Source organism: Carya illinoinensis, chromosome 3 (assembly GCF_018687715.1).
Source record: "Carya illinoinensis cultivar Pawnee chromosome 3, C.illinoinensisPawnee_v1, whole genome shotgun sequence".
In the NCBI taxonomy this organism is placed as follows: domain Eukaryota; kingdom Viridiplantae; phylum Streptophyta; class Magnoliopsida; order Fagales; family Juglandaceae; genus Carya; species Carya illinoinensis.
Window position 1 is genome coordinate 2718666 of NC_056754.1, and position 110733 is coordinate 2829398.

At 36.5% G+C, this 110733-nt stretch overlaps 13 protein-coding genes and 1 non-coding gene across 17 annotated transcripts; 9 read left to right on the top strand and 5 right to left on the bottom strand.

Moving 5' to 3' along the window:
- Nucleotides 1-2414: 2414 nt before the first annotated feature.
- LOC122302465 (60S ribosomal protein L34-like) lies at nucleotides 2415-4956 on the top strand. Its single transcript, XM_043113748.1, has 4 exons — nucleotides 2415-2577; nucleotides 2674-2753; nucleotides 4414-4523; nucleotides 4612-4956. The coding sequence occupies exons 1-4, from the start codon at nucleotides 2499-2501 to the stop codon at nucleotides 4703-4705; spliced, it is 363 nt and encodes a 120-aa protein (XP_042969682.1). The 5' UTR covers nucleotides 2415-2498; the 3' UTR covers nucleotides 4706-4956.
- Nucleotides 4957-6866: 1910 nt separating this feature from the next.
- Nucleotides 6867-9468, bottom strand: LOC122302464 (protein FEZ-like). Its single transcript, XM_043113747.1, has 3 exons — nucleotides 8806-9468; nucleotides 8033-8334; nucleotides 6867-7677 (listed from the first exon to the last, which is right to left on the bottom strand). The coding sequence occupies exons 1-3, from the start codon at nucleotides 8984-8986 to the stop codon at nucleotides 6964-6966; spliced, it is 1197 nt and encodes a 398-aa protein (XP_042969681.1). The 5' UTR covers nucleotides 8987-9468; the 3' UTR covers nucleotides 6867-6963.
- A 4708-nt stretch (nucleotides 9469-14176) lies between these two features.
- Nucleotides 14177-20670, bottom strand: LOC122302466 (protease Do-like 8, chloroplastic). Its single transcript, XM_043113749.1, has 13 exons — nucleotides 20306-20670; nucleotides 19822-19940; nucleotides 18726-18808; nucleotides 18484-18582; nucleotides 18176-18242; nucleotides 17771-17846; nucleotides 17611-17677; nucleotides 16274-16491; nucleotides 15971-16038; nucleotides 15547-15626; nucleotides 15139-15225; nucleotides 14929-15036; nucleotides 14177-14479 (listed from the first exon to the last, which is right to left on the bottom strand). Exons 1-13 carry the CDS (start codon nucleotides 20473-20475, stop codon nucleotides 14351-14353), a joined length of 1371 nt encoding a protein of 456 aa, XP_042969683.1. The 5' UTR covers nucleotides 20476-20670; the 3' UTR covers nucleotides 14177-14350.
- Nucleotides 20671-21372: 702 nt separating this feature from the next.
- LOC122302469 lies at nucleotides 21373-27820 on the bottom strand. 2 transcript variants are annotated; one of them, XM_043113751.1, is made up of 12 exons: nucleotides 27155-27820; nucleotides 26896-26962; nucleotides 26146-26544; nucleotides 24676-24794; nucleotides 24457-24565; nucleotides 24193-24338; nucleotides 23975-24048; nucleotides 23761-23857; nucleotides 23444-23652; nucleotides 22214-23346; nucleotides 21840-22114; nucleotides 21373-21700 (listed from the first exon to the last, which is right to left on the bottom strand). In XM_043113751.1, the coding sequence occupies exons 1-12, from the start codon at nucleotides 27523-27525 to the stop codon at nucleotides 21664-21666; spliced, it is 3036 nt and encodes a 1011-aa protein (XP_042969685.1). In that variant the 5' UTR covers nucleotides 27526-27820; the 3' UTR covers nucleotides 21373-21663. The 2 variants fall into 2 exon arrangements, with proteins under 2 accessions (XP_042969685.1, XP_042969684.1); XM_043113750.1 differs by lacking the exon at nucleotides 21373-21700 and having other exon boundaries at nucleotides 21710-22114.
- A 2863-nt stretch (nucleotides 27821-30683) lies between these two features.
- On the top strand, nucleotides 30684-36936 carry LOC122302470 (NAP1-related protein 2-like). Its single transcript, XM_043113752.1, has 10 exons — nucleotides 30684-31193; nucleotides 32147-32269; nucleotides 32613-32663; nucleotides 32882-32953; nucleotides 33171-33284; nucleotides 33550-33611; nucleotides 34977-35034; nucleotides 35307-35363; nucleotides 35526-35570; nucleotides 36694-36936. The coding sequence occupies exons 1-10, from the start codon at nucleotides 31065-31067 to the stop codon at nucleotides 36739-36741; spliced, it is 759 nt and encodes a 252-aa protein (XP_042969686.1). The 5' UTR covers nucleotides 30684-31064; the 3' UTR covers nucleotides 36742-36936.
- A 1022-nt stretch (nucleotides 36937-37958) lies between these two features.
- Nucleotides 37959-47403, bottom strand: LOC122302471 (thyroid adenoma-associated protein homolog). Its single transcript, XM_043113754.1, has 4 exons — nucleotides 43739-47403; nucleotides 43236-43507; nucleotides 41211-41804; nucleotides 37959-40614 (listed from the first exon to the last, which is right to left on the bottom strand). Exons 1-4 carry the CDS (start codon nucleotides 47072-47074, stop codon nucleotides 38178-38180), a joined length of 6639 nt encoding a protein of 2212 aa, XP_042969688.1. The 5' UTR covers nucleotides 47075-47403; the 3' UTR covers nucleotides 37959-38177.
- An 837-nt stretch (nucleotides 47404-48240) lies between these two features.
- LOC122302472 (cullin-3A-like) lies at nucleotides 48241-53528 on the top strand. 2 transcript variants are annotated; one of them, XM_043113756.1, is made up of 3 exons: nucleotides 48643-48763; nucleotides 49620-50014; nucleotides 51351-53528. In XM_043113756.1, the coding sequence occupies exon 3, from the start codon at nucleotides 51364-51366 to the stop codon at nucleotides 53389-53391; it is 2028 nt and encodes a 675-aa protein (XP_042969690.1). In that variant the 5' UTR covers nucleotides 48643-48763; nucleotides 49620-50014; nucleotides 51351-51363; the 3' UTR covers nucleotides 53392-53528. The 2 variants fall into 2 exon arrangements, with proteins under 2 accessions (XP_042969689.1, XP_042969690.1); XM_043113755.1 differs by lacking the exon at nucleotides 49620-50014 and having other exon boundaries at nucleotides 48241-48763.
- On the top strand, nucleotides 49684-49786 carry LOC122305951. The gene has a single exon (XR_006241378.1). It is a non-coding gene; the product is annotated as a small nucleolar RNA snoR109 (small nucleolar RNA).
- Nucleotides 53529-56514: 2986 nt separating the features above from the next.
- Nucleotides 56515-58933, top strand: LOC122302473 (40S ribosomal protein S9-2-like). The gene is made up of 3 exons (XM_043113757.1): nucleotides 56515-56725; nucleotides 57466-57847; nucleotides 58469-58933. Exons 1-3 carry the CDS (start codon nucleotides 56698-56700, stop codon nucleotides 58650-58652), a joined length of 594 nt encoding a protein of 197 aa, XP_042969691.1. The 5' UTR covers nucleotides 56515-56697; the 3' UTR covers nucleotides 58653-58933.
- Nucleotides 58934-60612: 1679 nt separating this feature from the next.
- LOC122302475 lies at nucleotides 60613-61988 on the top strand. The gene is made up of 2 exons (XM_043113759.1): nucleotides 60613-61182; nucleotides 61806-61988. Exon 1 carries the CDS (start codon nucleotides 60761-60763, stop codon nucleotides 61154-61156), a length of 396 nt encoding a protein of 131 aa, XP_042969693.1. The 5' UTR covers nucleotides 60613-60760; the 3' UTR covers nucleotides 61157-61182; nucleotides 61806-61988.
- A 449-nt stretch (nucleotides 61989-62437) lies between these two features.
- LOC122302474 (tubulin alpha chain-like) lies at nucleotides 62438-64402 on the bottom strand. The gene is made up of 4 exons (XM_043113758.1): nucleotides 64179-64402; nucleotides 63802-64036; nucleotides 63334-63704; nucleotides 62438-63221 (listed from the first exon to the last, which is right to left on the bottom strand). The coding sequence occupies exons 1-4, from the start codon at nucleotides 64269-64271 to the stop codon at nucleotides 62568-62570; spliced, it is 1353 nt and encodes a 450-aa protein (XP_042969692.1). The 5' UTR covers nucleotides 64272-64402; the 3' UTR covers nucleotides 62438-62567.
- Nucleotides 64403-77344: 12942 nt separating this feature from the next.
- On the top strand, nucleotides 77345-84855 carry LOC122302476 (ABC transporter B family member 19). Its single transcript, XM_043113760.1, has 10 exons — nucleotides 77345-77890; nucleotides 77995-78049; nucleotides 78388-78563; nucleotides 79000-79200; nucleotides 79403-79662; nucleotides 79751-80067; nucleotides 80160-80383; nucleotides 80502-81321; nucleotides 81482-81723; nucleotides 83443-84855. Exons 1-10 carry the CDS (start codon nucleotides 77645-77647, stop codon nucleotides 84649-84651), a joined length of 3750 nt encoding a protein of 1249 aa, XP_042969694.1. The 5' UTR covers nucleotides 77345-77644; the 3' UTR covers nucleotides 84652-84855.
- Nucleotides 84856-93119: 8264 nt separating this feature from the next.
- Nucleotides 93120-94501, top strand: LOC122305555 (transcription factor PRE6-like). Its single transcript, XM_043118149.1, has 2 exons — nucleotides 93120-93609; nucleotides 94072-94501. Exons 1-2 carry the CDS (start codon nucleotides 93490-93492, stop codon nucleotides 94225-94227), a joined length of 276 nt encoding a protein of 91 aa, XP_042974083.1. The 5' UTR covers nucleotides 93120-93489; the 3' UTR covers nucleotides 94228-94501.
- Nucleotides 94502-97552: 3051 nt separating this feature from the next.
- Nucleotides 97553-106779, top strand: LOC122302478 (binding partner of ACD11 1-like). 2 transcript variants are annotated; one of them, XM_043113761.1, is made up of 5 exons: nucleotides 97553-97710; nucleotides 99312-99471; nucleotides 104658-104733; nucleotides 105486-105599; nucleotides 105987-106779. In XM_043113761.1, the coding sequence occupies exons 2-5, from the start codon at nucleotides 99356-99358 to the stop codon at nucleotides 106452-106454; spliced, it is 774 nt and encodes a 257-aa protein (XP_042969695.1). In that variant the 5' UTR covers nucleotides 97553-97710; nucleotides 99312-99355; the 3' UTR covers nucleotides 106455-106779. The 2 variants fall into 2 exon arrangements, with proteins under 2 accessions (XP_042969695.1, XP_042969696.1); XM_043113762.1 differs by lacking the exon at nucleotides 97553-97710 and adding an exon at nucleotides 97876-97900.
- The last annotated feature ends 3954 nt before the right edge of the window (nucleotides 106780-110733 follow it).

The following is a 110733-nucleotide window of genomic DNA, read 5'->3' on the forward strand; positions in this document are numbered from 1 at the left end:
GGCGAGATATTGGGCCAAATGGACTTTTGGCGGCCAAATGTGACTTTTGGCGTGTTTTTCGGAAAGGATGTGTTTTTGGGCCAAAAGGGTTTTTGGCGTGTGTGGAAAACTGGTGTTTTTGGGCTTTGTGCAGTGGGCATGGTTCATGCATATTGTTTGAGTTTTATGTGTTTTTATCTGGTAGTGTTTGGGTTTTACTTACCTGCGGTACCATTCGTGGTTCCGTAGCTTTTGGTGCAGAGTTAGAGGACGAAGAGGAGGAGGCTGAGCCCGAGGATGCGGCTCCGCCGGGTTGCTGATGCTATCTTTATATTTGTTTAAAACTGTATTCGTGTTTTGTAATATTTATCTATGTACATTTTAAACAGCTTGTATTACGTTAAGAAAAATTCTGGTACTTAGTTATGACTTTCTTTATCCACTGCGTGTTTCTCTGTACACATCTGTTGCCTTGCACACACTCGGCACCCGTCGATGGGATGGTGACTCGGGTTGTCACCATCCGGACGTCTCAATTTCCCCGTGTTCGGGCGTGGGGATTTGGGGGCGTCACAAATATTCTCATTCTAACTTTCCAGAATGAGTAATTATCTCCACAAAAGAGTGGAGGCCGACTGCTAGATTGACCTTCACCAAACGAAGCTGAAATGTTAGCCATAAGATCTTAATTCAAAAGATAGTTAGTCTTATAATAGAGCTTTTAGCTCTGATACCAATTGTTGCCTAGATGACTAACATAAGAGGGGGAGTGAATTGAGTTGTATTAAAAAAATAACAATTATAAATTAAATATATAATATAAAATATAAACAAAATATGAAATAACAATAAATATAAAGAGTAAGGGTAAGAGAGAAGCAAACTCAGTATGTTAACGAGGTTCGACCCCACTGCCTATGTCCTCGCCTCAAGCTACCCCTTGAGGATTCCCAAATTCACTATTCAACCTCTTTCAGGTGGAGATAGAAACCTATTACACTTTTGAACAACACCGCTACAAAGGATCCGTATAGAACACCCTCTACACTTGCAATCACCTTACACGTGGTGATTCAACTATTCCCCGTCTAGAATACTTTCTACACACACAAGGGTTATACACACCATTTTTCTGATACAAGAGCTGATAGTGGGTAGGTTATCAGAAAACACTCCTCAATGAGTGAAATAAGAACAATACAGCGCAAACTATATCTCTCAAAATGAACAAGGATTAAGGCTCAATACTTAGAGAAGAGAGAATGAAAGCTTTGAATGAATGTTGTATGCTCTTGGTGTTGTAAATGTGAAGCTCTCAAATGATCTATTTATAGGCATATGAGACTTCATATTCGAATTTAAAAAGATTCACATGTCAAAGACAACATCATTCACTTTTTCAAAAAATTCAAATAAAATCTTTTACTTTTGGCATATGACAAAATGAGCACACTTTCCTTTTCAAAAAATTCAAATCTAATTTTTTACTTTTTGTATATGACAAAATGAGCACACTTTACTTTTCAAATTTTTCAAACAAAATCATCTACTTTTTGTATAAGTCTAAAAAAAATCAATCACTTTTGAAAATATTCAAATAAAACATACACATGTGAAAGATGACAATCAATCATCTTTAATATTTTCAAAGTTTAACCCTTTAATCAAGGCATGCACATGCAAAAGATGACAATCAATCATCTTTCAAAATTTTCAAATTTAATTTTCAAAAATATTCATGCACATGTGGAAAATGTATTTTAATGTTTTATGATAAAATATTAATTTTGAGCATTAATCCTAATTTCGAATTTTGAAGAGATTTACAACATTACTCTATAATTTTAATGTGAACTTGTTCCCTTCTTGCTCATGCTTGTTTCCTTGATGTGCTTGACTCCATTGTGTAGACAACTTGAACTTGAGACTTCTTTATTCTTTGAATTCATTTGTTATCATCAAAATCTATGTGTAAATATATAATTACACAAAACTTGAAATCTTGGGTTCAACAAAAACCACATCTCAAAACCAACCAATAAGACTATTGGTTTGGTTTGGTTCTTTTTTGGGTCCAGATGGATAGTCTTGTCAGTTTTCATAAAGAGATGAAATAAAATAAAATAAATTGAGATGATAGTTAATAATTGAATAAAATATTATTAAAATATATTTTTTAATATTATATTTATTTAGGAATTTGAAAATTTTGAATTTTTTATTTTATTTTTTATAAAAATTTAAAAAATTATAGTAATTAGATGAAATGAGTTGAGAAATGATGTTAAAAAAAAAAAAAAAAAAAAAAAAAAAAAAACTTTTGCCCGGCCCAAAATCATCTTAAATCCCAACCGTCAGCAATTTAAACTTAATAGGACCGTCGGATCTAGGGCTTCATAGGCCCAAACCCTATTTATATACTTAAGAATGCCACGACAATTCTTTCGGCCTTTCGTTGCACTGAGTGCCACTGACAAAGAACACATACCGGGAACGACTCACGCAAAGAGTGCCTGAAAATGGTGCAGCGGCTTACATATCGCACGCGCCACAGCTATGCCACCAAGTCCAACCAGCACCGGGTCGTCAAGACCCCTGGTAAAACCATTTCACTTTGCTATAATTGCTTTTCTTAAAATGGATTTCTGTTTTGAAAATGTTGTTTTCTAATATGGGTTTGTTCGTGGATTTGAGGTGGGAAGTTGGTGTATCAGAGCACCAAGAAGAGGGCAAGTGGGCCCAAGTGCCCAGTCACTGGAAAGAGAATCCAAGGGGTATGTAATGCTTGTGTTTGATCTTGCTTTTATGTATCTGATTGAGCTTGCTGATCTTCATTTGGAGTCTTCCGTTTATGCTGAATGTGGCAATTTGTGAAGTAAAGTTGGCTGAAGTTGTCGCATTTCGATGAATTAGATATCATACATATGCATGTCTTGCTGTTTGTGAATTATCAGTATGACCATAAGTGCAGGCTTAGGGTTTTTGCTGGGTAGGGAGTGGCCGGTGGGTATTGATTTAGATACGTGGCTGGGTGTCCTGAAGGTGTAGTTACTGCTATATAGAAATTGATTTGGCTTGGATATATGTTAATGCCCAAATTGATTTGATAATCAGTGAATGAATTATTATGAGCATGCCCATCATTCCCTTTTTTTTATCTTTCTAATTATCAAAAACTAATGGGTGGTAGCATGTTGGTGAGGGATTATAACATTAAGATTCAAGTTTTACCTCTGCTTAGCCTTGTAACGGAGATTTTGGGAGTTGCATATACCATAGAGTTGATACTCACTGTTCATCATAAATGGATAATGTTGTTTCCTGACATTCTTTACAAACCTCCGGAAAGTCCTTGGTAATTGACACACTTCTCGGAAGCAAACATGTCTGGATCAATGGTTGCATGGACAACGTTGAAACTAATTTGGCATTGGAATGTTTAATTATTTATGCACGGAATTTCTTTCCCCCAAAAAAGTTGAATCCTGGTGCTGGGAATTAATGTTGAAATTAGATATTAGAAGAATTAATTAAATTATCATGTAAGTTGAGGGTGTATTCAACTAATGAATTGCCTAAATATGTGGTTGTGTTAGGCAGCTGGGGTTAGATTTTTGTTCTTATTTCATTTCCTTTTCCTCCTGAGATCCAGGGAGTCTCAAGTTACTACTTAAGGTTTCAACAATGTCGAGACTATATGATGAAGAATACTTTTTATATCTAGGTTAATTTTTAAGTTGAGGGTGCATTCAACTGATGAATTGCCTAAATATGTGGTTGTGTTGGGCAGCTGGGGTTAAATTTTTGTTCTTATTTCCTTTCCTTTTCCTCCTGAGATCCAGGGATTGTCTCAAGTTACTACTTAAGGTTTCAACAATGTTGAGACTATATGATGAAGAATACTTTTTATATATTGTCTAGGTTAATTCAAGAATTTAGATTTAGAGTGGACTGAATAGTTTGTGAAGTGGAATGCGGGTAGAATGCTTGTAAAGGTTCAGCTCAGAAAGTATTTTAATTGTGCTCTTGAGAAATGTTTGCCTGCTTGTTTGTGAGAGAGAGAAAATACAGTTTTATTAGTTCTTGTGGGATCTTGATGGCCATAGTGGCATGCAAAATTTATATTTACTTAGTTAATCAGGAAGTAAAATACTTAGTTTTAGTGCTTTATTTATCAAATATAAAATTCTGTTTTAGTGCTGTACTTAAATTGTGGCACACTCCCCCCCTCCCCCCCAACCCCCGGGGTCCCCCGGTGGTGTTGATTGTATCTTTGAGTAAGTGAACTTTATTTCTCTTTAATCTTCAGGTAATTCTTTCAATTTTATGTTTCTCTCTGTCTTTCGTTTTATGATCTTATTCTTGATAAAGATAGTGCTGATTGCAAAAATAATAATAATAATAATAATTCTCCTACAATTTTTTCTCTTTCAGATTCCCCATTTGAGACCTGCTGAATACAAGAGATCTCGATTGTCAAGGAACCGAAGGACTGTGAATCGGGCTTATGGTGGTGTCCTTTCTGGAGCTGCTGTTAGGGAGAGGTATTTTATCAAAAACTAGCACTTAAAGGTTTTGCCATTTTTTTAAGTGATTAGAGCATGTTCCTAGTTAAATTATATGTTTTTGTAGGATAATTCGAGCATTCTTGGTTGAAGAGCAGAAGATTGTGAAAAAGGTGTTGAAGATCCAGAAGACAAAGGAAAAGCAAGCCTCAAAAAGCTGAAATGAGTGGAGGATTAAGGGAAAGTAATTCAAGTTATGAAATATGGTTTAGAGTTGAGAGAAATTTTGAATTAGATCGGTGTTGATGAGTTGAATGGTATTGAAATGCTTTTACTCTTTTGATCGATTCTTGATTACGTTGATACTTAATGTTTTTATTTTCACTCTGAAGACAAGTCATTTACGTGGTTTTGTTTTAATGATAATTAGTTCTTTAATGAATTCCCTTATGATCATGTTTATCTACTCTAATTTCTGTATCTGAGATGGATGTCTATTTGTTTATGTATCTTTTGTTCATTTTTTAAACATATTTTAGTCGTAATTAAAACTGGACGTTGTCACACCATATGTGGTGGTGGTGGTGGTTGGGGAAGGTCTATGGGGGAGGACTTCATAAGGTCTATTGCTTATAATACGGGTTGGCACCTTGGCGAATGGCGGTCGATTTGCTCGGGACATGGATTGGAAGGGCCTTTTGCTCTTGCAGTTTAAACGGCTTCAGCCTCTTATTACCTTCGAGACTCTTTATCTGTAAAGTTGTTCTATAAGCGTGATGATATTTTCAATCTCCTTGAGGAAAACCCATTTTCGATGATGAGGTGTAAGCGACTCCTCAAGATTTGGATGATGACGAAGAAGGCTTGCTACTTAAGCGCTTCTTAGCTCCAAAAAGAACTGGCTCTGAATCTGAATCTGAAAAGCCGCTGAAATTCCTAAAGCAGAAGCTGACAAGGACAAAATACAGCAGTCTGCTGCCAACACAGATTGTGGGGGTATCATCTGGGTTGATAAAGGAGACCTGATTGTGGCTTTATTGCCCTATACTATGGATCATTTGGCACCAACACCATGGCTGAGCTTTGCTTGTGGGGCTCAAAAGATGCCACCAACTACAATATTAAGGTGGGGGAAGTGGAAACAGATTCTCAGCTACTGCTTACTTGGTGGCAGGGGAAGGATTCGACACACTGGACGGTAAAAGAGACCTAACAGATTGTGGCATGCATTTGTCAACACAGATTTCTGTTTCACTCACACATGTATAGAGAGAGAACTCAACCGGGTGGCGAACTGGCTTGCAAAAAATGGGGCAACAGAGCGCAACTTCGAGCCCTCGGGTGCCAAGGAAATTAGGGGCTTGCTAAGACTTGATAAAAGTGGCCTTCATGTCCTGCATTGTTTCCATATCCGCGTCAAAATACAGTACAATCGAAGCAACAGAGTCATTGATACCTGCAATATCCTCAAAACCAGATCTTTTAATCGCGGGAGGCACCAATATCTCTAGGAACACTTCATCGCTCATATCGAAAGTAAGCAACAACCGGTGCTCATATCGAAAGTAAGCAACAACCGGTGCTCGATATTATCAGGGGCACGAGACAGCCAATAATGCAAGCCATTCAAGTGTGAAGGGAAATGAGAATCAACATAGGCTGGATTAGGGGATGTATTTATCACTCTCCAAGAATCAGTACTAAAGGTTGTTTACCTCAACTTTGCAACGCCGAATATCAAATTTGCTAGCTATATTCTTAGGATCCATACCGAAGTCAAAGACAGAACGAGGGATCCGGCTAGCGGTGGGTCAAGGGGAGTATATTTGATTCTCTTGTTGCCGGATTCCGTAATACCATCTCCCAAAAACGTTCTAGATCAATACCGAAATATCTCAGCAACTTGGAAGAAACACGCCTTCCATATACACAGGTTTCTCCCGTCTCCGGGACTGCTTTACCGCATGGCTCAACCAGGTTTTGCAAACATCATCGCAACTCAACCATCATATCAACAACACGCATAAAGTTCACCGGGAAACAGGGCTAGAGAAAGGGTGTGAATATTCACCCTTTCTCATGCCCTCTCAACCCTTCATATCAGCTTCTGTTCATTGTAGAAGGTCACTCACACGTCTGGCCAACTGTGTTCCCAATTTTTATTCAGATAGATCAATGTGGAAGGAATTGTTTTTAGAATTGCAGTACCGAAGAATTGGTCTAACCCAAAAGCAAAACCACGGGTTTCAATGGGAATCAAGAATAAATATCAGCTGATGTGTCGAGAGATGATCAAAAGAATTCGTATTTGCAAATGCGTCAGAACCTCGCAAACGATAGCCAACAAAATAATAAAGAAGGCAAAAGAGAAGAAAAACAATATATAACTTAACAAGTATAAGTCGAATAGAGTCCCACTTTACAGTGACATAGCAAACAGTATAATCTATTTTTTTTGTTGCAAAGTTTCATTTTTGTTTCAAGTATAGCATTTATTTGCAGAGTAGCTGGTGGACATCTCACTAGGACAAGGAGGTGAATCCCATGACAGATTGGGCTTCCAAGCATCATTTGAAGGCAAACTGAAGGGAAATCCGATTGATCGAATGGTTCCCCACTGGTTATTTAGGAGGGTTGCATCTAGGTTCCTGCTGAAGCCTGCCTCATCTTCTCCTGTGCCCAAGTTTTCTTGCACATCCTGTGGCAAACTGACTGAGAAGCCACTTAACTGCTGTTGGGACGCTTCAAAGTCTATGCTCTCAGAGGCACTGGTCAATTCGCCTAAAGCAGAGTTCAAAAGGATGGAAGGAGTATCGACGGTACACTTGGTGGGTCCTGACACATCGAGTGAGGAGATCAACGTGAAGCCATCGGGAAGTTCTCCGTTAGAAAGAGGGAAAGGCAAAGGCTTGGAGACTATATTAGTAATGGGTTTATAAGAAGGAATGTCAAAAGCAGAGAAACAGGCAGAAGAGGATTGTTGCAGTTCATGATTGTTATGGCAAAACTGCATGGCTGACCCAATTTCAGTCGTGCAAGAGATGTTCTCTGGACTGAACAGACTGCAGTGTGTGCCCTCTGTGAGCTTCTCAGTTGCCAAAGTTTCTGGCAGTGAAGAGACCCAAGAGTGGGAAAGAGCTCTTTGAGCCATGGAGTTTTTTTTCTTGAATATCCTGCAAATTGCCCATGAATCCTGTCATCCAATGAGAAAACAATGATTCAGAATACATGGTCTAGGGCATTAGAGACAAAACTTCAGTAAAGAAACGGTAGGAAATGGAGAAGGAAAATGACATTCTTACTATTCCACTATCACTCATTTACTACTCTTTTTATATTTAATTTTTATTTTATTTTTTATTTTACTTAATAATTAAGAAAGTGAATATTAGTAAAATTATATTTTTTTTAATTTTTTCTTAGTGATTAAGAATGTTAAAAAATATCTAAAAGAAAATGAAAAAAAAAAACTTATAATACTTGAGTAGTAGATGATTAGTAATAGGATAATAAGCCTATCACTAGCAGGAGAATTATATTTCACTTACATTTGGAGGGATGTTTTTATCTAGGAACTTCTTCGGGGGCGCCAAATCCGAGAGAGAATGTAACCGAAATTCATGCATCATCCAATCAGTTTTGATTCCTTTGGCAGCTCTGCCCCTGTAGAAGACAAGTGACTTCTTCAAACCGATGCATTTGCTGCCATCAGAGGAGTAAATAGGCCGGTCAGTTCCAGTTGCCTTCCAGAACCCAGCTCCAGTAACTCGGTTTGGCCGTGCACTGTTCCTGTATTTACGGTCCCTTGGACAGTAGAAATACCACTCTTTCTCCCCGGTAGCAGCCACCTCTTTTAAAAAAAAAAAAAAATTATATGATAAGTTACTAAGTTCACTAATAATTAGAAGTAGCAAAAGTTAAACCAAGAAATTAAGAATCGAGCTTCTGAAAGTTCATCCTCCAAGGTTTCAGGAAGAAGGATATAATCACAGAACTCTAATAACACCCAGAAAATATAACGGTAGACAAAGATATGCAAAGTACAGTAACAATTTTGATCTTTTCAGGATATGACATGAGGCTAATCTACACGAAACTAGAGGAACTTCCTAGCTACAGAAACAGCCTAACTGTGCTCACGATATAAAAGTCTACAGAGAGTAAAATGAAAAAGGAAGCTTTTCATTGAGAAATGAAACCAATGAACAGAGGAAAGCTTCCTCCTTGCTTGCAGCCTATCCCAATCTACAAAAACAAGTCAGACAAAAACAAAAGAGTAGTTCGAGTTCTGAAAAGAACATCAAGGGATGGACCATCTTACTTGGTAGATCCCACGGATCGTATTTGTAAATATCCACTGGCTTAATTAGCTCAATAGGAAGAGTTCGCTGCTGAATCTTTCTCTTGAGGTAGAACCCAACAAGCTCCTCGTCTGTGGGATGAAAACGAAAACCTGGCAATATAACATCATCAACCTTCTCGACATCGTTCTTCTCATCCATTTCCTCTCCTTAAATATTCAATCTTGATGGGGTTCAGTGAACAGGACTCTGATCGAACCCAACTTTCAACTTTGTAAATTGGTCTTTTTGGGGTATTAACGCAACGGCGTAACAGCTCAAACTTTTGAGGCAGTACTAAATTATGAGCTCAAAGGAGAACTGGTTCCCTGTAAAGTTCACTTAATTCAAAGACGTTGATGTTTCCTGAGAAGGGGTCTTCTTCCCAAGCTTTAGCCGCCCTTTTCAGGGCGAGTAATGGAAAGTGTTATTTTCCACGAAAGGCACGAAGATTGATAGAGAAGAAAGCTAAGCTAAGCTCCGTTAATGGAACAGCTAGCAGGGAACCAAATTCAAGGAAATTAACTTCTTAATGGAAGTTCTCACGTGACCTTCTTGAACCTCTCCCCCATATATGAGGGTGGGGTGGTTTTAAATCCAAATTAAGGATCTCAAGGACTATTAAATCAGCAGCTTTCATGGATTTTAACAACCAAATTGTTTTCAAACTATTGTCTCATCTTCAATTGCCATGGAAACGTCTCCATTTATCTCCAACAAATCGACCACAACATGACAAGGCAGGTTTCCTATTCATATACTAATATTTTTTTTTTCGTTTAAAATATTATTTGCTTGAAGTTTTTTCTAGACAATAGGATGGACTAAGTTCCAATATTTAAAAAATAATAATAAAATAAAATTTATATTCACTCTTTTAGAGATTCTCCTTTAAATCCATTGAGGAAATTCTAAAATCTGATATGTGTAGGACCCAAAAATGCCATTTTTATTCCATTCTCCTCTGACCTTTCTAGTCCCTTAATTTCCTCTGCCACATATGAACACGTGACATGTCAGATTGGATATTTTGGATTATTGAAGATTCCTCAATAATAATTAGGGAAAGTGGGGCTCTTAATTAAGACATTTGGAATACAGTACTGAATAACCATTTGACCCTTGGAAAGGGCATCCCTTGGGGCTGCTTAAGCAGAGTACTCAACATGGTGAATAACAGAAGTTATTGTTTTTATAAAAATGCATCTTAAGACGGAACGACTGCCTCATGTAGGAGATTCTTAAGGGAACAAATCTGCCCTATTACTAAAGCAATATGACTGAATACCTGCCCCCATACCATACCATAATTCATTTTCTTTTCCTGACCCCAAAAACTTTTGCCAATACATCCAGAATTTTCCCGGTTTTACAGATGTTGATGCCTTAATGATAAGGTTAGGCAAACAGTAGTACCGCTCAAGGCTTGATGTTTTTAAAATGTTGCCTTGTTTAGGGTAAAATTTGACAGATAACCAAACAGTGAGAAAACGGCAGTTCATTGATCAGCTACTCACGTTTCTGGTTTTGACTAATGATGCCATCTGATATCATAATTTTGTATATCTTTTGATAAACTTATGATCTAGACATATTAATATAAATATATATAATATGAAACGAATAAATTTTTTCTATTCTATATCGAACAGTTTATTCTAGTAGTAGCTAGCTAGCTATTCTTCAAATCCATTAATTCCTGATAAAAAGGAAACTGCATTAGCCAAGCAAAGCATAAGGTCAAGAATGGGAACATATAGACGAAGTTTCCACATCCTGTTTTTCTTTTCCTCCCCGTACGAAGGAAGAAATCAACATTATAATAATTAAAATTTACCATTTTAATTGAAATCTAGTCAAGATTGATCTAGAGTTTTGAATTGTCTTAGAATTCTCACATGAATAATACAGTAATTGACAAAATAATCTGGAAATGTAGATCGAATTATGGTTGAACTAAAGATCTGCATAAGCCACCTTTTAAATTTTCTAAAGCTAGCTAGCCTGATGGAAAGAGATCATGGCACAAGTCAATCACCTTGATTTCCATGAACATATACAGGAAAATATTTAAATTTCTCGATTTCAAATGTACGTTTTCAGTGATGCCAAACAGTACGTACCATGGTTTTCGTTGGTAGGTACTCGGGCTCTCATAATTTCTTAATATTGGAACAAAGACGAATGCATGTGCACATGTCAAACTACTGTTTTCCAATAATTAATAGTCATGGGCAGGCATTTATAATTTTTCTAATTTGCACCACCAACCTAAATATTGGTGCGTACGTATTAGGAAATAGGTCATGAAGATCTTTGAGTCAATTAATAGTGCCAGCGCGCCCCACTGGGGATCGGAGCTCCCAATATATTCAAATTAACTCCCAATATGTAGCCCTCGTTTGAAGGCTTTCTTGTCTGTTCCTTAACCTAGCTAGCTAGGGTTTGGCACTTATGCATGTAGCATGCATGCACACAAGTTGAACAAATGGGTCAAACTTTTCTAGCCACCAACTTGCTTACGAACCTCTTTATTTGTGAACATTAATGTCCTAACCTATAACCATGCGCGCATGATGTTCTCATGAATGAGGCAAATCCTCGTTCAAGTTCATATTTATATATATACACACACACTAATCGTATATATGCATGGTTTCTTTCTATAATTCAGCAGTACCACAAATTAATTAGCAAGGTAGGTGGTATAACTCTAAAATAGTTTCATAAATTTATATAACTAGGCTGGTCATCATGATGAATTCCATTGCCACTAACTTAAATTAATATATATGTCTGAAATTCTGCCGTCGTAGTCTCGTTAGCTCCTTGTCCTCATCATGACCTGTACGTTAATATTCCTGCAGGCCATCTTTGATTGACTCTAACCGCAGTGAAGTAATTGGTAATTGTCGCGAGACTATTGGTGTCGTTAATATAAGACATTGGGTAGTGTTTTATGCCAATCGGCAGCTGCATGTAAAAATGGCCGGATTCTAAATTAATACGTTTAATCAGGATGCATGGAGCCAACGGTCATGATGATGATGATATTGGGTAAGTTAATTGATTGGAGTGGTGGTCGTTCTTTGTGATTTGGAGGGGTTGGAGTAGTACTGGGATAATCTGGAGTGCTAAACTATATATAATTCTTGGGAAAAACAAAAAAAAAAAACAAGTTTTCTTGACCACTATGTTATATATATATATACATATAGTAGCCCCATCATGAACTTGCATTAATTATAATTTAATTGTTACAATAAAGTGAAGGGAATTATCTGGTACCTAATTAATTGTATATAATTTGAGTCATGGTTTTGAGTGTATTTAATTGTATATATATTCCGGTGATCTCTTTGAAAGCAACATCCTTCAAATATCTCACATATATGCCACTTGTAATCCAAGGAAACCTAATTACTTAAATGATAAGCTACTGTTTGAACCTTATCTGAGCAAATAAATACCATATATTCAGCTTCAATCATGGTAGGCCATTAATTTCATTTTCATGTCATGATCCTATATATATATATTCCATTTTTTTTTTTTTTTTTGGTTTCAATCGGGAGTGGGGTCCAATCCAAATGGAAAGAAAATGAAAGGGGATTTGTATTATATATAGTGCTAGATTATTAGGGAAGTATATTATAATTAGTTTGATTGTGAAGTTTTTAATATTATAACATGGTGTCTGCGATTTGGAAGCAAATTGATCAATAATTAAAAGTAGACAGCACGGAAACAGAATTTTAATGGATAAGTAGTACTATATAAAATATAAATTGTAATACACAAGTATTATATATATATATAATATGAGACATGAAATATTGAAATAATAAATCAAACTTCTTTTTTAAATTAGGTTTTGTTCATCCAAAACAAAACAATCTTTTTGGTACTAATTTACTTGAGAGCCGGTTAAGAATAATAAACAAGATAGTGACCCGTCGATTAAAAAAAAAAAAAACATGTTATTTATAGTCTTTTTTAATTATTTTTCTTTGGCCTTTTTTTTTTTAAGATGCAATATTAAATTAATTATTAATAAATATTTAAGAAATAATAAATAACTCTTAATAATTTAATATCATGTCGAGAAATAAAGAAATGATGATGACTAAAAAAATTTGAAGAGGCAGGAAATGATCAGTTAATTGGCCACCACCGGCAAATTAAATAGCAATTGATTGGTGCTGGAATTAAGCAATCTCGTAGGCAAATGATTTCAATAAATTATTATTAATATCACTATTAATCACGATGATGATTACAGTGCAATTGAAAAGAAAAAAGACGTATTTCTCGCAGAAATTTCGCTATAATCAATTTCTTCTGCATGCAATTAAAAGGATCCTCATGATGGTTAGAGGCATGCTTGTCTTGTGGATGATACAGTTCAATGGTGGCCTCAATGCCCAGATTTTATTCAATCTAGAATCTTGCTAGATGCTAATTTGTAATTCCATGATTTTGTCATTGTAGCTGATTCTGTCATTATTACGAATGAAATTGTTTTTTTCTTTTATTTTTAATCATGATTGAGATCTGATGCTTTAAAGTCAGGATCAAGTAAATGCAAGTTCAACTTGTTTATGAAATGTGGCATTTACTTGAGTTTTTCATTAGGTTTTTTCGTTTCATCTTCTTTTCTTTCTTGGAAATTTCTGTCGTTTAACCACGTCTTAGATAAATAAATATATGGATAATCAGCATAGCACATCACATAGATAAATAAATATATGGATAATCAGCATAGCACATATATAATCTCAATGCAAGAACAATACAAAAGACATAACAGATGTAGAGGAACCGCACCAAGACAAGAACATAAAACATCATCGCCGCCATCGACCAAACTCCATGTTTACACTTCTATTCATAACTCCAAGTCGGATTGTTCAATGACATCAGATGGTTTCAAGCATTGATAGTAAGTCGAGAAAAATCCTACATATATATATATATATATTTTTTTTTCTTTTTTTATGGCCTACAGTTGAGTAATAAACTTAGCAGGCTGAGTTATAATAAGAAAAAATATAGTTGCAAGCACAATTATACATTAATCTGTGCACTAATGTGATGTGATTGGTCAAAAAGTAAATTTTATTGAAAACAGTGTTAATTTAAATTTTAAGTATGAATAAATCAGTATTGGTACACAGATTAGTGCGCGACTGTGCTTGTATCTAGCAAAACTCTTATAATAAACCTTGTGCAACATTAGATTCAGCATAAACAGATGTGGGTATTCAAATCATGTAAAGATCCTAATATCGTTGATTCTATTGGGTGCCTAAAAGAGAAATTCATGACAAGTTAAAAACAAAAAAAGAGAGAGAACCATAAAATGCTTAGGTCTTAGTTATTGAAATGTTTTCACAAGTAGAATAATGATGTGTACAACACTTCCTCATCTGACATTAAAATTACAGCATGATTCTTTTTCTTTATACAGAACAAGTTGAAAAAATAGTATCTTGTAAGAATCAATATGATTATCGACTTACCCTGTCACGAATTCTTTTCCTCTAATACAATAGGTATCTCCACATTTTCATTGCCCCTCAGAATCTTCAAGACTACTTTATCACCCACATTATAGTCATCCCATATTTTGTACAGCTCTGCTTTGCTTTTAACCTGGTTATAGGATTATATGATAATGAAAAAAAAATATGTTACAATAATTTTCATATCTCGCACGAGTATTGATTGCACATTAACAGTATGCAGTTATACTTGTAGTCCTCATGAGTTCTCCTATCCAAGATGGAAAACCCACAGTATGTGAAACTAGATTTGATTAAAGTTCAGGGTCTTAAATTCCATCTATCACCCAAGAAAAATGAAGAAGAAAAAAATCAGAAAGCAGAGAATAAAGAAAACATTAAAAAAAGAATAAGTGTACTTTACAATGGCTACGAATTGACTTCTGGTAGATTTTCCCAGGTAACACACACCACGTGTAAAACATTTTCGAAGGATATCTTTTCTTTATTAGTATACAAAAGTTTCATCATCAATGACGAAAAGCAGCATATTAGAATGGAAAATAGAAAAGGAAACAGTTTTAGCAAGAAAGCGCTCACAGATTTGTTGTCAACTGCAACAATGATATCCCCGAGTACTATGTTACCAGCAAAACCCCTTGTGGTTGGTAGTAGCCCAGCCTTTGCTGCAAGACTATTTCCAGGAACCTAAAACACCATATGATTAACTTGAGATGTTGATAATGGAATAAGAGAATAGCACAAAGGGAAATTCTAACAATATGCAAATTTAAATCTCTAAAGGGATACCAGTAAGACAAGTGCTCCATTCCGAACATTAAGTTGATTGGCAACCAGGTCTGGAGCAATATCCACATTTAAACCAGCTCGAACAACCTAAGATGGAGAAATAAGGAGATAGGAGTTATGCGAAGGTATGTAGCTTCTAGAGCATTTCTGGTGAAACAAAATCCAAAAGCTTTACTATTTGCCATGTTAGTTGTGATCATTTCTTCAGGCATGCTTAACAAATAAAACTAATTTGTTGAATGTACAGAACACCAATAAAATAAGATAAAACTAATGAGAAGTATGATACTTTAATCAAGTTCACACAGGTAGAGGTTGGCTTAGGTCCTGGGTTTCAGATATTTTCTAGCAAAATATAAAATTCAATGAGAATTTGAAATGAAAAATTAATTCGCAAAAAGCACTCACTTTTCCAAACTGGATTAACTGAGGTACAATCTTGCTTACAGTTGAGGAAGGGATGGCAAAACCAACACCTGCCGATGTACCTGCCATATCAAAATTCTTATGATCATAAATATTTAAGATAGCCAAAAGTGAAAAACTCGGTAATACAGAAAGCAGTTCCCCAGAGATATATGTGGCGTATAGATGGAGTTCATTGCCACCAAATAGAGGAAACAGTCACTCCCTTCAAAATAACTTGCATATTCCTAGAATTTAAGAAAGCCTAATGCATCATTCAAATATTGGGGAAATGAACGCAGAGTTTCAAAAGATTATCAAATCTCAAAACATCTCAGGATCTGTGTAAGAAAATTTTGCATATATAAGGAAATTTACCCATCCTAGTATCATCAAAAGAACAGAAAAAAAGAAAAAAAAAAGTTACCTGTCTGAGTAAATATTGCAGTATTAACACCAATCAAATTTCCTTTGGAATCTAGAAGAGGACCACCACTGCCATAGTCACCAAAAAAAAAAAAAAAGAAAGAAAAAAAAAATTCAAGCATTAGGCAATGCACAAACTACTATAAACACGAATATCTTGCTGATGCAAAGGAAGTATTTTCTTCACTAGTTCTATCACCTCTGGCATCCCAGTGAGGGGTGAAATTCATCCAATAAGACATACCACCAGAGGAATGGGCGAAGTCTTAATGAAAATATTTAGATAAGAATGGTCCCGACTGACCTGTTCCCAGGATTAATGGCAGCATCGGTTTGAACTCCTCCACCAATTGTGACTCCAACTTGACTGAAAATGTCTCGATTCAGTCCACTTATAACTCCAACAGTAAGGGTATGATCGAAACCAAATGGATTCCCAATTGCTAAACACTGCTGCCCAACTTTTAGAGAAGATGACTGCCCCACCTTAATTGGCCTCAACAGATCTTCAGTGGCTTCTACCTAGCATTTTAAAGATATCAGTATGCCACTACTTGTATCTTGTACAGTATAAGTGAAATGCTGAGAATCCATAGTAACAGCTCATTAATTTCACAACTCACTTTTGTGGTGCTTACATATTTCATCATACGTATCGCACTTTATGACTTAATATTTAACATTTACCCCAATACACCATTTCATACTTAGCCAGGGCCAACCAAACTAAGTCATTTTTGAATGAAACCAACTCTATTAATCTTGGTGTACCAAGTGTGCACTTGGAAAGGGACTCCAAAACTTTACACGGACCACACTTTTGTGTTGCACTCTCCTCTCTCTCCTTAAGTAGCGGTACCATACTCCTTTGTTACTTTGCCTCTTTGTGACTTTAACTTTGGGCCAAGGAACATACTTTCATGTTTAGACGTGCAACTGTGTTTATATATATAGACACAACATTTCCTCAATCACATCATAGTAACATTTTGCTTGGAACTTTGAACGTATAAGCATGTAAAATCCTTTCATTGGCAAACAAACATATGAACAATGTAACTACAGAAGGAACCATTACCTTGAGAGCTGGCATCTATCTGTACAGGTTTATATTTGGTGTTAATACTTATCAGATTGGATGTTCTTATTTAGAGTGATGAAACCAAATAGCACATAAACTATTATGACAAACATCATCCAGTAAACCAGCATACCTACATGGCTTACTGAACAGACTATGAAACCTAGAAGTTTAAAAGAGCAATCTCACTGATAATACTATACTCAACTAAACCTCATCCCCACCAATTGGAGTCCACCACATTACTCTTTTTATGCTACTAAGCCCTAGCTGTCATCATGTATCCATGTTCCTCTCTAATAACCATCTTCACCTACAACACCTACCCACGTCATTTTTGGCCTCCCTTTTATTCTTTTTGCTCCTTCCACATTAACAAGATCATTCTTTTGCACCGGTACACTTGCAGATTCAAAAGACCTTAAGTATTGAAAAAAAATTTATACTCACAGTTAACCCATCACAACCCTCCTTCATATGGGCTTACAATTAGCTAGTGCAGCAAAGATATCACATAGGTGGAATTGATGAAGAAAAAATACATTACAAAAAAAAGCTACCTTTAAGACTGCAAGATCCTTTGCACGATCAGCACCAATCAATTTACCCTCAAAACTCTTTTGTACCCTTTGAGAAGTAAAATAAAATGAGAAGAATAATGATAGAGAAATAATATAATTCAACTAGTACAATGTACTAAAGGATTTTTATAAGTCTCACCCTTCTGATGCTAGAATATTAACTCGTGCAACAACCTGTCCTGGGCTTGGATTTTTAGAAAGGGAATTGCCAATTACTGAGGCAACAGAAAAACAGATGGTCAGCTTGAGATTCCACAGTCAGTATAAACTACATATTATAGCACATAACTAAGATCAAATTCCCTTCCAAAGCCAAAATTTTCGAGAGTTAACTCGAATTTTTCAAAAGATGTTTGAATTGCAAATATCTTGATGGATGAATAATTTTGGTCATAGCAGTTTCTTGCTCAGTTATCAGATTTAACAATATGTGGAGAGGAAAGCTTATAGATATGCCACAACAACATGGCTACATCATGAAAAGATCTTTGAAAATGCATTCATCTATTGTTTTGCGATAGCAAATTCACTCACTAGCTCTCACCATGATAATTTGTTACAATGTGTCCTTGTCCATCCCAAACTACACCAGAACCATTTCCTTCGGGAATCTGTCAATATGGATAATACGAATTATATGTGCTGTCACCCAGTTTTATGCTTGAATGAATGAGATGATGTCATATTATTTAGAGAACAATGTGATTAATGCATCAGAAAAGCTATTGAGCAAGCTATCTAGTTTTACAACTTTGCTTCTCGATACAAGACAACTGATATAAAGCCATTTTTTTCCTTCTTTCTTTTCTTTGCAAATAAATGAAGTCACTCTTAATCTAGCTGCAAAAATACCTCAACCACACCAGTTACATTAAGTTGAGGACGCAATGTCACATCAAAAATGTTCACAACAGAGTATGTGTTCTTCTCAAAGAGTTGGACAATTCTTTCCTGTAAATAAGAAACGTCAAGTTACCTACCAAAAAAGTCAGAACCAATTAGTGTGAAAAGAACCTATTTTTTCCCCTTTTACTGTGGTGATAAATAAATCCTTCATAAAACAAGTACAGGACAAAAAATAAGGTGAAGAGAACCTCAACAGGGAAGAGTGAGCCAGAAGGATAAACACGAGGAGTTACTTCTTCAACTGTCAAAGATGGATCCCCCAAAGCTAGTGCTGTATATCACAGTTAATTTCATCATCAGAAGTAAGTTAATAAGTATGATAGTCCCCATTAATCAAACTAAACACTTCACCAATTCAATGACCATTCTAAAAGGGGATTCTTGTATTCAAGTAAATCTGTTATCTAACAAAGGGAGGGAGAAAAAGTTTTACGCCATCAAGCTTCGGATCAGTTATAACTTAATGACCACCCTCGGTTATGCCAAAGCTGTCTCCTGACAATTGCCTTTTTTCCTCTACAACCTCAATATGCCAAAGGCATATTTGGTGACCAGAGGATATAAATCTATCCATAGAGTTCACAACCCTTCTGATAGCACCCGGTACAGTGGGTCTTTTTGAAGATTTTAGAAACTTTAAAAAGTCATTTTTTGTCTCAGCATGTATTCACATAACTTAGATCGACTGAAACTGGTCATACATACATCAATGATGCGGCATCTCTCGTCAAGCTTTGCCTTTTTAAAGCATTATATATAGCTGCACGAGATGTTCCAAGTTTCACCTAGTCCATTCTGGCAAGTCATATCTAAACATTTTTCAAATCTATCGAGTCTATGAATTTGCCTTCAATGGTTTGTTCTCTAATTTTTAGTTTGAATTTGTTAAACATATAATACACACACATTTAGGATTACTTGCTAATTGTTGATGTCAACAACAATCCACAGGTTGACACATTTAGGATATGGTGTTGGCCACATGTCGCAGTTTAAACTTTAAATACTCCACGAGTGGAAGAAGTCAAGGCTTTATTCTTTACTTGTCTTTACCACTGAATGGCAGCCCATCTTTGTCTTCCCAACTTTAGTTCAGGAGTTTTTTGTACCGTGATTAGCCTATGCTTCTTCTTTTTTAATTAATAATAAAATTCATTCAAAAGCATCAATAGATTTGCCCTAAAAGGTTGAACATCATTAGTGACAAACAAAATTAAATCATACGATTGGATGCCTCGAGCATATTGCTAGTCTACCAGTGATTCAAAGCTGAACCGTGCGGACCTGATGAGTACCTTGAAGGATGATAACACGAGTACATGAACAAACTTGCAACTAAAATCCGCCGAGATGTGACCAGAACATTGTTGCACATTACTCTGTCCAAATTCTTTGAGTGACCCCTAAAACTCCAAAAAACATCAAAAGGGAAAATATCAAAATCCTCGAAACCAATTACTGGAACCAACATTTGAGAATTTTAGTGCCGATACCATGATATCATACAAAATACCCACCTTTATTATTTTTTGCTTAAAAAAAAATGTTTATGGTATACAGAGCCCCAAAAAAATGTTTATAGGCACCTTGGGCAAAAATAAAATCGGGAGATAAATGAAATAAGTCAATATAACAATTTGGACACATGCATCATAAGCAGAACATCGATATTTCAATCACAAACCCAGTAACGACATTGGCAAGAAAAATCATATTTATCGCATGATGAGTTCTTTCGACATAAGGGAGAGATAGTGGAAGAACGAACCTTTGAATGGTATTGTGCTCGGAAAGAATGGCGTTTTTGTGAGAATCATTGTGGTGAGGCTGTGAATGAGAGCACACGTCGAAGCAGAGCTCGCGCCGACCTATGAGGCGACTTAAAACGCTGATTGCATGAGATTGGAGATGCCCAGAATTGCATGCGAGCACTTGCATCTCCGAATTATGATAATTTTAGAACAAAACTTCAAAATAATCGATTATTATCGATTATTTAGTACCGCTTGGCCGTGCAGTGTGCAGTTTAAAGAATCACTGATATAGATAAGAGTTGATTGGAGACATGAAGAGCTTCTCGCGTTCTGGTTGTCACTGGCTTGCTGCTTTAAGTCGAAAGTACAAGATTACCCTCGTGTACATGATAGTTATCACTGATCTCTGTACGAGGTTCCGGTGTTTTGACCGTGGATATAAGAAGGGATTCGTTTATCTGATTATTATCATTTTTTTTTTAAATTATCACAAAAAAATATAATAAATAATTTAATATTTTAAAATTTTAAAAAAATAATAAATATTATTATATTAATATTTGATTTGATTTTTTAACTATTATTTTAATTCATCTCAACTCAACTTATTATTTAAATCGTACATTATTCTCATTTTATTAAAGTAAATTTAGAATTTTATAAAAATAATTTTATGTATTTTTATTTATAGCTCAAGCACTTTTCTTTAATTATTAATTGATTAACATTTGTAGGAAACATTTATTTGCTTTCTATTACCTAATCGATCGGAGCTTAAAAGAAATTAATTGTATAATTTTACCGCCAATAGCCCAAAGCTCTATAATCATATATTAACTATTTAATATTATTTGCATTGATAATAATAAGTTTTCATCACAAGATCTTTAAGACCTGGAATCGGGGGGGAAGAAATGTACACAAATTCAACTTCGAAGATTCTCATGGATAATAATAAAATAATTGCGGGATTTATTTTACATAGGGTAATTTGGAAGGGAAATGCCATTATGCAGAGGAAAAAGTATAAACATGATATTATGAACAAGAATCACGGAAGAGAAAGAAGTGTGGAAGAGAATTAAGTTTGCACGAGGCAATGATATTTTCATCAACTTGAGGTCACATTTTTAGATCGAGCACAAAAAAAGGTGTGACTGTATCCTGGTGAGGGAGAACAAGTTTGTACAATAGTAATGGCAAGTATATGTTTTGCCGATCTCCCCTGTCCCTTTTCCTCTACTAAGCGGGGTAATTTCAAACAAAAGATACCCCATATACAAGTTTTAAGAGTTTTTTTGTGCTTACTGCAAATTAATATCCTTGGGTGCGCTGAGAGTACTCTGGCCGCAACAAGCCTATCAACTACCAATTAGTACTCTCTGCTTTTCTTCTTCGTCGATGGAGTACTACGACGGAAAGGGGGAGAGAAATAGAGAACAGTAGCAAGTTCTTTTAAAAATAATCTCAGGTTTTTAATGGCATATAAAATAAAGCTTGAAAATTGCACATGATTTCTGCTGGAATTGGAGTTTAGAAGAATCATACCTTCGTATTCGAGTAGGATCCAAAGGTGGGAACTCATGAGCTTTAAGGACATCATCACTAGCAGGCTGACAAGATTCATGCCATCGGAGTAAATCAATTTTTTGGACTTCGACATGACACACAACACATTTGTGCTCAGAATCGCCGGCTGCCCAGATGGCCTGCCATTTACAGTCACTACACCACAGCAAGTGTCGGCACGGAAAGTTGGCCCATAACATCTCCTGCTGGTTGCATGCAAAGCACTTCCCTTGCTTGATGCTTGCCCTATAATCCTGCATGCATGTGAAGGTGCACATAGAATAAGTATAAACATGATATTGCTGTTACGTACACTTGATCACTTGAGGTACTTAATTTCGCCGACTTCTCACCTTGTAGAAATCGAAGTCACCGAGAAAGAACACCGATGTGCTGTTCCTTTTTCTGGCAAGGACCTCCAAAACCAAATGCCTCTTTTGATGCCTCAGATTCTTCCCTTTAATTCCCTCTAGTTGCCCTCCTCTTACATCGTCAGTGTCTCCTGCACCCACGTCTCTTTCATTTCGTTGCCACGATCGACCATGAAAGAGAGGGTCTGGCTTCAAGAATTGAAGAAACCCCAGGTGCACACCAGGTAATGTATCATTTGGAGCCAAAATCACATCAGGGTACTCGAGGGCTGAATTTGCTGGCTCAATGCTGCTATCAGTGAAGCTATCATTTTCACAAGACCCGGAATTAAGAAGGTTCTGAAGACAATTGGAATTATTAGAATCAGAATAATCACTCTCGTTAGTTGTAGCAAGAGAGGGCGTGCAGGGCATTGTGAGTGTATGTTGCAATAGGTGCTGAGGCATAGGAAGGTTAGGCAGGAGGACCAAGTGAGTGGTAGGTCCGCATTTGCCTATGGGGACAACCTTCACACGACAAAGTCCAGGGAGAGATTTCATGAATTCACTAAGTTTAGAGTAGCCGAGAGACGCATGATCCAATTCCAAGCCAAATGTTGCCCTGAAATCACCTTTAAGAGATGAGAGAGCATAATTTCCTTCCTTCAAACGTGTTGTTTGATCTTGTAAGTGGCGCGGGAGCCACTTCTTAAAAATCCTGAGCCACGCAGGCATGCTTTGGTCCACAGAGGTGGGACTAACAATATGTTCTTGAAGTTCATTGGGGCATATCTTATGTTGGCCATTGCGTAATCTATCAACCCAGGACGTTTGTTCGAGTTTAGCCTCTTCTGTAATCTTCGTATTCGGTATATCTGCTGGAGGCTCGTGTTGTTCCGCTGACAGGTTTTGGGACTCGGGGAATACAAAGCATTTTCGGAATACGCTTTTTATCTCAACTTGCTTGCCCATGATCATGACATAGTGTGTTTGAACAGCTGCCGACGCAGATGTCTCTTGTTTAAATGTAACAAAGCCGAATCCTCGAGATTTCATTTCATTTCCGGCTTGAATTCCAAGAACTGTAGCATCTTCCACTGCACCGAATTGTTCTCCAAAAAATTTACCCAATGAGTCTGCTTCACAACAGTGAATGGGGAGAAGATCAGTGTTATTTTGACTAGATAGGTTTCATATTAACAAAAATCATACTAAATTAAGCTTACGAATTACCAGAGTCCAAAGTTGGAGGGAGACCTCCCACATATATTTTCCGTCTTAGTTCCTTGACAGTAGGAGAATGAGTCAGATCATGGGTTCCATGCCTCCCCTGTCGAAGCTCCTTTTCACCATGTGCATAAAAACACTTTCCTCCTCTCACACATCCACGAGGAGATCCAAAGTATTTGCAGATCTCAACCTTTGTGCTCGTGCAGATCATACTACAGTTCACAAGCAGTAGAAAATTATCGGAACTTACAGGCAGAAAGGAGGGGGTGGGTGGGAACTTTAAGTATAATACGAATTCATTCTTTATCCAGGAAGCTCACTTTTCCGTAGGATAGTCCTCGTCTGTCAAGTGTAGAAGTGCATCATACGTCTCTGAAATCAGTTCATCAACTTGAAAACTACCATATTTACTCTGAACTGAGAAAGTACGATTCACTGCATATTATCAGTAGGTACAAAAGATTCCATGGCTGAAGCCATATCGATAAGTAAGCAATTGATTCACTACTATCATCTTTATCAAAACTTACGTACTGTGGCTAAAACTGGTTGGATTCAGCATGAAAAGCATATCTTGAGAATTTGCCAAGTCTATGGGTCTCTGTCTACTGGTAATGATAAGAATTGGCGCACAAAAGAAATGAACAAGCGCCCGCGCCCCAAAAATAAAAATAAAAAATGTTCGTGTAATTCAGCCTCTTAAAGACAACGACAATAATGCACTTGATGAAAAGGCATCGACTATTTTTTACCGCAAATTGAGGACCTCGCTATTTGCTCCCCATCTTAAAAGAAGCTCAGTACAGTCAATATGATCATTCTTTACTGCAAAAAACAGTGGGGTTTCTTTCATTTCTGATCTATAGCTGATAGCATCTGGGTCTTCCAATAGAAAGACCTGTTGGGTCATTGTCAAAGATAATAACTTTCAGATGTAACATTTTAATTCTTATTTTTTGCTTCCAATACACAAGATAGATAAGACAGAAATTCATGAAAAGCTGTCATATCCATACCTGAAGTGCCTGTAAGTTACCATTAGCGGCAGCCAAATGAAGAGAAGTCAACCCCAACTTATTCTTTTGGCTTACTTGGGCGCCATGTTGCAGAAGGAGCCATACAATTCTGGGAACAAGTAGGAAATCATAAGCAATTATAACGTGTTGTGTTTTTATGCGTCTATGTATGTGAGGGAGAGGGAGTGGAAGAGCCGAAGAGGGAGAGGGAAATAAGACTTTATCTGCTGAGGAGGCGCCTTGAGGGACCAATGAAGAGCAGAGTTTCCTTCAGCATCGGTGTCGTTTACATCTATGTTTGTCTTCAAAAGCAGCTCGATGACGGCTACATCTCCTGCCTGCAGTAGAGTAAAAAAATAGCTACTAAATAGATTAACAACACTACCAACAGTACAACGACATGGTTTATAGGCCTCTGCTTCTTTTTACGTTAAATCACGTATTTACTAGACAATCAGTTTGGTGCAATGTTATTGTATTGTCTCCTGGGCCGTACTCGTAATTGCATTTTCATCCAACCACCTCTGGATGTTATTGCGGGACAACAGACTCCAGGTGACCTGAATACACACTCGGGCTGTACCTTTTGGAAGGGGTAGCTCTCAAGGCTACAACCACAATCAAGGATGTAATTTCAGAATTACAAGGAAGAATTGGAAAGATGAAACAATGTCAATGGGCCAATGGCAATGGATCACGCACCCGTTCTTATTATAAGAGCATCCACATCCTATTTCTTATCTCCATCCTTATAATTTAACTCAAAATTACCTTTTTTCAAATTTTTCCATAAATTTTATTCATCTTTCAAAAACCTCCTACATCTCATTCCCCATCCCTATCTCTATTTTATTAAATAATATTTTTTTATTCTTTTTTATTACTTTTTTCTTTCACTTCTATTTACAAATTTAACTACTCAATATTTTTTCTTATTTTTTGAACTATTACTCTAGTGAATATTTTAAACAAAAATTTAAATTATTTTTTTGTGAATATGAGAATATTTTTAAAATTAATTTTTTTATATTTTCGTAATTAATTAAATTGTTTTTAAAACTATTATTTAAAACTATAATAAATATGAGTATGAGAGAAAGTGTAGATGATTGAAAAATTATTTATTTGATATATTAGAATAAAATATTAATAAAAATAATTTAGGGAATGAATAGTAAGTCTCCAAATATAGGGACTTATTGTTTAGTTTCTAAATCTTTTTCTTAAAATAGGAATCTGGATGTAGGAAATATTTTAATTAAAACTCTAAAATAAACTTCAAATTATGAAAAATATAGTATTTTAGAAAACCAGACGGGGGTGCTCTTAATTCGTATACCATTTATCGGGACCGGATGGGCAAAAGTGTCCATTAATACATTTCTGTTCAAAATAACCTATTTCCCAACTTCTTCATTCATACACCAATTAACTACGATTTTAACTTATTTTTTTCTTTTATAAATATAATAAATTCAAGTCGAATATCGAACAAGTCCCATATTTACTTTATTTAATGCTACCTCCGCATGTTTTTATTTGTCCCCTCCATCATCATCAAAATCGAGGCTAGCACAAAAAAAGACAACTTCTTCTGCAACTTTTTAGTTTTTAAAAACAGACAAGCGATATTCTGAAAAAAAAAAAAAAAAAAAAAAAGAAAGAAAGAAAAAGAAGAGGGATTCTCACCTGGCATGCACTGATCAATGGTGACCTCACCCTCTTCTCCGTAAAACCGCTCGAGGCTACGGCTCCGAAGAGCTGGAGCAACTCTATCTCGCGCAGCAGGAGCTTCCTGCTGTCGGGGTTCTTGACTTCGGTCGGGGTACTGGTTGCTTTGGCCACTCTCAACGTCGTCATTTCTCGGCCCAAGGACAAGGCCTCCCTTATCACGCCTTCGTATATGGTCATCTTCTCTTTGGAGCCCGACTCGGCATCACGCAACTCTAGAACTGATTCTTTAACCTTTTCCGGCGCTACTATGAGCAGAGCAGCTAACGGAATAATACGGCCTTCGATGGCGTTTGAGTACGCCACCTCAGCTATTTCCTTCGTTTTCTCGCTAAGAAGTTTTACCGTAGTCAAATCCTGAAGAAGAACAGAGACTCTTTAACCATAGTCGATGCTCTTAACTCAGGAAAAGAGGTTTCACAAATTAGGAGGAAGGAATGTCAGAACACTAGCTGTGTCGACCCGTACAGTCACAGAACTCGTTGTAGAACTATATATATTTATTATTTGGCTTGAGTTTATTAATTTTTTTTAAAACCATCATGCAAAATGCCTGTGCCAATATATCTTTTCGTTTCTTGATCTATATTTGACTTGAGTTCATTAATGTATTCGAAAATCATTAGTCCCAGTATATCTTTTAGTTTCTTTCTTCTTTCTCTTTTTTTATCAGCAGCCAAACCAAGCCTTAACAAAACGTTTTCCAACCTTTTCAGTGAGAATAACGACCAAGTCCTCAATGGAGTAGTCATCCGGATTCCAAATCAACTCCATCCTGAGATATTAAAGGGAGATCTAAGATCTTAATTGCTTTAAAATGAAAAAAGAGATTAAAAAATAGCTGGAAACAAACTGAAAATTAGAAAGTTAATTTTAAGGCAGTTCAGCTATGGTGATCATAGGGACGGCTAGGCTTTTGCCACTTCTATGCAAAAAAAACGAAAACGACGTGTTTTTTGGACTTTACCTGCTGCTAGAGAGAGAGAGCTCCAGAGCGAGTAGTGAGCTACTGTCCTTTGTCTTCATGTCCGTACGACCACGTTTCTTGAGCAGCAATTCAACGCACCGTTTCGCGTGTGACTTGGCCGCTGTGTGCAGAGCCGACCACCCCTTCTCGTCCATCTCATTCACCAACGGCACCGTTCCGAACTCTCCGTTGACCAACGCAACGGCGCACTCCACCGAGTCGGATGCGCAGCAGAAATGGAGGAGCTTTGACACGACGCACCGGTGTAACATCTCCGAACTGCTCTGGAAGAGCCGCTTTGCTTGAGTGAGGAGCTGAGCCTTGTCGTCTCGACATATTGCTTTGAGTATACTCTGTTTGGCCTCGGTCATCTCGAGTTTATCGGATTTTGAGTCCTTCAGGTCGGCATCATTCGGAGTAAATTTTTCGTTGATGTAAGGAGAATACGCGCATGTCGGAAGCGAGTTGAAGAGCTCTTTGACACTGGAGCTTCGTATTTCCTGCAATGTATTAGGGCTTCAAGCTCCTATTCTCATAGAAATATAAAAGCCTTAAAAAAGCGCGGAAGACCACTTGTAAATTTTTGGTATGGAAGTCGAAGACAGTTTAGAAAGAGAGCAAGAAACTTTTTATGCGTCTCCGATTCGATCAGGCACGTTAGACGTAGAAAGAAGGTACTTTAATTTTTTTTTTCCAAAATGGCTAGAAATATAGGTCCGTTTGGGAAAAAAGAAGAGAAAGGGAACAAGAAAAAAAAAAAAAATATATATATATATATATATATGGGCTGTGAAAATGACAGATTTTCAAAAGCAAATTTCATTTTGAGAAAAGTGTTTCATTCACTGAGAAAAACTCAAAATGCAGCTAGAAACTAACGCGTTCCATTTGAAACAGCAATGATTAACTAATTTCAGACCACGCCTCGCACCAGATCCATCCGAAACCCCAACTAATTCGGCCGGAAGATCAACGTCCCAACTCTCCGGGAAGTGCATACATTAATGTCAGGTTGAATCGAGAAATAAAACCCTAATTCATAGGGACCAGTGGAAGACTTTCCAGGAAACAAGAATCATAGCTGTAGACGAAAGCGCTTTGTTTCGTGGATTGTTTCTATAATGAAACAGTGATGGAGAGGGAGTTAGGGACAATGAACCTACGTGACTACGTCTGTAACGCAAGACCAATATTGGCATTTACAGAGGCGGATTTCAAACAATTATTGAACTGTATTGATAGAGCTAACCGATTTAATTAAATCACAGTCGATTTATATATTTATTTTGTATAATTTCTTTATATTTATAATAGTTCTTAATAAGAAATAAAAGATCGAGAGATTAGCATAAATTAACTCACTTTAATTTAATTTTAAGTTGAGTTTAACATTCAAATACACAACTCTCAAATTATTAAATTCATCTCAATTTAAAACATCTTTACACGTGAGACTCACAATTTTTTTAACTCAACATCTCTTTACATGTAGATCTATAACTTTTTTCAACTTCTCATAAATAGTATTAATAAACTTATCTTAACATCTAAACTCATCATAAATGGCCCCACAGAACTCATTTCACCATTTCAATTCACTATTATTTATAAATAACTGAGTTTAGTTCATCTCAGCTCAATATCCAAATGCAATTTAAGGAAAAGAGAATGGGTCTTTATATAGGCCTGTAAGGATTTTGGTCTGGACTAGAAAAATTGATTGGACCGATGGGAAGATCAGTCGGTTTCAATCTTCCCTTTACAAAATTTTCGATTCTCAGTCTGATTTCACCCCGAGAAATACTATACATATATATTATTTTATATAATAATTGTATAATTAATTATGTAATTTTTATTTAATCTATTATCATTGACAATATAAAATGTTAAATATGCAATTACTAATATACCATCAATTAACTAATGTATTATATCAATTAACTAACCTATCACCATTAACTAATTACTAATATCTATATCTAATTAAAGTTATTAGATAATTTTTTTGTAAAATACTTAAATTGAAAGTAAGTATAAAGCATGTATGGTCAATGATAATTATTCATTAATCATATACAAAATGTTAACATTATAATTAACCCATCATGCATTAACTATCATAATATATCTACATACTCTAAGTTAGTAACAAATTAGTAATTAACATCGTAAATATAATGGGATAAATTTCTTTTATTTAGAGTTTGAATGATTAGGGGTTTTTTTGAATTTCTTTTTCTCTATTTTTTGTCTTTTATTTTATTAGTATGATTGATAATCTTTTGGATGGATATGAATAGTTTTTATTTTTTCCTTTTATTTATATTTTTCTTTTATTTAGAGTTTGGATGTTATTGGCATGTTGCATATTTTTCAAGTTTTTATTTTTTATTTTTATTTTTTTGTATGTTAATAATAATTTAGGCTAAAAATGGAATAAAAATTGAGACTTGAGTTGAAATTTGACTAACAATGTCAATTGACTCGAATGTCAAAAAATTTGCCCATTTGATATTGGGTTGGACTAAATAGTCAAATGGTTCAGTCCGATCCAGCTCATATGGTAGTTCGGTTTGGTCTAGGATGAAAAAATCCTAGACCAATAAGGTTTGGTCCGGTCTCAAAAATCTCCTATATACCGATCGGACTAGACTGAATTTACTCATATTTTTATAGGCAGTAAAATATAAAGACAACGCTACAAGTGAATTGGGCTTCAATCTTCGAAAGCGCATGTTTCCAACTACAATATAGGCCCAAATCTCAATTCGTATATATGTTTTATTTTTTGTTTTAAAAATTTAAAGTTTTAGAAAAGGAATGGATACAATGGTGTCTTTGTATTTCTCTCTCATATTTTAAATCTTAGAGTTGGACTTTAATTTGCATTACTCATGAAATGTCATTATCTTAATCCAAACTCGTCATTGACCATGTCTAGCAACACACTTTCTGCTATTGTACAGTGGATCTAGACCGATAAAAAATCAGTGTCTACTGTCCACATCTCCCACATTTGTTCTCTCAAGTTTAATTAAGACCAAGAAAATTTTAAAAGCATAAAACATGAATTTAAAAAAAAAAAATCCATCATCGTTATAATAATTATCCTTTCATAATCTATTAACGTGCAATTAAATGATTGAAAGTGAAAATAACAAATAACTTTAATAACTTAATGATACATCGGAAATAATAACAAAAATAATAATTAAAAAGATGATGAGTAATATTATTCGTTTGAATTAAATTATATTTTATTAGTTTATTGAATTTTATTATGTAGAATTATTTTTATTTATTTATTTATACATTTTATTAATATAATTAATTAAAATAAATATCTTATATTAAAAAAATAATGTACTATTTATATTAATAAAATATATAGTCAAAATTTTGTTATTATCACTGCCACGAGAGAATATAAAGTCAGAAACATAAGATAATTTTAGTTTATTTTTATTTTTTAAATTTGTTGACAAAATCCCCATTCACGTGACCGGACAAGACAAGCAGGCGTTGAACTATGAATTTATCGAAACACTTGAGTCTGGCCCAACCCGGTGCATCTTTGTTATCTATTCGTCCCAAGATCTCTCTTCCTAAACCCTAAAAACGGTTTAGAAGTTGGTCCGTCTTAGGGTTTAGGAAAAGTTTAGGGTCCCCCACACTCCTACCTGCAACAGAGAGGGAGAGAGAGTCTGTGTGAGTGCGTGTGAAGAAACGAAGGGATTGGGGGGGAAGTTACTTTCGTCGTCTAAGCAAGCAACGCAACACTAATCTCTTTGGAACTTTTGTGGGCGATTTCTGTCTCCGGAGCGGTCTATACAGCACTTCAGTTGGCGTCCTTCCCGTCTACCTGTCTTTCCCTAAATAATTTAGGGGCTAAGGGTTTGTAGAAAAAATGGTGGCTGACAAAGGTAAGAAATCGAAGGTCGCGGAGATGGCTGAGGAGGCTGATTCCGATCCCATTGATGGCGATCTCGTTCTTTCTGTAGAGAAGTTGCAGGAGGTTCAAGATGAGCTCGAGAAGGTTCTACTTTCAACTCGTTTTTTGTAAAGTTTTGTTTTTGTTGTGCACTCGTATATGCGGGTGTCTGCATGTATAAGTACTATATCTTCATGAAGGCCATTCCTGTCCACTTCGATGGTGTCAATATGGTTGCTTGTTTGTTATGATTGAATCGTTGGCTTTAAATCATGATTTGTTAAAATTATTTTTCTCTTCACGACAGAAAAAAGGGAATCTGGCTTAAATATATGAACAAGTTAAACTTATCAAAATATATATATATATACACGTGTGAACAAGTTCAGAAACTCGTCTATTCGATGTTGTCATCATGGTTGCTTGCTTGTTTGAATAGAGTCGTTGGGTTTAAATCATGGTTCGTTAAAACTAATTTTCTTTTCAAAACGAGAAAAATGGAATGTGGCTTGAATAGATTAACGAGTTCTGAAATTGGGCTATTCTGGATTTGAGAGCTACAGCAACGGTTTTTCTAAATTCTGAAACACGAGGCCAAGGTGGGTTAAATTTTACAATGTTACTGTTTTTTATAATAAGCATAATACATTAGTTGTTTGGAAATGCTGCAATCAATGATTTTGAGGGCTGGTTTTCATTCTTGTGGAGTTTAATCACTCCATTTATTGCACACGTTGCTGGTACTGGAGCTATAGACCCATATCATGTGTGAAGTAAAGGTGCGAGTCATTGCCATAGTTGTTAGTATGAATTCAGTTTTAAATACTCTTCAAATTTGTACTCTTTTTTGTGCTATTGAGTGAAGTATCATGCAATGCTTCTTTGTACAAAAAATAAAATAAAAATTAGGCTATATGTGAAACGAAATGAATGGGGCAATATGTATTCTCAGTTGTTGCCTTATACATTCTTTTCATGTTCCTTTTGATATTCTCTTTGCTGAACTAGATATGCTGTTATTCTCAAACTAATGTGAAACTTGCATTTCCAATCAACAGGTCAATGAAGAGGCCAGTGACAAGGTTTTGGAAGTTGAGCAGAAATATAATGAGATACGCAGACCTGTCTATATCAGACGCAATGAGATCATCAAAACTATTCCTGACTTCTGGTTAACTGCTGTTAGTGATTTATTCATCCTCAAAACCTTTAATTTCTAATTAACTTACAGTGTAACATCACATCACATTACATTCTTTTTTTTGTGTGTGTGTGTGCATATAAATGTAAAAATTAATTTTCAATCAAAATGAATGTACAACAACTCTTGCCAATCCTTTCTACATCTACCACAAATGTTCATGAGTTCCTGTCTTTAATTCATCGCACATAGAACATCCCTAGGTGTTATGTATACTTCCTGTGTACACGGGCTTTGCCTATTTTCTGATTAATAATATTTTTCTCTTACTTATCAAAAAAAAAAAATCTACCACAAATGACGTGCATTATTTCTCTATGCAGTTCCTGAGCCACCCTGCATTGTGTGACCTCTTGAGCGAGGAAGACCAGAAGGTTTGATTCGTGATTTGAAATTTTTTTTATTAGAATGTTCATTCTGTCATCAACTAATTATTTGGACCTAAAAAATTGTTAGTCTTCCTTTTTTATTTAACTTAAGAGTTTAGAGTTTCTTACATTGAAGATGTTGGATTGTGATTGTAAGGTTTAGCACTCTTGGAATGATTGCTCCTGCAATTTAACAAATTTCCTTTGTTCTATACTTGATACAGATCTTCAAGTACATAAAATCTCTTGATGTAGAGGATTTTAGTGATGTGGCATCAGGGTACTCCATTACATTTGTAAGATTCTGTATTTACTCATGCTTGCTTGGCCTTATACTTGAGATATTTTCCATTTTTTTAGGTGCCAGTTTATTGTGTCTGTTAGGTTACCTTTATACTGGTTCGGTTTATCATAGAATTTTCTTATGCATTTTGAATTTATTTTATTTTATTTTTTGGTTGAGGAGTTGCAAATGTAAAAGTGTTTGTGTGTGTTTGAACTGCTGATTTTCAGAATGTGGACGAGAATCCTTATTTTGAAGAGACAAAGCTGACAAAGACCTTCACATTCTATGATGAGGGAACGACTAAAATAACTGGTACAAACATCAAGTGGAAGGAGGGCACGGTAACATTTGCACCTTTATACCACTGAAAAATTTATTTGCACCTTTATACCTTTGCACGTTCACATTCGTAACGGTTTCTAGTTCTTAAATAGGTGTATGCTTTCGTATACCTCTAGTGTACTTGGGCTATGCCTATCTTTATGTCAATGAAATATCTTATTACTTACAAAAAATATATATATATATTTTGTTTAATTCCAGTAGTCACCCCCACCAGCCCCTTCTTTTTGCTTGAGATTTGATTATGAATTATAACTTGTGAAGGCTGCTTCTAATGGAGTCAATCATGTGAAAAAAGGGAACAAACGGCCACTTGCTGAGGAGAGGTGGTTTATCTAACTACTCTTTGGTTTTTTGAATTTAACTACTTGTGCCTGCAGGCAAATATGTAACTATACCCATCACTAAGAGGCCATGGAGTGGGTTAGATAATAATTGATGGTGTTGTATGTATACAGTATGAATTTGATATGATAGTTTCTTTGTGCTCATACATGATGGAATAAATATGGCTGGCCTTTTATATTCATAAATTTTTTTCATGTAACTTATCAAAAACAAAACATAATATGTATTTTTCCTTATAGGTAATGAAGAATTTTTAATAAGTTTTTTCATCTATAACGATAATTTTAAATTTATTGACGAAGGATCTCAAATGAGCAATACTCCTATATCATAAAAGGCCGTCATATGTAATTGTGGGGAGGGGTCAATTTAGGCTCAAGCCTGCTGGGGTTGGGTTCAAAAAGGGTGTTGATGGCTTCATGTTCAATCTAATTTTGCCCACATAAGAATGGTCTGCAACTTTTCTTTTCTTTTCTTTTTTCCTTTTTACTTATAACTTTTTCTATTCTTCTGCATGGGTTGCCAGAACCTGCCTTTCTCTTTGTTGAACAATGTATTTATTGTGAACAAAAATGAAATAAATGAAATTCGACCAATAAAAAAAATGAAATTTAATCACACCTAAAGCAAAGTCTTAAGGGTATATGATGGTGTATGCTGTCAAAAGAATCCACTATGGTGAAACATTATTTGTCTTGTATTATATTGGGCCAAAGATGGAAACAGTTTTGGCAGGTGTATATATGTGTGTGTGTGTGTGTATTTCCTCCCTTGTACTGATAGTCCCCTTCCTACTGTAAACAAATACCTGATACAGGAGATAGACATATAAGAAATGCTGCTGGAATTTGATTTTCTTTTTTCGATTGCTCCTACTTAGCTAGGGCAAACTATGCATTGTACCAGGCTTTTGCCTATTTTTTTATTAATATAATATATTTACTTATCAAACAAAAAAAAAAAAAAAATTTCTGCTGGAATTCTTCCTCAAAGAATCTTTGACATTCTTGCTTTTCTGGAGTTGTACGTTTAGATTGCTCTTTTTTTGTTTTTGTTTTTGTTTTCATGAATAGGCATAGCCCCGAGTACATACAAGAGGAAATACCTACACAGCGACTAAAAAGAGATTTAGATTGCTCTTTATTCCTTGTTAGATATGAATAACAAGTACTTGGGCTATGCCTTCGTTTCATATGAGATTCCTTGGCAAAAGAAAGAAGAAGATATGAATAACAAATTGATTTCTGAACTACCTTCATTGAAAGGTTGATTTGTCCTTGTTTAACATTTCATCTTCTTATGCATACATCCTGACTTACTTATCAATGCTCTTATGCATGCAGCTTCTTCAGTTGGTTTAGTGAAACTCAACAGAAAGATGTTGCAGAACTTCATGATGAGGTAAATTGTGTTCTGTTATTCTATTATTGGGTCATGATTGATTTTAGCCTTAAGTTTCTATCTTTAGAGTTATGCCATGTTTCATCCTTTTCTTAATTATAATGTTGTCCCTTAGGTTCACTTATGGCCTCACTGAAATCATCAGAAACTGCTTCTCTCTCTCTCTCTCTCTCTCTCTCTCTCTCTCTCTCTCTCTCTCTCTCTCTCTCTCTCTCTCTCTCTCTCTCTCTCTCTCTCTCTCTAAATAACTCGCTTTCCCTATGGAATCACAGATTGCAGAGTTAATAAAGGAGGATTTGTGGCCCAATCCGCTGAAGTATTTTAACAATGTAATTTTTTCTTCATATCTGTTTTAATTTTTGTTTAGTATTTTTACCTATAAAAAGGGTAGTATCTCCTTTCTGTCTGAGTAGTAACTCAACAGAAAATTCTGGGATTATTGTTTTTTGCTATCTTTGAGTTGGCAAAGATAGCTAACTTCACTGTTTCAGGAGGCTGATGAAGAGGACTCTGACGATGATGCTGACGATGAAGAGGTATTATTCCCCCCCTCCCCCCCTCTCCTCCAAAAAAACTGTCATTTTTTAATAGCTACATGAACACACAGATGTATGTTGTTTGTCTGATATGTAATGCCATTGTAAGGCTTTCTGTTCTCTCACTTGCAATGTCGATTGTGTTGCTTTTTGTGTCATGCACCCTCATGATGATTTATATACATGTTGTAGTAATTTGTTCCCTCCTAGAGTAGACGGTGAAATTTCTCTTTCAGAATATCCTAAATGGATGAAAGTTTCCTGAAATAGAAGTATTTGCCTTTAAGTTTGAACCCACCATTTCCTAATGTTGAAACCTTTCATGGACCGTTTAGAGTATTGTAGGAAGAGTGCTTGTCTCATTAAAATGCATGTCAATTGTAAATTTCCATTATTCCATATATTGTGGGGGCATATGAAGTGATCTTTCTGGTCCTCCTATGACTTCTCTCGCCTCCCCCAAAAAGAGAAGAACTTCTCATGGAGAATAATCTTTTAGATTTTTATTTTTATTTTTGGGTAGAGAATTTTCTTTTAACAAGTAATGAATCTTATGCAGATCATTTTCCATAAGTAATGAAATCTTATTTAGAAAGGTTTGGTGGTAACCCAGCGCACAGGAAAATAACTCCCCAGCCCCACTTAAAAAAAAAAGAAGAAGAAGAACTGCTTTAGAGTATCGACCCAATAAATAAAAAATGAGAACTTAATAGTTTTAGACCAAATCGACTTCTACTCTAAAAGTGAAAATTTGAGTATATGCAACAGCGAATTAGGAGCATCAACATTTCCATTCACAAATATAGTATTTGTGGGACACAGCAGGACTCGTTGGTGTCTCTGTACTTGCAATTTTTCAATTGCTAAATCTCGGATCCTCACTTGCATGCAATTTCCGTTTGAGACTTCCAAACAAAGAAAACCAAAGCATAGTGTGTTCCTTACAGTTCGCCATGACATGATGTGAAGAACCACTATCATTTCAATTGTGCCTTGTGCACGGTCAATTGAATTCTATCGACTACAAGAACCTCTTTAGATGATACAAGTAGATTTTTATTGGATGCCTTGCATGTAACTATTATCAATCCCATGTCCTGACCTCTGAACAATTTATGTGCAGGAAAATGGCGATGATGATGAACAAGACGGTGTTGAAGACAGTGATTAGGGAGACAGCTTAGCTATTTCTGGCTTGCTTTCCATTATATTTTTTTTTTCTTCTCATCTGGTTCCTGGTAATGAGAAGCACAAACTCCAATTAGTATAAACCTTTCTAGTTATATATGGCATGAAAATCTTACTGTAATGGCTGCACCTTGTAAGACCATCACTGTTATTTACCCAGTCTCTGTTCTTCTGCTTATGCCCTAGATCTTTTTGCTTGTATTTTGCTGCTATCAAGCAGAAAATTTTTTTCGCTAGTCGGAGCCCCGGCCCCCCTGTGCGAGAACCATGTCCAATAGTTGGCAGATGGTGCATGAATATACTAAATGTACTTTAACCATCCAATTAAAATCCTACAAATATGACATGGATGCCAAAACTAATAGTTTTCAGCTGGGGCTCTCTGGTTGTAGATAGATCTTATGCTTTGAATACAGAAGTCCACCAACAGTGGGGCACGCGTGTCAATTGGTGTCGAGGACTAATTGGGTGTTTATTACAGCTGCACCTAATCACTCTCGTTACGGAGATCATTCTTTTTCGGCTGCCGATATGGCGCACCCTTTTTCTTCTTTTTATCTGACAGACAACGGCATACAGCACTTAGAAAACAAGACCCATCTCAAAACCTCATAAAGGCCATTTCAATTTTTGTATGGGAATTTCATGGTCCATGTGAACTTGTTTCTTGTCGGAATGGCATATGGAGTCCAATCGCAAGTTTAAACGTGACAAAAATTAGATAGGCTTCCCTTGTCCCCTCTAGCCAATCGTCAATTAGATAATTACATACATCGTCTTGTGGAAGTTTTAGGTGCCAGCAAACTGAGGAACAATATCTGCTGATTTCATCTCTTTGCGTCCTTAAGAACCCAAGCAGATAGAATAGTTTAGAAAAAAAAATCTATTCACCAGCTTCTTTATTATTATTATTATTATTATTATTTTAGAGGACAATACACACCCAAGGCACTATTAAAATGGGTCCAACAACTATAAGAAGGTATTGGTATTGGTGTTTTAACCTTTTTTTTTTAGTAACTCTAACAAGTCTTAAAAATAATAAAAAATAAAAAATAACTATAAGAAGTCTTACAACAAGTGCGTTGACACCCTAGGCTTGCAAGTGGTAGGTGGGAAAAAATTAGGCTTCTGTTCAATTTGGTACTCTTAAGAACGGGAATAACAAAGAAGATAAAAACATAAATCTCAGACAGCATGAATAGAACTTCTGCTTCTATAACAAGCATGTTAAAGATTCAAATTCACCCGAAAGAAGAAACTTTGAAGAATTTCTGTACAGACAAAATGTACGGTAATTGCTGAAGTTTATCATACATTATGCATGGCACAACTTTCAAACCTACATATCTCAAAACATCCCGAGGCCACCATCAAGGGCCTTAATATAAACCTCGAATCTATTTTACATACTAGACCTTACTTAAGAAGAAAATAAGGATCAAAACAGTCCCAAACAGAGTCATCTCTGAATTCAGGGATCAAGTGTTCAGCAGTAATACCAACATTTTTCTCATGTAATTTAACAACTAAAACATACAGATTATAAATCAGAGGGTTCCTAAGAAATGGATGAATAGTTCCATCAAGTTCAACCATATCGGCGAGTGCAGGCATACCATTCTCTGTTTTACCATTAAAAATGCAGTTTGAGAGCGCATAAAAGGCAAGCAAATTTGCATATAGTGGTAGGAAAGCATCCTTGTGGTTGCCCACGCCACCTATCCAATCTACTCCTCCCTGTTTCTCAACATGGTCCTTGGCAAATGACATCAATTGACGGCAAAATCTGTGTCTCCAATTGTACAAATAATTTTTCAAACCCTCTTTGTCTGATAATTCAACCGCCCAAGATTTTGAAGCCAGTAGCTTCTCCAAATGGGAACAGCAAATTTGACTGATCAAAAGCTTCTCTTCATGGTGATTATCAATTTCCTTGTCAAAAACCCGTCTCACAAGATCTCCTTTGGGTACTGTGTGACAAGCGGCATTCAGTACCCACTGTAAAAGATAATCAAAATATTCAATCCAATGCCCAAAGATAGAAGACAGATGGTCAAAACACAATCCTATAACTTTCTCCACTTGGGTTGGAACCTTTCCATCATGAGAGCATTTTTGGCATTTCTCCAAAACAAAACACTTCTGAACATTCAAGGCAAGCCTCTGCCTGATCCCATCATCCTCATCCTCAAGCAGCTGGATACAAGTGAACCAAAAATCCAGTATTTGATGAGCATACATATTGAGAGCTTCGTTACAACGAGAGCCTAAGTCTGGACATGGGACTTGGTTATTCCGCACAGAAGAACCAATAAGCAATGCTTGTTCCAACAATCCAGATGCTATGATAGATTCTGCTGCAGCCTTGCGTGTGTTCACTGGTTCAGAAGAGGCACTATGTTGTTTAACAAGGCTAGTGAAGAAGATGATGCAATCATGCAAGTGGGCTGATCTTTCAAGCTGATCAGATTGGAAATGCTCAGTGGAGTCCCTCCACCCTTCAGCACTTACATATAAACCGGCAAATCTCCTTACACATATTGCCATGCAGCAGATTAGTGTTTCTCGAGTCTTTGATTGTCTCGTGAGTTTGTACAAGGAAATTAACTTATCCCAAAACTGAAACAAAGAATCATATTCCATCCTACCAACATAAACTGCTTGAGTGCATTTCTCATCACCAACCTTCTGAAACTGAAGCAAGTTCCAAGTGAAAAGAATCCTTAGAATGTAATATATGCATCTATTATTCTTTTCCAAGTCTAAGAAACTCATCATTGCTGCCTGGAGGTTAGATTTGGTCCAGTTCTGAATAATTCTAATCTCACTGCTAGACGGATCATGGAACTCATTACCAGAATCTGTTGCTTTCAGGAACTTAAGCAGCCACTTCAATGTTGCAAATCGAACTTCATATGATGTATCTGACAAGGAGCGGATTAACCTTGCCTCAAGTCCAGCAGAAGCATTCCCCATTTCAGGTATCTTCAACAATTTTGAATCAGGTGGAGGACATCTATGTGGAATCTGAAAGAAGTCTTCAGACACTTCCTTAGATGCTTGAAACACGCAACTAAAATAGGAAACGGCTGCTTGTTCACGAAGTTCTGCTATGGTGGGATCATAATAGGACAGCCCATAAGAAGCTTCAACATCTAAGCATTCTCTAGAAGACTCCACTAATAGGTTCCTAATGGCATAAAAAGTTTTGTTCACACTGCCTGTTCTTGCAATACCAAGCATGTGATCCAAAACCCTCAAGAAAGAGGCATTGAGAATGGGGCAAGGACACAATTTGGGGCTTGCAATCCACAAACGCCTCTGGAGAACTTGGGTCAAGTCACCTAGAATCTGATCTTTCTTTGAGAAATCAGCAAGATTTCTACAATTCATATCTAGCAAAGAAGTTAACTGCAATAGCAGTCCATGTACTGAGTTTAAGGAAGCATGGGGAGAATCTTGGGTCACATGCAATGAAATGAATGAAACAGTGGATGTTGTAAGTGGGTTTTCCACAGAAGGAAACTCAGAGGCTATATTATGAAGGACAATTGGCAATTTTTCATTAGATACAAGACTTGTTAAGGCTCTAGAAGCAAGAACACGGACTCGTAAATTGCTTTGGGTTGAACACCTCCTGATGAACGGCATGAACAGGAAAGGGTCAAGTTCATCTCCCGTCTCACTTGCAACTGTTGAAGGCTTGAGCCTGGATAGAAGTATCAGTAAAGGGCACAAGCTCGGGTGCACAACATTTGCCAGGTCAGATTCTGAATGTCCCGAGGCTCCATCACCAAGCAACTCAGTTGCAACTTTCAGTTCATTGAATACAAATGGATGCAATGAGGGATACCTTCACACAAGTAAATTAACTTTTATTCATGGACAAGAGAAATGATTCTATAGAAAACAATCAGCAAGAAACCATGCAAACTATAAGGTTGCAAATTCAAAAACTTGCAATGTAAAACCCAGATGATAATCCATGCGCCAGGTTTAACCACCTGAGGCTGTTTGGAATTATGGAGTAATGAATAGAGTCTCTTGGGGAAAAGGTATTGCTGTGATCTTCACATAAAGAATAAAATTCACATGATGACTACAACAGCAAAACATGGAAGGGGAAACAAATTCAAACTTCTTTTGATCTAAAGACTCGTCTAGACATGCAACTGTTGCAGTAAGGACTGCCAACTACATTGTCTTTGGTAGATCAGCCAATTTAAAGGTCAAAAAAAGGACGAAGTGCATCAATATGAATGTATAGAGAGTTCTGTATTGATGACTTGCTCACAATAATTTTAAGATAATAGGTGTACACAGAGTTCTATACTGATGACTGGCTCATAAAAATCTGATGAGCATATAAAATTGTGAAACCAAATAACTAGTGCAGTAAATGGAAGAGAAGGAAAATTTACTCAAACTTAATATTCAAAGAAATCATACCTATGAAAAAATTCAAGCCCAGTTAATGCACGTCGTGCGGATTCCCGCTTCTGAACATTAAGGAATCCAATCATGCGGCGTACCAAAGCAGTGTATGCCAGACAAGCACTGTTTCGTACCTCCCAGTATGGTGAAGAGAAAGAGCAAATAGAAACAATCAAAGCCTCAGCGGAGAAGCCTGATGTGTCAGTAGCCAGGTTAGTATCATTGAAAGCAGCTCTAAGGACATTGAAAGCATGTACAGTAGGAATTACACCCTCATGTCGGATCTTTGAGGTGTTTTTGTCATAATTTATCTCAGGTTGCAGTGAAGACTTGGTTTCTTGGTGTGGTTCAGTTGACAAAATTTTGCATGGGTCACCATTCATGCCATTGATAGTTGGATTCAGCAGAGACCCATTAGCAACATCTATTAGCCATCGTAGTGCCCGTGGGAGGAGCTTCTTTGGTGCACCTTCTGGCTCCGAGAGAAATAGAGCAGTAAATGCAGCAGGAATGCCTGCACTTCTCCTTAACAAATCATCAACTATTTGTCCCTTGGCCACAGTCCTTTCCATAAGTTGGTCCATCCAGGATTCTGTAAGCTTACATAGTCTGAGAAAGGACACACCATTTTAGAAAAGATATCCATAAATTTTGAATAGAAATAGAAACTGTAACAACCTCTGAACTGATATACTGTTCCTCATTGGGGCTGTTTTGAGTGCGTTTCAGTCTTTTGGCCATAACTTTGGCTACAGGTGTCGGAATCGCACATAAGACCCCAATTCGGAAAGCTCTTTTCGGCGTGCACACTGTCCACATTGAGCATTGCTCCATGTGCCCTTTTTTCGACCTCAAATTCTGCTGTTTTCCCCTCCGAATCACTAGTTTTAGTTATTCTTTTCTATTTATGGTAATATTTCGCTTGTCAGTTAGGAAGTCATTTTAAACCCGATTTGGGTTGGATTTTTTGCAGATTGCTTATTTTATTTCGAATTTCAATTTGGAGTGATTTCCGAGATTTTGCTATTTTTGGCCAAATTCGGATAAACACGATTTTTGGCTATAACAGTCCGGCTTGTAGGCTGATTTTCATTATTGCTTGATTTTATAATATTTAGTTAAACCCTAGAGGCGTTTCTCTCTGGTTTTGGGCGATTTTTCTCTTGTGAATCATCTGTTGGAACTAGCCTGCAGGATAATCGCTATTCTGTCTGGCGTCATATACCGATAAAAAAATAAAAATAAAAACAACCTCTGAACTGATTCAACCTCATCTAAAATGATTATAGAACTAACTTGATATTGGGCACAGTATACAAGATCTTTTAGAAGCACATATTCCAACAGGATTTGACTGTGGACAGTTTAAATAGGATTACATTATAACTGGAACTGCAACTGAAAAATTATTCAGCACAGATTCAGCAGTTTGGAATCATGCAATTTCTCTTCAAAGAAGCTGATGCACCACTGAGTAAACACAATGGGGAGGGAAAAGTCATTCAATCACAGAGCACCATTATTTTCTTCAACATCCTGTTTTTCTCTATGTTCAACTTCACCTTGGTTTTATTTTTATTTTTGAAAACAAGGAGCATTACACACATTACCAGTTATGAGACAAAGCAACCGAAATGGAGATACATCTGTGTGTAAAGTCACTTAAATTTAGAAAAAACCTTAAACTGAAAATTATGCTATAATAGCCAGCTCAACTTGACATTCTGACCATCATTGTTCATTATTACTGCTACTTTGATCTCAATAGGAGTAATTATCGCAGAGCTAATTCGAAAAAAGAAAAGCCAAAACCATATCAGCCAAAATGGAGGAGTTGGATGGCAATGCAATATTTTTTCCCATTGAAATCATCATTGCTTCTCCTCTGTTGAAAAGAAAAAGCTTGTTGAACACTGCCACTGACGTACAATAGCTATGATAGTCATAACATTTCGCTTAAAAACTATGTCTGTCTAAGGAATGAAATTAAGTAGAAGATCATAAAACAACTACCTGTAAAAGGAGAAATTGGAAACATACCTCCGATCATTTGAACAAAGTAGACGGTTGCAAAGAGCCGTGAATCCAGCCCTTGTCTTATCAATTGCACCATTATGCTTCATCTTCAGAAGGACTTCTAAGAAGTGGCACCCAATCGTTTCAAGTTGATTCACGTCAAGCATTGCATCAGATACTGTCATCACTGAAGAATCAGCTGCATCAGAAGAGGGGACCCCTGACTCCAATGACTCTGAACTCCTGCTACTTGGTAAAGGAATCCTTCTTATAATGGTGCCCAAAAGAAGACTCACCTGAAAGCAGACATATTTTACCATTAACAGTAATGGTCTTCATTAATATAACTAAAGAAAAATCTAACAAGCCCAAGCACATATATTGTAGGCGTAGGCAATTTATGGACACCATCCCATCAATTTTAATTTAAATGCAACTGATTCTAACGAGAGACATAAATGACATGTAAATCATTTGCTCACTTAAATGAACAAACCTAAAAAAGGAACGAGACAAAAAATGAGTACCTCTTTCATTGCAAGCCAGCAACCGACCATTACTGTTTGTTCTGATGATCTGACATCCTGGACAAGCTTTGAATTTTTTGTTTCATGGTCTGAAGAATGTGTCTCCATATTCATCTCATCAGAAACCTCAAACAAGAAACTATCATCTTCAACCATCTCATCCATGTCCTCTGGGAGATACCAAGCATCTGCCGAAACCACCCAAAGTGCCAAAGAGGTTATTCGCATGACAAGTGCCAAGAGCTTCTCTAATAGATCTCTCATTCCTAAGATTCTCGCCAAGACCACATCAGAATTCCAATCCAATTCCTCAAAAGTGTATCGTAGAGCAAGTAATACACCATGAACAAAGCTGTTCTTGCATGCATCAGAAAGATCCCTCTCTCCCTCCTCTACAACAACATTTAACCAATCTATAAGTGACTTTATATATTCAATGACAGGATGCCTAGGTTTACCAGTCTGACCATTCCCATTTTCCAGTTCAGGCTGCGAATGAAAACAGACAGGATTAACTGACGCTCTGACTATCCACCCAAGCTCCACTACATACTTCCTAAATATTAGCCGTAAAGTTAGAGCTCCAGCATCGCTTTCTCTCACACGTGGACTGCAAACTAAATTCTTAGCCCAAGCAGTTACTCTCTGGACCATGTCTTCACTTGAAATTCCAGGAAGCGGTGTAGGAAAATGAAGCAATATACGAAAAGAACTCTCTCTCAGTCTATCCCAACTATCTATTATTGACCCAACTAGCAGCAAAGTTGAATCAGGTAGTATAATTCCTCTATTGTAAGGATAGAGACGACTTTCAGGAGAAAGAGATTTACCTTCATCTTGGAAAGAGGGCACAATAGACCAAACATTAAGCATTACTAGAATGAGCTCCATGGCCATTATTTTTCTTTTGTAAGGAGCAGAAGGATAGCATGAGAAAAATAGAAAACAACTAAACCACCTCATAAACTGAAAAAGCGCATCTGCTCTGTTTTCCTCACTTCCATTTGAAAGACAAGCTTCACCATTCTCGCAATAGACTTGTGGCTGCCAGCTCCCCTGCTTGAATTGTCTCTCCAGGGCTGTCCGAACTCGAGAAAAGAACTTTCTAAATAAGCTGGTCCACTTCATCTGAAAAGCAGTAGAGCAACACCTCATGTTTAATGGCACTGCTTCCTTCATCAAAGAGAGTTCTAAATGGGAAGGCAGGCTAGATGTCTTGGGGTTTAAGAAAAGAGATTCAGCAGCATCTACACGGAGTGACTCATCAACATGGGTTAGTGCCAGTACTAGCCACTCAACAGGGACTTCAACCTTTACCCCCTTTATGCAGACAAGTGCATGATAGGGGAAGCAACCAGTACCCAGCCCACCCTCTTTCTGGTGTACCGCATTGCTTCTGCACCAATCGATGTCACCCTCAAGCAAAGCAAGTAAACGAGATACCTTGAGCATTGACACTAAAATGGCCACTTTCTGTTCAACTTTTAGTTCCGTGTTGGCAGGACCAAGATCAGGATATAACAGTCCATTTTCACCGCTCCCATTTGGCACAACAGAGATATAAGCAAACATAGAAAATATACTATCCACATCCACCTCGAGTAAGACTTGCATAGCATAAGTGTTCAAATTTGAGCGGAGCTTTGAAACTCCAGAAGAAAGCCCCCATAAAAAGGGGGGCAAACAATGACCTCTATAAGCTGCATAGCCATTTTCAATGCCCTCAGTGCTCCAACATTCATCACGCAAGTACTCTAGGAAACACTTCAAAAACGAGGTGGCAGCACAGCATACATCATCATCTATGTACGCCTGTATCGTTTCAAACAGCAAGTCAGGACTCATATCCAACATAGTCTTCGCCCCCAGCCGCTTAGTCAGTGAAGCTAAAGGAACATATCTTCCCTTACAACGTGGCCCGAGGCGGAGAAGGTCTGAAGCAATCTTTTGCAAGAATGACTTTATTCTCGCACTACCCTCCGACCATCGAAGGGAAGATTGAATGTCTAAGAAGAGATCAAAAATGAGATGAACTTGTCTGACCGTTTGACTCAAAGGATCTTCTAAGTTATCCCATATAATTCTCAACACCCGAGCACCCATGTCCTCGGGAATTAAATCATAATCTCCTGAAGGGTTACTAATATTTGCTAACATGGAGGTTTTTATCTGTTGCAAACAAATCTGCAGCACGGTTAATGCATGAAAGTTAAAATGGCTGTCAGTTGGGTTCTCGCAATAGTTACACAGCTCAGGCAAAATCCCATCATACAGTATGGTCTTAACAGAATTAGCACCACTCGCATCGCCCTCATTCCCATTGAAACCATCCCTCGATATATCAAACTGGGTATTAAGCACGTTTCTTGGAACCGCTGTAAGAATCCCTCTGATCAAGCAAAGTCTGCTCAAAACCGAGAAGTTTTGTATTTCACAAAATAAATCACCCTTGTAAGGAACCTTTGCAGTCACATTTTCAGGCTCACTCTCGCAATGACTAACTGATCTACGAGTAGTTTGACAGAATATAGCTTCAATGATAAACAAACCAAGTTCTTGAGCGTTCAAACACACTTGCAAAGCCGCGCAAAAGCTCACCCCAGCGGCCACGAAGCAGTCCCTCGAAAACGCTGGGGACTTCAGAACGCTCAAAATAGCCGTCACAGCCGTCTCGAGAACACTCTCGGCACCTACAGAATCCGTGAACTTTGACGGGAACCGTTGGAGTAAGTAATACAAACATGAAAGAGCCTCCTGGCACTGTTCCATTACGATCGGGGAAGGACGTGCCCAGTCTTCCGTCTCCGACACGACGCCGTTCAAGCTCAAAACGGCGTCCCAAGCGACTACGATAGCACATTCTTCAACGATATTCACCAAATACCCCAACTTGGGCATTCCCAAAACGGATAACGCCACACGCGACGAGGAGAAGCGCTTGCCATTACGACCACCGTGCTCCTCGCAGAGCGCGCGGAGGCACGTGCCGATGAGAGCCTGGTGGTGGCGGGTCTTGGCCAAGGAAGAGACTAACGTTCGGTGCAGTTGCAGAGAGTTCTCGAAGAACAGAACCTCCAAGTAAAAGCGGGCGGCAACGGATACCAAAGCATCGTCATCGGTCGTGGATAAAAATTCGATGAAAGAGGATGCGACTTTCTTGGCATGGTCGACTTGGGCGTAAATGGAATTGAGGGAAACCAGTTGTTTCAATTGGTCGAAGAAATTGGAAGAGGTGGTAGGTATGAGGGCTAAGGAGTCGGTGTAGGAAGCGGGGAAAACGATGGCGTTGTAAGTATAGCGGTGGCGGTGCTGAAGAGCACGCCATTTGGCGGACATGTTTGAGAAACTGAACAAATTGGAAGGAACTTTGTCTCGATGACAAATGTGGATGATCAGAAGTGAGAATCCCGTTCACAGGGAAAAGGACGACGATTATATTTTCCGAAATTTGATATCTGGTATGGCTTCTTTTGCTTTTAATGCTCTCTCTCTCAACTCTAACACAGAGAGAGAGAGAGAGAGAGAGAGAGAGAGAGAGAGATTGCAGATGGCGGCTTGAAGTTGAAGAGGTGGTACCTTAACCGGTGGGAAAGGAAGGTTAGGGCGTAGAGAAAAAAGAAAAACAAACACAGGAGCAAAGCGAAGGGAAAGCCTTGGCGTAGGATTTTTATTGGGCTCGCCGCTCGAGTCGAGTAATGGAAATCTTTATGGCCCGCACAGAAGCATTTCTTTCTTGTATGGGTTCAGGCCTGTGAGCTTTACAATTTATTTTATAACCAGTTTGGTTCTATTAAAAAAAATTAATATATATATATATTTTAATTTTAAATATACTATTTGATTTAAATCTCAAGTTTCACAACTTCCATTTTATACACAATGATAAAAATATTCGTCAATTTTTTTTATATATCATTATTCTTAACACATACAAGAATTAATAAATAAATTTTATTATATACAATTATTTTTACATATTTTTTACATACTTTACTAATATAATTGACGTATGTATTAATAAATTACCAACCGTCTAGCTGAAGAAAAAATTAGTAAATTACATGCAATAGTTTGTCTTAAGAATAGTTAATAAGTATGGCCACCTACCAACCCTACAGTTTTCACCTTCATTGACAAAAATTAAAAAAAAATTACTACGTAGAAGTAAAATTATGTATTAATATGCGTATTAATATTAATTTTTTTATATTTAAAATTTAAATTAATATTTTTTTAATAAAATTTATTTTTTATCCATCACATTAAATTAATGTACATATTAATACATAATCATACTTATAATTAGATTTTCTAAAAGGAATCTACCCACTTGAATCAACGACAATAACTATACAAAATATTTCATTTTCATAAAGTTTTTCACATCAATCATTATAAAAAATGTAAATATTTTTTTAATATTATTATTATTATTTTACTAAATTTAATTTCTTAAGTATATATTAATAATATATTATATATATGTGTGTGTTTGTTTTTTTGTCTGCTTCTTTCACCGTAAATGCGAGCTCTTCCTGAAGCCGTACAGTACAGGTTCGAGGTCCCTTTTTTTTTCCTTCGAAATTTCAGCTAATTCCCCGTCTCGGAGCCAAACCCTACATATTTCCAGTTCCGTTTGCTTAACCTCGGGAACCCTAATTTCACGAGACAACTGTCTCCACTTTCTTCTCCTCTGATCTTCCCAGCCTGATTCGAGCTAAAAAGCTATAATTCTTTCTTTTGGGATCCGGATCATTTCCCTCTCAATCGCTAGGTTCTTATTGACGGTCGGGTGGGCTAATTCGGGTTGGTTTCAGGGTTGATACGGAGGATCGGAGTCTCTGTAGAGGTTTCATCGGACGAGATGAGCGCTCAAAAGAAGAAGAACTTCCAAATAGAGGCGTTCAAGCACCGGGTCGTGGTGGATCCGAAATACCCTGAAAAGACGTGGAAGATTCTGGAGCATGCAATCCACGAGATTTACAATCACAATGCTAGCGGGCTTAGCTTCGAAGAGCTTTATAGGTTTTGTCTCTTTGCTTCATATAATTGCACATATTCAGTATAATCTTTTATTGTCTCCTTTTTCTAAACAAAAAAGTTCAGTAACGAGGTTAATTCGTTCTTTGTATTGGGTCTCTTTTTTAGTTAGTTCGTGATGATGATCAAGATTTTAATAAGTAAATGATCAAGAACAGATTTAATGAGTTTTTGTAACCACGGTAAGGGTGACGCGTAGTGGTAAAGGGGGATGGGCAGTAAACATTTCCGTCCAGGACTCGAAAAGAAAGGGGGGGGGGGGGGGGGGGGGGGGGATGGGAACTGCATGTGTATTTTATTTCATCTTCACTTAGAAATCCCCTGTGACCTTGTCAGTTCGGTGGTCGGAAATTTATCTAGTTATCACACTGCTGCTAGTTGTATTTCAGCGTGCTTGTGTTCCGTTGTTTTGTTGTTCCCTGTGAGATCTCGCGCCATTTGTATATATTTTCTACTTTCTACTTTATTTAAACCTTTTGTTTTACAGATATATGTTTTTGTGCTTTGATGCTAGGAAAAATAGATGCTTCTCGCTTCGTCCATTCTTTTTCTGCTATATTTCTGACATGTTATGTTGTTCACAATTACTTTTTCATTATTTTTTCCTGTTGATTTCTTTGATGATATTTTCTCTTTTTACCTCTTCTAGACTTCCCACCAACTTCAATAACCTTATGTATAAATTTAGCCACTAGAGTGTTAGGTCCCTTAAGGTCCCATTTTTCTTTCCCAATTTATCATACCTAAATTTTCCAACGCACTACTGAATGTTTTTTCCCCTTATGAATATTTTTCCTTATTCCATCCAATTGGAAAATTTCGATTTGATTTATCATGTAAGGCTTCATGTACCAAGGGAAGGGTGTGGAGTTCAATCAGTGCCCCTGATCCTGAATTGCCAAAGGTGGCTCTAGCCAAATCAGATAGCTGAGAGAAGTTAAGTGACTAGTTTTTGTGAAATCCCTTTGATATACATCAACTAATCTGCTTACCAAATTTTTGACATTGTTTGTAAAAGTTGGACTCAAATCTATAACTTTGACTCTCAAGTTCACAGTTGATGTCAGGTTTGCAGCAAGCTTGAACGATTTGCTGATTCGAGGGTGTTTTTACACTTAGTCCTTCGGATCTTGTATCCTAGACATAAACTTGGAGATAACTGTATTGTCCAGCTTTAGGTTATGGAAAGGTTGATCAATTTTATGGCCACTTGTTGGGAGAAATCTGTCTATCAAGGTGATTTGAATGTCCAATTGATTGTTTCTCGTAAAAAAATGTCCAATGGAATGTAAGAATAAGAAATAGCGTCAAAGATGCTTGGTTTTAAGTGTTTGCACTATGAAGTTATTAAATGACATGGATATGTGCAACGTTTTCTGCTCATTCAACTAAGAAGTAAGGTGATGAAGCTTTAAAGTTTTAATCGGTAAATAAGAAATTTTATTGATAAGAATAACAGGCATGGCCCAAGTACATGAGACATACAAGAGCAACACCTATGCTTGATGATCTAGAGATACGAGAAACTCATGAATTTCTTTTTTTATTATTTTTATTGGCATTCGATGTCCAAAAACAAAGTCCCAACTAGTCCTAGGGGTGTACAGACCCTTGCCAATGAGTTTTCAATAAGTGCACCTCGGGTAATTCAAGAGAAAATTCTCCCAGTTAAATGTCCCTTAGAAATTAGTTACATCTAAGTATTCAAACCTTAGACCTGAAGGGAGCATACCACCAAGATCAAGGCCCTTTACCACTCGAACCAACCCATAGGGGTTAGAAACTCATGAGAATTCAAGCCATTAAAATCTAGGAAGAAAGGTGACGGAGCTTCAAATTCAGATGTAATTACAAGTTTACAACCTGCACAACTGTGAGAGTGGAAACAACCAGACGGGTGAGATTGAATTGAATTTAAATTGTTTAGATAACATCATGTTACATGGGAAACTTCATCACGAGTTAACCTTGAATGGGATGTGCTAGAATTTATCTACCTATGTTTTTGTATTGTAAATTTATTAGGTCTGGATGCTTTAGTGAAAATTGTGTCCATATTCATGGAAAAATTGGTTATGGAAGTCTTGTATCGATGCTTTAGGTTGGATTGTTATTTATATGGGATAATCTATTGCCTTGGTGTTTGTGTTGATTCTCCACTCCAATCTTTATCTTATTGTTTTTCTTATGGTATTTGTTAATGCTCTAACTATTACTGAAGAACTGAATACGCAATTTGATCTGTTGTTCATGTAATGTAACTTGAATGAAATCAATTAACCCTTTTTTTCAATATGCTTATCTAGGGTTAGTATTTCGAAACCTTTGGATGGATTTCCTCCAACTGTCTCCAATTGTTGATACATCTAGCTGTTCACGGATTCATTTATCTTATATTTGTTCTCTGCATCCTCCTTTTTGTAAGCATTCAAACTGACTCGAAATTCAGTTAAATTCACATTATTTAAGGTATGAATTGCTGCTCTTAAAAAAATTGAGTTGCTGCCGCTATTCTTCCGCATCAGAAGACTTTGCCTTTTTTTCTGATGTTTAAGATTCTAAATACATTCAGGAATGCTTACAATATGGTGCTGCACAAATTTGGAGAGAAACTATACTCTGGACTCGTGACAACTATGACGTCTCATCTACTTGAAATATCTAGATCAATTGAAGCGGCTCAGGGGGAGGTATTCTTGGAAGAGCTGAACAGGAAGTGGGCCGATCATAACAAGGCATTGCAAATGATCCGAGATATATTGATGTACATGGATAGGACTTTCATTCCAAGCACCCACAAAACCCCAGTTCACGAGCTTGGGTTGAACTTATGGAGAGATGTTGTTATCCACTCCAGCAAAACCCAGATTAGGCTTCGGGATACACTCCTTGAGCTTGTGTATAGAGAAAGGAATGGTGAAGTTATAAATAGAGGTTTGATGAGGAATATTATAAAGATGTTAATGGATTTAGGTTCTGCTGTTTACCAAGAAGACTTCGAGCAGCATTTTCTTGAAGTTTCAGCTGATTTTTACCGTCTTGAGTCTCAACAATTCATTGAGTCATGTGATTGTGGGGATTATTTAAAGAAAGCTGAGAGACGTCTAAATGAAGAAATGGAGAGAGTGTCCCATTATATGGATGCTAGAAGTTTAGACAAGATAACTAATGTTGTTGAAAAGGAGATGATTGAAAGTCATATGCAGAGACTAGTCCATATGGAGAACTCAGGCTTAGTTAACATGCTTGTGAATGACAAATATGAGGATTTGGGAAGAATGTATAACTTGTTTCGCAGGGTGCCCACTGGACTGTCAATAGTTCGGGATGTTATGACCTCCTACATTCGGGATACCGGCAAGCAGCTAGTGACTGATCCGGAAAGGTTGAGGGATCCGGTTGACTTTGTGCAACGTTTGTTGGATTTAAAGGATAAATATGATGAAATCATCACTTTGGCATTTGGAAACGACAAGACGTTCCAGAATGCTTTGAATTCCTCTTTTGAGTACTTCATCAATTTGAATGCTCGGTCCCCGGAATTCATTTCTTTGTTTGTGGATGACAAGCTCCGGAAAGGACTGAGAGGGGTTAGTGAGGAGGATGTGGAGATTGTACTGGACAAGGTCATGATGCTTTTCCGTTACCTACAAGAGAAAGACGTATTTGAGAAGTATTACAAACAACATTTGGCCAAGAGGCTTCTTGCGGGGAAAACTGTCTCTGATGATGCGGAAAGAAGTCTGATTGTTAAGCTTAAAACAGAGTGTGGATACCAATTTACGTCTAAACTGGAAGGTATGTTCACTGATATGAAGACCTCAGAGGATACCATGCAGGGCTTCTATGCAAGCCATGGCACTGAGTTAGGGGATGGCCCCACATTAGCTGTTCATGTACTCACTACAGGTTCTTGGCCTACTCAACCGAGTGCTACATGCAACCTTCCAGCAGAAATCCTGGGGGTATGTGAGAAGTTCAGGAGTTATTATCTTGGGACGCATACTGGTCGTAGGCTGTCCTGGCAAACGAACATGGGCACTGCTGATTTGAAAGCGACCTTTGGGAAGGGCCAGAAGCATGAGCTCAATGTTTCCACCTACCAGATGTGTGTACTGATGCTTTTCAACAATGCCGATAGGCTGAGTTATAAGGAGATTGAGCAAGCCACAGAGATACCTGCCTCAGACTTGAAGAGATGCCTGCAGTCTCTGGCTTGTGTCAGGGGGAAGAATGTTTTGCGGAAGGAGCCTATGAGCAAGGACATAGCTGAGGACGATGCCTTCTTCTTCAATGACAAGTTCATGAGCAAGCTCTACAAGGTAAAAATAGGTACCGTGGTTGCTCAGAGGGAATCTGAACCTGAAAATCAGGAAACCCGGCAGAGAGTGGAGGAGGACAGGAAGCCTCAGATCGAGGCTGCGATTGTGAGAATCATGAAGTCACGGCGGACGCTAGATCATAATAACATTGTTGCTGAGGTCACAAAGCAGCTGCAGGCTCGGTTCTTGCCCAACCCTGTTGTCATAAAGAAACGAATTGAATCCCTCATTGAGCGGGAGTTTTTGGAGAGGGACAAAAATGATAGGAAAATGTATCGATATCTTGCTTGAAGAATAGGCTCAAAACGTTGTCTCATAGTGCCAAGGTATATGTCACGCCTGATTGTATCCTCCATTTGCTGAATTGGAAGGTTGTTCTCGAATTAATCGAGGCTTGGATGGGTTTCAATGAATTTCATTTCTGCTTATCTTTGTCACGTAGAACGTATCTGCTCTTTTTTGTTAAACTCTTTGTTATAGGCCGGGTCCCCTGGGAGGCGGGGTTGCCCTGTTGGCTGTCAGGTTGGTGGATTGGCCTAATGGGCCACTCGTGGCAACTGGCGATAGCGGCTGGAGACTAGAGAGGACAATGCTTGAGAGAGAGAGGCCTATGACGATGACGAATGCGACAACAGCAACAACCACAACGTGTTAACTGGTGAGACGGAGTGAGGAGAGAATCGAGGCAAAAGGAGGGAGAAGAGAGAGTCGAGACCGAGGTAGAGGGTGGAGGGTTTTGGAAACCTAACCAGATTCCAGATCGGTACCATTTAGGGAGTTTTTTTTTTTTAACTCTAGATGACGATATTTAGTATAAAGTTATTTTTTTAAATATATATAATATAACGAATATTATTATATAGAAAAGATATTTGTAATCGTGATTGTGTAATAATCACGCAATCGTTTTAAAATAAATAAATAAAATATTACATTCACGTGAAAAAAATTAATTAATTTTTTAATAGTAAATATTATTAATTTTTAAAGCGATTACGTTATATTTACGCATTTCATCTTTATATGTATAATTATTTATTATTATATATTATATTTAAATGTGGATTCCTGCCTTGACCCATTCCGCTTATATTTTTTCGTTTTACACCATTTGCCTGCCCATGATATGAAGGTCTCGAATGGGGTACTAAGAGCATTGGCAATATCCTAATCATGGTCAAGTCTAAAGTTTAATTAGAATCTTATATTTTGACTATAACATCAAGTTTTAACTAGATAAGTCCATATTAAATTAGACATTTTAAAAGTAAGATAATAATATAATATTATATATTTTAATAATATTTAATAATTTTTTTATATATTTTACAAATACAATCATTATTAATTAATAATTAATTAAAATAAAAATATTTATTTTATTTATCAAAAGAAATATTAATTAATAATCTGTAGTACTTCTATTATTGTTTAAAAAATTTATTTCATGAAACTACTAATAACATGAACCAAAAAAACATGATCATGTCAAGTGGGTGCATAAAACAGATATATTGGACAAATAATAAAATGCAATTGACGAAAGCAATTAATCAGAAAATAGTACAATATGGAAATTTATAAAATAATCTTTTGGCATATAAATAATAACTCTCCAAGTTTATAAAGTATCCAAGAATTACTGTAACTTTAAGTGTTGAGCTTTTGACCATTAGCTAGTCCAATGTGGAGGATTTTTTTCACATCTAGTTAAAATTTAAACTTGCATTTAGCAAAGTCATTGCCAATGCTCAATAGTGTTCTCTATGAATTAGCTAAATGCTAAATCCCTTCCATATTTAGCCAATAGTCTCCAAAATAACATCACATTAGATTAGTTAAAATCTAAATATTTAGACTTTAGCTACATGGACTTCCAAAAGATTTTTCAAACTTGGAAGTCACTGTAGATATGTGTATTTATTTATTTTTTCTCTTCTTCCTTATCCTAATTATCCCCTTTATTATTTCGTATCCCTTGCCGCCATTTGCATAAAACTTAGTTCACATCAAAGAATTAAATCCAAGCAAAGGAAAGAAATGTAGGAAAGCAATACTACATGTAAAAGAAACCAAAATATTAAATAAATAAAAAGAAACAACATGAAAAAGTTTTTCTATAGTTGGACAAGGAATGAGTATATTTTTTTAATTATTAATTAGTAATTTAATTTAATTAAAATATGATTAGTAATTAATTTTTTAACACATAATTTAGTTATGATTATCAATTAACATATAATAGGTAAAATGGTAAAATATGATAAAATAAAATTAAATTAAATAATAATTACAAAAAATTAAATATTTTTTAATTATTAATTACTTATTACTATATAATGAATAGATGAATAATCCAATACAAAAATTTGATGTGAATAGCTCAAGTTAAATTATTGTTATATTATTTTATTATAATATAATAAAAAAAATAATTATTTCAATATAAAGACTTATGAAAATGAAATGGTCAAAAGTCAAATTTATCTACACAAATAGCTAAAATTGTTATTTAGTTTTGGACAATTCATCGAGAGTGCTCCTATCACACATGCTTTTCGAGAGGAGGTTGGGTTGGGAGATTTGGGGTATTTGAAAACTTTAGAAGCTATAGTAAAATATTTAAAATATAGAATGAGAAATATTGTTATTCATATATAATTATTTAACTCAAACATAGAGCTAAAAAAGGGATCAGTTCAAAAATTAAAATATTTGATAGTAAGGATAACAATTGATATTTTGACAGGGAATTTAGGTAAATAATTATTGGAAATCATTTTTGGGCTAAATTACTTGTAAACAAAATAAATGATTAAGGCAACTTTTAAGAACATTCTTTAGATATAAATACTTTTTAATTTTTAATTTTTAATAATTTATTTAATTATTATAACTTTTTCAAAATTTTAAGCAAAATATAAAAAACGATTAAAAACTTTTAAATTTTAAAACAAAAAAAAATTATAACTCAAATAATTTTACTATTATTTTCAAATTGTTTTATTACTATTCATAAATTTTTAATTTAATCTTATTCCTAGTTTTGCCTACAAAATCCAAGTTAAGGATAAGCAACCCAAAATCCAAATCAGCCAAGGTCACATTTTTATTTCACTCATATTTTATTGTAGTTATGTGATATCATTCATTAATTGGAAAAGCAGCCCTAAATCAAAATTGATTTACTGGTGGATGAGGTAATATCATATAAGTAATATTATATATAATTATTTTTATGTATTTTTTATATATTTTATTCATATGATTGATCGAATCAATTTTTTTTTAATATATAGTTAATTATATAAATAAAATGTATACAAAAATATAAAAAAAAAAATTTGATAACAGAGAGATGAAAATAATGCCCCGGGGGGGGGGGGGGGGGGGGGGGGGGGGGGGGGGGGATGATAACTTGACTTTCCGAAAAGAAACGGGGCTCCCATCTCCAAATGCATGGCAAACTGATAGTTTCGTCCATGGACTCTGGGTTTAGGGTTTGTGTATTTAGCAGAAACTGTCACCTTCTTGTCTCTTCCTTTTGACTCCGCACTCTCTTCCCTTCGCCGCATCTTATTGGAAGCCGACGGAGATATGGTCCACGTCAGTTTCTACCGGAACTGTATGCTCTATCTCTCTAATAAATATGTCCATAATGACTATTTCTTTTGAAGGGTTTGTGTTGTGTGTGTGTGTGTGTGTGTGTGTGTGTGTGTGTGTTAATATATATATTCATATGCGCAGAAAAAAATGTGTATTTATATTTGCCTTTCTCTGTGAATGTTTAACGGATCTGATTCGGATTTGGGTTTTATTCGTGTTAAGTTGTTGTCTATACTGTTTTGGTTGTTCAGGAGTCGCCAGAGATTCGTTACTTGATCGTTTCAGTCCTAATTTTTTCTTATAAATAAGATTTGATTTCACAGAATCAATATTTGGCTATTGCGCTTTTACGGGTTTAAGTTGTACATTGTGACTTGCGGTGTTTGGTTGCAGAGAAAATACGGCGACAGAATCTTGAATGAATGGGAAAATCCCCTAAAATGTGCCTAATACAATCACACGTCCCCTTCAAAGGAGATTTTTGTCTCGAAAACAAAGATAATACAAAATACGAGATAAATCCATTTATTTTGTTTATTTTTGCCTCAGCTAGTCACTTCACTTGGGTTAATTTAACTTCATCTTTGCATAGGCTTTTGAAATTCTTAAATCTAACCGAATCATAAGCTTAGTTATCTGTACCTCTGTTCGATGCTATAGTTAATATAAGCTTGTGTGGAGTCATTCTCTGATTATCTACATTATAGTTTTATGATGTTGAGTGTATCTACTGTTAATGACCAATGATGGATGGTTTAGATGGGAAGACTTTCAAAAAGCCACGCCGTCCGTATGAAAAGGAACGATTGGATCATGAGCTGAAGCTTGTGGGAGAGTATGGGCTCCGATGTAAGAGAGAGCTGTGGAGGGTTCAATATGCTTTGAGCCGCATCCGTAATGCTGCCAGGGAACTTCTCACTCTGGATGAGAAGAATCCTCGTAGGATATTTGAGGGTGAGGCCCTTCTCTGTAGAATGAACAGTTACGGGCTCTTGGATGAGAGCCAGAACAAGCTTGATTATGTCCTGGCTCTGACTGTGGAGGACTTCCTTGAGCGCCGACTCCAAACCCTTGCATTCAAGTCAGGTATGGCCAAGTCGATTCACCATGCTCGTGTGCTTATTAGGCAGAGGCATATCAGGTATATGTTTGTTTTGACCAAACTTGCTAAAGTATTGCCTGTAATTTTTTTGTTCATGTTGAACCCTAAAGCTGCATGATGATCCTTCTGTTCTGTAGCTAGTTGTTGCTTGATGATTTAGAAGTGTGCATGAAATGTATGACCTCATGCACTTCCTCGATTGTTGAAATCTTTCATTTTTGGCTGCCATGAATCTACTGAGCTCCCTGTGCATGTACTTGTATGTATTCACTCCTACCTTTGCATAATCAAGCGCATTTCCTCTACTACTGGTTTTTCATGTTATTAGTTATTTTCTATGTTTTGCTTTTGCTGTGGTTTTGTACCTTTTGTTCATATTTATTGATTAAATGTTGGTTTTCCTGGTTTTCATCAATAAAATTCTTATTTATTGATTAAAAAAAAAATGTTGGTCTTCGAAAATTATAATAAGTTTCATAGGGTGGAATCAAGTACTTTTCTTGCTTGTCATCCTGGTTTTTGTGTCATGTGCACTGTATAACTACACAATAGTTCCTTCATAGACACTGAGAATATCACATAAAATTCACCTCTTTCTCTTTCCTCATCAGGGTTTTCGCTGATAATATCACAAAGTAATGTCACTTTTTTCCTTAACAGGGTTGGAAGGCAGGTAGTTAACATACATTCTTTCATGGTGAGAATTGATTCTCAGAAACATATTGATTTCTCTCTCACTAGTCCATTTGGAGGTGGACGCCCGGGCAGAGTGAAGCGAAAGAACCAGAAGGCAGCTGCCAAGAAGGCTGCTGGTGGGGATGGAGATGAAGAGGATGAAGAATGACGCTTAGGCTAGCTCCAACCCTACGCCAGGAAGCATTCGAGTCTTTTTCTTGCTTTGTGCCGGTATTACATTTGTTTCATTTCTCCTTGGGTCTTTTTTTTTTTTTTTTGGGGGGGGGGGGAGGGAGGAACCGAATCCTAATGGATTTTGGTACATTTTTTTATGCCTTTAGGATCTGTTTGGAATGGAAGAGGAATGCCTTCTGTTGGATCAACACGGTTTACGTTTTAACTTTAGTGAATGAAATTATCAAGAAATGACGACTATAGAACGTTTTGTAAGATTTTTTTATTTATTTTTGTTCCATTTGGATTTAGAGATGAGATGAGAAGGTTTCAGATAAAAGTTAAAAGTTAAATAAAATATTATTAAAATATTATTTTTTAATATGATTATTATTTTGAGATTTAAAAAAGTTAAAATTTTTATTATATTTTTTAAAAAAATTATAATAATAAGATGGATGTCATATTTATGAATCTTAACTAATGTTAAGAGAGAATGTTGATTATTGTGACAGAATGATATCATTGGGCCTTTGATTGTTGAGAAATGATTTGTACAGTCGGCAAATGCAGTCGGTGTGCAGTCATTTTGAAAAAAATAAATTAATATGAGACTTATATGAAAAAAAAATTATTTTTATAACTTTTTTTTATTCATTTTATATAACTATAAAAAAAAATTATTTTTATAAATTTTTTTTATTTATTTCGTATAGCCGACTGCACTGTATCTAGCAAAACCCTTGATTGTTTAACATTCCGTAACAGCAGTATATATGGTTGTATATTTGCAAGTATTTGGTAATGTCAATGACTGATGGTGATGGTTATTTGGATTTTTGAGTGGACGCTAGTGGACGCTACTAGAGGAACCGATGAAGGACTGATAAAATCTGTCCGATGAGTGTAAATGTAATTTTTTATTTTTTATTTCTTTTTATTTCAATCATTTTTATATATATTTAAATATTTTATAAAATTATAAAAATCAATTTACTAATAATTATTTCTTTAATCATTAAATGTAAAAATAAAAAAATCAATCGGTAACTTTTATCGGTCAAAATTATTGATTTAAATAACATTTTTCTTTTTATCAGTGTTTGTTTGGCCTCTGCCCTACTTCTGCCATTTCTAGCATATTGGTCCTCATGCACGCCTATACGACGCCATCTCAAATCACGGATTTCATTTTGGCAAAAAACGCCAGATGGACAGGCATGCACGCTCCTTCCACCCTCACCTCCGCTCTGGGTTTTCCAAAGCAAATTCATGTCCGCCACGTCTATCTCAACTTCCCACTTCCCATTTAATAAATGGAAAACGTTATTTTCAAAAAAATACAAATGGAAAACGCTAAAAAAAGCTACTTTGACCCGTTCCCCTTCACATTAACGAGCGGACGCCACTTGGGAACGTCTTTGCCTCGTGGCCTGCTCTCAATCCCCCTCCCTACAGAGATTAGATATCAGAGTGCAATCATGCTTAGCTTTTGTTAGCTGCATCTGATCTGACGGTGACCCAAAAGCCAATCTCCTTTGCACACTTCGTAACAAAAACTTCCCATATTATTCCCAAAGCCGCTTCGATTATTGCCTGTGATTATCTCTTATTAATAAATTGGGTATTAAATATATTTTATTTTGTTTTGAGAACCCCAAATTAGAGAGTGACTTGTCAATTGGCATTATATTATAGATTTAGAGAGAGAGAGAGGTCATAGTGACGTGGCATTTGGCCAGTGAACCAGAAAACCTGTTCCTGACTAAACGGCAACTACCTGATGAGCGGACTGGTCCTCTGTTCCCACTTCCTATGAATTTTACTTTCACCACATGTTCGACACGTGATACCCACCTGCTCTCTCCCTCTCTTCCTCTCTCCACGCGTCATCCATCCCTAGCTCCCTTTCTCTCTCTCTCTAAAATCCCCGTATTGCGCCCTTTATAAGAAGTGCCCCCGGTTCACCACTAAGAAAACCAAACAATCACCTGGTCAGAACTCCCCCTATAAGAGCTCTTCTTCCCTTCTTGATTTGTATATATCTCTTCATAAGAACATACCGTGTCCGGTATCTCGGTATTATCCGATACGAACCCAATTATGACGGTGAAGCCCGTAAAGGACCCTCAAGAACGAGTCTCTGCCTCTGTTTCTGAGCTTCACAAACCCAAGGAACTCTCTTCCACCGAGTTGGCCATGACGTTCCATAATCTCGCCGGGGAGAAAGTCTCCAAGGTTGATCGCAACGAGGTGGCCGCGAAAGCATCTCCGAAGTCGAGGAAAAAGGTGAAGTATGTACACAGCCAGATCCTGAGGATCAGAGAGGAGGACTCGTACCTCGGCGAGGATTTCAGTCTTGGTACCAAAGACAACGGTCATCTTTATCATCAATATCACGATCTGCATTCGGAGATGGACGTTGTGCTGTTCTCGAAGCCCATCTTGCCGAGTTCTCCTCTCAGCGGCAAGACCGCGACCTTGAAGGCTTCACACTGAACAAATCAAACGAGAGTGCTTTTAAGGTTAGCTTCTTTCTTGCATCACACTAATCATGTCTCTTAATCTTGATCTAGATCCTTTGTTTTCTTGTCCTTTATCTCTTACCTTTTTCCGGATGTGCTTAGTTTGGATACTGGGAAAAACTAGGAAAAATGAGACGCATATAAATATTCAAAATAAATTAAAAACTCACTCCATCTAAATTCTAAACTACAGTGAAAGCAAAGTTCTTTTTCCTTTTCACGTCTTTACTTGGCAGGGAGTGATAAAAAACCGAAACGCATAGATTTTCCTTTTTTATTTTCCCTTCGGTCAAATTCTTGCGAAATATATGTTATAATGTTAATCATATTTTCTACTTTTTACCTGTCAAAAAAATTAATGTTAACAATGCTACCATCCTTTATAATTAGACTCAATATGTGTGTGGATAATGTTGAAGAATTAAAAGTTGAATGAATATTTTAGATTGATGGTATGATATTATTTAACGACGTTTATGAGATTTTAATAATAAAATTTACAATAAACTTTACATTTTTCATAAATCTCAAAGCCAACGAGTTTAAAGTATCTCTGACTCCTTTCTGTCGACTGATCTCAAGGAGTTTTATTAGTTTAATCATTGCTGTGTTTGTTGTGGCAGGAGTAGTGTGGAATATGGCAAACTCAGAAAGCGAGAGCACGAGAGAGGTTGAAATCAAGTTTGTATTTCTGGTCACGAGAGGTTGAAATCAAGTTTCAAAAGTGACCAGAAAAGTCAGAGAGAGGAGAGGGATTCTTCTATTGTACAGTGAAGAAGCAAATACAATAGCTACTTTGAAACAAATCAAGGTCCCTCTTTTTCCACTATTTTCCGTAGACTCGCTCGTGTGTATTGAGATGTGAGACGTTGGTTAGGGGTTCAAATAGGAACAACATGAGACGCCTCATCCATAATATATAATAACCCTGCCCTGTAGTCAAAACAAGCCCCATCCCAAGACCCAAAATATTGGGAAAGGGGAGAGGAGGAGCGGGTTATTCACACAAAAATAAAAAATAAAAATATGTAGATCAGATGGTCGGGGGGACTATGGAGAACCCCATTTGTCCAATATTCTCTCTGCTTGGCAGGGTGGTCCATCAATTCAATTCACATACTTGTTCGTAGGTGAGAGGCATGGATTGCTACAATTATGTAATCTTGGTCACAATGACATGTGAAGAACCTGACATCATATTCTTCGAAAATATATTCAATTGTATGCAACAACGGGAAGGAAACAAACCTCTAAATTGAGCAAAAGATAGAGTTCATTGAACAAAATGGCAAATTGGTGGGGCGACATACAATAAAAGAAAAGTTACTTCCATCCAAGTTAAAAAAACCAATGAGTCCATTGGTAGACACCAACTACAGCACAGCCTAATACTCATCGCCTTCATCATCCTCTCCTTCTGCAGACTCTGCTCCAACTTCCTCATAGTCCTTCTCCAGCGCAGCCAAATCCTCCCTCGCCTCCGAAAACTCTCCTTCCTCCATACCTTCACCGACGTACCAATGCACAAAAGCCCTCTTCGCATACATCAAATCAAACTTATGATCAATCCTAGAGAACACCTCCGCAACGCTCGTCGAGTTAGAGATCATGCAAACAGCCCTCTGAACCTTAGCCAAGTCACCCCCAGGAACCACTGTTGGTGGCTGGTAATTGATTCCACACTTGAACCCAGTTGGACACCAGTCCACGAATTGAATCGTCCTCTTGGTCTTGATTGTCGCCACCGCTGCGTTCACATCCTTAGGCACCACGTCACCCCTATACATCAAACAGCAGGCCATGTACTTGCCGTGGCGAGGGTCGCATTTTGCCATCATGGACGACGGCTCAAAGGCACTGTTTGTGATCTCGGCCACGGAGAGTTGCTCGTGGTAGGCCTTTTCGGCTGAAATAACCGGCGCATACGAAGAAAGCATGAAATGTATTCTCGGGTAGGGAACCAAGTTAGTCTGAAACTCTGTGACATCCACGTTCAGAGCACCATCAAAACGCAGAGACGCAGTCAGAGAAGAAATCACCTGCCCACAAAACAAATCCCCCGTCAGCAATGCTGTTCATACGATTTGAAATTTATATTGCCAGACGAGTTTAATCGCAAGGAATATTAAATTGTTCGTTATTTTTCTTTACCTGGGAAACGAGCCTGTTGAGATTGGTGTAAGTGGGTCTTTCAATGTCCAGCGATCTGCGGCAAATATCGTAAATGGCTTCGTTGTCGAGGAGGACAGCCACATCGGTGTGCTCTAGAAGTGAGTGAGTGGACAACACACTGTTGTATGGCTCAACGACGGATGTGGAGACCTGAGGGGACGGGTAGACGGTGAATCCGAGCTTGGATTTCTTGCCGTAGTCCACTGAGAGCCTTTCCAGAAGCAGAGAACCAAGCCCGGAGCCTGTCCCTCCACCGACCGCATGGAAAACCAGAAACCCCTGAAGCCCAGTACAATTGTCAGCGAGCTTCCTGATCCTATCAAGGCACAGATCCACTATCTCTTTCCCAACTGCCAAAACCAGAAACCCCAAAATCGTTAAGCTTACATATAATTTCACAGAATCGGAGATTGATTTTCTATATTCTGCGCTTGGGTTTTTGCTTACTCGTGTAGTGGCCTCTTGCAAAGTTATTGGCGGCGTCCTCTTTCCCACTGATGAGTTGTTCGGGGTGGAAGAGCTGGCGGTAAGTACCAGTCCTGACCTCGTCGATGACCGTAGGTTCGAGGTCCAAGAAAACAGCACGGGGGACGTGTTTTCCGGCTCCGGTCTCGCTAAAAAACGTGTTGAAGGCATCGTCTCCGCCGCCAACTGTCTTGTCACCCGGCATTTGTCCATCAGGCTAAGGAGGGGGAAAAAAACAAGAAGAAGAACCCAGAAAGAGTTAGTACTCCCATCACCCAGTATGAATCAAAACAGAAAGTCTTTCAGATGGTGTTTGGTATTTTTGAAGTTTTGCGAAAGAAAATGCTGGTTTTTGTTACCTGAATGCCGTGTTCAAGGCAGTAGAGCTCCCAGCAAGCATTACCCACTTGGATACCGGCCTGCCCAATGTGGATTGAGATGCACTCTCTCATATTGTTTTGTTAATGGGGAAGACGAGCGCGAAAACAGAGCTAAACAGTAAGAGCAAAAGGGGTGCCGAAGACGTATACAAAGACGCCCGGGCTTAGGTGGGAGGAGATTGAAAACAGGACAGTGCGAGTAGGAGATAGTATCGCATATATAAAGAAGATTAGGACTAATGACTCATGGATGGGATAGCCGTTGGAAGCGGACAGGTGTTTTGAAAACAAAGAAAAAAATAAATTATGAGGGTGGGATACAGCTGGTTATGACCGTTAGCGCTTTTCAAACTTAATTTTCGAATTTGAAATTTGAACCTGTTGGCGCGAGTCAGAGACCCGTGGTCCGTCTTTTTTTTTTTTTTTTTTTTTTTTAATTTATCGTCAAGGCATACTTAGGGGTGTCAAATCGTGTTAACGGGTCGTGTTCGTGTCGTGTCAAATCGTGTTAACGGGTCATATAGGTCAACCCTAACCCGACCCGTTAAGCTTATCATGTCAAAATCTCAAACCCTAACACGACCCGTTAACATAACGGGTCGTGTCGTGTCAACCCGTTTTGACCCATTAATAAATATTACGAAATATGTTTTTTTTATAAGTAAACAAATAAATTAAGAAAATATTACGAAATAGGTTAATACGACACAATACAACTCATTTTATACTATTTATATAAATAGGTTGAATAGGCCTGAAATTAACCTTTTTAACCTGATTAAATTTAGCATAATTTTATATAAATGTTAAAATTACAATATCTATAAAAATTATAAAACTAATTATAAGTCCAAAACTACAATTCAAATAATAAAAATATCGAAATTGAAATTCTAACAATTTTATTTTTAGATATAAGGGTATAATTGTAACTTTAACTTTCTTAACGTGTCATAACGGGTTGTAACGGGTCAAAACGGGTTAACCCGTTATCAACCCGTTATGCAATCGTGTCTTAACGGGTCAACCCGTTTTGACCCGAACCCATTAAGGCTAAACCCTAACCCGCTATTATCGTGTCGTGTTCGTGTTGGGTTAACGGGTCGTGTGACATATTGCCACCCCTAGGCATACTCGTTAAATGGGCGTAATTAAAATTCGCTTGTTTTAAATCAAGTAATCGTTTTGATCTTCACGTTTTTTTTAGAAAAATAATATATAAAATCAACTTAAATAAGTCCCACTATCACATCTAACATGGCATTAATAAAATATAAAACCGTTTTCATTTTTGGTCAAACACAAACGCAAAGCCTCCATCCCACCCAATCCCCATGAGTCTTCTTCCATGTATCTTCTGAAATTCTTCAAAGTCTTTTCCATCAACACCATCAACAATAGCAACTCCCCTACGATTGATGCAGATTATGCTTCTCTAGTTCTTATTATTTTAGACCTTTTTCCATCCACGCATTATATGCATAGAAATTTCAAGAATTTTATCTCTTTCCTACTCTATTTCAACTGCAAAATCAGCTAACAGCACCAATCTAGATCCTTCATGAATCAAATAGAAAATCAGACAAGTCACTCAAACACAAGCCAAATGGAAGTGCTGGAAACCTCCCTTTATCTCCTTTATTTATGCTCCTCTTTGACATTCTCCCCTGAAACTAAATTCAAACAAAACTTTGTTCTGCAAATCTACTAGACTACCAGTTCTTCTAGCACTGTTTGTCAGTTTCATGTCTTCGTGGCTAGCTTCAAAATTTGAAGCAAACCCAAAAGGCAAAACTAATAAGTCGATTGGCGTTTTACTTTTTGAGTTTGGTGAATTTACCTCATGTAGGCTTGAGTGGTTATGGGAAAGATAGAGAGATGGGTTTTGCCATCCATTGGTGTTTTTGCTTTGTGAGTTTGATTAGGATTGACGAAAATTCTTTTTGATTTTTATTTCTTTTTTTCTTTTTTGTGTTTTTTCTTTTCATATTTTTTCTAAAAGGGGTAGATGTGACATTACAAAAAGTTGTCAGTTGCCCCTCGATTTTGCATGCTGATTGTCCCCAGCAGAATTGCTTAGGGGTGCTACCCGCACCATACGGTGCGGGGTAGCCCCCCCCGCCCCCCGCCCCCGCATGGGGCGGATGGGGAAAATCCACCCCGTCCCCCGCCACCGGTGTGCGGGGGCGGGGTACCCCGTCCTGCATGACGGGGTACGGGGTGGGGGGCCAGTCCGTCCGGCCCCCCGCACCCCCCTTCTGGGCCTTGGGCCTAGAGGCAATTTTTGGGCCGAAAATGGCCCAGACGCAATTTCTGGGCCATTTTGGGCCCAGAAATCTCAACAATGGGCCATTTTGGGCCCATAAAATTATAGGTAAAAAAGAAAAAAAAAAATTTCCGAAATTTAAAAGAAAAAAAAAAGTGTTATGTCTAAGAGTCTAATACGTAATAAACTAATAATAATAACTAAGCTATTACAAAATTGAAAGGCTAAACAATTACAAAATTACAAACATAAAAGTGTCCAAAGGACATTGTATCAACATTACAAATTTTAGCATACAAAATTTTTACAAATCATTAAAAATTGATCATTCTAAAGAGGCTTGTCAGCTGTGGCTTGTCTTTGAGTCAAGAGGTGTGACAGTTGGGGCGGCCCGGGCTTGAACACATTTTTATGTTGCAGAGGTGCTAGACGTCTCATATGTTACTACAAAAATTAATATTAAAATTAATAACGATGAAATGGAATTGAATATAAAAAAATTAAAATAATAAAATAAAAAATAATTACCAGGTGGTCCAAATCCAGACTGATCACCACCCTCATCGGTCTCCTTAAAATCTAAAATATCCGGAACATGAATATCCTTTCCTATCGTCCAACTCTGTGTGCATATCAATGCCTCTACAGTTGTAGGAGACAATGAACTACGGAAAGGATCCAATATACGACCTCCGGTACTAAAGTCTGACTCTGAGGCAACGGTGCTAATAGGGATGGCCAAAATACAGCGGGCAATCTCAGAAATGATGGGATATTTCTTTGAGGCATTCTTCCACCATCCTAATATATCGAAATGATCATCATCATCTTGGATCATATCCGCTGACAAATAGTTGTCTAACTCAGAAACGACCTCCGTAGATTGATGGACTAGTGTGGGATTCTGTGCGAGGGTCTTAGTCCACGGCATTCTGCGCTTCTTTGTAGGAGGCCCGGTCACGATGTCTGTAGAAGGAGTTGGGGTCGGTGTATGTGTCTTCGATGTAGTACCACCCTTAATTGCCATAAACTCGTCATACAATTTTTTCAGGGTATCTCGGGCCAATTCACCAATAATGTCAGTCCATACCTGATCGTGAACAAGTCCCAACCCATATAACAAGCCTGAAACTTTCAGACGGGGATCAAGAATAACAGCCACATATAAGAAAATATTCATTCTAGTCAAATCTCCCAAATACTTGTCATATTTTAGCATCATGGAACTTGCCATCCCCCTCATCCTTTCATTGGAACCCCTACGCATATCTTCTAATTCTTCTTTTACCCTACATATTTGTTGACAAAACCCATGGGATGTAGGGTACAAAGAACCAGATATATTCAACGTGACATCATAAAATAATCCAAGAAAATCAACGAAAGTAGAAACTACCACCCAATCATCATCATTAGGCTTTCGTGATCCCCCGTGCTCATCAAAGTATTTGACATATTGGATGTCTTCATCACCCAATAATTGAAAGGCTGCCTTATATTCCTGGGCCGCCTCCAACATCAAGAAGGTTGAGTTCCATCTGGTAGGAACATCAGTACAAAGACCCTTCTTCGATGTTATGCCCGCAGCCTTTGCAGCAACTTTGAATTTCTCCAATCTTGAAGGAGAAGACCTCACCCATTTCACAGCCATTCTAACTCGGGCAACCGAGTCATCAACATCTTTCAACCCCTCAGTCACAATTAAATTCAAAATATGTGCAGCACATCTAACATGCAAGTATTCACCACCTAAGAATGTCTTATTTGCATCTTTAAGATAATTCTTTAGATATCCCAATGCGACATCATTAGATGACGCATTATCAACTGACACAGACAAAACCTTTTCCAACCCCCACTCCTTTATTGCGGCCTCCAATGCCTTCCCAATCGTCTCACCCTTATGATCAGTTATTTGACAAAATTTAATAATCTTTTTGTGCAGAACCCAATCAGCATTAACAAAATGCACAGTCAACGACATGTAATTCATATTTTGGATAGAAGTCCAAGTATCGGTAGTGAGGCAAACTACCAAACCCGCGAGTTGGCCCCTCAAAACATCTTTATCACGAAGGTACATCTTCTTAATATCCTTTGTCACGGTGTGACAAGAAGGAAGTACAAATCTGGGTTCCAACTCTTGGACAAATTCTTGGAACCCTTTACCCTCCACAAACTGAAAAGGCAGCTCGTCCATGATAATCATACGAGCTAACTTCTTTCTACACTCATCGGGGTTATACTTCGTATACCCCTTCAATGTTGGCCTCCCGGCCCCACTACTCCCATCAGCCATTTTAATATCTAGTCTAGATTGGCCCTTCTCTACTAAGGATTTTAATATTGGACTCTTCTTGCATTGTTCCTCTAGATGGACCTTCAGCTGGGATGTACCATGTTTCCTATAGTGACATCCATACAGTTTCCCACAGTGATTACATTTAGCTTGTGGGTTGTTGGGGTCCCCACCCTCTAGTTTGGTAAAGTGTTGCCAAACTATAGATACATGTTTCTTGCCCTGTGTCTTCGGAGCAGGGCAAGGTGTACTCGTTATAGGGGTAGGAGTAGGGTTAGTTTCTGGGGTAGGGGTGTTGGCTGGGGAAGGCGAGCTATCACTGAAATCCGAAGACATTCCTGATTTTCCAACTAAAAAAAAAAAAAAATCAAACTACAATCCAACACAATCAGCAAAAAGTACATTCATAACTATTATTGATGTATTAAGTACTTTTAATTATCTAATAGTTATAATTATTTAAAACTTTTAAATAAAACAAAAACTGCTTGATAATATGCTTCATAGTTTTGTTCTCTCATTTTTACTTTTCATATATTTAATTTTATAAAATTCAATTCTTAATAGTTACTGACATTAATATTAGTATATTGGTATATTTTTAAATTTTTTAAAATCTTGAAAGATGTTTAAAAAATATGAAAATGAGATATATGATAAAAAAAAATAGTTTATTTACCACATGACAAAAGAAATAATAATTTATGACAGAAAAATATATATTTTTCCGAAATTTACTATCTTACTAAAAAAACTATCTTATTAAATTTTCACTTTAATAAGAAAATTTATTTTAAATATTATAATATTTAGATTTTTTAATTTTTGTCCAATCATTTATCTCTATTCCAACATCTAAAAAATATAAAAATAAAATGCAACTCTGATAAAAATACATTTAAAACTTTTCAATTAGAATATATAAACTTTGTGACTTTTTTTTTTAATGAAAATTTAATTTTAATTTAGGGGTTTCAACCCCTAAATCAAATTAGGGTTTCGGATTGGAACCCCAATCCGAAACCCTAAATTGGGAATCCAAACAATCACACAATCCGAAGACATCCACAGCACACAATCCAAACAATCCCATCCTCCATCTCCGATTCAACCCCATCCTACCTCCAATCTCCGATCAAAACTAAAAAAAAAAATAAAAAATAATAAGCAAACGGAGAAAATCAAAAGGGGAGGAGAAATGTTACCGTGCGGCGTGCGGCGTGCGTCCGGCCTCGTGCGTCGTGCGAGAGAGAGGGATGATGGAATACGTGCGGCGGCCGGACTGGTTGCCGGTGGGAGGAGGGAACACCGAATGGATTAGGCCGAAGGGGGTGAAGCCGTGAAGGGACTCGGGAGGGGAGGGGAGGGGAGGGGAATCAGGGGATCGGGGGGGGGGGGTTGGGTTATGGGTTAATGCCTTTAGAGAAACGGCGCCGTTTTGTGGTGGACAAAACGACGCCGTTTCAATTAATGGGTTTTATTATTAACCCACTAATTTAAACGGCGCCGTTTTGTCCACCACAAAACGGCGCCGTTTCTCTTATATAACTTATATATATATATATATAATATATATAATATATTATATATTTATATTATATATATATAGATGCGGGGCGGGGGAAACACGGACCGGGGGGGGTCCGTTTCCGTCCCCCGCCTCCGCTGGGGGTTGGGATACGGGCCGGGGCCCCCCGCCCCGGCCCCTACGGTGCGGGGCGCCCCGCCCCGCCCTATGCGGGGGCGGGGCGGGGCAGCGGGTTCCGGGGCCCCGCTGCCCACCCCTAGAATTGCTCTTTTCAATTGGGATAGAATAAATCTTTAAAGAGTTTATTTTTATATAATTTGATGGGTGAGAGGCCGATTTTGCTTGGCCATTAAGAATTTTTAAATAAAAAATTTGAGTTTTAAGATAAAATATTAAAATATTATATTTTAATATTATTATTGTTTTGAGATTTGAAAAAGTTAAGAAAAAGTTGAATTATTTATTATATTTTGTATTGGGATTTGGGAAAGTTGTTATGATGAGATGAGAATTTTGAGTTTGAGATGAAAATTTTAAGTGGCCAAACCCAACCTAAGTCCTGGTTCACTTTTACAAAAATTTTCATTTTATCTCATTTAATCATTATAATTTTTTCAAATTCTTATATAAAATAAAATAAATAATTTAATTTTTTTAAATCTCAATGCAAAAATAATATATTTTAATAATATTTTATTCAACTTTTAACTTTAATCTCAATTTATCTCATCTCATCTTTAAAAATAAATGAAGAGTTCCTATAATTATAATTTCATCGCTACAGAGATGATACTTGTTGCGATGTTTTTTAGTCATAATTTTTTATCTAATTTAATTATTATAATTTTTTTAAATTTTTATATAAAATAAAATAAACAATTCAAGATTTTTAAATCTTAAAATAAAAATAATATTAATAAAATATATTTTATACAATTTTCAACTCATCTGCAAAAACAAATCAGTAATAAATCTCCATGAGCTCTTTGGTGCGCTTAACTCGTGCGTCCTACTCATTGGGTTTGAAGCTTGATGCTATTGTCCTTGGCCTCACTTCTTAACACGTTATTGATGCACTTATAAACTGTGCAATATAATAAAATGTTGATGTCTTGTTTATGAAACTAAACTATTTCGTATCTGATTTGATTTGACATAGCTATTCATCGATTTATTTTAATTATATCTTGCGAGCATAATCTAATTAATTCATTCTCTCCTGAGTTGTGCTTGCCACTTTGAAAATGCTATATGAACATATTATTATATTAATATGTTTACTTGGTGATTTCATGGTCGAAACCAATAGGATATAAATTTTTTAAATCTATTTATTCGAGGCTTTCAACAAAAAAAGAATTCAATTTATCTTAGAAAAAAAATCAATGTTTCACAAATATAAGAAAAACGCTGCAATATTAGAGGAAGAAAAATTGATAAACACGTCACTTTTTACAATTCTTTACATAATAATATTTTTTAAAAATGAATATTTTTGTAAAATAACTTACAAAATAACATTATTTTATAAAAATATCCTTATTTTACAGCTTATATTATGAAACGATATTAATAATGGAAGAATGCGTAAGTATTGCGTATTTTGTATGCATTACACAATTGTATATATTATTATTCTGTATATATATATTATTATTCTATAAAGTAAAGAAAATGTAATAAGCAAGAGCAGATGGATCCTGAACTAACCTTGTTTCAAGTCCAATGGGCCTTAAAATAAAAGCCTGTCAGTCATTGAGTTTTCAGCCCAGAGAACAAGGCGTTTAAAGCCCACTTCCAACCGGCTTATAAGAAACAGTACAAAGCCAACCCTGCTACTTACCGGTTGGTTTGGATATTCAAATCTAAACTATCTTATTTTATCTTATATAATTATTTTAATTTTTAAAAATTTTCACATAAAATATAATAAATAATTCAATTTTTACAAATCTCAAAACAAAATTAATATTAAAAAATTATATTATAATAATATTTTATTTAACTTTTAACAAAATATCTCATTTGAATTGCGTAACCAAATAAATTTGTTTGTTTACATGAATTACAATGTACCCACCAAAGAATAAAAGAAATAGATAGGAGAGAAAAAGTATTCTTAAAAAATTTTATTTATCATTCCTATATACTATACATCACATTTTCTTTTAAGAATTTAATTAGTTTAAAAAAATAAAATTAAAAAAAATTAAAAAATACAAATAAATATAGTGCGTGAAAATGATAAATAGTAAAATTGTTTTTTATATGCACAGTTTGAGGATGAGTGTTGGCAAAGGTTGGGATGGCATCTCATTCCTAAGCACATCGCCGACGCCAACAATCAGAACATTTCAATTAAAAGGACTAAAAAGTTGTCCAAAAGTAGGAAAAATTAGAGTAATAAGTGGGGATTTGATACTGCGTAACCCAAGTGTTAGATATTTGAAGACGGACGCCCCCCAAACATGGAGTCACTTGTCAAACTCATCACCACTCATGAAAAGTTGCAAAGTAGCCGCCCCCACATGTCTAAAGCCATCTAATTTTCTACTATTGGACCTTATGCTAAAAATTATTAGCAAACAGAAGTATACACACACACATGAGCTTGTAAAGTGGGAATAACAATGGGACATGATGCTTTATAATTAGGATCATCACAGGTTGAGGCCCCTCTAAAGTGAGACGCCCCCACTCCTCGGTACTACTTCTTCCATGTATTCAGGCATTCTAATATTTCATTGCATAAAGTTTCATCACTATATCATCTTCTGTGCCCTCTTTTGATTCAACACCAAGTAGTCATCCAAATTATGGTCTTTTGATGGACCTTTCTCTGGACTTGACCCCTTAAATTACGTGCACTCCTCTGCCTATTACAAAGGAAAGCATGCATAATACTTAGCAAGACCAATATACACCAAATCATTTCACGTTAGCTGCTGAGCTGTTGAATTATATTTCAACTTGGGGATCTCCACAATCAAGCAAATCATGATAAGGGATTAGGTGGAATGCAATTGGCATAATCAATGTTCATTTCTTTTGGTATATTAATCTCACATAAAGCTACAATTAAATCACGAGCCAGCCAGAGCACTGAGTCTTAGCTGCTACATGAGTAATGAGTTCAGACCCTTCACTACAGATTGTGGTCCATGTCGCAGCCTGATGTCTACTCCTAGCTAGCTAGCTAGCTTCAGCCCTAGTATTTTATGCCATTGTTTTTACTTATCTGTTATCTCTTCTCTCATTTTTGATTCCATATAGTTCAAACAAACAAAAAATTACATAGGAGTAATGATTGACAACCACCATTTTTATTCTAGGTAAAGTGGTATGAAACCATATTTCAAACCATCCCATCATCAACTTCAACTTCTACATTTTCTTTCATATAAACTATGGTGATTGTATGATAGACAAAAGTAAGTAATGTGAATCGTTCAAATACCACTTGTATTTCTAAGAATTGAATAATTGAATCCCTAATCTCTAGCATGATATCACATGCCTTGATTCAGGGTGGTGAAAAATAATGGAATAAACTAGCTTTAAATTAGCTCACCAAAACGGATCTAGTGTCCCCAAAAGTGAGTACAATATAACCGAAGCCACTTCAGTTGAGTTACAAACCCTTTCGGCTCAACAACAAAGGAGTTCTACATGTATCTGATTATAAACATTTTAGAGCCATAGGGATCCATATTCAGGACCACAAAAGTACACTCGAGTGTCAAAGGATTAGCCGACCGTGTCCCTACTCTTTGCGACTTTGACATCATTTTCAACCCCCTAAGCATCTTCTTGATTATTTATTAATCACCTTCCTTTGTCTAATATGTTTCAGCCCTAGGATTTGTCGTGTATAGGGTATTTGTCTTTAACAATAAATCTATTTACAACCCTATTTATCAATACATCAAACACGCTACTAAAATGAAAGGATGTCTCATCAACTCACTTAAAGAAATTATGTGTTGCACGCGAGACTTATAAATAACATAAGTTTGTATTTAATTACATCAAACATATTAAATAAAACATAGAATAAGGCTATTAATATTTACTAGACGGGGTTTGTCAGCAAGATTAAAGAACGCTAAGATAATGGTTTGGTAGAACGCACTTCCCTTGAAAAGATGCTAATCACAAGACCCCTATAGTCCTACTCTACTACTTCAAACAAGCCTTTGTAATATATTATGCTAATCATGTGATTAAACGTACATATGACAATATTTCCTAGAGTTTGAACCTCACGTTGAAGGGTTTCCAAACAACCGTACAATGGAAAGTCAGTTCAATGCCTAAATCCACGTATTAGAACAAAGAGCTAGAGCTAGGCATTCTAATAATTTTGAGCCATACGAGTTAGCCAGGGACAGGCAAAGCAAAACTGCAGAGGGTTGGGCGTCGGATAAGTAATAGAATGGTCCAGCCCAAAATAAAAGCCCAAGGGTAGGTTTAGGTGTGAAGTGGGTTGATAGCAAAAGAATTGATTGTAGCACCCCTGGATGTGACTGGAGTAGGTTAGGGGAATGTTTTTGGACAAACAAGTGGTTTTAAATAGATAGGCAAACGGTGACATATGGATGCTACAAAGATGCAACTGTGGCTTGATGTGCCTACCCACCACATACTCCTAACATGCCAAGTTTGCCATCGTACAAACATTAAGATATGATTTAGGATATAAAATTAAAAAACACATTTTTATGAAAAATAAGAAAGGTAATTTTTTATAAGTTTTGTTATATAAAAACACAGTTGCGTATTAATTTGTATATTAATATTGATTTATTCATACTTACAATTTAAATTAATACTATTTTTAATAAAATCTACTTTTTAACCAATTACATTACATTAATACACAAATTAATAAACAATTATGCTTGTAACTATATTTTTCTATTTCCTATGCTTCGAGTTGAGCCAAGTTTTCATTTTTTTGCCTATTAAGATCTAAAATATACTTATTTTACTGCTTACTAGTCCCATAAATTAGGCAAAACAAAATGAGTTATTTGTCATGCAGTACGGAAAATGCTAATGTACCCTATGAACTTTTCATTTCATTTTGACTGTTCATATATTTTAATTTTTTTTGACTTAATAGTTAGAAAGTAAATTTTAATATATTAATATATTTTTTTAAAAAACCTTAAAAAATATTTAAATATGTTAAAAAAATATAAAAAAATAAAATAAAATAAAAACTGGCATTTAACTTGTGGGACATGCCCAGCGGTAATTGCTGGGCGGCAGAGTTGTATTACCCTAATATAATTTATTACAAACAGTACTTATTTTTTCTTTCTAAATTAGGCTAAACAAAACAGAAAAAGAAACAGAAGTTTCACCTTTTTCTAATTTTATGGCCAAAAGTTACACATACTCATTTTAGTTGTGTAATCCACTGCACGAAAGTTTTTTACAGACAAGACCAAGGTGGCGTCGCAGGATTGGGAGAGCTGGCTGCATAATGGTGGTGGGTTTTTACAGTGTTTATAAGATTATATCTCACATTAGTCTAAAAAAAGCCTTTTTTTTTTCTTTTAATAGATGTTAGAAATATATAATACATAATAAAATGGGAATATATTTTGAACAATCAATTGAAATTATATAAATTTCAGGGTTGCTTCTCTAAGTCCCATCCAAATGATTCCATTTCAATGTACTAAAGTGGGAAAGACAAGCATAAAGGAAACAAATTTAGGGAGTGGGAGTTATGGTTAAAGTGAAAAAGGATGGATTGAACAAATAAAGGAAACTATTTGGATGTGAAAGCAAATATATATATATATATATATATAAAACAGAAGATGCAAAGCAACTTCACATGGAATGTCAGTCAAAGGGAGTTCCAGCGCAAATGACTTACGGATGAGCAGAGGGAATAAATAAATAAATAAATAAAATAAAATATGCAAAATTCATTAAAGTATTCTTTCTTGAAGTCCCAACTCCAAAAAACTTCTCTTTTTTTTATTATAATTTTCACGAGCTTTCCTTCTTAAGTGGAACACAAGTCACAGACTCACAGAGTGGACTGGTATTTGAAATGACATGACCGAATGGAGTTTGAGAAAGTAGTACTACTTTTTAATCTTTTTATTTTTATTTTTATTTTTATTTTAGCGAGAATTAAGTTCCTTCTACTTCTCATTTAAGTGCGGTTTTTTTTTTCAACTCATTTAAGTGTTTGTATTAATGTTTTGAATATTATTTTTGTGGTCCTTTTCAATTAAAATATTAGAATAAAATATTTTAACGTTGATATCGTTTTGAGATAATTTATATATAATAAATTAATAATATATGTATAAATTATATTTTAAAATAATATTAATACAAGTCTTAAAAAGTTTAATACATATTTATAAAATTTAATAATACTTTTAACTTAAGAAAATAGTTTCAAATATGAGAACTGGAGTGAAAATTATGAAAAAATTAAAATTTTTGCATTAATTACAAAAATTCATTGATTTTGATTAGTACTAGCTGATATTGACTAAACTGCACTGGTATGGCCGTTATTTGATCCAATACAAAATAGATACATTTTTTATACTATTCACTATTCCGGTATGAGAAATATCGGTCGGTACGGTATAAAATTTAAAATATTAGTTGGTAGATGAGATAGTTTTAAATAAAAGTTAAATGATAAATAAAATATTATTTTAAGATTAAAAAAAGTTAAATTATTTATTATATTTTATATAAAAATTTAAAAAAATTGTAATAATAATAAGAAATACTCTCACTTTCCCAACAAATTCTCATTTTTATTTTTCTTAAAAAAGTTGAATTTTTTTTTTTTTTGAAAAACTAAAAAAGTTGAACTTAAAAAATAGAATTAGATCTGAAGGATTAAAAATAGAAATCTTTAATATTAATGTAGTCATTAGTCTGCTGTTTGATAATTTGATGCAGAGTTAAATCGGAGTTCCAGCTGAAAGTGGATGGAAGTTGCATGTTTTTTTACAGCCACAGTTAAGTTCTGCACTATAAAAGTGCTCGCACCTCTCTCTCTTCCAATCTCATTTTCTCAAACTTTATCTGACCGCTGGTCCGACACATGCGCTTAGTTTCTCTCATCAACTCTCTTTCTCTCTACCTTTTTCTCTCCGGCAGACGAAGCTAAACGGTCTCGGGCTCCATAAAAACCAAAACGATATTGACAGACGTTCTTCCAGACATAAAAGAGTGAAAAGGGTCTCTCAGATCTCTTTCTTCCTCAATGGCAACGAATCACTAGTCACTTCAAAATCCCTTTCCTCCCAACCCTCTGTTTCCTTTTTTTTTCCCTTAAAAAAAACTTGGTTTGGGCCTCAATGGCTGAGCCTACAGAGGCAAAAACACTTCCTGAGGCCGAGAAGAAGAAGGAACAGAGCCTACCCTTTTACCAGCTCTTCTCTTTTGCAGACAAGTACGACTGGTTGCTCATGGTCTCTGGCAGCTTGGGAGCCGTTATCCATGGGTCTTCCATGCCGGTTTTCTTTCTTCTTTTTGGTGAAATGGTTAATGGCTTCGGCAAGAACCAAGCCGATTTGAAAAAAATGACCGAAGAAGTTTCAAAGGTCTGCTACCCAATTCATCAAATATGTCAAATATCAAACACTCTTCCTAATCTTCTCAGATCTGAGATCTGTATTCTTATGTTTTCTTTTCCTCTCCTTTGCAGTATGCTCTGTATTTTGTGTATCTTGGCATCGTTGTTTGCTTATCATCCTATGCAGGTACGCAATATTGCCTATTTTGTTTTTATTATATACTTTTCATTTTTATCACGCTGTTGGACCATAGTTCAGTGTACATTACTCGTGTAGCCAGTTCACATCGGACCGGTGGGTGCGAACCCACGTGGTCCATGGACGGGCCCCTCTCCTCTCGTCCTTTTCTGCTTTCACTCGTCAACCTCACTCTGCTTCTGTCCAAATCCTCTCCTTTAACATTATCTGACACTCACGCATATCTTGCTCACTGTTAATATGTACATATTAATCGACCCTAGATTTCATTCTGATTAAGCGTTTTGTTTTCCAACTTTGAAAAAAAAAATCGTGGTTTTTGCCAGAGATTGCATGCTGGATGTACAGTGGGGAGAGGCAGGTGAGCACGCTGAGAAAGAAGTATTTGGAGGCGGTGCTAAAACAAGACGTGGGATTCTTTGATACGGATGCTAGGACTGGGGATATAGTTTTCAGCGTTTCCACAGACACCCTTCTGGTCCAAGACGCCATTAGCGAGAAGGTTTACAAATTCGCCATTTCCTTTTCTTTACCGTTTCCGCTACAAACAGTTCCTTCTATGCAACGCATCAAGTATTGGGCTGGCGTTATGTTGCAATATGCTCATCTGGGGTTGTTGGTTACCCATTAATGGGGGTCCCATCTCTGATCCTCGGATATTGAGGGCATACGTTAGCAAATAATAGTTATCCAGCGCCAACCTCTTTATCTTGGACGTTTGTGATTTTTGGACTCGAATTTCCTTAATTATTTTTTCGTTAATTAGAGTGAGAAGCTGTTATCAGACGCTACTATATATTTACTATATATGTACAAAGTATAACAAAAACTATCGGGGCATAATATGATAAAATTCATGATAAACCAGACTCTTTTAGTTGTCTTTGGAGTGGATTTATTAACCCACTCGTGTACTGATGTATTTCTTGGATTTTCAGGTGGGAAACTTTATCCACTATCTGTCAACGTTTCTGGCGGGTCTAGTGGTTGGCTTTGTATCAGCGTGGAGGCTAGCATTGCTCAGTGTGGCAGTTATACCGGGAATTGCTTTTGCTGGTGGATTATACGCGTATACACTCACAGGCCTTACATCCAAGAGTCGTCAGTCCTACGCGAATGCTGGTATTATAGCCGAGCAGGTGAGGAAGACTTTGGAATACCTTTTGCACATGAAATGATCTTTTAGCACGTGCACGCGTTACTGTTTGCTTCTTCTTTTATGATTTCATCCCAATCATGAATAATTTGGTTTCGGACTGAAATCTAAAACGACACCACTAATGTATTAACTTCACATACCGCGTCCTAATTTGATTTCTAAGTCTTTTATCATCTGCATAGGCCATTGCACAAGTTCGGACGGTTTACTCATATGTTGGTGAGAGCAAGGCCCTGAATTCGTACTCAGATGCAATACAGAACACGTTGAAGCTTGGGTACAAGGCTGGAATGGCCAAGGGTCTGGGACTAGGATGTACTTATGGAATAGCATGCATGTCATGGGCACTTGTCTTTTGGTATGCTGGTGTATTTATCAGGAATGGGCAGACTGATGGAGGGAAGGCATTCACGGCAATCTTCTCTGCAATTGTTGGGGGCATGTAAGACTTCAAACTTTAACGCTGCCTTTTCACAGTTGCAGATGCATAAACTTTATTCAAAATTGTAAGTTAATACTTGTCATTACAGGAGTTTGGGCCAGTCATTTTCAAATCTTGGGGCATTCAGCAAAGGTAAAGCAGCTGGATACAAGTTGATGGAGATCATCAAGCAAAAGCCCTCCATAATTCAAGACCCTTTAGATGGAAAGTGCTTGCCTGAGGTTCATGGCAATATAGAATTCAAGGATGTTACTTTTAGCTATCCATCGAGACCAGATGTTATTATCTTTCGAAACTTCTCAATATTCTTTCCTGCTGGAAAGACTCTTGCTGTGGTTGGTGGTAGCGGGTCAGGGAAAAGTACTGTTGTCTCTCTGATAGAAAGGTTCTATGATCCTAATCAGGGTAATAAGGAACATCCCATTTTTCAAAACAATCAATATCCCAGGCTCTTGATGAACTCATTGTACAGATTTTCATTTTTGTTTGTTTCGCAGGGCAAGTTTTATTGGACAATGTGGACATTAGGACACTGCAATTGAAATGGTTACGTGACCAGATTGGGCTGGTGAACCAAGAACCTGCACTCTTTGCCACCACCATACTTGAGAACATCCTCTATGGGAAGCCTGATGCAACAATGGCTGAAGTGGAAGCGGCAGCTTCTGCTGCAAACGCTCATAGCTTTGTCGCCTTGCTTCCTAATGGTTATAATACTCAGGTTGGTGCATTTGTCCAAGTGGCTTTTACTCGAAAAAAACTATGAAGCAAAGCTCACCTTCTTTAGACTCTTTTTGTGCCTGAAAATAATATAATATATGGTTCTAATTGCAAACCAGGTTGGAGAGCGAGGAGTCCAACTTTCTGGAGGCCAAAAACAGAGGATTGCAATTGCCAGAGCTATGCTGAAAAACCCAAAGATCCTCCTCCTTGATGAAGCAACAAGTGCCCTTGATGTAGGGTCCGAGAGCATTGTTCAGGAAGCTTTAGACCGTCTCATGGTTGGTAGAACTACCGTAGTTGTGGCCCATCGCCTCTCTACCATAAGAAATGTAGATTCAATTGCAGTTATACAACAGGGGCAAGTTGTTGAGACAGGAACCCATGAGGAACTGATTGCTAAAGCGGGGGCTTATGCTTCGTTAATCCGATTCCAAGAAATGGTTAGAAACGGAGGCTTCTCAAACCCATCAACGCGCAGGTCACGTTCATCACGACTTAGCCATTCGCTGTCAACAAAATCTTTAAGCCTGAGGTCTGGCAGCTTAAGAAACCTCAGCTATTCATATAGTACTGGGGCCGATGGCCGCATAGAGATGATTTCAAATGCTGAAACGGACAGGAGAAATCCAGCCCCTGATGGCTATTTCTTCCGGCTTCTCAAGCTGAATGCTCCTGAGTGGCCATATTCGATTATGGGTGCTGTAGGATCTGTGCTCTCTGGTTTTATTGGTCCAACATTTGCCATTGTGATGAGCAATATGATTGAGGTATTTTACTACAGAAATCCTGCTTCAATGGAAAGGAAAACAAAGGAATATGTTTTCATTTACATCGGAGCTGGTCTTTATGCTGTTGTAGCATACTTGATACAGCATTACTTCTTTAGCATTATGGGGGAGAATCTCACTACAAGAGTTAGGAGGATGATGCTTGCAGGTACAGATCTATGGTGTTCCTTTTCTCTAGATAGTACAACCATTTGTTTTAAAGCAGATAAAACATTGAATTGCAAGTCCGATTTGCGAATCCTCCTGGACTTAATGATTTCATTCCCCACATTTGAAAGACTTTCTTATTATTGTCAAATTTTACACAGCAATACTAAGGAATGAAGTTGGATGGTTTGATGAGGAGGAGCACAATTCAAGCCTTCTTGCAGCACGCCTGGCCACGGATGCTGCTGATGTGAAATCCGCCATTGCTGAGAGGATTTCTGTCATACTCCAAAACATGACTTCACTCCTCACTTCCTTCATAGTCGCTTTCATAGTGGAATGGAGGGTTTCTCTTCTCATCCTAGGCACCTTCCCTCTTCTAGTCCTGGCCAACTTTGCTCAGGTAAGCTCAAAATGAAAACGTATTATTCGTGGCCATCATCCAAGTGCAACATTAAAAATAGTCGCACTTTTCATGTTCGCGCTGACCAAAGTTCAACAAGGTCATTATGGGCAACTCACGTTTTTTTTTTTTTTTAATCGAATCATGTCAGTGTCGGATCTCTGCATCTGCATCAATTTTTACACCTTCGGAATCTAACTTCACCTCATCCCGGTAGTAAACGACGAAAGCTGAAATACAACCTGTCACCCCCACTACACCACCGCACGTACTTCTTCAGAGTCCAGTGCATTAACTCTTTGAAAGTCGTACATATATCAAATATACTATACCGTGATATAAATAAATGATAAAAAGGTATAATATTACCTGAGATTCCATGACCACCGTCAATCTCGATGAAAAGAGAGAATAATTCTATGCTACCGTCCACTTAGAAATGCTCCTCTAGGTTCTGTGTTTTTTTTCATAGCCTTCTTTCTATTTTATTTTATTTTATTTTTTGGTATTTGTTCGTGTAGCGTGTTTGTCGATGCCATTAAAACCTTTTTCTCGGTTTTCTTGCCATCCTAATCAAATTAGATATTGTCAAATTTCTGTCCTCTCTCATCCGATAAAAACTATTTTTTACCCCTGCTCCTTTGCAGTGTTTATCAGTACCGTGTCTGGTTGTAAGGCTTATCGAAAGTACACAAAATTTTGTGGGTAGATGAGTTCTGATTGCTTTATTTTTTTCCTGGGTGAGTTCTGATTGCTTTAATTTGTTTGCTGTCTTTGATAGACAGCCACGTGAGACTCTCAAGAAATTCTTGGTCCGTGACCATATAATTTTAGATTTTCTCCTGGCAAATATTATCTTTCTTTTTACTGGGTCGTTTTGTATTGTCACTGTCAGAGCGTGCAGTAATGGTGGGGTCTGTAAAATTGCGCTGGGTGCGTATATACGCATCTCCTTTTTTATTATTGTCGTTTTGGGCTGTAGGTTTCAAGCTATGGATGTTTCAAAAACTGGGGTCGTTTTTTCAAACTGTGTAGTGTACCTGAGTTCTCTGACCGTTTGTCTTGTATGGAGTAGTGATCTAAATTTGCGCATGCTTCATGCATAGTGAAAGTAGCTTGATTGATAATAAACGTAACTTGGCAAGTCATTGTCATATGAGAGGTACCTCATATTCTGGTACTTCCAAATTAGCCTTCTTTGGTTCTCTTTAGTGGATTTGGAGGTGCAAGTGTGCCTGCAAGTAATTCTTACTACATTATGACATAAGATGATATACAAAAAGAAGCAAAAAACAAAATGATCACTATGAAATTGAATTGTAGGTCCCTTTTAGATTTAGCTGGCTCATAGTTGACTCATTTAAGTGACTAGTAGCCAGTGGGATCAGTCTTATGATGAGAATGATATCAACCGAAAGAAAAAAAGATTAAAAAACTTCTCTTTTTAATCATTGGGGGTAATTAACAATCGTAATGATCTCTTTAAGCATTTTATGTGGTAATATTGACCTAATGAGATTCTTTCAATGATACCGTTGCCCTTGAAACAATGATACTAGTGCTGGTGTAGTTTAATTCATATGATTACAGGCATTGTTTTTATTTTAATCGCATGATGCTACCAACGTCATGACAGGATAAGCAAATGTTTTACTTGTTTTTAGCAAATTAATGGATACAGCATCCTGACAGTTGTTTATGTTATTTTCTGCTTTGCAGCAACTCTCCCTCAAGGGATTTGCTGGAGACACAGCGAAGGCTCATGCCAAGACCAGCATGATTGCAGGAGAGGGAGTGAGCAATATCCGAACTGTTGCAGCCTTCAATGCCCAAAACAAGATCCACACCCTGTTCAGCCATGAGCTTCGTATCCCTCAGCGCCAAAGCCTACGCTGCAGCCAAACTGCTGGCCTTCTCTTTGGCCTCTCTCAGCTTGCTCTTTATGCATCCGAAGCCCTCATTCTATGGTATGGTGCCCACCTTGTCAGCAAAGGTGTCTCCACATTCTCAAAGGTGATTAAGGTTTTTGTGGTCCTGGTCGTTACAGCCAATTCAGTTGCAGAAACAGTTAGTCTTGCTCCTGAAATTATTAGGGGTGGTGAAGCTGTTGGCTCCGTCTTTTCAATTCTTGACCGGCAAACCAGGATTGACCCTGATGATCTTGAGGCTGAGCCGGTTGAAACAATTCGTGGGGAGATTGAACTTAGGCATGTTGATTTTGCATATCCTTCAAGGCCTGATATCATGGTGTTTAAAGACCTCAACCTTAGAATCCGGGCAGGCCAGAGCCAAGCTCTTGTTGGGGCTAGTGGGTCTGGAAAGAGTTCTGTCATTGCATTGATTGAGCGATTCTATGATCCAGTTGCAGGTAAAGTTATGATTGATGGAAGGGACATCAGGCGGTTGAACTTGAAGTCTCTTAGACTTAAAGTGGGATTGGTGCAGCAAGAACCAGCCCTCTTTGCGGCCAGCATTTTTGAAAACATTGCTTATGGAAAAGATGGGGCAACCGAGGCGGATGTAATCGAAGCAGCCCGTGCTGCAAATGTGCATGGATTTGTTAGTGGCTTACCTGATGGTTACAAAACTCCAGTTGGAGAAAGAGGGGTTCAGCTCTCTGGTGGACAGAAACAAAGAATTGCGATTGCCAGGGCGGTCCTCAAGGACCCTGCAATCCTTCTACTAGATGAAGCCACAAGCGCACTTGATGCTGAATCAGAGTGTGTCCTACAAGAAGCACTTGAGAGGCTAATGAGGGGTCGCACCACTGTGCTTGTGGCTCACCGTTTATCCACAATTAGAGGGGTGGACAGTATTGGAGTAGTGCAAGATGGGCGGATTATTGAACAAGGCAGCCACTCCGAGCTAGTAAGCCGAGCTGATGGGGCTTATTCTAGGCTCTTGCAGCTACAGCACCATCACATATGAGGGTTTTGATTGAAGCAACATGGCCTTGTTGGTTGGTAATTATGTTTGGGTCCCATGTCTTATGCTTTCATTTTTAGTTGTAGATATGGGGATGGGGATGGTGGGGGGTTGTATCTTTGAGTACTCTTGCTCCATTCCCAATGGAGTAGCATGTAGCAAGTATTATATTATCAATATCTACGGCGCACAAGCATGTTATTATTCTGGATGGTTGAGTAATTGTTATCTTTTCCTTATCATTTTGTTAGTTATATAATGCTTAAAAAGCAGACCCCGCAGACCACCTTTTCCAGCCCTCGTGAGAAACTTTTTCCTGTTCTTGCTTTTTCCCCTTACATAGATGCATGTGTTTGCCAATACGATCTTTTTCAGTTTCATAGAAGAGCATCTTTTTGTGAATTTAAGGCCTACATGCTTAAACAACCAGCAAAAGGCAGACTTTATCTATTAAATAAAATGGAGACACATTGATCTGTGGCATATGGCCTAAATTATTGTAAAGCTAGAGCTCCTCGAGAGGCTAAGAGAATGTGGTAGAAATGGGATCATGATCCACTTGACGCACATTATAAGGGCCCAACTTTTTACATTTCATTGAGTGCACCTGTAGAATGTTGGTCCCATTTTTCGTGTATCCATAACGTCGTATGCTCTCTCTCATAAATTTCCAGTCCATACTGAAACATATGCAAAGTCAGGACAGCTTCCTCTACTTTCAGACTGATCATGATCATAATGTTCGCTAAAAGAATTCTACCTCATTTGTACTCCATCTGTCAAAGACTCAAAGGTGGAAAAGAAGCCTCCAACAGAAGGCTGGACCCTGAGCTTTTCTTTTCTGTATTTTTCCTTCAACAAGTAATATTAATAATATTTACGTGAAGTAAACAACTCTTTTGCAACTATTATTGTAACTCTGTATTAGCTCGTATGCATGAAAATGAACTCGACTCTGATTGACAGATAGATGCGACATTGATAATTGTGAAGGGCAAAGTATGGCTATGTAAAGCCGAAGGGCAGGAGCAGAGGAATGGGAAGGGCAAGATGGGGATAGAACTGTGTTTACAGTAATGTAGGCCACGAGTGACTTAAAGTCGCGAGGCAGAGATGATCAGTCTCAATTATATTTCCCTGCAGCCGATTTTCATGCAGTTAGGTGCTGATATTTGCTGGATGTGTGACAATAATTTGGCTTCTGATAAATATGCTCAGAAAACAGTACCCCATATTTTTCTTTTGCAATTATATAAGAAAAATTATATAGTAGTCAGTATACAGAGACTGTACGTGTTTAACTTCTAACGTATCTATCGACAATTCAAAGGCATCCAATGGAATTAAAATCTAATTTTGTGGCTCCTTCCTGGTGATGGATGTTTAATCCATGCCAACCATCGAGTCAAACAGATAAAAAAAAGAGACGTTGTGTCGTTTTGATTCTTGTTTGGCCCGCATCTTTCCTGTGATCATCCCCTTCCATTGACAAAGTTCTCTTAAAATTATTATTTGAATGATGCTCGCTCCAACAATGTACTGCCATCTCTCTCCACATCACTGTGAGTACTGTTACTACCAATTTTTACCTTTTCTTACTTTATTCTACAATAGCGGTAAAAGCTGTAAAATTTTCGGTGAAAATCAACAACACATGCAGTGTTCTAAAGAAATTTCGCGACTGATTCAAAGGGTTCGCACTAGAAATAGAACAGGACATTTCATTATGGAGAAGAGCGCAGGCGATAATGGCAGAAAAAGACTTGGCTGTTTGTGTAGGCTTTCTTCTGGTTAGATTCGCGAGGGTGGGTGGGCCCTTTTTCAGTGTCTTGTTTCTGTTCTTGTAAGGGTGTGAGTCTACCATTTTTGACTGCTGGTCATGGATGGGTGGAAGTGTCTGAATCCGAAAGCACCAGCCCATTTTTCAGGCCGTACCATTTTGGTTTCTGGCCCATACGGGTTCTGCTCAGATGCACTGATGCACTCAAATAATCAAAAACTCAATCACAACAAACAATGCTTTGACTTTACTTCTGCGGTGGGCCACTTGATCCTGATCATTTTTGGGGTCTTAAATACACTGTCACACTTGTCTTGAGACTAGAACCCAACCCCAAGGCAGAAGATTTCATCCTGAATCTCGATCTATTCCTCTCAGTTATAAATCTCATGAGTTTCGTGTGCCTCGAAGCAATAATAGTTCTTTTACTTTTCACTCTTCAAAGCGAAAAAACATCTCAATCGCATGTATCAATTTTATAGAAATTGACAGTAAATCCAATAACATCCATGGTCTGTGGTTTCAGTTCACCATAGCCATTAATATCCAATTCTATTGCTTTGATAAAGATGACATTTTCCAAGAGACATCCCCTAAATTGGCATGATAAGAAATGGTACCTACCATTAAGTTGCAGACAGGAAATGAGGAGGTCAAAATTCCAGCTTTGAATGCCATCGAATGAGAAGTTTCATGACTGATTATTATGACGAATTTAATGCTGTAGATCGAGAATAGGGATATGCTGTCTTTCCAATAATGAGTAAAAGGAAGATTTCAAACTAACCAGGATTAATTTGAACCGTAATTGGCTTCAATAATTGAGATATTGAAGGAAGTTAAATTGCAATCCATCTCTCCTTGAATAAGCGTAGAAAAAAGTAATATATATGCTGTCCATAAACGCCAACCGACCTTACATAATTATAACAAACAATCATAAAAAGTTGCCCATAAAGATTAAAACTTCACGCAAAGATAGCAAACCCATGTCTTTAATCAAGTAAAACACAGACTATGGCCAATTTTGATTCAATCAACTTTGTCTGCATGCATGCTCAAATTTTGAGGGTTGGTTGATGATGTGATGCCCCCTGGTACCATTTTCTGTGTTTTCATTGTTAACGTTGGGTGGAGTTTGTAATCGAGCTTGTGTTTGAACTTTGAAGGAGTATCGTTAAATAGTTCTCATGTAATTAGCTCTGATAAGAGGCCAATAAGAAAAGAATTAAAGGGAATCTATACATAGTCTATCAAAGTCCTGCGACTTTGAGAACATTATCATTAGCGGCGAGCATTCACTGTATCTAAAGTTAAAATATTCAATAAACACAACATTTTTGGTATTGAATGAAGGGCGCATGAGTTCAAATATTGAAAACCATTCACTTTCTATAAAAATAATGAAAGGTAAAATTAGATTATGAAATGTTGAAAGGTAAAAATCTTATCCAAACCATATTTTTTAAAGGACCGTAGGTACTTAATCACTAAAGACAAACATAATCAAAGTTAGTTAAATCAGTTTACTTTCTTGTTAGAAGTATTAGCAACTTTGGAGTATTTTCCAAACTAATGGTAATAATGCAGAGTGGTGCACGCAACCAAACTTCCTAGTGTCTTGATTTTGAGTTCTGTTTTGAAATGTGGGCAGGCCCCAGGGCACACTATATGTAGCCCACAATGACGACTGCATAATGTTCAGGTTGTATTCGAGCCCGAGGATCTACTTCTCTGGTAGATCAATAAACCCAACAAATCATTGATTGCTCAGACAATAATCCTAGTGATCTATCTACCTTAATCAATACCTCAGTACCCATAGCTCAAGATTGCCTTGTGTTTGTGTGTTGTGTTTTTTTCCTCAATCTGAAAGGTCGGTTTGGACGCTTGTCAGTTGTCAGAGACCCAGAGCTAAGTTACTGTTTAATCTGATACCTGAATCTAAGTTCTAAGTTCTAACCCAATTACTTACCCAAGTAGTTCAACAAACAGCCAAATGGGCTGTCGCATTGCAGCAAGTGGCCAGCCCCTTTCGGACTAGGGTTCCTAATTCAATTCCTGGTACCATGCGCCAGCCCAAGCCCAAGCCCAAGCCCAACATAAATAGAAATTTTCTCCCACGTTTATATGTCTTAAGTGATGATGTAGTTTAATATTTAAATAAATAATTAAGATATTTGTTACGATAGAAGTAATTTTGTTTTATTGACTGAATGATTTTAATAAAGAATGATTCCCGGATTCACAAAAGTGGAGAGTTTGTCTTGGTTTGTAATTGATGATGCATCGATGTTACTCATGCATACCAAGAAAGTGAAAACGTACGGGTAAGGAGGAATGACAGGGACAGAACTTTTATAAAATTATTATATTATCAGTCTTCTTGGCTCTATCGATCATATGATAAATTATTTATAATAAAAATAAAAATTTATTATTTAATTAATATTATATAAGAGGGCTACTAGAGACACAAACTAACGTGACACGTTACTTAATAGTTGATTTATTATTATTATTTATTTTTACATTTTTTCCATCCCCTACGCAACTCCATTTTCCAAACTCTCGAGGCCCCGTCCATGCAATCCAGCATCACCGCAACTCATCAATCTTCCTCGCCAGTAGGTATGGGACGGTCTCTCTCAATCATCTATCTCTCTCTCTCTCTCTCTCTCTCTCTCGCAAGGCAGGGATGCCATTGTCGTCATCGCCTGTCATTGACATCGTCGCCCCTCACCAACAAGTACACTTCTTCCTTTGGGCTTCTCTCTCTCTCACTCTCTCTTGTTGGGCTCAAGGAACGAGGATGGGGGCTTAGGGTTTAGGGAAGTGAAGGAAAGGAAAAAAAACATTAAAAAAGTGTTAGTGTCACGTCAATATGTGGGATCTGTTTGTATTCCTATTGTTTTTCATTATATAATAGTCCCAAGTGGACGATCAGGTAATAGTTATATATAAGTTGAGACTCTAATCATTTTTCTTCCTAGAAGATCATGGTAAGGAATGGAGCCACATGAATGAACTAATTCTAGATTTTCTTTTAAGCAAAATTATCAAATGTGAGATCATTAAGGTGTATATACACTACAAGAAAATTGGACTTTTATGACTAATTTATTATACTAAAAGACTATTTATAAATAATTTTCTTGTAATGATATGGAAGATAACTTATTGTCTAGATCGACGTGAAACATGTATGGATGCACGGCTGATCTAGAGGAGTTTTGCAGAGTAAATGCATGCATGAAAAATGTAACATATTACCTACTAATTAAATTAAAAAGTTTTTATGCGCACAATGAGTTATATCCTAAACTTTGTTTTTTTATACAGAAATGTTTGGTTCATAAAAAGATCATCTTAAAAAATTAAATTTACAAACGATCATGAAACTTATTGTGGCACACTATAATATATTGTAGATTTTTTTTTTTTTTTTTTTTTTTAACTCATGTAAAATAGATATAACGCAATCTTATACAGTCACATAAAATTTTACTTTTGTTAGATATCATCTGCTAAGAGAAAAGTAATTGATAGAAAATTACTAACTATACCTCTAAAATTAACCAAGAGGCCAAATGACGAAGGAAAATGATAGTATGACTCTAAATATGCCTACTTGTGTATTTTAATTTTTAATTTTTTTTTTTTAACGTTTAAGGTCCTAAGAAAGTGACTATACGTTAATGAATTAGTATTTATTTTTTCTTTTAAAAGATATTTAAAAGAAAAAGAAAAAGAAAAAAATTCATTTATGCTGCTGTGTATATTTAGAGCAGTGCACATTTAGTGTGTACGTACACCCTAACAGTAACATTGTCCAATAATTAATTGACAAGGCTACGTACGTACAGATCAAGTTTGATGAGTATCAGACGACAATTAAGGTGGGTGAAGCAAGAGAATTTCAAACGGTAATTAATGATATTTACGCATTAGCTGAAGCATTAATTAGAGGTAATAAAGACAGGTTAACTTGCGATGAAGAAAGTCGACATATGCTTTATACATAAGACATCATAAGTTAATTTATACTTGATCTCAGCAAGCATGCACTAATATTTCTATTATATATATATATATATATGATAATCTTCATGTATATAACTAAGAAAGTAAATCAACAGATCAAATAAATTGGATATTGGTGGCCGGGGAATCAGAAGCACCCAGGCATCTACCTACCCAATCAAATATCCGGATATATATGGATTGTCGGAGACTCGATCGTGATAATCATGATTACTTTCAACGTTACATTTTTCAAAAAAAAAAAAAAGAGAGAGAAGAAACAAAGTTTAAGCAGCAAGAAAGGGCATCCAACTAGCTAATGATTAATTAATAGGGAACTCCGCATGCACTGGCGAGACTGCATGAGGGAAGCCTGAGTCAAGAAAATCTCTTTGAAACTCATCATTTTTATCCTTTTTCATCATTGGCCTGGTTCCAACTGACCCCCGGCGGCCAACTACCAACTTCCAATCGATTTTTCTACGAGATTCATGGAAGCCGACTCCTTCAGTTTACACTTCCAAGGAAAAAGGGGGGAAAAAAAAAGGGGAAGAAATTAAAGCCTACTTAAAGAAAAAAAGGAGGAACAACTGCATGCGGACCCCTTTTATATAGTCGCAACCACAATATTTGAAACGAGGAATTATTAGGAATCACCCAACCACCCAACACCCTCCTTACCCTTCTCCCAAAATAAAAGATGATCATGAATGGATGTACGACGTTATATATGATCTTATATGCAGCATATGCATGCGTACTACTATAAAAACAATGAATATTTCACGTGACGTATTATTTGTAAGAACAAACTCAATTTAGCAAAAAATAGTTATTTTTACAGGAAATAACTTTAAATAATTTTCTTGTAGTGACGTGTACCGATACAATTAAGATTAAAACAGATAAATATAGATATTTTGAATATCCTTGGAATGAGATCACGTGAGTGAGAGGTAAATATATACAAGGTGCGATTCTTTTTAAGTGTAGTGAATTCACTAGTTTACTGGCCTGCTATATACTATTTGTCACACTGAAGGTCATGCATGCATGCACTAAAAATGGGAAAAAACTCACATGTATAAGGACAACAAGGATATCAGTTAATGAGATTGTATGATGTCGATCGATTGTATAAAAACTCACATGCTTTAGTCAATTTTGTTTCTAATAGGAGTCTAGGTATATATGCAACGTCGAGCCGTCTAATTAGTCTTATATGTAGACTTTTCTGTACAGAATCACAGCATGAATGCATGCATGTGAACTGCATGGCCGGATTACCTTCACAAAATTATGACCATTGACATTAATAATTAGCGGCGGGAAATACTGATTTTTTGTTCTTGTTCAAAGGCTTAACTACTCGATCGTCTCCCCGATCGAGCCATGCACAAAAGTATATAGCTAATACAAGACTAATATATATAATTAATTAGCTCGATCCCTAGCTAGCTATTAATCTTTTTACCACCGGCCTTAAGAAGTTGGAATCTAGAGATTGTCAAAAGCCTTTTCATGGCGCAAATTACGTCGAACGGTATCATCTTGAAAAAGTCCTTTTCTTCCCCCCTTGCTAACAACTTGCTGGTTGTTGGTAAAAATTGAATCAGGTTTTAGTAATAGAACCAACCAATCGAGAGGAAAAAGGAGTGGGTCCTTCATGGGTCGGCTAGTTTTATAGATACACGTGACTGTGCTTTTGGCGTATGAAGACATGGAAATTTCGCATCGATCTACGCTGGTATTAGTAACCTCTTTTTTTTCAAGAATTTTATTATATATAAAAGTAAAGTTGTATATTAATTTATATATTAATATTAATTTTTTTATATTTAAAATTTAAATTAATATTATTTTTAATAAAATTTATGTTTTGACTAATCATATTAGATTGGTGTGCGTATTGATATAAATATTAATATATAATTATATTTATAATTAAATTTTTTATTTTTCCAATAAGATATATGTACTTGTACTAGGACGTAAGAGTAGCCACGTGTCATGTCGTGTCTCTAGGGAAATGGCATGTGACCCGAACCCTTGACAAGTAAGGGAGGGTACCCTACACCCGCGTAGTTAATTGTACGTACGTGTGGCCAATTGCAAACAAGGAAGAAAAACAATTATATATGTGTACTGTGGGAGCGGACCAGGTAGATATAAATTGTTATTCCCCGTAACATGTAAGAGAAAAAAATGAGTCTCGTGTAATAATTAACTAAATTCTCATATACAAATATCAATATTGTGATTAAGCTAACCTTATCTTAACGTATAAAAACAATTAAAATGCCTCTTTTGAGATCCTCTTGACTACCCTCCCTTCCTCCAACTTACGTTTTACTTAACCAATGACAGTATTCCATGCAGGACTTAAGTGCCCTGAAACAAAGAAGCGCAGATTCATATGGGTAACAGTATTCAAAACATATGATATTTTGGCAGCCTGCGATTTGTTGACGCAAATGGGTGATAGTACCTGATTAGAGAGGATCAGTGTCCTATGATCACATGGCCTTGCGCATTGAGGGATCTACATGAAGGCCCACTCTGTTAGCTCAAAAACAAACATATTTCTTTAAGCCCACTTGAGATCAAACCCCAGGTTGGGAACATACACATTACCACATTAGAATTAAGTCTGTTGCTATTTCTCTCTCTCTCTCTCTCTCTAAAAAACACAAGCCTACTCCACTGCTTTCTCCGATGCACTTGTCTTCTTCACATCCAACATCACTGCCCATGTTATTGTACAGATCTCTCATTTCCTCTGTGTGGTCCTCCTCTTTATATCTCTAGACTCTCTTATCACTTTCTTCATGTCTTCATACCTTATATCCGACTTTAGTCCTTCTTCCTTTTCTTCTTCCTACTCTGTTAATGCTTCTTCTTGTTAAGCCTAGCTATTATCTTTCGTTTCAGGAAAACTTGTTTCTATCGTATCTTTTTGGATATATATTTCGATCTCCAGCCATATTATATTTTTCCGGCTCGTACTTTGAAACAAACTTAGCGACGAAACTGTAGGGATGTCTAGCAGAAGGTCGACGCAGTCGGGGACTTCGAGGATCACAGATGACCAAATCATCGAGCTCGTTTCCAAGTTACGCCAACTTGTTCCTGAGATTCGCAATAGGCGCTCTGACAAGGTGCTTTAACTCTCTCTCTCTCTCTCTCTCTCTCTCTCTCTCTCTCTCGGTCTGGAATTCCGTAGACCCAACTGAGCGCAGAAAGCTAGTGTGCAAATGTAACACTGTAACAGGCTATGAGTCACATGTAAACACTGCCATAATATAATAGGATTCTTGTGGATAGATCCAAATTTGACCCGGGTTTTATATTTCAACACAAAACATATTCATGGTTGTTGACGTCCTCATTGACCCGTGCTTAACAGTGATCTTTTAATTTGTTTGAACCGACGGTGCGCCTATGATCTGTAGTTAGTACAGAAGTTGGAGCTAGAAATATAGTATACTGCTAAATTCAGTTTATTTGTTTGCCTGTATGGCCTAAACCATATGTATACAGTAAATGAAGATTGCAAAAGATATATATCGTATCTTGATCAAGAAAGTGGTCGCTGATTTGGGTTTGACTTTCTTGTGCAGGTACCTGCGTCTAAGGTTCTACAAGAGACCTGCAACTACATCAGAAGCTTGCACAGAGAGGTGGATGACCTGAGCGAGCGACTGTCCCAGCTTTTGGCTACAATTGATGCTGACAGCGCCGAGGCTTCGATAATAAGGAGTTTAATTGCGCAATGAAAACTCATTTCCTATGCTCTATATATATATATAGCTGTGCTTTTATCTAGGTTTTGGTCACTAGATCAAACAGTGCATGGTTAGTGTATTTCAGATTTCCAGCGTGAATATTAGCCGCTGTAATTAGTATAAAAGGACTTGCACTAGCAATGCATGCCTCTTTTACATGCAAGTACTAGTACTTGCTCATGTACTTTTTTTTTCTTCGGATTCCAGTTCTTTAAGTTATGACTTGCATTTATAATCTTAATGATATGCTAAAAGGTTGACATCATGATGATCGGCACTAGGGTATATATATGGCTTACTTTAATTGAATGCAAAACAAGGCTTATAATTTCTTAATGGTCACAATTGGCAAATATGGTACTACTGTTGATTAAACTTAGCTTTTGCTGGTAACATCAGGATGCTCAATGAGTTGCACAACGTCACGATCGAGCAGAGTACCCGAGACATCTTTATGGGAGTGATTTGATGAAACCTTTTGTTTTCTTATGGACATCGGTTTTATTATCACTCGACAAGCTAGGGGACAGCTACCTACACCAAAAATAACGACAATAAAAAGTAAAAAATATATATATATATATATTTTTAATATCTAGTACTTCTAATTTGCTGATAACGTTGAAATTAACGAAGCTGGGGTAAATATATGATTGCTTTCATGGTTTACGTGATACTTTCTGGCCAATAATATTTAAATGTTATTCTCCAGTACGCCCAATAAGTTTACTGAAAAAAAAAATATGAAATACGTTGTGCAAATCTTGTTGATCAAAAGGCCTGACAGTACATAAACTGCGCGCATGCATATATTGTGAAGCCTAGGTTACATGACCTAACAACTCTATGCTGATGAAAAAGTGCACTATTTCTGCATCATTCATCAAACCTCTGTGAAATATTTGATGGTACGTAGTACTATAATATTTACTTTTGCAGAACCCGAATTGTTCATTCATGGGACGGACGTTGAATATAATATGTAGGAGCTGCTTGCAGTACAGGAACTTCAGTGAACAGATTTATGCACATCTGCGGTGATTTTTTGGACCAACGGGGAGAAAGGACTAAAACTTTCTATAAACATCATGTATCTAAATCAAACACAACATCTAGAGACACATACGAAACATGTCGGTAATGAAGACAATATAGCTGTGTACGTATATGCATGTGTGCGCGCGCGCATGACCAGAGAAAACTGGGAACCAATCTCATTGGCTAGGAGATCATGACTCAGAGCTTAATCTGGATCTGTTTCTGTTTTTTTTTTTTTAATACTGCCGGGAGTCATGGGACAATAGTGATAAGTATTAGAGTTAAATAAACAGCTCCGTTAATATTGATCCGCACGACACGACTCTGTGTTAAAAGGTGAAAATGATTGAGATTGGTCATCAACTATATGACCATATACTTCCCCTCATATTATTGTCATCAGGTCATCGAGAGTTTTACTTATAAAGGCGGCAGAAAGCTAACTATTTCCTGATTCAGATTAAGAAATATGGTAGTTAATTGGTTTAAAACTGAGTCTCGATCGATCGTGATGTGGACATCCCCAGTTCAAGTTTCCCCATTCACATATACATTCGTCCGGGCAACTCTCTCATTTTCTTAAAAATAATCTTTTGTTATTTGGATGAGAAATTGACATGACTTAAAATTGAGTATTTTGCAAGGTACTACAACTTTTGTTCCTGTTTAAATTATAAATTCATGTGGCAACCCATGAGAATTGAGACCATGATATCATGACATACGTGCATCACTAAATTGACATGCAGAACCGACATTAATTCCCGAGTCTCATGATCATGCAGAGTCTGTAAATTGAGAAGTGTTTAATTTTAAAGAATTTAAAAGATGAAAACTAAAAGAAGAAGAAAAGAAAGAAAGATGAGCAGCCACGTCTGGCCTCCCCTAAATTAGGATGTGATCACGCAACGATGTGTGTCGGCAGTCCATGCTGCCGCCCTTCCTTAGATTGTGGAGTGGTGATGCGATCATGGCCCAAAAATTGAGGTGTCGCCGAGCAAGTAGGGACAGTACCTGGAAACTGGATACTTCTACATCAATAGAGACAGTACCTCTATCGTCCCCCAACATTTTCCTTTTAAATTCTAGTTAATGTTTTGTAATAGATGAGGCGAGCAGGAGTTGTCAACAATGGTTGGTTAACTTGGTTTGACAAGAGATGCTGATCTGACGCTGATTCAAGTTAGAATGACCCTATCGGTGAGAGACTGTGAGACCGAAACCATTGGCCCCTATTCATAGTTTTTACTATCTTCTCGTGTGGTGCGTGTCAGACTGGGTGCCATCTTTTCTCAATTGCCTTTAATCCTTTGCCGTTTAAAAGAAAAATCTCTGACCTGTAATGAATTATAAAATTAATTTTATTACATAATATATTTAACTTATTACATTAATTCACGTTGTGAATTTAATTTTGTGAGATCGCATTCACTTTTTTTATTTTCTGTTATTTTGTGGCGCCTTCCACGTGTCGGTTCATCATTTCTCTAGATCATATTTTGCTAATGGGCTAGTGATGGGCAAGTGTAGGCCGCCTGTCTAGTGGCTTTTCCACGTCCCTTCTTTCGCTACGGCCCATAAGTACATGGCCCATACTGTCCCCATATATATATATATATACCCTTGTCACCGAGTCCTGAGCCCACAAAGGTCTCTGGATTCTGGAAGTAATATGCATTTCAAGCTCTATTTCCGAAAGAGTTCAGTTTGTCCAATTTTCATATGGATATATAATGCTTATCTCGATTATTTATTTATTTAATAATTAAAGAATTTAGATAAAAAAAAAGTAAATATATAAAAAAATGTATGAAGAAAATGTACTAAGAAAAAGCAATAAAAAATAAAAAAATTTGCATGTTCGGTATTTCTCTTTGGATGTATGTAACAAGGTCATTAGTTCTTCAAACTCATCTCAACTAATTATTATAATTTTTTAAAACTTTCACACAAAATTTAATAAATAATTTAATTTTTTTTAAATTTTAAATAATTAAAATATTAAAAAATAATATTTGATTTAATTTTTAAATTTCATCTCAATTGAGTATCTAAACTTCCTCTCTAAAGTTATTGATGTAGATCATTCTCCATGATATAACACTTGACAAAATCTAAAATTTGTCCCCTCAACTAACTCCATTCATGTTAGGTGGAATCAGCATTGCACTTGAACTTAGCATACTTTCTTTCTTCCTTCATTCTAACGTTACGTCCTCCTTCAGTCTTGTCATCCAAATGAACTGATAATATAAAATAAGAAAGATAATCGTGGATCGACACGCGCTCTATTGTCGGTGGGATTAGCAAATTCGATACAAACACCCGTAACCCCCAGTAGTAACATAAAAATGGAGTTCAGGGCCTTAGGCTTTACAGCCACTCTCTTTCGTCTCCTGTCTCTCGCTCACGGGTGCTTTCTCTGATCACGAACAGGTATGTGCAAAGGATCTCCATCATAAAATTCACAACTTTAGAGTTTTTTGGTCTCCAATCTTTCAAGTTTGCACGAACTGATGTTCGTGCCGTTCCTAGTTCAAGAAACTCTTGATGAAGTTCTGAATCTGTATAACTATTTGGCGTCCTGCCCTGACATTCCTAGTTCAAAATATGAATTTCAGAATTTGTTAGTACAATTTAGTCTGCTGCTTTGCCTTTTTTTTTTTCCCCTGCCATTGACTTAATGATGCTATTAGTTTGTAAGTTTGTAGTAGAACTAAGTTTCTTGGACCAGTTTTAATCATGTGTGATCATTTTGTCGTGAAAAGTAGAATTTCTAATGTTTTTTTAATTTTTTATTTGCTCTTTTGAACCTGCCCTTTTGGGAATCCCTTTGTTTTCAAGATGTTATTCAAAAGAATCAACTTGTTCCTAATTACCCTAGCTGAATCCCTCCAACCCCTCTGTTTATGAGGCACTATATTCATTTTAGAGAAGTTGAATATCTCTCCTTTAAGTCACGCCACGGTTCCACTTTAGCCAAAGTTCAATCTATTTTCCCGCTTGCATTGTTTGACTTGCTTTGATGCTTGAATTGCAAGTTCAACTTTTGCTTTTAGAAATTGCATGCGACTAAATTTTATAATTGCCCCAAGGTTTTGTTTTCCTTATTTTTGGTTCCTTTTGGTTGGAAATCCCTTATCATTCACGGAAGTAATTGTTATTGAGAGATAATCACCAAATGGTGGGCAGTTGTTTAATACACTGGATCGCCTGAGAATTGCTTATTTTTCCTTTGGAAGCCACGAATTATACTTGCTAAATGTTGGAAGCACCCAGTGGGATTGCACTGAAAACCGCCTTTTAGTTTTATGGTGGTTATTTCCAATGTGGGCCTGGTCCATATTGTGGTACCATTTTACTTTTCTTAATTGTATTTCTCTACATTGTATTAGTTGTGACGAGAAATTTGTTAAGGACCTCCACCCCTTCCTTCTGTATTTCTCATTGTAGTTTAATGAAATGATTTGTATCTTTAGACAGTCATGCATAGGTGTAGTTCTTGTATATGTCCCGAGTACTTGGCTTCGCCTAATTTTAATAAAATTTTCTATTTATTGATAAAAAAAAAATGTTTAACGAAATGATTGCCCATAAAATTCTTCTTCCTGATTTTTACCTATCTATAAAAGAAATGATTGCGATTTTTCTTACTTATATATAAAAAAGAAATGATTGCCCTTAAAAACAAAGAAGATGTTGGAAGCACCAAGTTATGTTGGTCATCATAGGCTGTGCTTAATGAGGGGATTGATAAGAGTTGGGGGACCACTAAGTTATGCCCCTCAGGGATCAGGATCACCACATATAGGAAGCCTGCCCAAGATGATAATGCCTTCTATCCCTTTTTGATATTTTTCTTATCCTTAATGTCTGTTCCTCCAAGATATGGACTTTATATACCAAAATGAAAAAGTAATGGTATGCAGTGCTTTCATCATTCTCAAGTGTTGAATGAATCAAAATGGTTCTTATGCGATCATTTTCCTTTTCTTGAACTAAGATGCTGAGATTTTATGTTATATATCATTTTCCAGGTTAAGTCCTATACCGACGTTTTTCTTTTTGAAATTTCAAGAGAATGCACCCTGCTGGTTACACTGCTGAAGTTACAAGCTTATCTCCTAAAGTAACAGAGAATGATGTTTACAATTTTTTCGCTTACTGTGGTGCAATTGAGGGTGTTGAAATTGTCAGGTAGAGCTCGTCTACCCTTCTTCTAGTTGCTGAAAATAACTTCACTTATTGATTCAATCTCCACAATAGTGGTTCAGTCATGATTATAATTGGAATTTTTGTCCAATTGGTGTGGGAACAATGAAAAGCAGCAATGCCATTGTGGAACTTGAAAATGATTCACGTTATGCGTGGGCATCTATTTATGATGAACTTCAATTAGCCTTCACATAATCATAATATAGAATGGGATCATTAATGATATGTTACTTCTTTAATTTAGTGCCCCAAGAATGTATTTAGGCTTTTCTTCTGTATACTTCCCATGTACATAGGCTATGCCTTTTTCATTCTCATTAATATAATTTATCTTTTACCTATTAAAAAAAAAAAAAAAGATATGTCACATTGGTTTGTTGAGTACTATGAATTTTAGGATTTCAGGATATAAAGTAAATAATATGTTTGACTAGGGTTGAGAATCGGCTGGTCCAGACTAGATAAACCGACTGGGCCAATCCATTGGTCCGGTCCAGTCCAATTTTCAAGGGACCAAACCCATTCGGTTCGGTCCCCGTTCTGGTCCAGGGGTTTTTCACCCCAGACCGGACTGGATAGGACCAAATGGAAATTAAAAAAAATAAAATTATTATTTATATAATAGTTGTATATAATAATTAATTATATAATTATATATGGTATAAAAAAAATATTAATAGTCTAATATAGACTGTAGTCATAACTAATAATAATATAGTTATGCTATTACTCAACAATAGCTATACTAATAGTCTACTATTAATACTAATATACTATTATATAATTTATATATTTATACTAATCACTAGAATTAATACTTATATAATTATACTAATCATAATAAGTTAATAAATAAGTCACTAGAAATATAACCATATATATTTACTATGAATGTATTATTATATTCTTTAAGGTATAACTATAATATATAGTACTAGTATATATTAATATATTATAAGAGTTATAGTATAAATTATAATATAGAAATTATAATATACTAAATCATTATAACATTATAACTAATATTAATATATAGCTATACTAATAGTCTACTATTAATACTATTATATAGTTATACTAATCACTATAATTAATACTAATATATAGCTATACAGTATATTTATACAGTTGTACTAATACAGTAATACTATTAGTCTACTATATAGTCTAAGACTCTCAATTCTAATATAGGCTATATAGCTATAACTAATACTAATATTTATATTAATACTAATAATGTAAAATATAGTTTATAGTTATACTAATTGACTGATTCAACATAACTAATATTACTAATATAATATAACTATACTAAATTACTAATAGTCTAATATTAATACAATTATATAATTATACTAATCATAAATTCATAATAACTAAATCATTATAAGTCTATAATTATATATATTTAGTATCAATGGATTATTATATTCTTTAATGTATAACTATTAACTATAATATATAGTACTAGTATATATATTAATATATTAACATATTATAAAAGTTGGAGTATAAATTATAATATATCATATATGTTTAAATTTATAATAGTATTAGTATAGTTAACTTAATATGTAATATGTTAATATTAAATCACTATAACTACATAGAGTATTAGTAATAAGAGTATTACTATTATTTAATATAGTATTACATAGAGTACTAATAAATTGTGGAGTTTGAAGAGATATAGTAAAACTAGTATATTACATATGGTATTACCATTATCACATAAAGTTATTAGTTATAGTATTAGTACTAGTGTATTATTAGTTATAGTAAATACGTCAATACCTATTACTAATTTATTATATACAAATAGACTAATAGTATTAGCGTATTACTAATATAGATATAATAGTATATTATATATATATATAGAATATATCACAATATAATTACATAAGTATTAAAAAAAATGCCCTTGGATAAAATTTTTTTAAAAAAAAGTCTAGGGTGGACCGAACAGACCGGACCGGGCTGGAATGGGACCAGACCGGCCCGATCCTTAGGGAGTTTGGTCCAGTTGATGGTGGGAAAATCCTGGACCGAATAGGTCCGGTCCGGTCCACAAAACCTCCCGGGACCAGACCGAACTCCCCCCTATGTTTGACTTTCAGTTCTTGTTGACTGAAATAATTTCCTTGATTGCCCCACCCCACATTTATGAACTTATAAACAATGACGATGATAATTTCAAATATGCACTTTATCAGTGCTATCTTGAAAGTCCCAAATCTATGAAGAAAACAATATTTTTGACAACGAGAAACCTGGAGATTGTGCAAACGTAACATGTTTGTTACCTGATTAAACTCCAGATTTGTATAACAGATCAGTTAGATCATCGGTTCTCCACCTATGGGACATGGCCCCTAGAATTTGTTTGTACACAAGGGTTCAAACCTTAGAACTCGAGGGGAGCATACCTCCAAGACCAATGTCCTTACCACTTGAGCCAACCTCAAGGTTTTAAGAAAACAAGATTGAAAAAACAAAATTAGGAATCTGGAATTTTATTGCGAATGAATGCCTAGACAGTCGGTTGAAATCTGGTGAGGCAGGGATTATATGCAAGCTAGATATGGAGAAGGCGTATGATCATGTCAACTGGGAGTTCCTTCTTGATCTTTTGGGGAAATGCGGGTTCGGAGAGAAATGGTGTTCATGGATTAGGTGGTGTATATCAACGGTAAAATTCTCCGTCTTGATAAACGGAAGCCCAACTGGTTTCTTTTGTAGCACATGAGGCTTAAGACAAGGAGATCCGTTATCCCCTTTACTCTTTGTGATTGTGATGGAGGCACTGAGCTGAATGTCATCAACCTTGGTTACGAATGGGATGTTCACTGGATTTAAGATTGGAGCTCCGAATAGGGGACTTGTTAATGTATCTCACTTATTGTTTGCAGATGATACTATTTTCTTTTGTGAAGCAGTCCCTAACCAGATTCGAATTTTGAAGGCCCTTCTCCTTTGTTTTGAAGTAACTTCCGGATTGAACGTTAATTTGGGAAAATCTGAGATGGTGCCTATTGGACGTGTTCAGCATATTAGATAGTTGGCTAGTATACTGGGATGCACGACTACATCTTTACCCATGACTTATCTGGGACTTCCATTGGGGGCGACCTCGAGAGCGGCTTCTTTATGGGGCCTAGTTATTGAGAAAGTGGAATGTCGGCTAACTGGATGGAAGAGGTTATATTTGTCAAAAGGTGGGCGGATTACACTAATTAAGAGTACTCTTTCTAATCTACCCACCTATTTTTTGTCACTGTTTCCTATTCCAGCAAATGTTGCACTTCGGTTGGAGAAACTTCAAAGGGATTTCTTGTGGGGTGGAATGGGCGCAGAACAAAAATTTCACTTTGTTAGGTGGGACAAAGTATGTAGCCCTATCTCGAATGGGGGCTTGGGCATTAGAGATATGAGAACTTTCAATCGGGCGTTACTAGGCAAATGGCTGTGGAGATATCACAAGGAACCTGAAGCCTTGTGGAAGATGGTTATAGAGAGCAAATATGGGGGCCTATGGGGGGGGGGGGGTGGTGTACAAAAGAAGTGAGAGGAGCGCATGGAGTGGGTTTGTGGTTACATATAAGAAAAGGGTGGAGGTCTTCTTTCGCTATACCCGAATCCGTTTAGGAGGAGGAACCCGTATTAAGTTTTGGTACGATACTTTGTGTGATCATGTGGCACTAAAGGAATCTTTTCCTTCGCATTTCAGAGTTGCAAGAGATATTGATGCCTCAGTAGCAGATGTACTGGAAAGATCAGGGGAACAAATTCAATGGAATATCATATTCAGTAGGGCGGCACAAGATTGGGAGATGAGCAGTATTGAAGCCTTTTATAGCCTTTTGTATGCTACTAAACCGGATAATTCACAGGATAGTTTATGGTAGATACCTACAGTTAAAGGTACTTTTTCGGTGCGCTCTTTTTATAAGTCTCTTTCCCAAGAGACACCTATTCAGTTCCCATGGCGAAAGATATGAAGACATAAGGCGCCACCCAAAGCAGCATTTTTTGTGTGGATTGTAGCATTGGGTAAGATTTTCACAACTGATAATTTGAGGAAGCGCAGGGTGATCATCACAAATTGGTGTTGCATGTGTAGAAAGGGAGGTGAATCGGTGAACCATCTCTTAATACACTGTGAGGTAGCGAGTAGGCTATGGAATGAGGTACTTGGTAGAATGGACTTGGCTTGGGCTATGCCGGAGACGGAGGTCGGGGTATTGGCCAGTTGGAAAAATATGAGAGGAAATCAACAGATAAAAGCAGTATGGAATATGATCCCTATATGCATCATGTTGTGTCTATGGAGAGAGCGCAATGACAGGACATTCGAGGACAAAGAGAGATCGTTGGAGGAATTGAAAGTTTTTTTCTTTAGAACTCTTTGTACATGGACCTTAGCGGTTGATTTCAATGGTTTAGGGCTACATGAGTTCCTTATACATTGTTCATACCTAGATGTGGTCTCTAATCTTTGTATCAGGCTTTTGCCTTCTTTTGATAATATAATTTATTTCACTTATAAAAAAAAAAAAGGAATGTGGAATTTTATAAATATCTGAACTCAAATTGGGACAATAAGCTTCCATATTATCTTCTCGTTTTCTCAATTTTTTTATAACTAAAGCAACATGCCTGGTTTCTAGCAACTCATGAAAAACTTTTCAGAAGTTCTATATGGTGACCGTAATTATGAGCCTCTTTATTACTAGCAACTTCTCCCCCGTGTCCTTGAAGCTATGCACTTAAAGTTGCAGTGAAATAGTTGTTTGTAGTTCTGAATTTGTTTATTAATCAATTAATAATTCTTCCCTTTCTACACTCTCCTATGTGGTATTCTGCAGTTGGTCTGTGCCTTAATTGTAAAGTAAGCTTAGACTCATTTGTTTATACACAAGTGAAGAGATGAACTTAAATACTATCACCATTTAAATCCAAGAGAAATTACGTGGCATTATCATTAGTTATTGTTCATGTGCTCTTAATGCAGCCCCCTTGTTATGTGCTCTACTAGCTGTTGATTATGAAGGCTCCATCATTGCAGGACATAAATTCTTTGGCATCAATTGAATGCATGTTAGTAATCTTAATAGGAATTAATAAATGCTCTGAGTTGGAGAGTTGCTTTGTTTGTTGAGAAACAGATACGGTGAATGTGCTTGTACTGCATATGTGACATTTAGAGATGCTTATGCTCTGGGAACAGCGGTTTTGCTCAGTGTAAGTTGCTTTGCAAATGCTCTCCTCCCATACTTTAATGTTGTTAGGGAAACAAACTAGTGGCCTATCTATGTAATTATGTGGATACTCCAGTTTATTACATCCCTTTACCCGTTGTCTTTATTTTTTGGCGAATTTGCAATAATAATGGTTGTTTGCTAATCATATTTGAGTTTTATCTGACTGTTAAACATTGTGCCAAGGGAGGCTGGTGGGTTTCTACATTAATCTCAGTAGTGTAATTTGACAAGGCATATGACTACCTATTTTTTATAATTAGTATCTGATAAATGCTCATATGACTATCTGCAAATTGAAAATTTTCATATGGTTATCCCTATTCATGTTCTCCAATCAGCTCATAAATTATCAAGTGTTGCCTCATGCCTCGGGCTATGCAAGGGCTTGGCCTTAGTGCCTTGTTATTGTCTCTCTCCATTGAAAACATTGATAATATACTTGTATGTATTGCTAACAAGCTCTACTTATAAAAAAAAATGTATTGCTAATAAGCTCTCGTATTTGGAGATATATAAGATATAAATCATTCAGTCCAAGTGGACTTTTATTAATTTGAATATGGCCTTTATCTTTACATAACTGATTTTTCATGAGGTGTTGAATTGCAATGAACTGAAAGTCCAGTCCCACTTGTAATGGGCGGAAATGAATTACAGAATATCCCAACGTCATGACTATCTGACATTTCGCAGAACAGTTTATTTGCTCATTGTCCATTTTTTGTGTTTCAGGGAGCTACAATTCTAGATCAATGTGTACACATACAACCTTGGGGAGCATATATTGATGAATCCAACCCTTGGAATAGTCTGTCAGTGATGCCCAGTGATGATACCAGCTCAATGGTATGCATTGATCCTTCTTGGAATAGTATGACTTGGTTGCTTGGTTCATTACAGAAATTATAATTCACTTGATAAACTCTACGCTGTGGAACATATCAACTGGAACCTTATCATGGAAATTATAAGATAGAAATTTTTGATGCAGTCTCTCTTAGCATATGATGTTGAAGTTTTGCATTTTTGGCTGTATTGTTGCAATTTTTTTTAAAACAATTTGTTTACATATTAATTTGGGACTTGCCAATTTTTTTTTTAATGATTAATTAGAACGGAAGAGAGAGAGAAGGGGGGGGGGGGGGGGTGAGCTAGACTGTTTATTTGGCAACTCTCTCTATTATCCACAATACCTGATTATGAATGTTTGCTAAATTTGTATGGTTTTGGCAGACTGTTCATATGGGACAATGCACCTCCACCCCGGGAGAAACAGTAACTGTTGCACAGGAGGTTGTCAAGACAATGCTAGCCAGGGGATATATTCTGGGCAAAGATGCATTAATCAAGGCCAAAGCTTTTGATGAGTCCCATCGAGTCTCAGCTACCGCAGCAGCAAAGGTTGCTGAGCTTAGCAATAGAATTGGGCTCACTGATCATATTTATGCGGGCATGGAAACTTTTAAGGCTGTGGATGATAAATACCATGTTTCAGAAATCACCAAATCAGCTGCTATTGTCACTGGTACAACAGCTATCGTTGCAGCAACTGTTACAGGGAGAGCGGCAGCTGTAGCTGGTAATGCTCTAGTAAACAGCAGCTACTTTGCAAAAGGAGCACTTTGGGTTTCAGACATTTTGACTCGTGCAGCCAAAGCTGCTTCTGATTTGGGTAGACATGATGGCGAAAAAATAGAGTGACAGTGGCAGGTCTTTGAGTTTGCTTCACCTTCGTTATTGTATACAAATAAATAGCCTCGTGTTGTCTACCGGCCTAGTTCAGTGGGGGTCTTGTCTCGGAAACTGTTTCAAGATTGAAATCTTTGTGCATTAGTCAATACATAGTCATGGTATAGCATCCTGTGATTTAATGTGCCGGGCCTACGCTTTGATCTTCGATTGTAAAATCTCATATTTTAGCCATATAATTTTGTAACGTGGCTAGAAATAGGGAATCCTGGTCCACCCACCGCCTTCATCGGATGCATTTTTTGTTAGCGGGAAATAAAAGTCGAGTCTTTGCATATGTTGTGAGTTGTAGGTACCTTTTTTTGTCTTGTTTGACGGATGCAATGTTCTGTTTATACGGTAATTCAACTCTCGTACTCCTTGACTTATCTGAACATGTCATTAGGCGGTCACAACCATCGAGCATTAATTAACAAGGCTTGTCACTCGAATGGGTTAATGGGAATTCATACTTGGTAATGTGCCGGTGTGAAAGTAGACCGCTCTCTGATCTGTGAGTCTGTGACCGTGATTTAAATGCAACTCATTTAAGCTGGCTGGGCGTCAGTTGTAGACTTGTAGTCAACCTTTGCTCACAAGCTGTTGTCATGGCCTGCCAGTTTGCGGCACCAGTCATGCCCAGCACCATGCCGACATCCTTACTGTGCTTTCATCGAGCCCGTGACACCAGGCAAGCATTCTAGACACAAAGCCAAGCCAGTTGACCACTCCTACTTCCATCATTGTAATCACATTTCGGTCTAATTATTGTAGCTGACTGTGTGTATCGATGACCTTAGAGTCATTAACGAATATCAACCATACGAGAATTGTTGGATGATTTAATTAGGGTTTCAAATTGGGTTAACGGGTCGTATTCATGTCGTATCAAAATATGTATATTATACTATATAGTTTAACCCTAACTCGATTAATTAAATTTATCGTGTCAAAATCTCAAATTCTAATACAACCCATTAACATAACGGGTCGTGTCGTGTCAATCCGTTTTGACCTATTAGTGAATATTACGAAATATGTTAACACGACACAATACGACCTGTTTCAAACTGTTTATGTAAATGGATTGAATATGCTCGAAATTAATCCGTTTGACCTAATTAAATTTAGCATAATTTTATAAAAAATTTAAAATTACAATATTTATAAAAATTATAAAAATTACAATCCAAATAATAAAAATATCGAAATTGAAATTCTAACAATTTTACTTTTAAAATAAGGGTATAATTGTAACTTTAACTTTCTTAACGTGTCAAAACAAGTTGATCCGTTAAGAAATCGTATCTTAACATGTCAACCTGTTTTGACCCCGAAACCCTAATCCACTATTATCGTATCGTGTTCATATTAAATTAATGGGTCATATAACATATTGCCACCTTTAAGATAATAGGACAGTAATTAGGGGAAGACAAGTGTGGATAAGTGAGGGTGCATGATTACGTCCATCTCCTGCCATCAAATTTTATTCAGTGATTTCAATGTGAAGTGGAAGGAAATAGTTTAATTATAATAATCGTTGCTGCCAGATATATTGAAGAGTAAAATTAAGGACATTTAGAATATAATTTAAATAAATATTTTTTTCCTCTTCGTTTAAACAGTTGAGACCAATAATGATTCACCTAATATATCTAAAAATCCATTAAATGATGATTTTACAAGTGATGATTCAACTAATATATCTAAAAATCCATTAAATGGACCCAACATTTATGTAAAAATCAGCGTTGTTACATGAATGTTAACATCAATGTATGTACAAACACTTCATAAAGTTACAAAAGGACTAGTTTTACACTTTCACACGAACCACCTTCTTAATGCCACATTGCTTTTGTCCTTCGCGTACGTGTCAACTACCTCATAATTTTTTCAAAGGAAATAATTTAGACACAAATTAATTATCATAAAAATAAATTTAAAAATTAACGTAATTTTTTATAATACGTCAAATTATAAAATAAATTTAATAACTTTTTAAAAATTATATCAATTTATAAATTTATTTTCATCTAATTATCTGTGTGCATGTACCCCTTCTATTTTCCAAGTACTTCTTTCTCGGCTGTCAACCAAATATCATAAACTTATTCTGCAACCCTGTCCAACAACCCTGCCGTCTAATTTTCATCATTGCCTTTATAACCCAACAAACTCTTTAATTGCGTAGCAAATTTAAAAGGAATAAAAAAAGGAACAAGGAACTCCTTAAATTAATGTCATAATGATGGGTCATTTGATGTTACATGTCTTATTATTTTTTAATTAGTTATGAATCTAATTTTTGTGAGACCTTACCTTCATGCCTAACACTAACTTTGAGTACAATACAGCAGGAATTGATATATTGACCTGTCTTGGTGGTGAATGCCAGAAGTTATCACTACAGATTTCCCTAATTGCTTCTGCTAATCAAGTATCTGCATCTCTTTTAACTTCTAGCATGTGGCTGTCTTCCTTTAACACATTTGGGTTGCCAGTTTCCAGAAAACCTGCAAATATGCCAATCTCATCATCTGTACAATAGCATGGAAATTTCCCGGGCAATGAAACTTATGGCACTACCAACTATTTTTTTTAGGACAATCCAGCAAACATGGACCCTATTTTGTTTTGTTTTGGTTTTTTAAACGGTTTTCCAGTGTTATAGTATTTATAACAACATCTTAAATAAGCTTATAGTTGATACAACATGATTAACTACTCCCAACATTATTAGAACAATCGCAACAACCAAAACTTTTATGGTTCTTTAATGATGCCATGAGCTCAGATACATAATGAAACTGGATTTGTGAAGCATTTAATAGCAACTCATGTATGTGTTTGATAAGAAGCTAGCTCTTGTTCCTTGCTTGAATTATTTTTGCATTGTCCTCTACCTCTTGAGGTCTTACCATCACTAAACAGATAATGACTTGATTAGATAGCAAAAGTAGTGTCATGTAGCCTATAACCTTTTGTAGTTTTATTGGCTCAAGGCCCATCCAAAATTGATTGAAGGTAAAGATCATAAAACGAATTTGGCTCTTATAATTGGTGTCTTTTCTGCGTCCCTTAGCTGTTCCGCCTTATGTAAATGGAACTACCTGAAAACTACATGTCTTCGAATTAAGCACATCTTCCAACTACTTTTATCATGAAGCCGTGCCTCCCTCTAATTAAACGCAGTCCTCGAGTCTTGGTCTTGAAGCATCAGCACAAACATCCTTTAAGCTTTTTTTTTCCCAGTTGGAATATTTGCTTCAATTTTTTTAGTAGTGGATACGTGAAGGCAATAATGTATGCGTTTGTTATGTTGGAGTATGGAATTTCTTGGCATTTAATCAGGTTAATGAGTAACTTATTTGCCTGTATCTTTGTAAGGGTCAAAAGAAAAAAAAAAGATTTTATCATGTGTCGTTCACATTGTCACTTGACTTTGAAAAGAAAAAGTCTGCAGGTTGAGATTTGAACACTTCTTCACCGTCCCAAATATGCAGTTTCGTGAAGTAAACAAATGGGGATTTGACCATTTCACTCTTCGTCTTTGGTCGCCGGTCTTTTTGGTCACTCGCCGGCGTTGACCCGTATACCATTCTTCACCTAATTTGCTTACAGCTTTTTTCATTTTTTAACATATTGTTTTTTCGAAGATGATCAATATATAAATACTCAACTCACAAGCATTAATGATTAACTTCAAAAAGTTGGTCCAACAATCCTCACTGCCACTGAGATAATAAGGCCGACCTATACTGTTTATTTATCGATTAATTAGTAAGGAAGAATAGCATCTATTTAATCAAAGACGAAGATTTTGATGCTGGCCTATTTTGTTTGTTTCCCCACTTTTTATGCATACGAAGTGGACTTCTCGATTCTGCCACTATTCAAATGTGGTGCAATGGTCGCAATTGTAATTTATCAAACAAAAGGTCACTTTACCGCATCTTCGGAGATTGCATCTACAGCTGAAATTACACTCGGCCAAAATTGGTCACAACCCCCTTCTAATGAGTTCATTGCCTCATTCAAAGCCATGGCTCTTAGAATAAATAATTTTTTTCCCCTTTTTATCTTGGGTAAGATGGTGATCCCTATTCGTTTCCTGCTGCAAATGACCCATTGCAATTGGCCTATTTCGGGTCAAGAGTTGCATGAAAACAAAAATGTTATTTTTTATCTTGAATTTTATCATCTTTAGTCAGAGCTAATATGCAATATATTTTAAGTGATTTACAGC

Coding starts and splice junctions, on each gene's coding strand:
- LOC122302476 (XM_043113760.1), top strand. CDS start 77,645: ATGGCTGAGCCTACAGAGGCAAAAACACTTCCTGAGGCCGAGAAGAAG. Junction 77,891..77,994: donor TGACCGAAGAAGTTTCAAAG/GTCTGCTACCCA, acceptor TCTCCTTTGCAG/TATGCTCTGTATTTTGTGTA. Junction 79,201..79,402: donor CTGGTATTATAGCCGAGCAG/GTGAGGAAGACT, acceptor TCATCTGCATAG/GCCATTGCACAAGTTCGGAC.
- LOC122302472 (XM_043113755.1), top strand. CDS start 48,603: ATGAGCGCTCAAAAGAAGAAGAACTTCCAAATAGAGGCGTTCAAGCAC. Junction 48,764..51,350: donor AGCTTCGAAGAGCTTTATAG/GTTTTGTCTCTT, acceptor AAATACATTCAG/GAATGCTTACAATATGGTGC.
- LOC122302474 (XM_043113758.1), bottom strand. CDS start 64,271: ATGAGAGAGTGCATCTCAATCCACATTGGGCAGGCCGGTATCCAAGTG. Junction 64,037..64,178: donor GCCTTGAACACGGCATTCAG/GTAACAAAAACC, acceptor CCCCCTCCTTAG/CCTGATGGACAAATGCCGGG. Junction 63,705..63,801: donor TGCAAGAGGCCACTACACGA/GTAAGCAAAAAC, acceptor TGGTTTTGGCAG/TTGGGAAAGAGATAGTGGAT.
- LOC122302473 (XM_043113757.1), top strand. CDS start 56,698: ATGGTCCACGTCAGTTTCTACCGGAACT. Junction 56,726..57,465: donor CGTCAGTTTCTACCGGAACT/GTATGCTCTATC, acceptor TGGATGGTTTAG/ATGGGAAGACTTTCAAAAAG. Junction 57,848..58,468: donor ATTAGGCAGAGGCATATCAG/GTATATGTTTGT, acceptor TTTCCTTAACAG/GGTTGGAAGGCAGGTAGTTA.
- LOC122302469 (XM_043113750.1), bottom strand. CDS start 27,525: ATGACCGAGGCCAAACAGAGTATACTCAAAGCAATATGTCGAGACGAC. Junction 26,963..27,154: donor CTCTCTCTCTCTAGCAGCAG/GTAAAGTCCAAA, acceptor TTAATATCTCAG/GATGGAGTTGATTTGGAATC. Junction 24,566..24,675: donor GCGCCTCCTCAGCAGATAAA/GTCTTATTTCCC, acceptor ACTTGTTCCCAG/AATTGTATGGCTCCTTCTGC.
- LOC122302465 (XM_043113748.1), top strand. CDS start 2,499: ATGGTGCAGCGGCTTACATATCGCACGCGCCACAGCTATGCCACCAAG. Junction 2,578..2,673: donor CCGGGTCGTCAAGACCCCTG/GTAAAACCATTT, acceptor CGTGGATTTGAG/GTGGGAAGTTGGTGTATCAG. Junction 2,754..4,413: donor CTGGAAAGAGAATCCAAGGG/GTATGTAATGCT, acceptor TTTCTCTTTCAG/ATTCCCCATTTGAGACCTGC.
- LOC122302464 (XM_043113747.1), bottom strand. CDS start 8,986: ATGGATGAGAAGAACGATGTCGAGAAGGTTGATGATGTTATATTGCCA. Junction 8,335..8,805: donor CGATCCGTGGGATCTACCAA/GTAAGATGGTCC, acceptor TTTTTTTAAAAG/AGGTGGCTGCTACCGGGGAG. Junction 7,678..8,032: donor ATAAAAACATCCCTCCAAAT/GTAAGTGAAATA, acceptor ATTGGATGACAG/GATTCATGGGCAATTTGCAG.
- LOC122302475 (XM_043113759.1), top strand. CDS start 60,761: ATGACGGTGAAGCCCGTAAAGGACCCTCAAGAACGAGTCTCTGCCTCT.
- LOC122302471 (XM_043113754.1), bottom strand. CDS start 47,074: ATGTCCGCCAAATGGCGTGCTCTTCAGCACCGCCACCGCTATACTTAC. Junction 41,805..43,235: donor CTTTGTTCAAATGATCGGAG/GTATGTTTCCAA, acceptor GTCCTTTCTCAG/ACTATGTAAGCTTACAGAAT. Junction 40,615..41,210: donor GGGCTTGAATTTTTTCATAG/GTATGATTTCTT, acceptor ACTTGTGTGAAG/GTATCCCTCATTGCATCCAT.
- LOC122305555 (XM_043118149.1), top strand. CDS start 93,490: ATGTCTAGCAGAAGGTCGACGCAGTCGGGGACTTCGAGGATCACAGAT. Junction 93,610..94,071: donor GCAATAGGCGCTCTGACAAG/GTGCTTTAACTC, acceptor TTTCTTGTGCAG/GTACCTGCGTCTAAGGTTCT.
- LOC122302466 (XM_043113749.1), bottom strand. CDS start 20,475: ATGCAAGTGCTCGCATGCAATTCTGGGCATCTCCAATCTCATGCAATC. Junction 16,039..16,273: donor GCCATTAATCCTGGGAACAG/GTCAGTCGGGAC, acceptor TGACTATGGCAG/TGGTGGTCCTCTTCTAGATT. Junction 15,037..15,138: donor ATGGAGCACTTGTCTTACTG/GTATCCCTTTAG, acceptor ATGGTGTTTTAG/GTTCCTGGAAATAGTCTTGC.
- LOC122302478 (XM_043113761.1), top strand. CDS start 99,356: ATGCACCCTGCTGGTTACACTGCTGAAGTTACAAGCTTATCTCCTAAA. Junction 99,472..104,657: donor GAGGGTGTTGAAATTGTCAG/GTAGAGCTCGTC, acceptor GTTGAGAAACAG/ATACGGTGAATGTGCTTGTA. Junction 105,600..105,986: donor GTGATGATACCAGCTCAATG/GTATGCATTGAT, acceptor TGGTTTTGGCAG/ACTGTTCATATGGGACAATG.
- LOC122302470 (XM_043113752.1), top strand. CDS start 31,065: ATGGTGGCTGACAAAGGTAAGAAATCGAAGGTCGCGGAGATGGCTGAG. Junction 32,270..32,612: donor CTGACTTCTGGTTAACTGCT/GTTAGTGATTTA, acceptor TTCTCTATGCAG/TTCCTGAGCCACCCTGCATT. Junction 33,612..34,976: donor CGGCCACTTGCTGAGGAGAG/GTGGTTTATCTA, acceptor TTATGCATGCAG/CTTCTTCAGTTGGTTTAGTG.